The 144,179-nt window shown below is 40.2% G+C and overlaps 7 protein-coding genes across 8 annotated transcripts; 5 read left to right on the forward strand and 2 right to left on the reverse strand.

Annotated features, from left to right (window-relative positions):
• The first annotated feature begins 16,396 nt into the window (after positions 1-16,396).
• On the forward strand, positions 16,397-44,496 carry LOC103985828 (uncharacterized). The gene is made up of 6 exons (XM_065151511.1): positions 16,397-16,491; positions 40,627-40,824; positions 43,049-43,072; positions 43,222-43,334; positions 43,958-44,035; positions 44,152-44,496. The coding sequence occupies exons 1-6, from the start codon at positions 16,397-16,399 to the stop codon at positions 44,298-44,300; spliced, it is 657 nt and encodes a 218-aa protein (XP_065007583.1). The 3' UTR covers positions 44,301-44,496.
• A 1,968-nt stretch (positions 44,497-46,464) lies between these two features.
• Positions 46,465-49,895, forward strand: LOC103985827 (phenylalanine ammonia-lyase 2). The gene is made up of 2 exons (XM_009403673.3): positions 46,465-47,095; positions 47,960-49,895. Exons 1-2 carry the CDS (start codon positions 46,710-46,712, stop codon positions 49,707-49,709), a joined length of 2,136 nt encoding a protein of 711 aa, XP_009401948.2. The 5' UTR covers positions 46,465-46,709; the 3' UTR covers positions 49,710-49,895.
• Positions 49,896-50,469: 574 nt separating this feature from the next.
• LOC135638204 (cryptochrome-1-like) lies at positions 50,470-57,731 on the reverse strand. Of its 2 annotated transcripts, none has more exons than XM_065151222.1 (6): positions 56,830-57,731; positions 56,364-56,738; positions 54,121-54,342; positions 52,517-53,229; positions 51,194-51,883; positions 50,470-50,709 (listed from the first exon to the last, which is right to left on the reverse strand). In XM_065151222.1, exons 2-6 carry the CDS (start codon positions 56,674-56,676, stop codon positions 50,638-50,640), a joined length of 2,010 nt encoding a protein of 669 aa, XP_065007294.1. In that variant the 5' UTR covers positions 56,677-56,738; positions 56,830-57,731; the 3' UTR covers positions 50,470-50,637. The 2 variants fall into 2 exon arrangements, with proteins under 2 accessions (XP_065007294.1, XP_065007293.1); XM_065151221.1 differs by having other exon boundaries at positions 56,364-57,332; positions 57,427-57,727.
• A 444-nt stretch (positions 57,732-58,175) lies between these two features.
• On the reverse strand, positions 58,176-69,214 carry LOC103985824 (inositol phosphorylceramide glucuronosyltransferase 1). Its single transcript, XM_009403671.3, has 11 exons — positions 69,036-69,214; positions 68,694-68,928; positions 66,493-66,613; positions 66,182-66,367; positions 65,630-65,793; positions 61,522-61,629; positions 61,176-61,313; positions 60,947-61,093; positions 59,848-60,127; positions 59,648-59,771; positions 58,176-58,624 (listed from the first exon to the last, which is right to left on the reverse strand). The coding sequence occupies exons 2-11, from the start codon at positions 68,925-68,927 to the stop codon at positions 58,483-58,485; spliced, it is 1,644 nt and encodes a 547-aa protein (XP_009401946.2). The 5' UTR covers position 68,928; positions 69,036-69,214; the 3' UTR covers positions 58,176-58,482.
• Positions 69,215-78,376: 9,162 nt separating this feature from the next.
• LOC103985823 (transcription factor MYB4) lies at positions 78,377-80,879 on the forward strand. The gene is made up of 4 exons (XM_009403670.3): positions 78,377-78,574; positions 78,655-78,784; positions 79,093-80,723; positions 80,803-80,879. The coding sequence occupies exons 1-3, from the start codon at positions 78,442-78,444 to the stop codon at positions 79,634-79,636; spliced, it is 807 nt and encodes a 268-aa protein (XP_009401945.2). The 5' UTR covers positions 78,377-78,441; the 3' UTR covers positions 79,637-80,723; positions 80,803-80,879.
• A 101-nt stretch (positions 80,880-80,980) lies between these two features.
• LOC135637528 (protein CHLOROPLAST J-LIKE DOMAIN 1, chloroplastic-like) lies at positions 80,981-107,391 on the forward strand (the record flags this gene model as incomplete). The annotated part of the gene is made up of 8 exons (XM_065150098.1): positions 80,981-81,052; positions 92,941-92,996; positions 100,463-100,520; positions 103,959-104,054; positions 104,160-104,231; positions 104,632-105,646; positions 105,764-105,860; positions 106,132-107,391. Coding segments are annotated over 5 exons (312 nt in total), but the record flags the coding sequence as incomplete, so codon positions are not given.
• A 6,206-nt stretch (positions 107,392-113,597) lies between these two features.
• LOC103985822 (protein G1-like5) lies at positions 113,598-115,104 on the forward strand. The gene is made up of 3 exons (XM_009403667.3): positions 113,598-113,805; positions 113,892-113,958; positions 114,215-115,104. Exon 3 carries the CDS (start codon positions 114,286-114,288, stop codon positions 114,871-114,873), a length of 588 nt encoding a protein of 195 aa, XP_009401942.2. The 5' UTR covers positions 113,598-113,805; positions 113,892-113,958; positions 114,215-114,285; the 3' UTR covers positions 114,874-115,104.
• The last annotated feature ends 29,075 nt before the right edge of the window (positions 115,105-144,179 follow it).

Consider the following 144,179-nt stretch of genomic DNA (forward strand, 5'->3'; position numbering starts at 1 on the left):
AATAAAGAATGTTTTCTGCTCAATGCGTCAACAACTATATTTTGAACACCAGATTTGTGATTGATTGTAAAGTTGTAAGATTATAAAAACTCTACCCAAGTTGCATGCCTTTTATTTAGCTTGTGCTGGTGATTAATGAACTTTAATGCCTCATGATCAGAATATAGAACAAATGGCTTGGCAAGAAGATATTGACTCCAATGAGACAAAGCTCGATAAATCGCATAAAACTTCTTATCATAAGTAGAGTATTTCTTTCTCGTATCATTTAGCTTTTCACTAAAATATGTAATGGGCTTTCCGTCTTGACTCAAAACAGCACCAATTCCCACATTAGATGCATCACATTCAACTTCAAACACATTATCAAAATTTGGTAGAACTAAAATAGGAGCTTCAGTAACTTTTCTTTTCAAAAGCTCAAAAGCATCGTTAGCCTCACTAGTCCATTTGAATTTATCACATTTCAGACATTCGGTGATTGGAGCGACAATAGAGCCGAAACCCTTGATAAATCTTCTGTAAAACGAAGTTAAGCCATGGAAACTCCTCACATCATGCAACGAAGCAAGTGTTGGCCAACTGAGAATAGCCTCTACCTTACTTTGATCCATCATGATTCCATCTTTTGAAACAACATACCCTAGAAACACCACACTAAAAGTAAAGAAATCACACTTGTTTAAATTAGCATAAAGTTTTTGATGCCTCAAAATAAGAAAGATCTCTTTCAGATGATTCATATGCTCCTCTTTGCTCTTGTTGTACACCAATATATCATCAAAATAAACTACAACAAATATTCCAATGCATGGCTTAAGTATGTGATTCATAAATCTCATGAAGGTGCTAGGAGCATTAGATAGCCCAAATGGCATAACCAACCATTCATATAAGCCTTCTCTAGTTTTAAATGATGTTTTCCACTCATCTCCGGGCCTCATTCTTATTTGGTGATAGCCACTCCTCAAATCAATTTTTGAGAAAATATAAGCACCACACAATTGATCAATTAAATCATCTAACCTTGGAATAGGAAAGCGATAATCCACTGTGATTTTGTTGATGGTGCGATTGTCCACGCACATTTTCTAAGAACCATCCTTCTTACGTACTAACAAGGCTGGAACCACACAAGGACTCATGGTCTCCCGGATTAACCCTTTTTTCACCAATTCATCAACTTGCCTTTGAAGTTTTGCATGCTCATTGGGACTCATTTTATATGCTGCCTTATTAGGTAGAACAACCCCCGGAATAAGATCAATGTGATGCTGGATATCTCTCAAGGGTGGAAGGCCATGTGGATTCTCTTCTGGTATAACATCTTCAAACTCTTCCAAGATTTGTTTCATGATTTCTAGTGTCTCCTTGTGTTGTTCATTTTCTTCTACTACTAGTAGAGCCATAACATGACCACTCTTATCTAATTCATCTTTGCATTCACCATAGGACATAAAAGCGCTAACTTTCTTTTTTGGTGCACTGATTTCGGATGGTTGTAATGGAGCTAAAATAATCTTCTTTTCATTTACCTTAAAAGAATAAGTATGTTTGTAGCCGTCATACAACATCCTTCTATCATAATGCTAAGGTCTTCCCAACAACAAATGACAAGCATCCATAGGAGCAACATCACACCATACTTCATCTTTATAATATTTGCCAATAGAAAATGAAACTAAACATCTTTTAGTTACATTGATGTCATTTCCTTTTTGCAACCAACATAACTGGTATGGATGTGGATGAGGGATGGTGTCCAACTTTAGCTTCTGTACCATCTCCAAAGATACCACATTCTCAAAGCTACCGCTGTCGATGATCACCAAGCATAATTTGCCAAGAGAAGTGCATTTAGTGTGAAACACATTTTTTCTCACCCAACTTTCATCGTCGGCCACATATGACACTTGTAAACTACATTGCAATACAATAGACAAACCATGATTAGCATAAGTAATCTCTTCCTCATCATCATCGTATTTTGGTTCGTCATCAGTTTCATCTTTTTCTCCATCACTATGATCTTCAACCAAAGTTACAATCCTCCTATTTGGACAATCTGATGCTATATGCCCAAAACCATGACATTTGAAGCATTTTCGGCCACTTGGGGTAGAAGAATTAGGTGTTTTTTTGCTGCCAGCAAATTCTTCACCCTTTTCTTGCACCTTCGATATCACCTTGCTTTGAACAGTAGGGTTGAAACTTCCTCCTTTTGTATATCCTTCTTTTGAGTCGTACCGAAAACTTTTTTCAAACTTCTGTTGCTTTTCAACTTTTAATGCCAGCTTGCTCACATCATTTAAAGACCAATATGGCTGTAGCTGAACAACTTTAGCAATCTCAAACTTTAGACCTCCTAAGTATCTTGCAATTGTTTTCTCTTCTGGTTCTACAAGCTCTCCTTTTAACATCAAATTATCAAATTCTGTAGTGTACTCCTCCACACTAAGATCTTTTTGCTTGAAATCATGTATTTTGAGAAAGATCTCTTGCCTATAATTATGAGGTAAATATTTTCTCTTTAGCTCCCTTTTCATTTTCTCCCATGTAACTATCTTACTCTTACCCTCACGTTCTCTTTGTTTCGTCAGATTTTCCCACCAAAAAGATGCATTCCGCCTGAGTTTGAGTGCCACAAGTTTGACCTTCTTTTGTTCTAGTGGTTCATGAAAATCGAAAATTCTTTCTACTATATTAAGCCAATCGATAAAGTCATCAACATTCATTTTACCTTCAAATTCTGGAATATCAAATATGGGGTTATATTTATTCTGCCACTCATCTTGGACTTCATTTCTTCTCCGACATCTTCACGACTCCCTTGGAAGATGAGGTGTATCATCATCAGAAGAAAACTCTCGAGCGTCATTTTCATGCAGGTTGTGTCTACTTTGAAGTTCATCGATTATTTCATTTTTTTCTTGTAGGCTACGCAATAATTTTTGTAGCCGCAGCCTCAAAGACTCAGCGTCATCTTCATGCTTGCTACCTTCACTAACTACATCTTTTCCATTCCGCCTTGTCATGATCTCTAGCCTTTAGCTCTGATATCAAACTGATACCGGGAAGGGTAAAAATGCAGAATGGATTTCGGAAGAACACCAATAGAATAGTTGTTCAGATAGAAAATGTCACAGAAGGTAAGGAACGAACTCTTGAAGAAACTTTGGTAAAACGAAAAATAGCTCACCACCAAGTTTAAAATCAAAAGGGATATAGAAAGATCACCACCCTAATGACAATAAACAAGGATACAGAACTGAAAGCAAAAGACTCATCACTCAAGGACACATCCAAGAGATACAGAGTTCAAAGAGCACTCCAAGAGAGCTTCTGCCAATATCCTCAGTTTTCTAAAGTCTCTCCTAAGCCCTAAACCCCAAAATAAATACTAGTGCATGAAACAACTCTTCATGCATAGGAAATTTCGAAATTAAGTGCTTTACAGCTGCCAACCAACTCCATTAATGTATTCCTTTGTAAAGGGAATATGCTGATGAGTTGTCTTATCTGAGTAGGCTGAGTTGAAGATTATGTAGCAATATTGTTGGCTGAAAAAAATATCATATTATCAGTATGGTCGATATGAACAGATTGTAGCAAATTAGACACTCCCGTGTCATGCATAATGATGTAATGAAAATATTAAATATTTTTGATACAATGATTGACAATTTTATGCATGAGATTTTATGTTATACATGATGTTAAGCATGTGTTATTTTCATAAGTGTATTTGAAAAACATATGGCAAAACCATGTCCGAATGTATGAAAGTGTTAAACTTCATTTTCGGATTTTCTTGACCATAACAATTAATTTTTTAGAATATATTGATCTTGATAGTCTTATGACAAAATTCATTTTTCGATCCTAAACATTGATGCATGTTTTTATTTAACATAAATGAAAAAACATGCTAACATGAAATCAAATACTTAAAAAAAAAGGGGGGGAAATATATTATGAAATCATGAATCTACCTATGTTATGAATTTTGTGAATCATAAAAGTGATTTTTATGATTTAAATTTGAAATGAGTTTTATCAAAATCATGATATTGATTTCTTGGAATAACATGAGATTACCTTTGATGATCATTTTGATTCATGGAATTTTGGATTCATGACTTGGTCTTACATCTATTTATGAGATGGTTGAAATCTTTGTACTAATGCATGTTATATGTTGAAGATTTAAAACCATGTTTTGGTATCATGCATATCTAAGAAATATTGATATGACAAATTAAAAATAAATGATGATTTTTCTCTTGAATATATCTTGTGATATTTTTTATATGAATCATCATTTTGATTTCTCGACATTTGATACATGAGATTTTATTATAAATCAAAATTTCTCATTAATCGATCTTCTACGATTTGACTTGATATTCTCTTGAGAGGAGATTTTCAAAATTAATCATGATTTTTCCTCGTGAGTTCTTGGAATTATTACTTGATTAAAACAAGATCTCTTCTTTATACTCCTATGATTTTTCTTGATATTTTATTTAAAGAAGATATTTACCATATGAATCATGTTTTTTGATATTCAAATGATTTTATTCCTCATGACATGATTTCTTTGTATTTATGGCTTGCATGGCTTAAAATGTTTTGATATGATGCATGCAATGATGAAATATTCATGCAGTTAAAATGATGTATGCAATACTTATGATAATGATGCACAAATAAGATTGATACTTACCTTTATCATAATATGAAAAATGATATAAGGGTCTTCTCTTGTTTTTGACAATGACAAAGGGGGAGCAAGAATTTCTAGCATGGACATCATGAAAAGAGGCAAACTAGCTAACTTGCATAATTCAAGATGAAAGCAAAAAGTGCACTTCTCAAAAGAGAAGATGCAAATGTAACATTTGCCAAATTGTTTGCTTGCCTCATGTAAAATATTATCTCTTGCTGGTTTGGCATTTTGCTAGCTTGCACTTTACAAAGAAAGCAAAAAATGGCACTTCTCAAAAGAGAAGAAAGAGCTTGTTATCTTGAACATCACAAGCTTGCCTATCTTAAGAAACAAAAATTGCAAAAGTGTTATCTTGCCTATCTCAAGAGGCAAAAATGCTAACTTACATCTAGCAAAACTTGACAAATTTGCATATCTCAAGAAGCAAGAGTTGCTTTCTTGAACGTCTAAAAACTGCTAGCTTGCATGTTCTAAAATGTTATAATATTGCTAGCTTGCATGATGTAGAACTTGTTATCTTGAACATTACCAAAAGTACTATCTTGTATGCTGTAAAACTTGCATATCTAAAACTTGATAGCTTGAATGTTCTAAGCATGATGTAGTACTTACTAAATTTTCTAGCTTCAAAACTGCATGATGATAAAACTTGATATTATGCAATGAGTTGAACTTATATTACAAACACAAAGAATAGTTGTACTTCTCCTTTTTGTTGATGACAAAGGGGGAGAAGTATGTTGATGACATGACATGTTATGCATAAGTTAATGATGACGTGTAGCAAGTATTCATGATGAATATTTCAATGACTTGAATTTAGTTTGAATTCAAGGTTCTATCAATATGGCATATTGATAGGGGGAGTTTTTTAAACTCCAGGAGTTAAGTTTAACTCCGTCATCAATTGGTTGTCATCATCAAAAATGGGGAGATTGTTGAATCTCGTATTTTGATGATGAAACCAATTGATAATTGTGTTTATGTTTTAACCTACATTTTGAGTGACGTAGGATGCTTCAATCAGGATGAGACAATTAAAGCAGGAAAAATCATGTTGTGCCGGAGAAACATGTCAAAAGATTGGACATCGAGCCGATGGATCGGTCGACGTATCGACAGAAGGCTTTGGGCCGTGGACTTGGGCATCGGGCTAAGAAGAGCGGGTATTGCACCAAGGATATCGGAGTTGCGGAGTCAACTGACCGATTGGGCAATAGGCAGCAGGAGAGGACGATGCGCCGAAGAATCAAACGAAGCGTCGAGGGACCAATGACATACCGGACAACTTAGTTAATTGCTTAGGATTAATTGTCTCGATCAAAGTTTTATTTTAATTGTGCATGATTAACTATGATAACGATAAACACATAAAGCGAAACAAAGTGTCGGAGTCAAGCGCGAAGGATTCGTTGCGAGTTCGAGAGTTCGACGGAAGTCCAAAGGTTCGTCGAGAATGCTACCGGAACTAGCCGAGAATGAGTTGGGAGCTTGCTGAAGGGTTTTTCGGAAGCTTGCCAGAAGGTTCGTTGGAAGTTCGCGGAGCTTGCTGAAGAAGCTCGTTGGAACTCGCCAAGATCAAATCGTGAAGTCTAGGAGCTTGCCGGGAGTCCGCAGAATGGTTTCCGAGAGTTCATCGGAAGACCGCCGAAAGTTTGCCGGAAGCTCGCCAGAAGAAGTCTTGACTTGCGGACTTTGTAATAGCTTAGAAAATGTCTTTAAATTCATAGTTAGCACATTAATTAGGGTTAGGATTAGGTGTTAATCCTATAACCCAAGTAGGGGCCAATTGGGCCCGAGTTCGGATTGGTTTGGGCCAAGTTTGGAGCCAAACCAGTGAGCTGAAATAGTGTAAGCAGTGGGATCGCCAGGGTCGGCGGTGGCACCGCCCAGGAGAGGGTCTCCCATGAAAGTTGGGCGGTGCAATCGCCCCAGGTAGGCGGTGGCACCGCCATGGCTCAGTCTCCGAGCGAGACTGGGCGGTGCAACCGCCTCTGACAGAGGTGCAACCACCTGAGCTCGGTCTCCGAACTCTGGCTGGGCGGTGCAACCGCTAGACCCCGGAATTCCGGGAGATGACAGATTTGAGCTCCAAATTCAAACTGGTTTGGAGCCTATAAATACCCCTCCAATCCCTGGGTAAAAGACACAAGCACAGAGAGATTAAAAGAGAGAAAACACTACTGCAATCTCTAGAATTTTCCTCCTCTAGCTTAAGTGTTAGAATTCTATTTAAGAGAGGAGAGTGAGTGCTTGTAAGGGTTGTCTCCTAAACCCAGTAAAAGGAGAAGAGGGGTGTAAGAATGAGGTTGATCTTCGCCTAGTAAAGGAAGATCGTTAGTGGATGCCGGTGGCCTCGACGGAAGAGGAATCGGAGGAGTGGATGTAGGTCACGATTGACCGAACCACTGTGAACTCCCATCTTCTCTGGTTTGCATTTACTTTGAGCTTATTATCCTTACTGCAAACCTCCTTCATAGCTTACTGCCTTCTGCGCTTTTACAATTGTGTTTCCAAGCTCAGTATTTTTCAAATCGTGTTTAGACGTAAATCGCTTTTCTCGTACGAACATCGTATTTCAGTTTGCGCTTACATTCTGATTTCCATCACAACTGCAAACTACCTTAACATATTCATTTTAACTGCTTCTTGCCTAATCACAAGTTAAAGTGATTTACGAATCGACTTTTTTACTGAAATCGCTTTTACCGTACGAACATCGTATTTCAGTTTGCGCTTACATTCTGATTTCCATCATAACTGCAAACTGCCTTTATAGATTTGTTTTAACTGCTTCTTATCTGATCTCAAGTTAAAGTGATTTACAAATCGACTTTTCTATTGAAATCGCCTTTGTCGTACGACTGCAGTTTTAAACGTTGAAAGTTTTCCGCTGCACTAATTCACCCCCCCCCCCCCCCCCCCCTCTTAGTGCTCTTGATCCTAACACTTTGTTTCTTGAATTACAATCACTTTTGGATCCCAATTTTTTGGAAGGGATTTTCGTATTTTGTTAATAATTTCAAAATTAGAAAAATATTTACCAAGACTTTTTAAACTATTGACGATATCCATAAAACAGTTATACATGTCTCCAATAGTTTTGCTTGGTTTCATATGAAACAACTCAAAATTATACATCAAAATATTTATCTTAGAATCTTTAACTATACTAGTGCCTTCGTGTGTGATTTTAAGAGTGTGTCAAATATCGTGCATAGATTCGCAAATAGAAACTTGCTTAAATTCATTTTTATCCAAAGCGCAAAATAAAGCATTCATAGCTTTCGCAGCTAAAGAAAAAGTTTTCTTCTCTAAATCATTCTAATACGTTCATTGGAAGAGAAGACTTTTGAAATCCATTTTCAATGATATTCCATAAATTGAGGTTAAAAGCAAGCAAGAAAACTCTCATTCGAGTTTTTCAATATGTGTAGTTCGTCCCATTGAACATAGGAGGACGAATGATAGAGTGATCCTCTTGAAATTCGAAAAGAGCCATTTTTCTTAAGTGTTAAACCAAATGAGAAAAACTTGACTCTGATACCAATTATTATGATCGAGTCGGCACTAAGAGGAGAGGGGGGTGAATTAGTGCAACGATAAAAATTATGTCGAGTCAAAAATTTTCATACAATAAAAACTCGTATTGTAAAGATGTTAACTTAAAACACGTTCGTAAGAGTGTGCAGCTAAAGTAACGAGGAAGTAAAGTAGTTTGCAATAAAGGTAAATAACAAAATAGAAATGCAAACTAAGTTTATAGTGGTTCGGTCATCCTGACCTACATCCACTCTCGATTCTTCTTCCCTCGAGGCTACCAGCATCCTCCAATGATCTTCCTTCAATGGGCGAAGATTAACTATCCTTTTACACTCTTTCTCCTTTTCACGGGTTTAGGAGACAATCTTTACAAGCCTCTCTTTCTTAGACCTCAATTCTTCCTTTACACTCTTTCCCTATTTTTTAACTCAATTTCATGCTCAATTCTTGCTATCCCATGTAGGAATAGCTGGGGTATTTATAGACCCCAAATGACTTCAAAATTAGAGCAAACAAAGGTCTCAGCCCGGGTTTCCCGGGTCATAGCACTACCACCGCCTGTAGCACAGACATTGGGTGGTACCATCGCCTAATCTGACGGTACTATCGCCTGACACAGTCTTAAAGACTATGTCTTAGAGACTGAGCCTTTGGTAGTGACCACTTGACTCAACTTTTGGGTCACTGAATGTGTCTTTCTCTTAGCCCAAAATAACCCTAACTCGGTCCCAATTGACTCTTAATTGAGTTGACCTAATTACATTCTAAACCAACTCCATTAGAACTAAAATTACTTTGATCTAGACCACTATTATAAAGTATTAATCACATGTTGTCCGGCATGTCATTGATTCATCGGTGCTTCATCCAATTTTTCGACGCATCGTCCTCTTTTACGGCCTTTTGCCCAATCGATATGTTGACCTCCGCAACTCTGATCTCTTTGGTGCAATGTCCGCTCTTCTAGGCCCGATGCTCGAACTCATGGCATGAAGTCTTCTACCAATACGTTGACCGATCCTCCGGCTCGACGTCCAATCTTCTGACATGTTTCACTCCGGCCCAACATTGATTCTTCCTACTTTAATTGTGTTTCGTGATCGAAGTTAATCCTAGGTCACTCAAAATGTAGATTAGATTATAAACATATCAATTGATTTCATCATCAAAATCTAAGATTCAATAGTGAAATTTTAATAAAGATAAAAAAATAACACTTAATTTAATTTAAATCAAATAAAACTTGTTATAATGAATAAATTGGAAAACTAGTGATCAATAATTATTGATTTATATTCTTTTCATAATTCTCTTAAGATATTTAAGATATTCATATTTTTTTCACATTTTATGTTGTTTTCAGTTTAATGCCATATCCATATATTTGACATATGAAATTACATGCCATATCTATCTATCTATTAGGAACTTAAACTCTTGTGTTTGAGCAAGAATCCAATATTAATATTTAATTTCTTTTTTAGGATTAGTGTATCGTTAAACACAATGGTTAAAGACCTTTTGATTCAAGAGGGAGATGGAGACTGTAACCGGATGAAAATTATTTTACTTGTGATAAAAGAGATTTTGAAGATTTATTTCTTAATATTGGTATGAGAGCAAATTAGTGTTATTTTTTAATTTTAAACTACTTCATCGTAGCCTTCAACACCCCAAAGGGACTTGTAGGATGAAAGATTTTTTTTTTTTCACAAATAAGAGTAATTTTTTTATTCTATTAAAAAAATATCTTATATCTTACAGTTGTTCCAAAATAAAACTTTTACTCTGATGCCTACCATAACCTTAAGGGGTTGAGTTCCTTTTTTATTTAGTAAGAGTATTTTATTATTATTATTATTATTATTATTAATATATATATATATATATATATATATATAATATCTTCACTTTGGAGATATTAATTTTTTTATTTCTATCATTTTATGTCATGTGTGCATTCGAGGCATGAAAAATTTTCTATTATAGTTAAAAGTGAAAAACATTTATGTTATTTAAATTGAATTGATGGAATTAGACACTGGACTAATAAAGGAACAAAAGATGACTTTCAATTTTATTTTCTAATGTCCAGTTTCATTAATTTAATCTAAAATATAATGATAAAATAATGTGTATTCACATGACAATATTGCTAGTAACTTACCATGTCTTTGTGTAGTATAACTTATTGTGGTTGAACTGAACGCTGATAATTATGAGATTTGACATCATAAAATCTCATATGTGTGAGTTTGAACACTATATGGTTGCTTATTAACAATCAACTTTGACACTGACATAACAAACCAATGATAAAGGGAGGTCTCATAAGATAGATTCACGTTGTCATCCAATCCTGGCATAAAAACTAAGAACATATATCATAAATCAACATTTGATCGATAATTGGTGCAATCTCATGGGCTCATAAGAAATTATGCGGTAGGCATACCGGCATGATTTTACCTTTTTGAAATTCATAAACTCCAAAAAATATTTTAAGAACTGTAACTTGGTTCTTCTACTCATTAAGCAATGTGAGACTAAATATCTTTATTGGTTCTCCCTCCCGTAGAAGAGCTAAGGGCTCAAGACCCTTTTTTTAATGTCAATATAATAAGTAAATATTTGATCGATCATTGGTGTAGTCTCTTAGACTCGCGAGAAATTATTCGCTTTGGACGATAAGTATACTAGTACGATTTTATTCTTTTAAAGCTCGTGAGCTCCAAAAAGAGCCTTTAAGTTTAAGGGTTATCTGATGGATTTATAAGTCCTTAATTCTTCTACTACTCATTCAACATGGGACTAAATATTTTTATCAATATAATTATAAATATGATGCATAATAATAGTGTTCAAATATTTGAAGACATAACATATCATTTAAAAACCAGTAGAAAAATATATAGAGACTAGTAAATTATCGGAACAAGACCTTGCTATCGAAATGTGCTCGATTCTTAAATAAGAAATGTAAGTTGAAGTTTTAAGAGAAGGGTAAGAGAGTAGCTCAAACACTAAAAATAATTTTATTTATATTTATTATTATTTTATATTAACTAAATCTCATCAAGTTTGGATTGTAGACTTAGGTATAGTAGATCATATAGTTAGAGTTCCAAAAGTATCGACGAATAAATTGAAAGTAGATTTATGTAGAAAATAACTTCAGATTGGAAGTAAGGAGAATTGTTACTTGCAAATTGGATTTGAGGGATCCTCATGCTCTTTTCCTTGATGTATTGTATACTCTGGATACTCATCAAAATTTTATTTTTGTTTCGATTCTTTTGAAGTTAAGAATAAATTCGAATTTTCATGATGGTGGTGTTAATATATTTTGTAGAACTTGTTATTATGGTTATGGTTTTATAATCCTAGATATAAAATATAGCATGATTAATAAATCTATTTTTCTTTTGGTAACTGCTCATTTAAATAATAGTATTGATGTAAAAATATGACATGTTCCATTGGACCATATTGGCTAAGAAAGAATGAACTGATTAGCTAAAGAGGGTCTATTAACATTGCCTAGTGGAAAAAATAATTAGAGTAGAGGTTATATTGCAATTAATATATATATTGACATATGTGATCTTGTAAATGTGAATGGCTACACTTGATATGATCATATTTATTTGATTTCTCATATATTAGATGCATTGAAATGCTTCAAACACTATGTTAGTCAGGTTAAGAATAAATTAGGTATGACTATTAGGGTTCTAAGAATTGAAAGTAGGTATGAGCATCTATCAGGATAATTTAAAGGATCGTATGATGCATAGCTAACCATTTTAAGAACTTCGTAGCAAAATGATATATAGTAAGAAGAAACAAAACTTTATTAGAAATGATTTGATCTATACTGACCTAAGTAAATCTTCCCATCTTATTTTGGGGAGATGCATTAAAAAAATATTATCTATTATACTTAATAGAGTAACATCTTAATTAGTTAACATCACTCGTTATGAATGAATTATGGACAAATAAGAAGCCCGACTTAAAGTAATCTTCGACCCTAAGGGTTGGCAACTTATATTCATGATTCCTCTCATAGATTTGGTAAATTAGGATCGAGAAGAAAGAAACGTATCTTTATAAGATACTCTAAACATTCCAAAGGATATATTTTCATCCATGAACAAGAGGAAGGTGATGTCACATTCTTAAAGAATAATTTTCTTAAAAAAAAATGAGATCGATAAGAATCATTTGATTTATAAATAGAAGGTCTTGAAAGGCACCTCGATATTTTGAATCAAATAGGAGTAATATTTCTTAAAAAAATATTATCATAAGATCAATTATCACGTAGAAGCAGTCCAAAGAATACCTCAATGTTATTTTGAAATATGAGGAAGGTGTCTTTATGACTTCTTATAGTGACAATAATGAACCTAAAAATATAAATGAGACTCGCTCATACCCATACCGAATAAGAAGAATAGATGAAAATAATAAAAAAAATAGATGAAGTCGAGAGAGACGATCTAGTATAGGACTTGGTTGAACTCTTAGTAGATTTTAAGGCCACTAGGAATAAATGAATTCTTAAAATAAAAATATGATGAGATCATTGAAAGGTATAAGACACATCTTATTTCTAAGGGTTATACTCAATAAGACAATATAAACTACCATGAGACATTTCCTTCGATAGTGAGGTTTGCCTCAATAAGGTTAACTATGGCTTTGGTGGTAAGCCTTGATTAAGAATTGCATCAAATAGATGCTAGAACAGTTTTTCTCAAAGAAGAATTAGATGATGATGATCTACATAGAACAACATATAGGTTTCGTAGCAAAGAAATCGACTATAAAATGTGCAAACTTAAGCTTAAATATTCATCTAGGCAATAGTATTTGAGATTTTATCATATCGTAATTTTTTACGAGTTACAATGATGGAAGAGGATCATTGTATGTATATTAAATGTTTAGGAGATAATTATGTAATATTATCTTTGTACTTAAATAATATCTTACTTGAATAACAAAGAGTTTATCTTTACCATGATTGTCCTCTTACTTTGAGACGAAGGATATAGGAAAAGCTACCTACACTTAGAGTTCAAATTTAAAAAAAATATGGTACTATGTATACATGCCCGATTATATACTACGTCGTGGGATTAATGAGTCATCATCAATCAAACCCTAAAGAGATGCATTGAAAAATAGTAAGAGAATAATAAGATATTTAAAAGGCACTATAGATTATTCATTACAATAATCTTAATGATTATTTAGATATTGATTAGGCTGGCGATCTTAATGAACACAATCAACTTCTAAATTTTTATTTCTTTTAAATAATGGTGTTATCTTTTGGAATAGCAAAAAACAAATGTATGTTGTTTTATCTGTTATAGAAGTCAAGCATATATCATGCATAGTTGCAGCACAAGAGGCTATTTAACTAAAGAGATTTCTAAAGAATTTAGGAATTATGAATAAAGCGATTGTGTTTAACGATAACCAAGTGAAGTTTGCCTATATGAAGGATCCAAGTATCATTAAAGAATGAAATATATTGATACTATATACAACTTTGCTAGAGATAAAAAGAAGTAATCTTGAAGTATAATAACATAGCCTCGAGCGATTGCGTATGTCAATCTTATGCGATCAAAGGACAAAGAAGAGAAGAAAAATTAGGACTTTGAGTTTTCTACTTAATAATCAATGGTCAAACGTTATAAGTTTTGGTCCAAATTTTATACAGAGAATTCTTACAGCAAACTCTATAATACTAATGGTGTTGATCTGTAGTTTACCCTCTCTGAGGTACTTTCCTACTATACCCATTTTGTAAGACCTAAAATTCTCCTTTTGATGAGATACATTCTATGTGATGATGATATGCTATTCTTGAGCCAAGATCTATGTTTTTGATGTTATTGTGATTCTCTGATTATTCTAGAGAAGATTTATTGTAAACCTGTTATCATTACTATTGATAGTAGAAGTTTGAGGTGGACTACTGTCACGGACAAACTTCGAAACAGGATGTTTGATGTAATGCTTATGTATGTTCGTGTCTTTCGGCATATTCATGCCTTGTACAGCATGTAGAGGGGCAGCCAAAGGCTTAATAGTCCCATTTTAGTTGGGTTGGTGGCCTCTTTAGGCTTGTAAATAAATGTTGTGTCATGTGGACACGTGCGAGAGATTCTTGGTCTGTAATGGACCATTTTACCCTTTGTTGTGTAACTGTTCAGAGCTTGTAAAGTCTGTTTGTAATTTGCATTGTCTATAAAGTGTTTTTCGGAGATGTTTGCTTGTGGATCCCAAGTGAGGCATTTTTCTCTGTCCTGTTCTCTCTTTTGTGGGACCTAAGGGACCATGGGAGGCTTCGGGAAGGCTGACCTTTGCGGACGGACACGCAAGGGTGTCGCACGACTTAGGCAAAACCAGCTAAGTCCATGACAGATGGTATCAGAGTGGGACAAGCACTCATAGAAACACTTAGCATGCAAAGGTGGGGGACCTAGCGGGGCTGCGTTAAGGGCAGTCAGCACATGCGCGAACGTTTTGGGGAAAACGAGCATGGAGATGTAGGGAAAAGGAGTCGCTCAGAGGAGCGGGCATCTGAGATTGGCATTCAGAGGAATGGCCAACCCTTCGCGCAAGAGGCACCACGAGAACAGACAAGCTTGGAAGAATGTGAAGCACACAAAGGTTGGGATGGCTGAGTTTGAGCTACGGCTCAACGTTGACAACTATACTTGATGGTGCTCAAGGCAAGCGAGGCGCTTGGTAAAGGATGAGACCATGCAAGGCAGAATGAGTTGCTCAACGACCAAAAGAGTTATGCAAAGCTCACAGAGGTGAAGGGAATTGCTAGCTCGAAGATTTTGGTACTCATACATGGGCTTGTATGCGAACGACGGAATGTTTGTGGCCATCCCAAGGCGACCGAAACTTGGCGCCATGGAGCATTAAAACTTTCTCTTCGGCATGTGAAGGATATGTCCGTAGGAGGCTGGAGGGTGTAACTAGTTCAGCATGTTGCTAGGCCTTGAGGGGTGCAGCGGGGGCTGTATTGATATGGAGTCGCAATCTAGCAAGTGTGTTTGCAGGAGGCAGAACAATGCACAGTTTGTTCAGCAGATCGGAGTAGTCCAAGGGGATGGTGGTCTCCGAAACGAAGAGAGATGTTGCTCCAATGGGACAGTTATCCAGGAGGGATAAGTCTCGACTCTCTAGAGGGAGAATCATGTGGGACGGATCTCACAAGTTGAGGAGGAGTACCTCAACAAACAACAACTCCACGAAGCTCAATGGACTGAGCAAGCGGCGAGGAGTCGTCGCATGATCTCGCTTGAGAGAATGCATTGGTGGATGCATTGCGAGATCAAGTGGGGGAGTGACCCGAGGCAACACAAATGAAGTCACACTTGGAGTCGATACAGAGATCGGACTCAATGGAGGGCTGACCCGTGGAATGGTGGGCGCGAGGGGCACCATCAACTCAATGCAAAACGAGGAGCGGAGCAACTTGGGGGTAACTTGCAAAGTACTCAAGCCGCTTGAAGGGAGCCAGCATAGAAGTTGGAACATGGAGCAGAGGCACAGTGCTTTCCTTAGACAGAGGTCAAGGACATTAACTCTTGCAAAGGCAAGAGTAAGATCATGTTGTTCCATGGGTCCTTCATTCTGACGGAACGGACTCATCTTGCATGGTGCCAAAGACGAAGGGAGCTTCGGGGCACATGCACCTTATCTCGGAGGAGCATTTGATGGAGGAACTAAGGCGACTCAATTTGCGGAGGCGAAGTTGAGTTCAGAAGGCCTTAGCACGGGGCAAGAGGACACAAAGGCGGGTACTCTTGAAGAATATGCCACAGTATTGTCATTCAAGTTGCCATGAAGGAAGCAGTGCGCAGCGAAGATTGTGCTGGTAGGGGCAGAGGCCCAGGATCCAGACAATGGTGCATAAATTACAGTGAAGTCGGTGGACTTCGGAAGCTACTAGGCGACGAATGGTCCTAGAGCGGTGCTTCATCTAGGTGTGACCCAAGAGTGGGTGGATGAAGGTCGATTGCCAAAGGAGCGAACAAAATCGAAGGTAGAGGAGACCCTACAATGTATTGGCAGAGGCCATACATGGAGGGTTCACAATTCGAGTTTTTCCACAAGGATCAGAATGCAATGGAGAAGTCACCAAGAGGCGACATGGTGCAGCGGATCGTGGTGGAACAGTTCGTGGCAATACACGACTTAGCCCCGTGAGGGACTGGATCATACGGAGGTATGATCGGGAGCTACTGGAAGCTCCACTTCGGTGAACAACGCGACGACAAGAAGGGCTATGGATTCAAGGAGTGAAGGCCATGGTACTGCAGAGGCGGGTCTTCCGTGCGTGCATCGAATTTTGCATCGGATGAAAGCCTAGGTCATCAGCATATGGGGGCTATGTTCCACCAAGGGAAAAGTTCGAATGCAAGTACCAGTGAGTCCCATGGGAGGGACTTGATCATACAGCGGTATGAACGAAGCAGCTGGAGAGTTGGACTTCTCCAGAGCTCATATTCGCTTAAGGGAGCCCGACAAGTCAGAGGACAAGGTCGAGTAAGCGAACGTTGCTACCAAGGAAGCTAAGGAGAACAGAATCGGTGCAAACTCTACAACGTGATGGCAGAGGCCATGCATGGGAGTTGCAGTCTGTCTCTCCATCGACCAGACGGACTGCTCGGAGAACACAGAGGTCTTGAAGCAGGGGGTCGAAAGGGGCGAGGAAGCGACGACGAGTCCAGAGGGACTTAGCTACCCAAAATCAAGCATCAGTTAGAATGGAGGTGGACTTAGAGGAGTGCCACGAAGACATTTCTACTGATCATGAAGAAAAGGGATGTAGATGCGAGGCGACAGATAGTAGGGCCATGGGCATGGCAGCGCCATGGTACCGCAGAGGCGGGATTTCCGTGAAAGTCATTGATCCCTTGCTCTCATGGAGGGAGAGTGCTTGGTCGTGAAAGGGGCCGAGGAGATGGAGAACGCAGAGGCAATCTCTAAGTACCGTGACAAGGCTGAAGGGCAGAGGCCGAAGAACTTCGTAAGACCAGTGTCAATGTGCTTCTCATCAAGATAGCCGAAAGTGAAGGACTTCGGGTCATGCAAGAGTGCATAACCAAGGAACAAAGCAGGCAGTACGCGGTGTTGTACCTTGGCTACTCAGGGGAGTAGGCGGCAGGGTTGATGGAGAAGACGGTACAATCCTAGAAGCGACCAAACCTATGAGAGAACTACTCCAAGTTGGGGTGAAAACTTCCTGCATTCCAGAAGTTCAATGGCATTGAGAAGGTGAATCACAATAGCTAACTCAACGCAATGAATGCAAACACTTCAAGTGCTTCAGAAGTGTGAGCAAAGAGCAGGCGAAGGCCAGTAACCAGCTCGATGCATGGAGTACAAAGACTTCAAGTGCCTCGAGGAGGCGGCGAAGTCAAGTAACCTTTGCCTTCTCAACTCTTAAGAGAATGGGCGAAATCGAGTACCCCAATTCTCTTATCTATCCAGCAGAGGAGCTCTGCAGATGTTCAAAGACCCTTCAAAGATAATGAAAGACAATAGTTGTCAAATCCTCACTAATGGTGATCAGTGCTATTGAGAGTAGATTGTCCGCTTCATTTCCCAACGAAATGCCAATCGAAAGCGGAAGTGATGCGAACCTACTTGGATGTGACAACTAAGTGAAAGAAGAGTCAATGAGCAAATTTTATGGAGGAAAGACCCAAAACTTCAGAAGTTTGCGAGACGATGCTCGTTCAAGCTCCAACAAGCATCCACCCAGTTCAAGCAGCATGAGGCATTTTGAGAGACTAGCGCAGTAAGGATGGTCTTTTTCCTTCATCTGGGGGATCCGCAGGAATCAACAAAGATCAACACAACTCAGCCAACCCCACACCAGAGTTAGAGTCATTGGTGAGTTGAAGCAGCATGGCGGATCAAAGATTCGACTACTCAAAAACAACAGCGGAGAGTAGCTGGGAGTCAAGAGGCGTATTGTAGCTGGAGCAGAAGATTGAAGACTCAGCAAAGGCAAGGAGTTGCAGTGTCGACAAAGGCTTCAACGAGGACGTCGAAGGGATAAGTGGGGGAGAATGTCACGGACAAACTTCGAAACAGGATGTTTGATGTAATGCTTATGTATGCTCGTGTCTTTCGGCATATTCATACCTTGTACAGCATGTAGAGGGCCGGCCAAAGGCTTAATAGTCCCATTTTAGTTGGGTTGGTGGCCTCTTTAGGCTTGTAAATAAAGGTTGTGTCATGTGGACACGTGCGAGAGATTCTTGGTCTGTAATGGATCATTTTACCCTTTGTTGTGCAACTGTTCAAAGCTTGTAAAGTTTGTTTGTAATTTGCATTGTCTATAAAGTGTTTTTCGGAGATGTTTGCTTGTGGATCCCGAGTGAGGCCTTTTTCTCTGTCATGTTCTCTCTTTTGTGGGACCTAAGGGACCATAGGAGGCTTCAGGGAGGCTGACCTTTGCGGACGGACACGCAAGGGTGCCGCACGACTTAGGCAAAACCAGCTAAGTCCGTGACACTACGGTCCCGTGATTTTTTTCGCATTGGATTTTTCATATTAAAAATTTGGTTTCACTGTGTGATTGATTTATTGCTCTACCGTTTATGCCACTTTGGTTGATATTTATATTTTGATATCAAATTAGTATTTTGATGAAGAATCCATTTTGATACACAAAGAGGAAAAAGAATTGAACTCAAAGCAACATGTTATTTGGTTCTAGTTTTTTCTTGTGTGATTGAAATGGAGCAGTCAGATAGTATGATTAAATTGAACTCATCAAATTATTTCACTTGGAGGCGTATGATGTAAGATTTGCTTTATTGCAAAGATTTGTATAAGGCCATCAAGGTTAAAAATAAACCTTGGACGATGAGGAATGAGAAGTTCAACATAGAAAAGATATTGCCTATATTAGAAGATGGATGGATATAAACTTGCATGAACATATTTCTGATGAAACCAAAGCTGATGCTGTTTGACAAAGGTTAGAAAACCTCATTGCGAAAAAGATAGTAGGAAATATAATTTCTCTCCTCAAAAGGCTTGTAAATTTGAAGTATAAAGATTGTGGTAATATTGTTGAACATATAAGTCTATTTCAGAGTCTTACAAACAAGCTAGTTGCTATGAAAATGAATAGATGATGAGATGCAAGGATTATTACTTCTCAACTCTTTATTAGAAAGTTGCGAAACGTATGTGGTGACAATTTATAACTCCACGCTTGAGGAGACTCTAACTATAGATATGGTTAAATGAAGATACCAGAAGAAAAGAATAGGGCGAATCTTCTTCTGGGACATTTGTTACTGAAAAACAAGAAAAACGTGAAAGAAGTCATAATAGAAATCCATATGATTATAGAGGAAGATCCAAGTCTAGAAGAGATATCAAATGTTTCCACTGTAATAGACCAGGTCACATAAAGAAAGAGTGTAGGTTTTGGAAGCGAGAATGGAATGAAAGGAAGAAAAATGAGAAAGAGACCAATACAGTTGCTGCTGAAGGTGATATCATTATTGTTTGTGATGACGGTTGTGTCTGTCTTGCAGCTCAGGATAGTAACCAGGTAACTGACTCTAATGCTTCATTTCATGTCACTTCTCATGGTGATTTCTTCAGATCTTACATTGTTGGTGATTTTGGTAATGTCAGAATGGGAAACAGTGGTACATCTAAGATTGTGGATATTAGAGATATTTGCTTGGAGATTAGTATTGGGAGCAAATTGATATTCAAAGATGTAAGGCATGTTCTAGATATTCGTCTTAACTTGATATCTACAAGCAGACTTGATGATGAGGGCTTTGCACATTATTTTGGTGAAAGCAAATTAAAACTCACTGAAGATTTTCTAATTATGGCAAGAGGAAAGAAGTTTAACTCTTTTTATGTCATGGAAGGTAAGCTACATAAAGGAGAGATTAATGCAATTCAGATGGGTAAAAGTATAGATCTTTGGCATAAGATGCTTAGTCATATCAGTGAAAAGGGACTTCAAACTCTTGCTAGAAAGTAGTTCTTACCAAAGTTGCAAGGTACATCTCTTAAATCTTGTGATCATTGCTTAGCTGGAAAAACATGTATCATATGTTATTGATTTAGTTCATACTAATGTCTGTACTATGTAAACTAGAACTCTTGGAGCTGCTCTTTATTTTGTTACTTTTATTGATGACCATTCTAGAAAAGTGTGGGCTTTTGCTTTGAAATCTAAAAACCAGGTACTCGATGTTTTCAAAGAGTTTCATGTCAATGTTGAAAAAGAAACTAGTAGAAAGCTAAAGTGTGTTCAATCAGATAATGGTGGCGAGTACAGGAGTCCTTTTGAGAATTATTGCAGGTTCTATGGTATCAAGCTTGAGAAAACAGTTTCTAAAACTCCTCAACAAAACGGTATGATAGAAAGAATAAACATAACTATTAAAGAAAGGATTATGTGTATGCTGTCATATACCAAGTTACCTAAGTCATTTTGAGGGGAGGCTATGAGAACTACAATTGACCTGATAAATATTTCTCATCAATTCCTCTTAAAGGTGATGTTCCAAAGAGAGTATGGAAAGGAAAAGATATATCTTATAATCACTTGAGAGTCTTTGAGAATAAAGCATTTGTTCATATTCTCAAATATGAAAGGTCCAAGCTTGATAATAAAACAAAAGCATGTATCTTCTTAGGATATGGTCATAAAGAGTTTGGGTACAAATTATGGGATCCAATGAACAAGAAGATTATTAGAAGCAAAGATGTTATATTTCTTGAAGATCAATTATTTCATGATGGTGATAATATTGAGAAACCAAAAACCTCTATTTATATTCCTTGGAGTTTAGGTCCAGTTCCTTCACTTGTAGTTTATGATGATCAGGAGAGAGATGAATAAGAAGATTATGATGAGAATGTAAGTGATGATACTCCTATAGTTGATGATATTAAACCAACTAAACAAGCACCTCCACCACTAGTTGAGATTCCATTGAGAAGATCCACTAGAGAGCAACAACCGTCTACCAAATATCCTCCACATGAGTATGTTATGCTTACTGACAAGAGAGAGCCAGAAATTTACCAAGAAGCTATTCTACATGAGCATAAGAATGAGTAGGTTAAAGCCATGTAAGAAGAGATGAGATCCTTGCTTGAGAACCATACCTATGACTTAGTAAAGTTGCCTAAAGAGAAGAAAGCTCTCAAGAATAAATGAGTCTACAAATTAAAGACTGAAAATAATGGCTCATAACAAAGATACAAGGCATGATTAGTTGTGAAAGGATTCAATCAGAAGAAAGGTATTGACTTTGAAGAAATATTTTCTGTGAAAATATCCTTTATCCGAGTTGTTCTTGGTTTGGTTGCCCGTTTGAATTTAGAAGTTGAGCAACTTGATATGAAAACAATATTTCTTCATGGTGACTTAGAATAAGAAATTTACATGAAGCAACCAGAAGGTTTCAAAGTCAAGGGAAAATAAAATCTAGTGTGTGCTTGCTTAGAAAAAACTTATATGGACTCAAATAGACACTTAAATAGTGGTACAAGAAATTTGATTCATTTATGATAAGCTAAGGGTATAATAGAACCACATCTGATCATTATGTGTTTATGAAGAAATTTTCATATGATGATTTCATTATTCTCTTGCTATATGTTGATGATATACTAATTATTGGCCATGATGCTAGAAAAATTGAAAAGCTTAAAAGAGAGCTAAGTCTTTTGCTACAAAAGACTTGGGATCAGTGAAACAAATACTTAGCATGAAGATTTTTCATGATAGGAAGAAAAGAAAGATTTGGCTATCTCAAGAGACTTACATTGAAAAGATTCTTGAAAGATTCAACATGAGTAAAGTCAAAACAGTTTGTTCTCCACTTACAGGTCATTTCAAACTTAGTTTGAATCAATGTCCTACAAGTGAGAAAGAAAAAGAAAAAATATCTAGAGTGTCTTACTCATTTGCAGTAGGCAGTTTGATGTATGTTATGGTTTATACTAGGTCAGATATAGCTCATGTAGTTGGAGTTGTCAGTCAATTTCTCTCTAATCCTAGAAAGGAACATTGGGCAGTAGTGAAATATATATTAAGATATCTAAGAGGTACTTTCAGGTTGTGTTTATATTTTGGCAATGTTGAACCTGTGTTAGAAGGGTACACAGATGCAGACATGATAGGTGATACTGATTCCAGGAAGTCCACTTTAGGGTTCTTGATGACATTTGCAAGGGGAGCAGTTTCTTGGCAGTCGAAGTTACAGAATTATGTTGCTCTATCAAATACAAAAGCAGAATACATAACAATTACTGAAGCTTACAAGAAAACTTTATGGATGAAAAGGTTTCTATAGGAATTGGGCTTGAAACAGGAAGGATATACTGTTTATTGTGACAGTCAGAATGTCATTCACCTCTCTAAGAATTCAATATACCATTCCAGATCCAAGCATATTGATATGAGATATCACTGGATTCATAATGTATTTGAGATGAAAGAATTGCACTTGGAAAGGTGCATACCAATGAGAATGAATCAAATATGTTGACAAAGTCTTTGCCTAAGGAAAAGCTTGAAGCATGTAGGCGAAGAGCGGGCATAGTATAGCCCATCATATGAGCCGGAGGAGAAGAATTATTGGGTCCAACCCATATGTTGGCTTGGACAATTAGGTGTTTTGAGCCCAAATCAATAATTAAAAGGGTAGAGAATGTGAGACAAGATAGCGAGAGAGCACAGTGAACTGTGGCGACGCACGGTGAGTAAAAAGGTAGAGAGAGGAAAAGAAGAAAGAAAAATTAGGACTTTGAGTCTTCTACTTGACGATAGTGGCCAAACATTGTTAGTTTTGGCCCAAATTTTATGTAGAGAATCTTTATAGTAAACTCTATAATCTTAATAGTGTTGATCTGTAGTTTACCCTCTCTGAGGTACTTTCTTACTATACTCACTTTATGAGACCTAAAATTCTTCTTTTGATGAGATCCATGATGATATGCTATTGAGCCAAATCTATATTCTTGATATTATTGTGATTATTTGATTATTCTAAAGAAGATTTATTATAAACCTATTATCATTACTATTGATAGTGGAAGTTTGAGGTAGACAACAGTCTTATGATTTTTCCTGTATTGGGTTTTACATATTAAAAATTTGATTTCACTGTGTGATTGATTTATTGCTCTATTGTTTATGCTGGTTAATATTTATATTTTGATATCAAGTTGATATTTTGATGAAGAACCCATTTTGATACATAAAGAGGAAAAAAAAGTTATTCTGTTTTAACATATTTTTCCCAACAATCCTTAATATGCTAATAGCGTAGCTCCCAAGTACAAATGTATTTGTAGGTTGCACATCATATTTTACTAGGTATGAATTTTTAAATTACCATCGGTAGGGTTAGATTCGAGTGGAAATGAAAGGAGCATAGTCTAAATCAAATAAGTCCAATAGATTAGGTCAATTCGATCAATCATAAATAATAATTGAATTTTAAATAGTTACAAAGAATAACCCCTCACTGAATAACTCCTTACCCTTTTTAATTAGAAATGAGGTGTTACACTCATTATAGAAGTTACAACTATTCCTCGTTATAGAAGTTTCAAAGAATAACTCTCCTAGATGGAGTCACAAGAGGTTAAATCCTCCGATGAATGATCATAATTCATGAGGGAGAATATTGTAACCACCTCAACCATTTAAATAAAGATTAATAAAATTATAAAATAATTCTTATTCTCATTCTCATTCTCTTTACGTATCTTAAGGAGTATTCTTAAATCTATGCTCAAGGTATTTGAGTGGTGGAATATAGTGTATTTTTCCTATTGGTGATTACACATTGGATCCATAACATTGAACCAAAATGATAGTTATTAGATACCTCCTTGCATATAATTTCTTTAAAAGAGAAAGTAGGTAAAAGTTTATTCAACTTAATTTCTTTAAAAGAGAAAGTAGGTAAAAGTTTATTCAACTTAGTAGCTTCTAAGTTTTATTTTTCATCATTATTCTCAACATAAGTTTTACTCGAAAAGATCTAACTTAAAAGATCCACATTGAGAGAAAATATTCGAGAAAGTCTCCAAGTCAAAATCAAGTCATCTCGGACAAATAACCTTGACAAGTTTATTTTGATATATCTTGTCTCAAAAGTAATCACAAGTCAGTTTTGATATATCAAATCAATAATTAAAATTTACACTAACAATAAAGGAAATGGAAGCATAGATTAAAGGGTGAAAAAATTGATGGGGATATAAACAGGAATAATCTTTGTATAGGAACAAATACTAGAAGACCAAAATATGCAGCGGAATAAAATGGAAACACAATCAAACAGAACACCAAGATATACGTGGAAAACCCCTTCAATGTGAAGGGTAAAAACCACGGGGCAAACTAGAGATAATCCACTATGAGAATAATGAATATACAAATCTCAATCTCTTGCCCAAAACCCTAGGAACAACCACAAGAGAATAACTGGGATACAAGGATCACGTCACTGCCCACAATATCTAAAACCTCCTCAAGTAATCACAGCAAGAGTCTACTATAGATTTGATCTAACCTGAGATGAGAACACTGCTAGATGATTGTGAACAGTCTCTCTGTGTTGTCCTTGTCTTCTTTCCTTTCTTTCTCTTCCTTTTCTGCCCTGTTCTCCTTCTTTTCTTTGGAATCCCGTGGCTCAAAGATCTGCCTCGTTGCTGCATTTTTATAGCTTTAATTTGCCTCCAAAACGTAGCCACCACACCCCCCCAATCTTAATTAGGGTTAGGTTAAGAGGGGGTGTGCGCTGTGGGCTGCCCTAGCCCACATGGGCTGAATATGGGCTATCAGCCCAACAACCTCCCCCTTCAGCCCATAAGGGAGGCTATCTCATGACTCCTCAATATAAAGTCATGCCGACCAACTGTCGGCATATCTCTTGTCTTTCTTTTGGTAAGGTCTTTGTCAACATGTCTGCAGGTAAATCAACATCAGGCTCTACACTAATTTCCTGCACATCTCCCCCATCACCCTGATATACTGGAGGAATAACTGGGTCATAATCTGCTAATCCTTCTGCAGAAGTCTTGGCTGGTGCCTTCTTCTTCAAATCCTCAAAGGTTTGATCCTCAAAGAAGACCATATCTCTGCTCCTGAACACCTTCTACTTTTCTGGATCCCAAAGCCTGTAACCAAACTGATCATGTGAGTAACCAAGAAAAATACATTCTTTAGACATATCATCCAGCTTGGACCTCTCATTATCTAGAACATGTGCAAATGCACGACAATCAAATACTCTCAAATGTCTGTAGGAAACATCTTTCTCTGACCATACATGCTCTGCAACATCACCATCTAGGGCTGTACATGGTGATAAGTTGATCACATCAACTGTAGTCCTCAAAGCCTCATCCCAAAACCTTTTGGGTAGCTTGGCCTGTGAAAGCATACATCTGATCTTTTCCATGATGGTGCGATTCATCCTCTCTGCAATTACATTATGCTGAGGTGTACCAGGAACTGTCATCTCATGTTGGATCCCATGTGACCTGCAATAGTCATTAAACAATCCCGTATACTCACCACCATTATCTGATCTTATGCATTTCAATTTCCTTTCTGTCTCCCTTTCAACCCTGGCATGAAACTCTTTGAAGACATTAATAACCTGATCTTTAGTCTTCAAAGCATAAGCCCAAACTTTCCTGGAAAAATCATCTATAAAAGTGACAAAATAAAGTGCACCACTTATACCAAGAACATCAACAGATCCACCAGGAGTTTTTGTCCTCAAAGGACCATATACATCTGTATAAACACGGTCTAAGACATGCATTTTTCTAGACAAAGCAGCACTAGCAAATGAAACTCTATGTTGTTTACCAGCCAAACAATCAATACAAGGGTTCAGATGTATACCTCTGAGATCTGGTAATACCTCTCTCTTGGAAAGAGCTTGCAGCCCCTTCTCGCTCATGTGTCTCAATCGCCTATGCCACAACTCCATACTGAAGTCTTTCTTTGTAGCATTTAACTGCTCACCATAAGTGTCACGCCCCGTTGAATTTTTTTTTTTTTTTTTTGTATTATAATTCAACAACAATTCATTCCAGGATCCGTTCACACATTTGAGGATACTGAGAAAACATTCAGGTCATTCATATCTATAATTTTCCAATTCATAAAACCTGTGCAGTTTATAATCATAGTATAATATCACTTAATGATTCACAAAATCCAAAGCCAACTCAACTAAACCATAACCAAATCATAAATCCATAAGCGTAGCAATCTATACAATCACAAAACCAACATGTATTACATGTTTATATCATTACACAGTTTAAACTTTAACATTCCCAAAATCCCAACACAAGAGGTACTTTCCAAATATTTACAAGATACATCAATCTAGATTTGTCGTTGATACACACAAAAGAACTTATACAATATCAACTTATTAATTACGAAAGATTTGCCCCAAAATCTTCTAGCTTTCCACTGCCTCAACCCAATTCTAGATTTTCAGAACATAACAAGCTACCCTGAAAAATTTATATAGCAACGGGGTGAGCATAAAGAGCTCAGCAAGCGACTAACATATCCATGGCGATAGGAGAAGTTCAAGCAGGCTTAGTATTAAGATAACAAAAGCAGAAATACAAGTGTTCATTTGAAGTCATCTCATTTGATATAAAATCACAAAGGTTTACCTCGTTCAAAAACAGGCATTAGACATAACAATAGGAGAAAAGAAATTGGAGCATATCATTGGCATAAGGAGCATATCGATGACATATGATAATTTCAAGGCATAACAAAGACGTAAGGAGCATTTTGGATATCATGAATGCAGAATTACGATGTCATTTCGTTTGAATCACGTTTTGTTCATACAATCGAGGAAAGATAATTGAAGTATATCATTGGCATAAGGAGCATATCGATGACATATAGTAATTTCAAGGCATAACAAAGACGTAAGGAGCATTTTGGACATCATAAATGCAGAATTACGATGTCATTTCGTTCGAAGCACGTTTTGTTCATATAATCGAGGAAAGATAATTGGAGCATATCATTGGCATGAGGAGCATATCAATGACATATGGTAATTTCAAGGCATAACAAAGACGTAAGGAGCATTTTGGATATCAATGACATATGAAATAGTTCGGAACATATCAATGGTGAATGAAATGCTTCAGAACGTATCAATGGCATATGGAAATATTTTGGAAGCATAAGAAGCATTTCAGAACATATCAAAGAACAAATACGAAATAGAAGCTCAAACGTCGTACTCTAGCATAGTGCATGTGAGGATTAACTCAGTGGTGGCTCCACGCCGTGATGAGTTCTCGACTCCATCCACGGGTAGCCCTTTCCTACTCGAGCCCTCTCACCCTGCCCAAGTGCTAGGTCGGCTCTGAATTTTATATCAAACAGATAGAAGGTGAAGTGAGATCATAACATAATATGGTCCATCCATTTCTGGATGACCACCAAGCATAAGTCTCCCACGTCTGGGAGCTCCATCCACCCACGTCTGAGTGAAGTCAATGGGGCCGACAAAGCAATCGCGGGCTCTAAGCATAACTCCCTTTACCATTTCTGGCAAAGGTTCACAATATCCCACAAGACACTAGAGTACAAAAAGGGTAGTATGAACAATAACATTGACACATATCAGAAGCACATGCGGAACAACGAAATGTACATATGCCTTTCGAGTCAATACGATACAAACAGAATCTTTCACAAATGTATTCAGATTTAAAAGGAAACAAAAGCAGGAGTATACAAGGATTTCAAGAAATCACATATGGCTCAATTGAAATAAGAAAGTTAGATGAATTCAATGTCCAAAGAAATGAAACTGGAAGAGGCACATATCGAAAGCAAATGCGGAACAATGGGATGCATGTGCCGAATCATTACGCTGAAAACATGAACATTAGATGATAGCTGCAGACAAATAAATAAAGGACAAAAGTATATAGGAATTTAAGGTAATAATGTAAAGCTTAACTGAAGAGTGTTTGCCGAAATCGATTTCCAAAGAGAAGAAACAAGGAGAGCCGAAATCGACCAAAGCTCGATTCTGGCAGAATTTGATAGGGACATTGTATGAACTATTTAGATAACCAATTATGCTCCAATTTACGCAAAATATGTGTCATTAGAAAGCTTTATCAATCTAATTTTTGTCAAATTAAGTTTGACAAGAATTGGAATTTACAAAAGGTCTGAAAATATTTGCTCTGTTTTACTGAATCCATTGGGTCGATGAAAGTAGATGTTTTAGTTAGCAATTATACTCCAAAAATTTCAAATCAGGTATATAAAGAAAGAATTTTGAGTCTAGCTTCGAATAAATCATACTTTGTATGAATCTGAGTTCACAGCAGAAAGTTATAAGTAGTTAAGCAACAAGAGGTCAGAAATTTCAGTCTCTATTTTGTAGAATCTGTAGGGTTAATTGAAACAGAAGTCTTAGTAGGCATTTAAACTCCAAATCATTCAATCTTAGTGTCAAAATAAAGATATTTGAGTCTACTTTCAAATGGAATAGGTTTTACCTAAATCAGAGTTTAGTGCTAAAAGTTAGATCGAAAACAATGTACAGAAGTCAGATTACCAAAAAATTTCAGATTCATGGCTTTGTATCAAAAGGAAAGAACGGTTTGGTACTAAGCTGAAATCTTTTGCATTATGAAGAATTAAAAGGAAAACAAAGATTAGGAATTCTGTAGGAAGAGATTAGAACACTTGCCTTAAGCAAATTTGATTCCCAAATGGGGGGGAGTTGATGCAAAACCTCAATCAAAGCTTCTTCTTCGATTCCTCTTCTTCTTCTTCTTCTTCCCTTCTCTTCTCTTCTTAAACTCACGTTGGCTGTGTTAGGATCGAGAGCACTAAGAGGGGGGGGTGAATTAGTGCAGCGGAAATCTTATAATAATTTAAAAACCAAAGGCTGCGTTCGTTCGAAAACTATTGTGATGCAAAAGCAAATTCTCAGTTTGTATCTAAGTGCAGTTTGCGTCTAAGTGCAGATTGCGTTTAAGCGCAGTTTTGCGTCTAAGCGCAGTTTTGCGTTTAAACTCAGATTTACGTCTAAATGCAGATTTACGTCTAAACGCAGATTTACGTCTAAACGCAGTTTTACGTCTAAACGCAGTTTTACGTCTAAACGCAGTTTTACGTCTAAACGCAGTTTTACGTCTAAACGTAGATTTACGTCCAAACGCAGTTTTACGTCTAAACGCAGATTTACGTCTAAACGCAGTTTTACGTCTAGACGCAGATTTACGTCTAAACGCAGTTTTACGTCTAGACGCAGATTTACGTCTAAACTTTGAAACTCGTTTGTATACTCACAGAAGGCAGTATGCAGTTGAAATCAAGACGTAAACGTGAACTGAAATCTGATGATTGAGCGAGGAAAGCCGATTTACGTCTGAATGCAGTTTTACGTCTAAATGTTGAAACTCGTTCGTAAAATCGTAGAGGACAGATTGCAGTTATTAATAGGATTAAAATGTAAGCGTAAACTGCAAAGAAGCTCGTTCGTAAAAGCACGGAAAACAGTTCTGCAGAATCAAATGAAAACGTAAACTGTAATGTATGAAAATACAAGTTTACGTCTGAATGCAGATTTGGAAGAACAGCACTTGAAACTTGTTCGTGAAAGCGCAGAGAGCAGTAGTGATGAGGGAGGTTTGCAGTAATGATAAAGTGCTCGAAAATAAACGCAAACCAGAGATTTAGAGTGGTTCGGTCAGCCTTGACCTACTCCACTTTTGGCTTCCTCCACCGATGAGGTTGCCGACGTCAACTAGGTGCCTTCCTTCAATGGGCGAAGGCCAAACTTCCCTCTTACAATTTCTCTCCTTTTGACAGGCTTAGGAGACAACCTTTACAGATGTTTTCTCTCCTCTCTTTTCAACTCAAACTTGAAGAACAGAAGGAGGAGGAAAACTAGCAGTTTTGAGCTCTAAGAACCACTGAAAAGATCAAGATTTCGGGTCAGTTCTTGCTCTATTCAGTGCTGAATGGGTGGGGTATTTATAGGCCCCAACCCAATTCAAAATTCGAGCTCAAAACGATCAAATCCCAGAATTCTGGGATCAGGCGGTTGCACCTCTCGACTGGAGAGGTGGCACCGCCTGGCAGAGCTCGAAGACTGAGCTCTGCCGATTGCTTCTCTCTGCCAGAGCTCGAAGACTGAGCTCGATGGTTGCATCACCTGGCAGAGCTCGAAGACTGAGCTTGGTGATTGCATCACCTGGCAGAGCTCGAAACTGAGCTCGGTGGTTGCATCACCTGGCAGAGCTCCAAGCTGAGCTCAGGCTGATCCACCTCTCTGCCAGAGCTCGAAGACTGAGCTTGGTGAATGCATCACCTGGCAGAGCTCGAGACTGAGCTCAGGCTGATGCACCTCTCTGCCAGAGCTCGAAGACTGAGCTCGGTGGTTGCATCGCCTGGCAGAGCTCGGAACTTGAGCTCTGGCGGTGCAACCTCTTGGCTGGGGCGGTTGCACCTCCCAACCCCACAGCCCAGGCGGTTGCACCTCCTGGCTGGGGCGGTTGCACCTCCCAACCTCGCAGCCCTGGCGGTGGCACCTCCAGGCTGGAGAGGTGGCACCTCTTCACTATTCCAGCTCACTTGGTTTGGCTCCAAACTTGGTCCAAACCAGTCCGAACTTGGGCCTAATTGGCCCCTACTTGGGTTATAGGATTAACACCTAATCCTAACCCTAATTAACGTGCTAACTATGAATTTAAAGACATTTTCTAAGCTATTACAAAGTCCGCAAGTCAAGACTTCTTCTAGCGAGCTTCCGGCAAACTTCCGGCGGTCTTCCGATGAAATCTCGGAAACCATTCTGCGGACTCCCGGCAAGCTCCTAGACTTCATGATTTGTTCTTAGCGAGTTCCAACGAGCTTCTTCGGCAAGCTCCGATCTTTCTTGGCGAGCTCCGCGAACTCCCAACGAATCTTCGGACTTCCGTCGAACTCTCGAACTCGCAACAAATCCTTCGCGCTTGACTCCGACACTTTGTTTCGCTTTATGTCTTCATCGTTATCATAGTTAATCCTGCACAACAAAACAAAACTTCAATCGAGACAATTAATCCTAAGCAATTAACCAAGTTGTCCGACATGTCATTGGTCCCTCGACGCTTCGTCCGATTCTTCGGCGCATCGTCCTCTCGTGCAGCCTATTGCCCAATCGGCCAGTTGACTCCGCAACTCCGATATCCTTGGCACAATACCCGCTCTTCTTGGCCCGATGCCCGAGTCCACGGCCCGAAGCCTTCTGTCGATACGTCGACCGATCCACCGGCCCGACGTCCAATCTTCTGACATGTTCCTTCGGCACAACATGATTATCCTGCTTTAATTGTCTCATCCTGATCGAAGCATCCTGCGTCACTCAAAACGCAGATTAAATCATAAACATATATCAAGTAGTTTCATCATCAAAATACGAGATTCAACAATCTCCCCCTTTTTGATGATGACAACCACTTGATGACGGAGTTAAACTTAACTCCCGGAGTTTAAACAAACTCCCCCTATCAATATGCCATATTGATAGAACCTTGAATTCAAACTGAATTCAAGTCATTGCAATATTCATCATGAATACTTGCAACACGTCAACATGAACTTATGCATAAACTTATGCATCACATGTCATGTCATCAACATACTTCTCCCCCTTTGTCATCAACAAAAAAGAGAAGTACTACAATCAAGTGTGTGTGATATTGGTTCAACTCATTGCATGAAGAACATAGTATCAAGTTTTATCATCATGCAATCTTGGAGCTAGAAGATTTAGCAAGTGTTACATCATGCTTAGAATATTCATGCTATCAAGTTTTAGATATGCAAGTTTTATAACATATAAGATAGCACTTTTGGTAATGTTCAAGATAGCAAGTTCTATATCATGCAAGCTAGCAAACTAGAGATGTTCAAGAAAGCAACTCTTGCTTCTTGAAAATTTTGCTCACTTTGCTAGATGCGCAAGTTAGCATTTTTGCCTCTTGAGATAGGCAAGATAGCACATTTGCTTCTTTTGAGATAGCAACTTTTTGCTTCTCTTTAGACCAACAAGCTAGCAATTTTTACGATATACAAGTTTCACAATATATAAGCTAGCAAAAATTTCGAAAGCAAATGCAAGATAAATTTCTTGTGTAAGCTCATGATTATTGCTTCCTATTGTAATGTGCAAGTTGCAAGTCTTGCTTCTTGAGATATTCAAGATGGTGATGTTCAAGAAGACAACTTTTGCTTCTTGAAATAAGCAAGTTAGCAAACAAGTTTTTGCATCTTCTTGACTTGTGCAAACTAGCTATCTCCCCCTTTGTCATTGTCAACAAGGGAAAAACCCTTTACATCAATTTCTAAATCATGACAAAGGTAAGTAATCATTCTTATTTGTGCATCATTACATTTCAAAAATTTATGCATGATACTGAAAAATCAATCTTCATCATGAGCATTTCAAACATGATATTCAAGCATTCATGATATATCATATTGGCAGCATGATCATAGATATTCAAACGATGGTATCTAGAATTCATTACATCCTATTATGCATGATCATTAACTCCTCATTTGTATTTCATGCATTATTTCATTTCATCTCATAAGGAATATCAAGAAGAGTTATTGGATGATGAGATAAATATTTTATGAATACACAGAATATCATAAGTGTTTCATGTATCCATATTATCACATGAAGCATATTATCATTTTTAAGATTCATAACATGAATAACGTTATTACTATTTCATCAAAATCAGTTTCGAGATTCACATAATATCATGAAATCATTAATCTCGATAAAATGGGAAAAACATTTTCTTTTTAAGTGATTCTTTTAACACATCATAAAAAAGAAAAACTCATTCATAATTCAAGTGATTTACAAGATATCATAAATGAATTTATCACTTGTATTTCACCAAAATCGAGAACTCTAGAGTTAGAAAAATGATTGAAGCATTTAATCTGATTGAAGAATGATTCATATTTAAAGTGTAGCATTTGTCAAATCTGAAATCATCAAGTATAACTTTAATATTTTCATTGCAACATTAAGCAAGGTTTCATTGAAGATAATTTTGAATGATTCTTATAAGTGCCTAAAACTTCTTTAATTTTAATTTATGATTGACTTTATAATAGCATGCTCAAATCTTTATTCTTATGTCAAAACCATACATTATATAAACAAAGACAATGAAAAATATCAAGCCTTCCAGACAAAAGCCATGTATCGTCATTGAAAAGCAATATGAAAATGATCAAAATATATATTCTTGCTTCTCAAGCACATAAGATTAATCTCACTAGGTGTAAAATCATTAGATTTCTATCTTGCATTAACATGAGACATGCAATTTTCATTATCATTTTCGAGATTACAAGCATGATCATATTTTTGCATTTTCATGGTTAAATTATTAAAAATATAATTTTCAACAAAATTTAAAAAAAAAAGAAAAGTGCATCATCAAAAGTATCATGTAATTTCGAAGTAAATTAGGGGGATTTCGATTACCTCATCATTGTAGGCTGTTAAGGCGTAGTTTGCCGCCTTGCTTTTGTTGACTTTCTCTTCTTCGGAGGAGCTCGATTCATCCCAATTTTTGTTCTTCTCCTTGCGTTTAAAGCAAGTAGTTCCATTCTTTTTGCTTTTTAATTTTCGTTTCATTTTAAGTTCACCATCACTTGAGCTTATGCTCGAGTGGTCTTCAAATGTTCTATGTCCCAAATCCTTCCTGTTCTTTGGAAGGTTGGTTTGTTCATCATTGTCCTCATCACTTGAGTCATCGCTCAAGTGGCATTCATTTGTCCAGAGTTCCAAATCCTTCCTGTTCTTTGGAAGGTGGTTCTCAAGTTCTTCACGTGCATTGCACGTCATTTCATATGTGATCAATGAACCAATTAGTTCTTCAAGTGGAAAATGGTTCAAGTTTTTTGATTCTTGAATAGCAGTTACTTTTGAATCCCAAGTTTTAGAAAGTGAGCGCAAAACTTTGTTAACGAGTTCAAAATCCGAAAAGCTTTTACCAAGTGATTTTAAACCATTGACGACATCCGTAAAACGGGTGTACATGTTAACAACGGTTTCGCTTGGTTTCATATGAAAAAGCTCGAAATCAAGCAGTAGAATATTAACTTTCGAGTCTTTGACTCTACTAGTTCCCTCGTGCGTGATTTCAAGAGTGCGCCAAATATCGAAAGCCGTTTCACACGTAGAAATCCGATTGAACTCATTTTTGTCCAATGCGCAAAATAAGGCATTCATAGCCTTTGCGTTTAAAGAAAAATTCTTCTTCTCCAAAACCGACCATTCGTTCATTGGTTTGGAGGGAAGTTGAAAACCGTTTTCAATGATATTCCATAAATCCAGATTTAGAGAAATTAAGAAAACTCTCATTCGAGTTTTCCAATAAGTGTAGTCCAATCCGTTAAAGAACGGTGGACGAAAGACCGAACAGCCCTCTTGAAAAGTCATTTCTCTCGGGTGTAAATCCGAAATGAGAAAAACCCCGCTCTGATACCAATTGTTAGGATCGAGAGCACTAAGAGGGGGGGGTGAATTAGTGCAGCGGAAATCTTATAATAATTTAAAAACCAAAGGCTGCGTTCGTTCGAAAACTATTGTGATGCAAAAGCAAATTCTCAGTTTGTATCTAAGTGCAGTTTGCGTCTAAGTGCAGATTGCGTTTAAGCGCAGTTTTGCGTCTAAGCGCAGTTTTGCGTTTAAACTCAGATTTACGTCTAAATGCAGATTTACGTCTAAACGCAGATTTACGTCTAAACGCAGTTTTACGTCTAAACGCAGTTTTACGTCTAAACGCAGTTTTACGTCTAAACGTAGATTTACGTCCAAACGCAGTTTTACGTCTAAACGCAGATTTACGTCTAAACGCAGTTTTACGTCTAGACGCAGATTTACGTCTAAACGCAGTTTTACGTCTAGACGCAGATTTATGTCTAAACTTTGAAACTCGTTTGTATACTCACAGAAGGCAGTATGCAGTTGAAATCAAGACGTAAACGTGAACTGAAATCTGATGATTGAGCGAGGAAAGCCGATTTACGTCTGAATGCAGTTTTACGTCTAAATGTTGAAACTCGTTCGTAAAATCGTAGAGGACAGATTGCAGTTATTAATAGGATTAAAATGTAAGCGTAAACTGCAAAGAAGCTCGTTCGTAAAAGCACGGAAAACAGTTCTGCAGAATCAAATGAAAACGTAAACTGTAATGTATGAAAATACAAGTTTACGTCTGAATGCAGATTTGGAAGAACAGCACTTGAAACTTGTTTGTGAAAGCGCAGAGAGCAGTAGTGATGAGGGAGGTTTGCAGTAATGATAAAGTGCTCGAAAATAAACGCAAACCAGAGATTTAGAGTGGTTCGGTCAGCCTTGACCTACTCCACTTTTGGCTTCCTCCACCGATGAGGTTGCCGACGTCAACTAGGTGCCTTCCTTCAATGGGCGAAGGCCAAACTTCCCTCTTACAATTTCTCTCCTTTTGACAGGCTTAGGAGACAACCTTTACAGATGTTTTCTCTCCTCTCTTTTCAACTCAAACTTGAAGAACAGAAGGAGGAGGAAAACTAGCAGTTTTGAGCTCTAAGAACCACTGAAAAGATCAAGATTTCGGGTCAGTTCTTGCTCTATTCAGTGCTGAATGGGTGGGGTATTTATAGGCCCCAACCCAATTCAAAATTCGAGCTCAAAACGATCAAATCCCAGAATTCTGGGATCAGGCGGTTGCACCTCTCGACTGGAGAGGTGGCACCGCCTGGCAGAGCTCGAAGACTGAGCTCTGCCGATTGCTTCTCTCTGCCAGAGCTCGAAGACTGAGCTCGATGGTTGCATCACCTGGCAGAGCTCGAAGACTGAGCTTGGTGATTGCATCACCTGGCAGAGCTCGAAACTGAGCTCGGTGGTTGCATCACCTGGCAGAGCTCCAAGCTGAGCTCAGGCTGATCCACCTCTCTGCCAGAGCTCGAAGACTGAGCTTGGTGAATGCATCACCTGGCAGAGCTCGAGACTGAGCTCAGGCTGATGCACCTCTCTGCCAGAGCTCGAAGACTGAGCTCGGTGGTTGCATCGCCTGGCAGAGCTCGGAACTTGAGCTCTGGCGGTGCAACCTCTTGGCTGGGGCGGTTGCACCTCCCAACCCCACAGCCCAGGCGGTTGCACCTCCTGGCTGGGGCGGTTGCACCTCCCAACCTCGCAGCCCTGGCGGTGGCACCTCCAGGCTGGAGAGGTGGCACCTCTTCACTATTCCAGCTCACTTGGTTTGGCTCCAAACTTGGTCCAAACCAGTCCGAACTTGGGCCTAATTGGCCCCTACTTGGGTTATAGGATTAACACCTAATCCTAACCCTAATTAACGTGCTAACTATGAATTTAAAGACATTTTCTAAGCTATTACAAAGTCCGCAAGTCAAGACTTCTTCTAGCGAGCTTCCGGCAAACTTCCGGCGGTCTTCCGATGAAATCTCGGAAACCATTCTGCGGACTCCCGGCAAGCTCCTAGACTTCACGATTTGTTCTTAGCGAGTTCCAACGAGCTTCTTCGGCAAGCTCCGATCTTTCTCGGCGAGCTCCGCGAACTCCCAACGAATCTTCGGACTTCCGTCGAACTCTCGAACTCGCAACAAATCCTTCGCGCTTGACTCCGACACTTTGTTTCGCTTTATGTCTTCATCGTTATCATAGTTAATCCTGCACAACAAAACAAAACTTCAATCGAGACAATTAATCCTAAGCAATTAACCAAGTTGTCCGACATGTCATTGGTCCCTCGACGCTTCGTCCGATTCTTCGGCGCATCGTCCTCTCGTGCAGCCTATTGCCCAATCGGCCAGTTGACTCCGCAACTCCGATATCCTTGGCACAATACCCGCTCTTCTTGGCCCGATGCCCGAGTCCACGGCCCGAAGCCTTCTGTCGATACGTCGACCGATCCACCGGCCCGACGTCCAATCTTCTGACATGTTCCTTCGGCACAACATGATTATCCTGCTTTAATTGTCTCATCCTGATCGAAGCATCCTGCGTCACTCAAAACGCAGATTAAATCATAAACATATATCAAGTAGTTTCATCATCAAAATACGAGATTCAACAGGCTGCAGTATCTGAATGTTACATTTAATTTCTCCTTTAATCTCTTATTTAATTTCTTTTGGTTAACACAAGGGTTGCAAAGTTGCAAGGTGGCAAGCATGCATGAAAAATGCTAGGTGTCATCCTTAGAGCAAATTTAGGTGGCACCATTAGGTTAGCTAGTGACACATGTCCACTAATTTTTTTTTTTTTTTTAACTTAAATCTGAATCATAAATAAATTATATCAAACTTCTAATATTTACTCTTAGGTCCCTAGACATAAATATTTAATCATTTAATATAAAATAATTATTAAATAATCCTTATTTTTTACAAACAAACCTTTTACTAAATTTTCAAAAATGGGAGATGTTACAATAAGCTTTAGCCTGCAACCTGTACAAAGTATAACATTTTTTTTCACTGGCTATAACAAGAGAACCTTTACTGAGCTTCCATTGCCCTCTGTGAAATCTGCTTTCATACTCTTCATCATCTAGTCTTCCAACTGAAATTAAATTCAGCCTCAAGTCAACCACATGCCTCACATCCTTAAGTACCAACTTGCAGCCAAGGTTGGTCTTTAAATGGATATCACCCATGCCAATGATGTCTGCTGTGCCATAGTTGCCCATCTTGACAACACCAAAGTTTTCAGACCTGTATGTAGCAAAAAACTCTCTCCGAGGTGTAGCATGATAAGAAGCACATGTGTCAATCACCCACTCAAGATCCTGACACACACAAGAAAAAATATCATCAGAAGGAGACAAAATCAAATAATCACCACCCTGCACTGTAGCTGTAGTATTATTCTTTGACTCTGTAGACTCCACTTCTTTTCCCTTTTTCTTATTCTTCTTAAGTTGCTTTCATTGGTTCTTGTAATGTCCTTTCTCACCACAGCTATAGCAAACAATATCTTTTCTTGATCTTGACTTGCTCCTACCCATACGTGAACTGCTTCTAGACTTTGACCTTCCTCTGTTCTCTGACATAAGTGCCTGTGAATCATTCTGAGATGTTGCCGAACTTTTTCTTCTCAACTCCTCATTCAACAAACTGCTTATTACTTGACTTATAGTGACAATATCATCTGGCGCAGAATTACTAAGGGAAACCACCAGTGTCTCCCAACTTTCTGATAATGAATTGAGAAGTAACAATACCTGCAACTCATCATCAAGAGACATTTTCATAGAGGATAACTGGTTAGTAATACTCTGCATTTCATTCAAATGCTCAGCAATAGAAGCACCCTCTCTATATTTTAGGTTCACAAGTTTTCTGATCAAAAAAGCTTTGTTGCCAGTTGTTTTTCTTTCATAGAGACTTTCCAATTTTTTCCAAAGAGAATATGCAGAAATTTCAGTGGAAACATGGTGAAAGACACTATTATCAAGCCACTGTCTAATAAACCCAATTGTTTTTCAATCTAACCTCTTCCACTCATCATCTGTCATAGTTGTAGGTTTTGCACTATCCCCTTGTAAAGGTCCATACAAATCTTTGCAATACAAGAGATCTTCCATTCTTGATTTTCATATCATCCAATTATTTCCATTCAAACTAATCATACGAGAAATATTACTGGCCTCCATGTTCAAATACAAAAAAAATTAAATCACCAAAACCCTGCTCTGATACCAGTTGATGGGGATATAAACAAGAATAACATTTGTATAGGAACAAATACTAGAAGACCAAAATACGCAACGGAATAAAATGGAAACACAATCAAACAGAACACCAAGATATACGTGGAAAACCCCTTCAATGTGAAGGGTAAAAACCACGGGGCAAACTAGAGATAATCCACTATGAGAATAATGAATATACAAATCTCAATCTCTTGCCCAAAACCCTAGCAACAACCACAAGAGAATAACTGGGATACAAGGATCACGTCACTGCCCATAATATCTAAAACCTCCTCAAGTAATCACAGCAAGAGTCTACTGTAGATTTGATCTAACCTGAGATGAGAACATTGCTAGATGATTATGAACAGTCTCTCTGCGTTGTCCTTGTCTTCTTCCCTTTCTTTCTCTTCATTTTCTACCTTGTTCTCCTTCTTCTCTTTGGAATCCCGTGGCTCAAAGATCTGCCTCATTGCTGCCTTTTTATAGCTTTAATCTGTCTCCAAAACGCAGCCACCATACCCCCCTAATCTTAATTAGGGTTAGGTTAAGAGGGGGTGTGGGCTGCCCTAGCCCACATGGGCTGAATATGGGCTATCAGCCCAACAAAAATTTCACCCTTGACACCTGAGTAATCGTTTGTGGATTTACAATTGTTCATTTTAATTCCTAAAGTCCTACACTCAAAGTACTTACTGATTTACTTGTAAAACTTTCTTCTTCGTGAGATGTTGGGGCTTGTCCGTCGCTTGCTTTCAAACTAATCAACTTTCTCCTTTTACAAGTCATATAGGACCTAAGTGAGATTCCAAATTGATTGACCCTTTGCGGACGCACATCGAAATGGAGCATCAGGCAATTCTAATTAAGTTTGAAAATTTGACATTATGATGTATTATGAATTAAATAATTTTAACTAAATTTATGACATTTAAACTCATCCCAAGGACAAGAGTCTTGACGGAGAACTTGAATAAAATAAAATAAAAAAGACATTGAGTCGATAATAGTGTTGAACTCGTTATTAAAGACAATAAGGAAATTTTTCATGAGATGAGGGTTAAAATTATTAGCAAAAAAACAAAGATGTGAGAGTCGATATGATGAAAAAAAAACTCAATTTAAGTTTTAAAAAGAAACATCTTTAAATATCCATCCTTATCTACACGACACATCGAAATAATATCTTTATTATTATTCATCTTATTTGGAGCACTCCTAGGTAATTTTTATCTCCCCTATTTGTTTCAGATATGTATAAATCTAAGAAAATATAAAATTTTGAAATTATTAAAAAGAGAATTGAATGTTCAAAATTGACAGAGGTCACATTAAACCTATTGGAGCAACCCCCATAAGACCCATCACTTTAATGGATATAAATTAATATCTTAATTATAGTTTTGCTACTAATGAATTATAATAATATTTATTCGAGTCTGCCACGTATCCAGACAATGCAACAGCTGATGATTGGATGACATCAGACGGTCAAGAATTTTCGGGTTTCAAAACGGCGTGTGCCGCGCCGTTACAAAGCCGTGTGGGAGTCCGGCTACTATAAAAGCGGCGGAACTCGTTTTCGCTCACGGCCGCATTCGCACACTCGCTGCTTTCACTAGGGCTTCATGGGGAAGGGCCAGCGACCGGAGGAATAACTCGACGGGCACCTCCGATCCCTTTCGGTTTTACTCTTTCCTCTGTTTCTTTATGCACCGTATATGTTTGCACTGTGTGATTGATGCTTTTCTTGTGACAAAGTCGTTGCCTTTAAACCTGTTCTGGGTTAAGGTTTAGGATACATATGGTTTGGTTTTGCTTCTGCCTGGGAATGGAGGGTTTAGGGTCCTTATGGTATCGATTAAAATTGTTGTTCGTTTTGTGGACTACTTGGCTGTATGATTTTGCTGATTCTGCAAGTTCAGGCTGAGAGTTGCACATGGACTAGGCTTTATTTGTTGGAGGTAATAGGATCGAATTATCCACTTTTAGTTAGGAAAATATCGTAATTTTGTTTTTTTACAGAGACATAATTCAAGCCATAAGTTTGTGAAGGTTTAAACATTTTTTTTTAACTTTGTTGCATACGCTTATTGCTCAAGATTTTACGTGGGATAATCTTGTTTGGCCTGGAATTTTTGCTTTTGATTAGATTGTTAAATAAGAGATTTTGCACATTGTAGGTCGAAATGAACTTAATAGCAGTATCCTTGTGCAAAGGTGAAAGTTGATGACTACTTGGATGTGTTAGAATTTTATGAACACATTCCAAGATCTTAAGAATATGGCAACAAGTAATTGAGAGTTAACTCGAAAAGGATACTCCTTGATGCAATGATATATGTATCATGCTGACATTGCGTGAAGGTTAACACGTGCTCCTTTCCTATTTGTTGCATTTTACTTCGACATCAATCATAGTAACTGCACTCCACACATGCTCAGGCACAACACATGGCACCTGTGCAAATGTCATTGTGAACTGTGTGTGTGGATTATTTTTGAAAGAAAAGAACCATGTGTTGCACTTAATAAGGAATTACAGTAATTGCCACACAGCTATTTCACAAAAGAAAAAAATGTTGCTTCACAAAAGAAAAAGCGCACAGTGACATCTCAAAGAGTAAGCCACGTTGTGTTTCATGAAATTAAGATCCTATGCATATGTTACCTCCAGCAATTAAGAGTAAGCTATGTTGTGTACACTGACCTCTCAAACATACAGTGTATCCATTTGCACCTAAGTATTACTTCTAATATCCAGTTCCAGCCTCTGCAACCACTCCAATAGTGCAATGCAATCTGTGATGGTAGGATTAACAGCTGGACAAGGCCCACTACCCTTCTCGACAATCGTGCCCTCTTCCTTCTTTATGATAAAGCTCATACCTGCAAGACCTTTAGACAAGCTGAATGAGCCATCACACTCTAATATATAATCAAGATTAGCCACACTACTTGACTAAGGTCATACCTTTCTGCAATTCCCTCAAGCTTGCCATGGCTATTATCGATCCAACGGTTATGAAATCTAGTTTCATTCCTGTGGTTCCAAAAAAACCAGGATGAAGTAGCTATGAGACAGTGAATCCACTTAAAAACACTGGTCATGCTCTTTTCCTTCTTTCGGTCAATCACCTTTGTGCCAACTATTAAAAAACTTAAATTTGAGGCCCATATTAAGTTCAAGGAGATGGCAAGAACAGAGTGCTTGGGAACATTCAAAGAAGATACATTTAATAGAATCAATGTGAACTTCACAAGTAGGACAAACCTCAACTTGGCTATACTGGATATGAGACAACCAGCTAGAAGTAAGCAGTCTATTCCAGCTAAACTCCCACAAAAAAGTTTCACTTTAGAAGTCATATTGAGACACCAAATTGCCTTCCAGCCCAACCAAACTTTCTCCTCATAAACAATCTGTATTATATAAAAGTAACCACCGCCAGCAGAAATATTTTTTTGAGAAGCTGAGCTCCAATTCCAAGATTATATCATAGAGGGCTCTAGGGAGATGAATACCATGGCGCAAGACATTAATGTCCCAGTGATTATCATTAGTCATATCAGCCACAGTGTTATGCTTCAGCATTTCACTGACATTAACATAAGTGGGCCATTTGTCAAAGGAACCTTAAGTGGTTATGAAGTAATAACACTTTGTAAACTGTATTGATGATAGTTGTTTTCTATGGTCAGTTTCTGTTGATGTTAAAATGTCCTCCGCAAACACATTTCTCTAGTTTTCTGGGAGCATACTTTGTGTGCTTCTATTGTAATTAGTATTTTCATGCTACTGCTGAAGTTCCGTAATCAGCAGTTGTATATGCTTTTCAGTTTTATTATAATCATACTGCGTATTAATCTTTCTCTATCACTTCTTACTCTTCCTGTTTCATTTTGCAGTAGCCAATGGAGGACAACCCTAATGTGAGTTCTCTTACCTCAAGTTTTCGATCGCCATTGTAAAATGGTCCTTGAAAATGTTAGGGAAATGTGGACTGAGGTAATGTAACTACATACTTCCTGGAGTCATCACTTTCTCTAATTTCTAATGAACTCTTTTGTTGTTGTTGCAGATACATTAGACGAGCAAGGGAAAGAAGAAAGCTCTTACTGTCAACAAGGATAGATTCATCAGTAAAATGTTTCTTGGAGAGGACTCTGTCATCATTGTGCTCAGAAATCCCAAGTAAGAACCAGAGTTGGAATCTTGTGATAGCTGTGTGGATTGCATGCTTCATGGTTTTCTTATGGAATGATGTCATGAACCAGCAGCGTATTTGAGGTTAGATTATCATTTAATTCTTAATTCTATTAACTTCGTCATTGAGTGAAAACATGATCCATGAACATGTTTTTAGACTACATGACAATACCCTTTTTATCGTGCTTATTTTTGCTACTGTACTCTTGAACATGATGGATAGAAATGGACCAATTTATAATTTGTCCAATGAAGTCTTGAACCATGTCATTTTTTATGGCAAGATGATTTATCATGATGAGAGGCATCATTGATTCATACATTGAACACTATGAATGTTTTAAGGGGCAATTCTTCCCTAGTGTTCAATTGCTGCTGTCTATTGTTGATGGTCGGTTTGTCGGTTTGATACTTCTCCTTTTCTCCAGTTTGTTCATGTTCCTCTTTCTCGCTGTATTATGTACCTTTCCAGCTCGCAACCGATATATCCGGTATCAAAATTTTGAGCCATAACATATTTTTGCATGGTCAGTGAAAATTTTATTATATTGTCATATTTATGTATATGTATTGAACATGTGAAAAGTTTGGTGGTGCTGCTGCTGCAGGTGTGAGTGGAACCTCACTTGAAGCAAGCAAAATGGAGGAGAAAGGGGTAGTTGATGCCACCATTTTGATATGGTCAGGTATCAAAATTTTGAGCCATAACATATTTTCGCATGGTCAGTGAAAATTTTATTATATTGTCATGTTTATGTATATGTATTGAACATGTGAAAGTTTGGTGGTGCTGCTGCTGCAGCAGGTGTGGGTGGAACCTCACTTGAAGCAAGCAAAATGAAGGAGACAGGGGTAGTTGATACCACCGTGCACCTCAAATATGAGTGTTTAATCTCCCACCAACCAACCACACCCCCCCCCCCCCACCACAAACTACTGCCCTCAAGTTGACAGTCAAAGAGTGTTGATGGATGCAAGAAATACAATGTAAACAGCCAGTCATAAGACTGTTCAAGAAAAAGTAAAAAGACAGAAAATAAGTAAGCAATTTCACTAAAGAGAGTTAAGTGTTAGATTTAACTGTAGAGACTACGAAAAATAAAGGGCATCATTATGTAAATCAAAATAAAACCCCTATCTTGATGTCTCTTTATGTTTGTTTTCTACAATAGGCTTGTATGGAACTCTGAAATCTCTGCTGAATCAACTAAGAGTGGTCTCAATGTCCTATGATAGTCACAACTGGGCATTTGTGTACTTATGTGCTGCATTGTCCACTTCAGATGTGTCCAAAAGCAAGCTTACAAATTGAGATCACTCAAGGAAAAGAAGAATGTTCAGTGGCAGATAAAAAGGACAACAAAACTCAATAGAAAGTGTTGCATCTTGTTTTCTGGAGCTCCATTCCATTATCCATCAACAGCAACTATGATCTACACAATCTTCTCTTCATCATAAATTGCCCACCAACCTTCAATTGAGAGTGGCTCCTAAACTTTTAGGTTCATTAAAGATGTGAACCAGTTCTTGCCACATTGTCATCTCCCATTCCTTCTCCCATGGGTGGACTCCCAATATAGAGATGTCAACATTCGTATATCTTTCTTCTACATGGCATATAAGTGCAATGCACATCCGGCCATCAGTGGCTCAATAGGATACTCGAACTCTTAATATACAAAGTTCTGATCATAAGTGGAAGCATTATTTTTATCAAGCATCAACAAGTTGCTAACTACTCCTGTTCTTAAGATTTTATTACACCAACTAGTTGGTAGCCCACAATTGAATCTGCAGGAGGAAGTGAACCAGCAGCCACTAGCATAAACTTTTTGGCTTCCTTTGTTTTTGCTAGTTAGATCCTTATGCCAAAGGCTCATGTGATTTGGCTGTCATGTTTGGTGGTGAAGAGCATTCCACACCAAACTCCCAGTCTCATAAACAGAGGCTTTCATTCAATTTTCTCACCCTTGACCAGAATTTCCAAGCTTGGTTGGTGGAAATTTCCTTCAGACAAAAGAAAAACTATTGGCCACAAGGTTAAATTGACAGCAAGTTCGGAGCATGTCTCATCAATAAACTGATAGGTGTGTCCAGTTGACTCAAATCTTTAGTCGATAAAGATTTTGATAGTTTATCGTAAGACTCTGAACTCAAATCTCGTCTTTGTAAAAAAAAAAAAAAATACTATAAATATTCATTGAAACAAAAAATCAAGTATCAAAAGATTAACAATTTGATGACGAAATTAACGTTTCTCAAACATAAGAATTGTATGCCGAGGGAGGTTCCACTTAAGTCATGTTAAGTATCTAATAATTGAACCAAGGAAGGAAGGAAGGAGTGCTGTTTGTTGTCATGATAGAGGTCAAAAGAGTTTATGATGTCATAATACTTGTATTAACAACCATTCATCCATACATACCATCTGAATTAAGTGGTAATCCTGTACAAGATTGTTCAAGTGGAATTTGACTGTCAAAAGAGTAAGCTGCTGCATACTAAGGATCTGTCATCTACAACTAATCTTGTGGAAGATCTGAATCGAAGACCTTGAGCTCGGAAACAACTTCCAAGATATTGTGTCTTTCATTTCTCAGAAAGTATAGGGACTTAAAAAGTATGCTCAACAAGCCATATTCCTTTAATCTTGTTGAGGAATTGGATTACATCTTCCTTGCAATTCCTCTCCATTTGCATGGCAATTCGGCAGCTATTTCTTACTTGGTTCTATGAGGGAAGGGAGGTTGGTGAGGACAATTCCCATGGAAATTTGGCAGCTACTTCCATACCTACTTCATTAGAGGAGAGAGGTTGGTGGGGATAATGACCTGTGTGGCAGGCAGTACAACAACTCACTTGCGTTTCTTCTCCTATACTTAAATGACGACAAAATCTTTGATTGGGTTCAATTTAATTAAAATTATTGTTTTATATGATTTACACAAACTAAATAACATTACTAGAAGAAGATGAAAAGAAAGATGAATGCTTATATGACTCGAGTGTGACATGAACGTGGAAATCACCTTCTACTCGGGAGAAGCAATCGTCATATCCGCGGGATCGTCCTGGAAAGAGAGAGAGAGAGAGAGAGGACGAGGGGATGAGGAAGGAAGAATTGGTGAGGAAAACGATGGCATGCATGCCTCTTATCTCCACCCACCCCTCTCCTCCCCTCCATCTTTGACGAGACCGATCCAGTGGTTGAAGTATTATGCCCACCTAACTCTCTCCATGCCACCACAAGCTGCTCTATTTAACCCTTCCTTGTGCTCCTCTCTACCTCAGGGTTATCTCACCTTCCTTACCTTCCACTTCCTCCCTTCTGGTCTTTCGTCGGATCTCGTTCCGTGATCGATGGAGATGGAGAACGGCGGCGTCCATGCGAACGGCAGCCTGTGCATCAGGACTGACCCGCTGAACTGGGGCGCCGCGGCGGAGGCCGTGACGGGGAGCCACCTCGAGGAGGTGAAGCGGATGGTGGGGGAGTTCCGGCAGCCCCTGGTGCGACTCGAGGGCGCGACGCTCAAGATCTCTCAGGTGGCCGCGGTCGCCACGGCGCCCCACTCGGCGGTTAGGGTGGAGCTGTCGGAGTCGGCGCGGGAGGGGGTGCGCGCCAGCAGCCAGTGGGTGATGGACAGCATGACCAAGGGCACCGACAGCTACGGTGTCACCACCGGCTTCGGCGCCACCTCTCACAGGCGCACCAAGCAAGGCGGCGCCCTGCAGCAGGAGCTTATCAGGTGCCTTATGTCTCTCTCTCTCTCTCTCTCTCTCTCTGAGACGTACACCTGAGCTTATTAGCCTCTTAGATGTCAAAACCATGAATCATATGGTAGTTTAATGACTCCTATCAAGATCCTGATTCATACTAACCATCATACAACTCAAAAACCTTGAGGAAATTGTTCGTATACGACGACCCATCTCCACAATGTTCTCTCTTACATCCCGTGCTTATTCCGGGAAGAACAAGAAGCTGTAATAGGAATTCACACAAGAATGTTGCTGCAAGTTGTCATGGTCACCAGCAACGGGACATGCATGTTCCCGGTTGCTTGCGGCTTTGGTGTTGCATGCACCATGTGGTTTCGATGATAGAGGAAACTAGCTGTGCGGTGGTTGCCATGGCGAGTAGGTCACCGACGGGTTTAGGGGGGGGGGGGGGGGGGGGGGCGAGGTGGGATAGGTCACTGCAGGAAGAAAAGTCTAGGGACCTGATGGGATGCATTCATGAGGACGAGACAGATCCAACTTGAGAGAACAAAGCCATAGGATTCACACAAATGGACGCTACCGTGTTGTCCACCGACACTTCTCCGATAACGAGAAGATCGTGCAGTACAGCCTAGCAATAGCAATAGCAAATCCAATCAATGGAGGAGGAAGGTGTCGAGACCGCTGTCCTTGTCAAGCTTTGCCGGACGGATCTCTCTTAGGTTTCGTTTCGTGGACTGGGAACTGGGGACGACCTTGGATTCTTGTCGTCGAGCCAAGGAGGACTCGTAATGGTGCATACGATGGTGGAGCGATAAGAACCGTGCATGCAGCAATCACTGTTTGGATCGTCGGCCTTAAGAATTTTCTTTTTCTTCTTCTTGCTGCAGATTCCTCAATGCCGGAATATTCGGCTCCGGGGCGGAGTCCGGGCACACGCTGCCGACCCCGGCGGCCAGGGCCGCGATGCTCGTCCGCATCAACACCCTTCTCCAGGGCTACTCCGGCATACGGTTCGAAATCCTGGAGGCCATGGCCAGCCTCCTCAACAGTGGCATCACCCCCTGCCTTCCCCTCCGTGGCACTATCACTGCCTCGGGTGACCTCGTCCCCTTGTCCTACATCGCCGGCCTGCTCACCGGCCGGGGAAACGCGAAGGCCCTCGCACCTGGGGGAGAGGGGGTCGACGCCGCCGAGGCCTTCCGCCGAGCTGGCATCCCCCACGGGTTCTTCGAGCTGCAGCCCAAGGAGGGCCTCGCGCTGGTCAACGGCACCGCCGTCGGCTCCGGCCTCGCCTCCCTCGTCCTCTACGAGGTCAACGTGCTCGCCGTCCTCGCCGAGGTGCTGTCGGCGGTCTTTTGCGAGGTGATGCAGGGGAAGCCGGAGTTCACCGACCACCTCACCCACAAGCTGAAGCACCACCCGGGCCAGATCGAGGCCGCCGCTATTATGGAGCACATCCTCGACGGCAGCTCCTACATGAAGATGGCCAAGAAGCTCCACGAGCAAGACCCACTGCAGAAGCCGAAGCAGGACCGCTACGCCCTCCGCACCTCCCCGCAGTGGCTCGGCCCCCAGATCGAGGTCATCCGCGCCTCCACCAAGTCCATCGAGAGGGAGATCAACTCCGTCAACGACAACCCCCTCATCGACGTCTCCAGGAACAAGGCCCTCCACGGCGGCAACTTCCAGGGCACCCCCATCGGTGTGTCGATGGACAACACCCGCCTGGCCGTCGCCGCCATCGGGAAGCTCATGTTCGCGCAGTTCTCCGAGCTCGTCAATGACTTCTACAACAACGGCCTGCCCTCGAACCTCTCCGGTGGGCGCAACCCCAGCTTGGACTACGGCTTCAAGGGCGCCGAGATCGCCATGGCGGCGTACTGCTCTGAGCTCCAGTTCCTCGCCAACCCGGTGACCAACCACGTCCAGAGCGCCGAGCAGCACAACCAAGACGTCAACTCCTTGGGACTCATCTCCTCGAGGAAGACGGCGGAGGCGGTCGACATTCTAAAGCTCATGTCCGCCACCTACTTGGTTGCTCTCTGCCAAGCCATCGATCTGAGGCACCTGGAGGAGAACCTCAAGCATGCGGTCAAGAACACGGTGGGCCAAGTCGCCAAGAGGGTCCTGACCACGGGCGCCAACGGCGAGCTCCACCCCTCGCGCTTCTGCGAGAAGGACCTGATCATGGTCGTCGACAGGGAGAACGTCTTCAGCTACATCGACGACCCCTGCAGCTCGACGTACGCTCTGATGCCCAAGCTGAGGTTGGTCCTGGTGGAGCACGCTCTGAGCAATGGCGAGAAGGAGAAGGACGCGACGACGTCCGTCTTCCAAAAGATCACCGCCTTCGAGGAGGAGCTGAAGGCCGTCCTCCCCAAGGAAGTGGAGGCGGCGAGGGCCGTGGTCGAGGGCGGCAACGCGGCCATCGCCAACAGGATCAGGGAGTGCAGGTCGTACCCGTTGTATCGGCTCGTCAGGGAGGAGCTCGGGGTTGCATACCTCACCGGCGAGAAGGCGCGATCCCCCGGAGAGGAGTTCGACAAGGTGTTCGTGGCTGTCAACGAAGGGTTGCTGATCGATCCGCTCCTCGAATGCTTGAAGGAATGGAACGGAGCTCCACTTCCCATCTGCTAAGCGACAAGATGGAAGTACTACTACTGCTTTGGAGTCGATATGCGTTGTCAATCCGGTGATGCAAGGTGTATGTTGTAATGCTGCAACGATTTGTTATTATTTGTTTTCCCCTTCATCAAGTTTATATATACTTTTGTAATGTAAGGAAATGGAAGGAAGCATGTTAAGCTTAGAAGCTTTTGCATACATCAGGAAACAATTACAATATGGATTCTCCAGCTACAGATGTAGTAATTCTTCGAGTCCTTTGAACAGTTGCTGAGATATGGAAACAATAAGTATAATAGTTTACCACTAAATAATGATGCTAGATTCATTCTTTTAACTAATGAATTCATCATCTGGTAAATGCTACTAGTTAAGTTTATACATGGTTATTATTTTGAAGAATGTGCTCCTTTTTTTTTTTCTGGTCTCAAATTCAAAAGGAAAAAATATTGCAATTTATTGCAGGAGGAAGCAAAGAGTAGATTTTTCTGTATGTTCAATCAGATCAAAGAGAAAGATGCTTCAGATTAGCTTTCACAAACCAAAAGAGAAGTGATACAGTTTTAACAGGAACATTAGCTTCTGTTTTTAGTTGCAGATATGATTGTGAGATCATCAAATTCATTATAAATGATGCAAAGTGCAGGAACAAGGAACTATCATGCTTCATTAACTCGGAATACCATGCAGTAAGAAACGATGATTTCATTGGAAAGCAGAAATAGCATGTGTCACAATTCATGTGTCATAAGATATGTGTTCAGGTCAACTATTTGACAAAGTTGAACATTTATTTCAACCAAAGGAGAAGTGATACATACAAAATTGTTTCGATGAGTGTATAATAAAGCTATTCGTTTCTGCATTAACATAATACAAGTAGAAGACAAAGGGGACAAGATTTTAGCGTACACCAGATCGCCGACCTCAGTATTATCTGTTAGAGACAAGCAGGTTTCTTGCATGGTCTGAAGCCCTTGAAGCTGCTTTGAGCATCAAAATCCTCTTCCTCCTGCATCAACAACAGAATTCATTGATTAGCAGCAAAACAAATTGAGTTAAAATATATAGACGACATAAAATAACCAAATTATAACTCTAGTTTTAAGCGGGAATTCATAGTATATATCAAGTTTAAGGCTACTTGTGCCAAGCAAAATATTATGACTTTTTGATGGATTATATGTATCGATTACTTGTACAAGAAAGGCTTGAGAAAATAAAATACCATAAATTACTGCAATAAACTAACGTACATGTGATGTTATTTGCAATGAGCTACATCAGATAACTACATCTTGACGAAAACATCTAGAACATAAAATGAGGGATAAATTTGGTTCTATGCTAGGATGATCAGTTGATAGATAACTTATCAGAAAGATATTGATTGCCTAAGCAGAAAGCAGTGAGAAGAACATTTGCAATCAAATAATACTTGGACAACAGATCATTCAGGTGTCTTTTATAAACTGAAAAATCTAATTTGAAGCAACCTTTCCTTCTCCAATTCCATCTGCTCCTTGCCACGGATAGTCAGAACTAGACCTGTTTAGATGACATTGGCCCATTGAACCATCCTCTTGCACAGGATTTATGTCTGGCGAAGAAGAAAAATGAGTTGGAACAGCACAATGACTTTCACTGATGCTTCTTTTCCTGGCAGATGATGATTCGGCTGTTGAAAGTAAATCGACATCCATCTTTGACTTCTCCACAGTATTAGAGTGTGAACTTAAGATAACTGCACAGGGTTTTTCTCCACTTGGATCCCTTGGTTTCTTGTTTACTGAGATATCCTTCATATTGTGAATAGAGGGCACTCTTTGATCAAGAGATGAACTAGTGCAATATACCTCTTTCTTCACAACGACTTTTGGGATGTCCAAACTATTCAAACTAATCAAATTATCAGCTACAACTTCATCTGAACTGCTTAATTTTGCAACTTTTGCAGCCCTATCAAGTTCCCACATCATGTCCACAGCATCATCAAGTCGCTCCCTAGCTGTAAGAATTTCTACGATTGGCCTTGGGTAGTTCAATCCTAGCTCAACACCAGCTGCTTTTAGCACTGTACTCGGAGCATCCCACGGATGGTGAATCCATTCGGTTGGCAGTCTCGCAAGCTCTGGAATCCAATTTCTTATATATTCACCATCTGGATCATACTTCTGACCAAGTACCTGACTCCAAATCAAAATGATGGTATCTATTGAGAAAACAATGTTTACCAATGAAATGCCTAGGCAGACATCCAGATGAGAGAATATGTGTGAAGTTTGTATTGTCAAGACAGAGAAGTCTGCAACAAATCATGCTTACAATGAAGGAAGCATTTCAGTTTTACCCAAATGACCAGCACAAGATTTACCAGACATCAGCTGAAATGAAATGATGTGACGGACAACTCATAGAAATGAGAGCACAAAACGATGCAGTGAGTTAGTCTCAGAACAAAAAAAGAAAAGACCACTTTCTCCTAACAGAACAAGCAAGAAACAACAGTTCCTTTAATTACTAACCAACAAAGCACAGTATTCTTGCTGATTCGGGGGATATTAGGAGGCCACACACTCCTTGATTCTTTGCATGTTGATAAAGTTTCTGATTGTTATACTACATGTATAAACCATCTAAAATCTCTCTAATATTCAATCTGATTAAAGATTATATTATATTGTTTTATATATGTTAATTATGTCACCCCCAAAAGAACTCGTCAAAATTTGTAGTTATATAGAAATGCTAGTCAATAACCAATCATATTGTTTCGGTGCGGTCACAAGACTTCTCTGTAGATGTTACAGAATGCATACCTCAGGATTGTCAAGACGTTTGAGCTCATGACCATCGGGTAAGCTTCCTGATACATACTGCCAACCAAGGATGTCACTTTCGAGATCAGCATCCAGCAATGTGTCCCAGAAGTATTTCATTCCCCAGGTCCACGGAAGTAGCAAAATCTTCACAAAAAAACTTGCTACAATCACTCTAGTTCTATTGTGTATCCAGCCAGTTGCCCAAAGTTCTCTCATTCCTGCATCCACCAAAGGATACCCAGTCTTCCCCTGCCTCCAAGACTTGAACTGGCCTTCATCAGCACGCCAAGGGCAGTGTTTTAGATTACCCAGTAGTGATCGCTCATATGTGAATGGGAAGTTAAAACAAAGATAACGCGAGTATTCTCTGAGACCAATTGATTGCAGGAAAAAGTTCACACTTTCTTCTGCTTTACAGTTGCCATCCTTTGCCCACTGTATTTGCTTCATTCTGACATTTTGATATATTTTTCTAACACTGAGTTCACCAAAATGTAGATAGGGTGACAGCAATGAGGTAGTAGTGCCTTCTACCTTCATTCTATTATTGGAATATTCTAGAAGATGCTCATCAATAAATTCACTCAACACCTTGTCTGCATTGCTCCAACCTGGGGACCAGGCCCTGCTTAATAATGCATTACTCGATTTTTCTATTTCATTTTCAAGCCCAAACTCTTCAATCGAACAACTTTCGACACTTTCTGTACCTGTCACATCAGAACAAATGAGATGAAACATACATTAGTGTAGCATGCAAAACATATATTAGTTTCTAAATTGAAAAGTTCCCATTAGCAATCTTCTTGTGAGAAGTGACATGATTTGAAATAGTAAATGAAACTTGCAGCAGCACATATCCAAAATTTGCTCCTTCTTATCCAAGAATTTTATATTATCATGTTCAAATTGACAAACAAATTTCATAGATGTCAGTATAAATGCCACAACCAGATCAGATGAAAAGCTAAAGCTGCTATAGAGATTAGACTAAACAAGCTTCCAGTGATGATAACCCATAACCTCCCTACCCACAATATTACAGTAAAACCATTAGTATCTTTTGATAAAAACAGATCTATATTGATTGACTCCAACTGAAAGGTCAATTTTAAGTACAAGGACAGATGACTTCTGCAATTGCTGGGCACGTGTATATACTTCTCCTAATCTATAAGACTCTCAAGAGTCCAATATTTTTTAGAGGACCTTCGTGTAACAAGCTGCATGAAGAAAGTACTAGAGATCCATGCGGCCCACTATAGCAGTGAATTTTTTAATGTTCGGCTTGTAGGAACAAGTAGCAAAATCATAAGATTATTAGCTTAAGTAAACTAATTTGTCTTACCCCAGGTCCGGGGTTGCATTTTGGCTAAGATCCTTAGAGTTTCAAGATCATTTCAGAGCCAACCATGACCTACCAACAACCTGCTAAATCAAGGTTCCGTTACAGTATAAGTTTGCAGAAAACATGGCAGTATGTCCAAAAGGGAGAAAAAAAAATAAACAAGGGGTATATATAACTTAAGTGAATGTGTTATAGTCATCATAATGTAGTTGGTTTTTGACACTGAATATCATAATTACATGAGTAATTTTACCTGTAGGAGGAACCAACTTCCAGGGAGGAAGAAGCATTGTCAGCTCATTTGGCATGCTCCTGCATTTGCCCCAGTATGCATCAAAGGTTGTAAAAGCAAGTCCACTTTCATCATAAACTCCCCACGGTTCATATAAGAGATCACCATTAAAACTTTGCACACTGATTCCAAGGCTCACTAGCTGACTTTTTATTTTATGATCACGGACAAGTGAAACAGGATCTGAACAGTAAGGTAAAATAAATTGAAAAGGAAAACATAAGATCAATAAAGACAGTTATCTTCAGATAGGACACAAAATCACCATGTGCAGAAGTTGACTAATCTAGACAGACCGAATAGCCCTCTCAAGATACATGCGATCGGAGGTATACAAAAAATAATTTTCCATTCAAATCCTATCTATCAAGTGTGAGCAACTGAAGATCCATTGTTCAGAAAATCTGCATAGTGGGGTACAAGTCCTTCAATGCAATGCTTACAGGATGATAGAAGTACTGAAAGTAAACAGACTAATATCATGATGTGAATGCAGAAGGCTACCAAGACCTTTAAGGTAACACATTTCTTTAATAATATTCCATGCCTACTTGCACTTTTGAACTATATATTGTTGGAAAGTTAGAAAGCAAAGTCTTGGATGTATCCATTAAGTTAGAAATACACATCATTGCACTTCCACTGTGAGTTCATAATATCTGGCATATTGTGTTCCCGATACCTTGTGCTAATATTTTATACAAACAATAGAAAGGCAGTTATAAAGATCAGCTGAAAAGAAGAAGGGGAACAATCATCTCAGAGGAGAAAAGGTAAATAAAGTTCCTAAATCTCCACATGCAGCTCAAAGAAGAATGTGTACTGCTGCAATAAACTTAACATGATAAGAAAATTCATTAGCCTTATCAGAGACCGAAAACAAACCGCATTCCAATAGACTCTAAAAATGGAACTAGAATAACTCGAAACATCAAAGCATGATTTTTTGTGCACATTGTCAGTCTTACAAAATTTTTGACTTGAGACAAATTTAAACAACTGACAAGATAAGAATGGGTGTCAGTCTCACCAAATTTTTAACTCGAGACAGATTTTAACAGCTAACAACATAAGGATGGGTATAGGACTTACATTAACAAAAAAATTTAAGATGTTCAACAAAACAATATTAAGAGGTTATAGCAAAATTTTTAATATGTTACAATCATTTGTTGGGTAATTTTGCTTGGATTCAAATGCCAAAGACAGGTTGACCATCCTTATCCAAATGTTTTGGCTTTGGCTAACATTGCTTCATTCATGACCATAAGAGATAAATCTTTATCTAATTTATTCAATATTCTCTCACTTTTATCTCTGGTCATCCAGTTTAAACTACTTTGGTTGGGTTAGTAACCCATTTTAACTCGATAATGTTTCATGAACTGAGGCACTCTAGTTCAGCTAAAAGGTTTATTAGAGCCAATGTTATTTTGGCCCCTATGTCCCAATCAGCGTATGCCAATCTTTTGTATTTCCAGCTATTTACAGATTTTACAATTGTTATTTAGTGTCAAAAATATTATATTTTAAGTCTATATTGAGCTTGGACACGATGTTTATTGGATGGACGAGTATCAAGTACTATAGCATTTAAAATTCCTAATTTGTGTAAGAAACCGAAATGTTTGAACACTTAGAAACCCTTTTTCGAGGAAATACATTTCCAAACCCAGATTGAGCAGATCTATGGAGAGATATCTGCAAAATCGATAAGAACCACAAGATCAACCTGATAATTGGTCATCAGAACAAATGATTCTTTTTGCAATGGCCTACTCATATTCATACCCAGATTTTACCCAAAAAGTGTTGTACAACTTGGACTCCATGTATACCATTGTCAAAACAGATCACAAAATGATTAGAAACAAAAATTTAGACATCTTTGCTTTAGGTCAATAATCATCACAGTTTTCTTGGGAACAAAGTTGCAAGATGCTATTAAAAATTGATCTTATCTAATCACCAAACCGAAACATCATTTTCAAACACAGAATCATACAGATTTAACAATCGAATGGAGTGGAACAAAACAAGAAGGAAACCAAGAGCGAAGCATTGGTGCATCAATGAAGAGAATAGGAATTTTGGTGTTGCACTGAATGGTTCTCGAAAATAAAATAACTTAGATATAGGACATAAGCCAAGAACCCAACAAGCAGGAAACCTCCCAAAACGAGACAAACATTAAGATAACTTACCGTAAAGATGATTATAGACCAACCTAGTAGCCCTAATTGCACCAATGCACTGCAAAAGGGCTGCTAGAGTGCTTTCAGATCTGATGAACGTGAGAGGAGCGCCGAGGGACCTCAACGACCGATCGAGGTGGGCGAGGGAGTGCTTCAGCCACCACCGGGAGACTCGACCCGGGTAAAACTGGCCCTCTTCACTTGGACACCATATGAAAACCGGTAGGACGCAGCCGTCCTTGGCAGCGGCAGACAACGCCGGATTGTCCTCAATCCTCAAGTCCCTCCTAAACCAAACAACAGTCTTGGCTTGGCTTCCCATGATGACAAGAATCTCAGGCTCGCATGATCAGGCGGCAAGAACTCCACCGCAAAGAAGACAACCTGCAAGAACCTTCCGGAGGTGACTACACCCAACGAGCCGTTCGAGAAAGGAAGCCTGGAGTTGGGCAAGAGTTTAGGCCGTGACATGTACCAGAAAACCCAAAACAAAAATATCGTTTGAGGAACAGGGGAAGATGCCCATGGTTGCAGCGAGATGTGGATGGACACGGCAACAAACTGCTCTAGATCTTTCAACAACCCGAAATCGATCTTCCAGATTCCCCTCCAGAACAACGATCGAGAAGCAGGCAACAGCTCTCCTCCACCTTGGGCACCCTAGTACGAGACCGTGACACAAGAGCAAGAAGATGGAAGGACTGGCGTCCAGCGCTGGCCCCACCAAGCACGAAGACCGCAGCAAGATGTGACCAATCAAAAGCAGACGCGAGCAAGCAGATCCTCCTCGATCTTTAGCCACAGATGCAACCGCGGAGCAAAGGAAGTCCAAATTCAACTCCAGAGCATCGTCTCCTCCCCTCACCTCACTCTGTATGCGGAGCAGCAAGAAGCCGGGGGGGCGGGGGTCATGTCATGAGTCAGCCTCCCAACCCACACCACCCTGCTCCCCGTTGAGAAATCTGAAGCTTCGGAACACTAGATAAACACACACATGGGAGCAAAATCAACCGCCCAACCAGAGACGTTGGTGCTCAATAAAAGTAATGGAAGCTGTTTTGCTGGTGTTTACCAGCGACCAGCAGCAGCAGCAGCAGCAGCAGCGGCGGCTACTTATTATTATTATATGCTCACCCATCCCATCACCCCACCATGAACCCAGCATCCACACGTACCGCAAGACACAGGTAGCACAGCGTCGATCCGAGGAAGGTGGCCTTGGTCACTACCATGCTCCTGTATTTCCGAATAAACCTTGCCTCCTGCCGCTTCTTACCCCGAAAGTGGGCGTCACATGTAGACAGCTGCGTTAGAGAGGGAGGGAGCGCATCGCATCAGTCTCTTTCAAGCAGCGCTGGCGCGGGAGTTCCTTTCTCCGCTTCTCTCGTGCCCATGCTGGGAAGACGGGCCCCCCCCCCTTTCGGGTCTGGAGCCGATGGAAGTCCAGAACCCAAACCTCCACCCGATTGGGGTGGGCGGAATCCAACCATCCGATCCGGTTCGACCATGACGAATACATTGATCGGATAAGAAGCACATATCCATCTTTTTTTTTTCCTACGTGAACCGGATAAGAAGCACATATCCCGCACCCCCTCCCTGCCCCTTTCGTGTACGCTTCTCGGAAGAGAACGAGCGGCGATGACAAAGCAGCGTCCGTATCCAAGCAACCTGCAGCACGGGCGTCCCCAACGAATCTCACTCCAAATATCAGTATCCCAGACAATCGTTGGGATTCAAGAAAAATCGCACTCGGTTGTTGGAAGTAGCTGTGCATCTTCCTTTCTTTTCGTTTTCTATCTTGAATATGTTAAAACATGATTGGGCGAGAATAAGCTCACATAATGTTGCTGTTGAATAGTACAACACAAGAGTCTTCGTGAAGCTTGGACATCATCCGTCTCGGTCATTTTTGGCATCCCCACCCCTGTACTGCTCTGATACTTCCAAAAACTGGATTGGATGTTTGCTCTCGGTGCAGAGTACAGAAAGCCCCACGCATGCAACAAGCACATCGGATGCTACGGACTACAGCGATGAATGATTGAGGACCTTCCAGAACTCCAAATTGAATTATGATACATGGATACAACAAGCATTACTTTAACCAAGCTACTCGATGTGCTCATTAACATAATAAGCATATGTTTCTAGCTCTTGGCTGATGACGATCTTCGCAGCCTTTAGTAAAGGCTCTAATAGCAAGATGCTCCGAGGAAAATGTCACGAACGCAGCCAATATAAGACCACCGCCGACCATCAAACCCAACCTGTCAATGGGAGTAAAATAAAAGATAAAAAGGAAAAAAAAATGAGAACATGGAAAAGGAAAATAAAATTCGACATGAGTATATAACAATACAATCTAGTTCGACATTACAAATACCATCATGCACCAAAAAGCCCGAATGTTAATGGATCATGCTCCGCGTCCTGATTCACATGAGCTATCTTATGGCTCTAAATACTAAGACCATAAAAAAGAAGCAAACTTCCATCATACATTCACCAGGACTCACCCACAATACATGACCTAGATGTAAGGTTTCCTAAGGTAATTTCAAAAGAATATATTTGTAGAAACAGCTTTCTATACACATTCTTTTTTACTTTTCACTATGTTGCATTCACTAAGAATATCTAATTTACTACCAGATGTTCAGATAAGATGTGAACTCAAACTTGACAAGCAGTAGAAATACTGCTAAAACACATGCATTCCTTACTGAGCCAGAAAAGTAAGTCCTCTCAAAAGAGAGAATGCCATCAAGAAAGCAATAGTTTGCTCCTCTATTATCATAAAACACATCAAGATTCTAGATACACTTACCATAATTGTAATAAAAATTCAAATTGACAAGCACACAAAAACAATGTCCACACTATTAAAGGACAATGATCAAACTCTTATTTCTTTACAACAGTAGTTAGTCATTAAAAATCTTGTGAAAAAGGATGTGTAAAGAAATTGAATAATATAATTGAATTCATATACACAACAAACACCATAACCGACCAAACATAATCTTTTATACACACACACAGATATAATATATATATATATATATATATATATATATATATATACTGTCCTCAAAAAATTAAATTAATAAAAAAAATCAGAAGATAAAGCAAACAACTTGGAAATTCAAATTTCATAGCAGAGTTGTAATAAAAGGATAATATAAAGAGACAGCCAGAAAATTATAAATGACGATATAACCAGATCTGCAGCAATTCAATAATTCCTTCCTGATCTAGTACTAGTTAATCATAGATCCTGATCAATCTACCTTGCAAAAAGAGCAGTAATCCCCAAAAGGCATGGCATTGAAGGAACAATGACAGCGAGAAATGCCATCCCTAGCCAATAGAACCATGGCACTATGTCACAGCTAGATGAACTGCGTTGAGAGCCTGCATAAAATATCTGCAGTTAGATTGGTGCAACAAAGGAATCACCAAATGAAACTTTTCATTTAACTCGACAAACCTTTTCCAGAGTCATAATCGGAAGAATCAAAGCGATTATGATTAGTTTGATTCCCTGTCGACTTTCCCCATTGATATATAAAATTTAGATAACTCCCAAATATTATGAAAAAAGTCACAAAAGTCCACTCGTACATCAGCAGTAAGCCTGTCCATGGCATTACTTGATGAGGAACCAATATAAATGAAAGACCAAGAGATAGCGCAGCAGCCACAAAGCAGATAAAAACAGAGATTGCACCCAAATGAGCAGGCAGCTTGGAATGTGCACCGGTTGAAAACTGTCACGAAGTAAAAATGACATATGAGAAATATACAAATGCAAATTTACATCTATTGCACCGCATAGGATCCACATGAATCAAATTGTGAGAACTACACATTGATTCACATACAGTTAAGTAGTTAACCATACAGGCCAAGATCCTACATGCATTAAACAAGCTCTTTTTTTATATCAGCAACAACAGAAAATTTTAATGCTGATCTCCAAAATGCATAATAGGGGTTTCCATAAGTTATTCAATGGGTGGGGAGCACAATTTTCAATTATATGGGGATGAATTGTATACTCTTCTGTGTTTAGACCGTATGCATGCTAAATAATAATCTTCATGAAAACTCATAAGTGTTACATCTGAATCCACTATCTTAGCATCGACTATGTAAATAACTATGAAGCCACTCAAGATGGTTAATGACTTTATGTTGCCCCAAGATAATCATGATCAGAACGTGTCACTCTACCTACAGTTGTCGAGAAGCATGAGATGCAAAAAAATTTTCCATGCCGATGTTCATATATCAATGTTCTGGCAGATACTACATATGGGACCATCCCTTTTTATCTGAGAATTCTTATTTTCATTCCTCATTACTGAATTAGTTAACACCCTAAAATTCCAGTGTGCATTCTCATAATTTAATTATTTTTCTGATTCACAGCGAGAAAAAAAGCCAACAAACAATGAGGAAGTCAATGTAAAATATGATAGTCCATTGAACTAATTACTTTTCTAGATAATGCAAAAATTCCTTAATGGAAAGTATATAACAAATATATATGAACTTCCTAATAACTTTGCCTTCAGAAATGCAACCTGTTGACTCGAATTGACAAAAGAAGATGAAGCAACTCCAACACCAGAATATGCAGGAATGCCTCCAGATCTGTATCGGTAGTAGATTCGCCTTGCATAATCACATAAGGAACTTCGAGAAAATATGGTGGCGAAATCCTTGTTTATCTGCAAGTCGGAAACAAATTAAGTTATACAAGCAATTTTTTCAGTCAACATCATAAATAACAGCCTGTAATGAATCACTAACCTGAAGAAAGGATCGATAGTAACAGAAAATCAGCAAGAAAACAGGAAAAGCAAATAAAAATTTAACCAACAGCTGGTCATTAGGGTTTCTTCCTCCGCCAGTTCCAGGAAGAGAATCTCCAAGTTGTTTCCGAACATTCTGCAGTATTTGTGCAAGTGGTGTTAACAAAAGTTTTCTGACCATTGATTATAGAATTCTCTTCAAGCAAGTTTTCAATTAACTCGAACCAATCACATTTAATACAGTATAAGTAGCTTAAAACGATTCACGGAAGTTGCAGATAACTTGAAGGAAAATGTTGTAAAAACAATTCATACAACATTAAATAAATCTGATGGCCAATCACCTGCCATACGTCCACTGGTTTTAGAAGCCAAGCTGTCCACCAATCCCAAGGTTTAAGGGGGCCCAGGGTGTAATGAATAACTCTGAGTTCTTTCTCATCAACCATCCACTGGTCAGGAAGTGTAAACGTAAAAGTTCAGCAAATAATGCTAAAAAGAGAACACTTGAAAAAAAAAAGTCAAACTGTTGCAAACATCAGCACTGCAAGTTATCGTAAAGTATGATTTTACAAAAGAGACCATTAAATTAGCAACAAGCTAGAGTCGCTTAAACATGAAAGCTATATAAAAATTTCCCATTAATGTGTTGATCTAAATATGACATAGGTCGCATCTGGAGAAATACACACAATGGATAAAGTGAAACAAATCCAAGGCACTCCACAAAAATCCCTCTTTTGTAAAAGCACACATCGGCAACCTAATCATGTTGTTAGATCAAAGTTTTCACTTCTTAGAAACTCGAGCATTATTCAGGATCATTCGGTTGGTGCGGTTTTTTGGTGGTCAACTAGCTCGTCATTTGTTGCTTTGATGGGAAAGGAGATACATGTAATCAAACAAGAACTAAGATGCCAGAATAGAAATCTGTATTATACACTATGCCAAGTGGTACAAAATAATGGATTTTGCCAGGTCTTGTTAGCTATATAACCAGTGATTTAAAAAGCGCTAGACGTCAAGTTCCCAAAATGCCCAAGACGAGCGAAGTGAGACGCCATGAAATATTAAAATATAAAAAATATATAATATAATTGATAAATATAATTATTTAAATAAAAATATGATATTAAATTAAAAAGATCTAAAGTACCAAATCACATTATCCATCTTCTAATAACAAAAATGTCAAGAGACTCAAACAATAAAGTTTAAATAAACAAATATTAGCAGTGTTAAAATCTATATTATCAATCTAGTATATAAAGATTACTTTGTATAGTACTTAGAGAGAGAGAAAAGAACTATTTATTAACAGTAAGAGGATAAAATTGCCATCGACAATGTGGAAAGTGAGGAGAGGCAGCGATAAGAAGCTGCCAGCAGCAGCGGAGGATTAGTTTAAGACAGCTGTGGCAGCACTGCGAACGACAGCAACGGACAGCAGCAGGGGAAGCTGCAGATAGCAGCAGTGATGGAGGTTCCAGAGGGAGTCCGTCGATGGCAAAGGAACTTATGATACTCTCCCTCGACAAGTTGAGGAACTGCACACGGAGCGACGGTGGAAGGAAGCTACGGGCTCTTGTGAGGCTATCGGACCCATCTGTCAACGATAGAGGAAGGCTCGATCTGCTGCATTTGCCGTGGAGGCAGCGGCAGAAAGCATCAGTGACGGAGGCAGAAACAACGCTAGGGTTGGCTCGAGGTCGCGTAGGCATGAAGTGTCGCTTTTGAGGGTAAGTAACTATGTTAGTTGGTTCAATCAAACCAACTAACTATTGTTGAACCAAACCAAACATTTAAGTCTGGTTTGATTGCGTCATTTGAACCGGGCGCTCGCCCAGAGCGCCCGACACCTGGGTTCAGGCGAGCGCCCAGGCGGTGCTTCATTGAAGCGTGCCGCCTAGTCCACACATGAGGCGCTTGAGCCTCGCCTTGCCCGAGCGCCTATTTAAATCATTGTATATAACACAATAGAAAATTAATCATCTAAGTAATAGATCATGCAATGCCACAAAATAACAAAACTCAAAATCAATTAATCATCCATGACAAGCATTCCAAACTCATTACAATATGTGTATCCTCACGCAATATGACATGACTTCCGTTCTTTATTTGGAAAATACCTACAGGTGGCTACCTCTACTCGGAAAGTATATCCATGCATCTTGACAGGTAAGATGTCTCTTATTCACTTTTCCATGAATCTCAAAACAAGACTATCTCCTTGTTGAAAACAATAATATAACCAACGAAACCAAAACTTACATTGATGTACAAAATCCAAATGGCTTTTTGGTTGACCTTTGAAATAACGTATAAGCAATTCTATGCAATCAAAAATGGCTTTTTGGTTGACCTTCGAAAAGGCCATAAAATCCTGGTGATGGATCTTACAGTGGAAAGTTGCTACCATACAAGCAGTATCCATGTCAGGCATACCAAATATACATATCATTTCCCAATCTTATCAGCTCGCCAAACGAGAGATTCTTAACAGCAATTTCACAGCATGCTAATAGAGTTCTTTCTTTTTTTTCCTCCTTTCCTTGGTTTCCTATGTGATTCTCTATCTATTATCTCTTTCTTCAAGTGTTCCCAAGCCTCAAATTCTCTACTCCTGCAGCTCGTGCAGGACCCAAATTCTGGTATCAACTAGTTGCTTCAGCAATGAGGACCAGTCCAATGAGGTCTTCAACAACAGATTGTCATAGTCTCACTAGTTGAACTCTTTCTTGAGTGAATCCAGCCTTTCCTGCGAGGAGTCACCAACTTCTAACATTCCCTTGCCTATATAACCAATAGAAAGTGTCTCTTTGTACAGGTAAATAAGCAAGATGACTTTTTTTCTTTTAATTTGGATGGGACTGGCACTGTACAATTTGGATAGGCTTTAAAGAATATATCTCACTTTTTCATATACAAGAACAAAAAAATTTAAAAATACATATGTATTGAATCTAACTGATATATGAATTTATAACATGAGTATGCATTGTTTAACTTGGGGATTTAAATTACTAAAATAATCTTTTCAAAATTTTAGTTAACTACAATATAAAATAACAGATTCTTTGTTTTTAATTAAAACAACTGATTTAGTAATTATTATCTATAAAAATAATAGTGGTCTATCAGATCACCTATTAACACTATGATCTTCAATTAAAATATGCAGATTTTGTATAATTATGTAAAGAAAGGAGATTGCAGTTGTCATAAAATTTAAATCTGAGAAAAATAAGTGTATTACGTTATCCATTTAATTGAGGTTTCAAATACTGATTAGATATCTACTGACTAGTATCTAACGGCCCGGTCAAGAATCAGTAACGGACTATATATCTTAGTATTAATGGTTTTTTACTATTTTTTATTTTTTTCTTGTTTCAATGATATCATGTGATACATAGCTTGATACTACTTAATTCATTTTTATTTCTTTTTAGTGTCATCGAAGATGTCGAGCGATATCAAACTAAAATTTTAAATACTGATTCAAAAAATGGTAGATTTATTAGATCTACTTATTGAGAGAACATGAAGTACAAATACCAAGGCATTGAAGTCACCCAGACATGCAAACATCATCAAAGGAACAATGGGAATGGGAAAGAAGCAATAGCGAATTACATTTCATCCCCTTCACCTATATGTCTGGTAATCGCTCCAAATCATGATCCAATATGGGGTTCAATCATGGCAGTGACACTGAGTATGCCTTAGAAGTAACACATAAAAAAATAAGAAGCAAGAAGATGCTCTATTCCTTGAAGAGAATGAATCAAGAAGGCAAGGTGCAGATATCAAAGACATGAATCCAATATAGACTTACCAATCCAAGACAAAGAATTACGTATAGCTATCAAACGTGGCAGAGAAGAAGAAAGATGTTGTAAAGTTCCTCTATATCAATGTATTTCTAGTTCATCCATGTTCCTTCAGCAATTGCTTTCAGCCATAATTTAAAATTCATGAAACACCAAAAATGGAGCTAGAATTGATTCCAAAATTTAAATAGATTGTGGTCAAGTATGTTAAAAGGAAGATAAACGAAGTTTGGGTACATGTTATAGGACAACGTGACAGCTGGACAAGGAATGCAGACCATCAGTATGAGCATAATTTATTTCTAATTTTCTAAAATCCACTTGTAAAATCATGTAAGCAAAGATGGCAAGTACAAGAAAGAGAAACACCCTCGTGAACCCATAGGAGATAAGATGATAAATTAAATGAGAAAACAAAGCAGTAATTCAAATGAATAACCTACAAAAAAGGAAAGAACTATTCTTTAATTCCCTCCGTATGAGGATATTAGAAAACAACTAAATAATTCTCAAGAATAGTCAGTTGATACCATATGAAGCAGTAACTGTGGATAAGACAAGCAAGTGTAGTGATACAAAATGTATCATTTAGTTCCAATTTCTACCAGCTAATTACCTTATTGGCTAGCATGTAAAGACCAACATCTGCATTATATAGAGTAGAAAGTCGTTGCATTTCAGGCACAGGAATAGAGTTCTTGGCATCTGAAGACAAATCTGGCTCGAAAACATGGGCATTGGGGAAGTCAGAATAATATGAATTCAGAAATCCTTGATCTCCTGCAGAAATTAAAAGAGAAATGAAAAGAATAAGCAAAGAGGATAATAGTGATAACAAGGTATAAATGCTATCACACAACATATTGTTGACCAAAAACCATGATGAGACACTAACTATCGGAGCACTCAACAAGATGACCTTTTTTATTTCTATATTATGGTATCAAATCTAACACAATTTCTTTCAACACAAGCATATTGGCCTTCTGAAGATTGTTTTTCAGATGCCAGACTCTTACTGATGCAGAAAAGTTGTAATTCAAACTTCACAACATGGAAGCATCAAACAGGATAAACTGTCAGCTACAAAGAAGGAAAAAATTCAACATAACATCATCAAACAGTCTAAGGTTCTAGAGCAGTAAAGGGATTAAGGGAAAAGATTAACCTCCAGTGTAAGAATATAAAGAGTTCACTTGGCTCATCATATCTTTGAAAGTGGATTCAGAAGGCTCCACAACCATCACCCCAGAGTTCAATCTTTCAGAGTGTTTCAAGTTTGCACAGAATTTTCCACACTTGAATAGATCCTCAATACTCTTTATGACAATTGTATCAGCATCAAGATATACAACTGATAGTTGACAAGAAAAGCAGAACATCACCACTAAAAGGAGCAATTAGAAAAGCAAGAAAAAGAAGGAAGATCATGCATTTCTAACCATTAAAATACAGGATTAATTTCAAAAATTAAATTACCTTTTCTATAGTTTGTCATATTGAATATCTTCAGTTTCGTGTACACTCCCCAGAACCTTGTTGGCCGCACATGATTTGGATTAGCCAATAAACTTATATGCTCGACAATCCAACCATCAGCCTACAATTGATCTAAAAAGTATAAGTTATTATATAGAATAGAATCAAAAAAACATGTAGACATCAAAATCACAGTAATTATTTGAAAATTTCCAATATTTCCAAAGATGCAAAAGTGATAAAAAATGTACTACCTGTATGATATACAAACTCAACAAGCCAATGTCAGGAAGATTTTATGCATGATTAAACCACATACAGATAAAGAATATCAACCACTAACGATAAAATTTCACATGTGCATTTGACAGCTTTGTATTAAAGGAATTGTGTATCTTTATCATGCTGAGAACTGGCTGTGATATCAGGTGCTCCATGTTTAATCATATATCCACAACAGTAACTACTACTAAATCATATATATACTTGATCATTCTGGCATTCTCACATGTGCACATATATACATATGTAAACAAATATGTGTATATATACACACACAAATATACATGTACATAGAGGCGGTTACAAACAGGCTCCAACGAATGTGCCAATGAAAGCGTGACATGTGGACAACATTTCTATGACTTTATACATCATTTATGAAGTTAAAATGTGCCCCAGCTGACATGGTGCTATATCAACCATCACTTAATTTACAAGATTCAATCATATAACAACCTAAGACAAAATCTTAATAACCTGATATGGGTAACCACCCATAATAGAAAAGCAACAAGAGTTCAACCCTATAAAGGGGGGCCTCCTCTGAAGCTAAAAGACAAAATCTCTTTCTCTCTCTTACTTTGTTGAGATTTGTACCCTCTCAATGCTTCCAAGTTAATTATGACTTGAGCATTAGGAAGGCCCTGCAGAATACATTTTTGACATCTATCTGCTTTGCATAACTCATGCTTCCCATCCTCCATCGTGTACAGCAGTTTAATCACCCTGACTCACTAGGATACCTCAGTTTAATTATCCTTGCCCTTGGCACCTTGTTTTCAAACCACTATTGCTCAATTCAGCTCAGATGGTACCTCAAAAAAAGCCACATTAGCAAGATCACCCAAATTTGACTTCATAGACAAATGTACATATACATGTGTGCTCACATGTAATCATGTATACAAAAAATATGAACTTACATAAGCACACATATGTACACAAATGTGCAGCTTGTGTATCTACTAGCATAATGCTCCAGTCACAAATGAAGACTAACTCGTCATGAGAAAACAAATTATAAATTAGTGATATCTCATGTGTGAAGACTATGTTTTCTTCACAATTACAGCAAACATGTTTTAAAAAAATTATACCTTCCATCTTTTATAGTTTTATTTAAATCATTGGGTATCTATCCCCAATAGCATATGGGTAAACTGAAAGAAGGAAAGAACCACCTCCTGCCTTTCTCTAATGTTTAGCATATTTCTTTAATTATACAGTTATTAGGTCAAATTGTACACATAATGACTTCAAATTTGATCATGTGCAGTACATGTCAAATGCTAGTATGTACATGCATACAATTTCATGTTTACAGCATAGCAATCAGTAACCTTATTTGGCTGCAAACCAGGGAGTAGTATAACAGAATTTCACAATTCCCAATTATCGAAGCCTCTTCTCTTTTGCTTAAATTTTTGACCGACGTGCGAGGATCAGGCCTACACCAGTCTACTTTAAGTTGAGTTGGCTTAAACATTGACTCAAGGGATTTTTTACCTCACAATGAAAAAGAACGGAATCTTTCTCATCAACATTTTTTACTAAACTAAATACAGCTCTTTCATGTGATACAGCCAACACCTTGTATCTCTTATTATGTGTTATGTGTCCTTCGATCATACCATTTCTTTTGCTCTGCTGCTCCCGTAGCTTGGAAGGAATGTAAATTATGGCTCAGCTATCCAGCCGCAGCCTTCAAGCTAGCGGGACGACATGCTCGGTATGCAAAAGAACTCCAATTATTGGCCTAGAAACAACCACACGCCTCAAAGGTCAAGTTAACTAAAGTGTTCCTTGCGACACTAAAGAACTCCAATTCTCTGAGGTGACAAGAACCGAAGCTTGACCTGACTTATTTTCAGAAAAGAGTAGAGAACCAAAACAGAAAACAATAGGGGGAGGAAACCTACATGAAGAAGCTTCATGGCATAGTCGGAGACGCCATCCGAAACGAGGACGACCATGTCCTTGGTGGACCCGGTGTCACGAATCGACTTCCCAAGAACACGAACGCCGAGGAGGAACTCGTCGCCGTAGAGCAGGGTGACGTAGGCGTCCTCGGTTTTGGCCCTCCCGCAACCCGTAGCTCCGAGAACCAGCAAAACCATCGCCAAGAACCCTAATCTTGCCACAGGCGACCCCATCCTAGGATCCGACGACAAGAATCCAGATCAAGAATAAGAGACGAACCGAATACGAAGCCCCTGTTCAAGAACACGTCTCGAGATCGTCAAGGGAGTGAAGAAGGGAACCTTCCAGGCACCGAAGACGAGGCGAGGGGTGCAGCGGCGGCCTCCGTTGACGGGGAAGAGGCGGTGGTTTCGATCGATCGAGAAGAAAACCAAGTTTGTGGAGTTCTCTTTTTCCTCTTCCCTTTTCCCCCTTCTCTCAATTAAAGAGAGGAGGAGACAAAAGTCCGAAGGCCGCCCCTTCTTGACTTGGAGGATGAGTCATAATAATATCGTGATACGTTAAATGACAATAATATAATTAATATGAAATCAACATATTTATCCTTACCCATATATTGAAATAACATTTATAAGAAAATAAAAATAATCACTATTGTCAATAGTAATGTTAATTAATTTTATAAATTTCTAAAATATTTACACAAAAATAACAATAAATCGTATTACCCCAACCACTAACACACTATGCTCCTTTGATAATACAATATTGTTACATTATATTTCACTAATTTGTTATAATATGTATCACGGATTACATTAAATATCAATCATCTTAGCACCTTGAAACTTTTTGATTAATATAAGACTTGGTATTATTGAGTCGTGTTGTTAATTGCTCATCGGACTGGCTTATTTTGGAGGACATATAATCCTTTTATCTTGACTGTTTATATTTTATATTTATAGCATCATCTTTTTATATCTCATTTTACTTGTCTTCTTACCACTAATAGCGTATTCCCACCTCTTGTGACTACAAAGTCTAATTTGCATCCCAAATAGTATCATATTCCTTGGCATTTTTAGCTGAAATTTAGATGGATGTTTTTCATAAATAACGCATACTCAATTACATTCACTTTATTGCATTATAATATTATGTGGGTTAGGTTATGATGGCTTACATTTCTTTTGATATGCTCGAAGTTGCATGTGCATGCACACTATGACCCGTCTTCCATGTGCAAATGCATGTGCCCGTTTGATTTATGCTCGTTCGACTCCATAAAGCAAAATAAGATCGTTAGAGACCTAATTACATATTATACGTCTTTAATATTTTAAATTTTATATTTTAAAAAATATATCGAATATTTTTTATTTATAATTATAAAAGTAAAACATCTAAATTTATTTATCATAATATGATCGATTTTATTAATAAAAATAAAAAATAAAAAGATAATTTTAATACTCCAACTTATGGTGATAGATATCGATGCATCGATAACTGCATCGATATCGTTGAAGATACACAGTGACAAAATGGTTACTCGATAACTACATCGATGCAAATGAAGATGCGAAGCCACCTCACCTTTTGGTGCTACTCTCCTCATCCATAACAACTATCCATGGCACTATCGTTAATCACCGCCAACTAAAATATTAAAAATAATTTTTTATCTTTTTTTATTTTTTATATTTTCATTAATAAAATCAATAATATTATGATAAATGGACATAAATGTTTCTCTTTCGTAATCATAAAAATATCAATATAATTTTTTTAAGTATAGAGATTAAAATACTAAATTAGCTTGGATTTTTTTTATCACATCTTTGCACACATTCAGAACCAAGTAGATAAATATTTTTTGTGTATTATTTATAAATATTTATTATAATTTATTTATTCATCAAATCATAAGTAAAAAAATAAATATAGTGATATTAACTCTAAAAATCATCTAAGTGGCTCTACCTAGCGGTAGAGGAAGGTCCGCTATCCATTGGAATCTGATTTAGTACTAGTGGGAGGCTACTGTAGAAATCAAAAATAAGAAAAATTCAGTAAGAATGCCAAAAGTCAACTCAAAATGAATACATGATCAAAAATCAATCATCTCATTAGCATATATCAAATACTCGAATGAGCACTCCCCTATCAACGGATGAAGATGCTTTATCCTACGGGATGAGTTTGTATTCTTCCAACAGCAAATGGAGTGGTGTCCCTCACCAGCCAAAGCGGGGACACGTTCCTCCCAACAACAAATAGAGGAACCATCCAACTATCAAGTCTAATGGTCCACTAATCTCCGAAGAGAATCGCCCTACCTACTTGGTACGAAAATAATATAATATTATACCGGTCATGTCTATATCAAGATAAAATAATATATTTAAAATATCTCTTTCAAATATCATCAATATTAAATAATATAAATTAGCCCTTAATCGACTTGAACCCGAGTTCAATTAATCCAATCGAATATAATTTACTAGAACCTAACTGAATCGATCTTTGATCCTTATTTAACTAATCTAGAACCACCATAAACTAGTATAATTTGGACTAGATTAAGTTCGATTTAGGTTAACGATAAGTTAAACCAATTTAGAATTATCCTGAATTGATCTAGACCAATCAAGTCTAGTTTAGTTCGGACTCAATTCCAACAATTACATAATATCGGACTAGGCTAGGCTGACTCATATATTAGTCATATATACTACACATAACTGTGCACAGACCATAGTAGGCTGGGCCAACCTTAGCCCATGGATTGGTCATATGCGTCACACATGACTTCCCATGTTGAGTTGGGTTGGGTTAGCCTACGGGCTAGGGCTTGGCCCGGGGGTTAGACTTGGCCTATGAGTTGGCCCTAGTCTGTTGATTGGGCCTAATCAATGGGTTGTGTCTTGGTCTATGGGTTGGACCTAGTTTACGGACCGTTGTAACTCTACGCTTATCTAATTTCATTATAACAACATATATTCATTAACAATAATACATTAAAATGTAACATCAGATTAAAGAATAAGATTGAATGATAAACTTGATATTCTAAATTTAATAAGAATTAAAAATCATATTTTTAATAGAAATCATATTTTTAATATATATGACATGAATAATTTCAACATGATCTAATCAAATAATAAAATTTTAAATCTTAACCGGGATAAAATTTTTTAGATAATATATTATAATCTAACAATAAAAATTTTAACAATTAAATGATTAAGAAATATATATTTTTTGAACTACTCATAGTATATTTTAATCTAGATAAGATTAAAATATAAACTACAATGTGAGAAAATAATATTCTTAATCCAAATATAAAGAATTAAATATCATGTATTCAATACATAAAACATGTATAATTTTAATATATTTAAATCCAAAGAAACCTTTAAGAGGATTGAAGAATCCCTTAAAATCTTCAGATAACATATCTTAATCCAATAGTGAATATTTTGACATTAAAAATAATAATAAATATTTTCAAACTATAAAAGAAATTAATATTTAAGTAATTAAAATAAAAAACTTTTAATTTTAATAAAGATATGAAAACCTATCTCTTATTAGCATAGTGTAACTCTTCGTTCTCTTGGGCTCGGCTAATTGAGGAATGAATTAGAGAAATCCCCTCCCTAAATAAGAGGAGATGATTCTCTATTAAAGAAATTTTATTTATTTTTTTTTATATTTATTTAATATGAAATATTTTTATTTAATATACTAACAAATATAATATAATCATATTTGAAATGCTTAATAGTTATTTCCTAATTTGTATTAGCAAACAAGAAAATAAGATTAATATTTCTTAAATTATAATGATAAATAATGAAATAAAAATTGATTCGTAACTAATCATATCAGGTAATCTATAATTAATCCAATGTAAGAGCAAAAAGATCTTACAAGCGACAATATAAATACATAATAACATCACCATATTGTTTGACCGACACAATCTTATTAAAACCAAATCTGTTTAAAATACATTATATATTATCATCATGGGGAATAGAAACGGAATAGAAACCAAATCTTACAAGCGACAATATAAATACATAATAACATCACCATATTGTTTGACCGACACAATCTTATTGAAGATCTAAAATACATTATCATCGGGAATAGAAACGGAACTCCCTTTTGGTTATCCCTTTTTTGAACTCATATATAAGGAACTCAGAAAAAAAAAGAAAAATCATCCCCAAAGATTTGGGTCAAAGCAGGCATATGCCAAACATGAATACCCCTTGAAGCCACCGGAAGAAAACCTGGCATAGAGACCCAATCTTGAGTGATGAAAATAGACAAGTTCGTACTAGCCATTACACGTTAATCAACTTTCCTCTTAATCATCATAATATTATTAATTATTATTAGTCTCAGTATTATTGTTATGAATGGAGAACGGCCCATGACATCAATTTAACCTAAATGTATTATTTTCATGGGCCGATCCAGCCCATTAAAAGGCCCAATACTAATTGACAAACTCATGTTTAAGGAAATGAAATCCCAATATATTTGGCACATAATTTAAAGTCTATCTTCCATTTTCATTTTATCTATCTATCTGTCTGTCTGTCTATATTTGTAAGTTGTGATAAGGAAGATTATTTTTCTTATATTATTTATTTATTTATCATCGCCATCATCATATTTTGAAAAAGTGATATAGGTTTTTAAATTGACAGAGTATCGAAGGCTTAATACTTGTATACATATTTTATACATTAACCCCTCCTATGATTCTTGTATTTAGGGAAATAAAATACCCATATCTTTTGGCAGATAATTTTGAAGTCTATTGTCTTTTTTTTTTACTTGTCTATCTATTTTTCTATCTGTTTGACTGTTTGTCTGTTTGTGCACATATATCTATATATAAATATATTAATTTTATTTTTATTATTATTAAAATAATTAAAAATATTTAAAAAAACCATTCTTTGGGTATTTCTCAATCGATGCTCTCATTTTATTTTTTATTTTTCAAACAATACTTCTAATTTGAAAAAAAAACCCAAACTATCAAATATATATATATATATATATATATATGTATATATATATATATATATATATATATATATATATATTTGCTATTATAGTGTTTTGATATGTTATAGTGTTTTAACCATCACAATAAAAACACTATAGAGCATATTTGAAAACACTATAGATGAGTTAAATGCAATCAAAACATACTAGAAACCATTTGGTATATCATACTTTGATTCAAATAAATATTTATAATAATTTATGAATAGTATCACCAAAATATAAGAAAAAATTAGTTTTTTACCATGTTCTAACTATTAAAAAAATAAAATAAAAATACTACAAATGATCTAAATGAACTTCTAACCTCAACTAAACAAATTGCAAACCTAAAAATATGGTGTTGCAATGGTTTATGAGTAAATACAATGTAATGTCACTCATAGTATTTTTAATATATTAATAAAACACTATAAATATCATTGAAAAATACTATAAATGAGTCAAATGAAAAAACGATAACGATTGAAAACTAATAAAAGAACAAGTAAAAAAAGAGCCAGAAGACTTTGCACACAAAGCTGAAGTGGTAGGTGCAAATCGATCGATTAAACTATGACCACTCTTCCCTTTATTGGATCAATTAAATATGAGCTTGTCGACAAGCATTAGGTCAATTAAATTATTTCTTTGGTAGTATAACACAAAGCGTATGCATGTATACATATATATGAATTTTTTGGTACGTACTGATATGATTAATGTGACATCAACAACACCATCACATATCTGCCATGGAATTGATCTCAATCTCTTTCGGAAAAGGCAAATAATAATAATTAGGCTAAAGAACACCAACATAGACAGTTCTATAGTCCTCAGAGAGAGATCATGATGCGTTTTCTAACTTGATATGATGTGCTTATATATTTCATATCAAGTTTCCGTTTTTATTTTTCGGAAATGAATCGTCAACATTCCTGTTTAATCCAATATCGTATATGGATAAAGACTTGAATGGTGATAAAAATATCATGATAGAGACACACATGGAATAATACTTCTTCTTTTTTTAGATTCTCAATCAATCTATGGTATTCGAGTAGTTGATCCGATTACATGATTTGAGTGTACAAATATTTCTTAATCAATCCTTTTCACAATATATTCCTCGATTATATGGTAGAAGAGAACTACCAACCGCTTGTCACCTTCGGATGCACTCAGTTTTCCAATATCTACGTATACTCAGATGTCATCGTAAGAAATCCAAGTGAAGCTGTTTACTACTTCTTTCTCAGCACGGAGTCTTCATTTCAGTAGGCAAGTGATGATTCATCTCTCTCTCTCTCTCTCTCTGTGTCTCTCTCTGTGCATTTAAGGTGCATTGTCGAGTACGTAAAATAACATCCATGACTTGAGCTCCCCAAATGCTTTGAATCGAAGTGGAACGAATGACACTCCATCTCATACTTGCATCACATCAGAAACAACACAGTGTCACAGCACACCGTAACGTTGTCAACGACCAAAACCACCCGTCATTGACTCGCGCTTCTTTTATGCTACGAAGAAGGACTTGAAATGGTCGATAGGGGGGAGAGGAGGACAAGTGCTCGGTGAGAGGCACAAGTCGTACGCATACGTATGCCTGGGGAACGTGACACGCTCGCTACTGCCTTGAGTCCTACGGCTTCTGCCTTTCTTGAATCGAAGAGCTACTTCCCATTAAACAAACCAGGCTGACTTCACGGAGTTTGACTGTTCAACCTGAAGAAAGCCGATTCCCACTCGGAGTTTCCTACTTGGTTAAGCCTCCCCATGGAGATCAGCAGGATGTGGCGGCAGACAGCAGGTATTAGGGTTACATATATGAATAGGTTTGGAATATTAGACGATCGGAGAGCTGTCAGTCATAACACAAACATCTTAGTTTAGAAGAAAGAGAAGCAAGTTCTTCATCTTGCGTTTGCGGAATGATGGAGGAAACAAAAGTAATTTTCCTCGAGAAGAATAATGCCATACTCGTGCTTGACATATACTGAAGTAACTATCGGTATCAGAGAAAATGGAGCTTTGTATTTGCTAAGATGATATGCTATTGACAAGTCTTTTTTGGATGATCTGAAAACTACCGATTATATCACAAACAACTTGTTTCAGTGAGCAAAAGAATGAAAAGGAAATAGACAGATTCTCTATCTTGTGTGCTTAGAACAAGGAAGGAAACAAGTAAATTTCCTTGAAAAGACTTATGCCATGCTTACACTGAGACCTATCTATATACGATGATCTTTAAATAAATATTATGTAAAGTGGAGCTTGTTGTTCTGAGTGGTTTGTGTATTTCTTTTAGGTTGGTAAGTATTTTTAGGTTTTTAGAGTCAAGGATACAAATTTGACAACACTTCTATATATCGAAAAGACACTCTAAAAACTAGAGCTTGATTATTTTGTAAATACTCCATCTATCTCTAGGTTTCGATCGGGGATGTGGAAAAAACACTTTTATGTACTTTCACGATTTCTTTCAAATTTTTTGAATAAATAAATTTTTTTAGAATTTATATGAGAATTTATAGAAGACGAACTGAGTTAATTCAATAGATCATTTAGCTTTAGTTTGTTTGAAGAACCAAACTATGTAAAAGTTACAGGAGAAAGAAAAATCTTTGATTAAAAATCAAAGAACACATAGATTTTTTACTATGTGAGATTAATTAATTACAAGTCCACAACTCGAGTATAAATTCATATATATATTATTATTATTTCTTATCTTCTCTAGATTTACTAAAATGTCTAAAGTATTTTCTCACATCTTTCTCTCCATCACAATCTGGAGGAGATATATGAGGTATTTATGGAATAAAGAAATTATATATTGACTTAGAATTCTTCTGATAGCTTCAACTTCAACTGTATCTTCGATGTAGACTACAACTGGGAGTATGTTTTTCTGGCAGATTATAATTGAAGACACTGCAATCCGTGCATCCACACCTCTCGAGCTGCTTTCATGATATCATGGCACCGGGAGCGACGACACATCACGCAACTTGCTCTTCGCTTCACCACCTTGCAAAGACTTCCATGGAAGAACATGACAAACCCACCTGTATCCATCGCTCAGGTCTCTCCGTGCAGTGAGGTAGTAGAAGACTGCCACTTCCTGCTACGTTCAGAATAAACCTCTCTGTGCTCCTACCAAGTGATGGTCGTGCTAATCTATAAAAGTATTTGTCACGTAGACGGTATGTGGTCGATCGGCATCTGTGCTTCCTCGGGGAAAATTCAACCCGGCATGGCAGCAGACTCATCTCTTCGAGTCGATGCCAGAAAACGAAGCTTTTCACGTTGACTGGGAAGCCGAGGGGCTTGCATGTGAGGTGGACTTTCCGTGAATCCACATGATATTTTAATTCCTTTTGGGTTGGTGTCACCTAACTCTCCAGCTCACAATAGATGAGACGGTCAGCCATCGGCAAAATAAGATATATTACGGATATGATTGAATTTTGATTATAATTATTAATTAATTAAAAATACAGATAAATTATTATAAAAAATTTAAATAAGATTATTTTGATCGAAGGGATTCTCTTAATTAATTATTATAGATTTTTTTTATTTTCGACTATAGATAAATATGATCTCTTAGGGACCATATATATATATAATATATATAATAATTGGATATGTGGATTATATGAATGTATGAATATGTGACATGATTGAGAGATTACATATCTTCTCTCACGTGTGTAAGTTTAATTCTGTTTGTAAAACAATATCACTATCGATTTTGGATCCGACGATAGTACGTTTATAAATCAAATAAAGATTTTCTGAGTAGCATCGTATACATCGTAAATTTAGATATATTATTATTTGATTTTATATTTTGATATTAAAATTATTTACACAATCATAACATGATTTTTATGCTTATATCCTCTCTAAATTAATGATATTACGTACCTCAAATCCCAAGTGATAATAGGAATGTAGCAATTGGCAAACACAACACCAACACCTTATCTTATCTTACAGATAAATATGATATAAATAATAATTTGTATATCAAAGTTTTTTAAAATAATAATTTACCAATTTTTTTAATATAATAATTTGTATAATAATTCCAATATTTTTGTGGGGGTAAATCGGGCTTAACCTTTTGCCTCCAAAATGGATCCATGTGCGGCTGACCATTTGACCATGGACTTATCAGTACCCGAAAAAACCAAATGCAGTCAAGAGAACCTTTTTGAAGTGAGCCACTATGCCATGAACATGTGTTGGCACTTCAATGTCTCACATTTATTTCAGCCACAAACGGCGTGTAATTGGTTTGATCAGGTAATTAACCTGACTTGGTCCTTTGCATGGAAAAGTATGACCGGGAAGAGAGAAGAGAGGTGCCTTGTCGCGTCAGAAACTTGAGATGGAAGGGCGCATGGAGAGAGTCACAGCGAGTGTGACCGTGACAACATCACACAGCACCGCCAATGTACCCCTGTTTCCACGAAGCTACAAAGCGGTGACATCACCTTGGACTCGTTATCACACGTTGGCAATTGGACGCCGTGATATATAGCCGACGGACGCCTCATGTGGCTTTGCGAAGCTAGGGTGGATGAAGGAGAGGAGGAGGAGAGCAGATTTAGGGTGGTGAAACCGTGGGAGAGAGAGAGAGAGACGATGGGCAGGGCTCCTTGCTGTGACAAGGTGGGCTTGAAGAAGGGAGCATGGAGTGCGGAGGAGGACAAGATTCTGGTCGACTACATCCAGCAACATGGCCATGGAAACTGGCGAGTGATGCCGAAGAGAGCCGGTAAGTCTTGACTTGAGTACGTGATTAGCTTCGTCATGCATGCTATTGCGTACTGAGACGGTCGGACCAACTCTCTTCAGGGCTGTTGCGATGTGGGAAGAGCTGCAGACTGAGATGGACCAACTATCTCAGGCCGGACATCAAACGAGGAAACTTCACCAAGGAGGAAGAAGATACCATCATTAGCCTGCATGGGGAGCTTGGGAACAAGTAAGTTGATCATAAGCCGGTCTCTAGCATTGTTCATGTTCTTCCTACATCCGTTTCATTTACTCCGATAAAAGAGGTGATGTGAATCTTCTCCTCCTTTTCGGACACACACAAAAAAATGCATCCTTATCTCCTTGCACATAAAGATCATTGCCACGAGGATCACATGAGCACTGGATATGCAGATTCGTACACGATATTCCATGTTCCCTCTACGGCAGATCTGTTGTCTGTCAGACGAGGAATCAAAACTTGTGATTAGGATTCGATAGAGTTTCTTACGCAGTCTTCTGCCTCCCTGTCCACAGATGGTCTGCGATTGCGGGAAGCTTGCCGGGCCGAACGGACAACGAGATCAAGAACGTGTGGCACACCCACTTGAAGAAGCGCATGGATCCCAAGGAAGCGACGCGTGCGCCCAAGAGGGAGAGGAAGAGGAAGAAGAAACGTGACGCCAAGGACAAGCTGGAACCGGAGCAAGAAAACCAGCGGCCGGACGCAGACGCAGCTCGTCCTAGTCCGAGACGCGATGACGCAGGGCTCGTCGAAGTGTCACTGGAACAGTCCTACAGCGGCTTCTCGTCCGCCGCCACCGACTCGTCCGTGATGTCGGGAGACGCTACTGTGGACGCCAAGGACGAGAGCTTCACCTCCAAGGAACTCAAAGAGATCGACGAGAGCTTTTGGCTGGACGCGTTCGCCGTCGATGGTTCATTGCAACTCCCTCCTGCAGCAGTTGCAGACAGTGCGACCTTCAGCGACGACATGGAGTTCTGGCTGAAGGTGTTCATGGAAGCTGATCATTTAGAGGACCCGTCTCAGATGAATCCCGCGAATGTCCATCTGAACTAACATCGATTCTTCCGGTGTTGTAGATTGCTCGATTGCCAAACGTGTGTAGTGAAATAGCCATTGAAGATTAGACTTGATGAAGGATTGGAAATAGGAATAAGACACTGTAAAATATTATGAGAACTGACACTTACCATCTTATTGCCACAAATCAATGTTGATTATGCTATATAATATATCAACGAGGACAGGAAATGGTTGGCCGCACATCGAAATCTCAAGCACAAAACATCTTTTTTAGCCTGAGAAATCTTTCGTGTACATCTGTGATCTAATCAGTGTTCCTCGAATCAAGATTTTCCTCAGATCGTTTATACTATCTACAATCTGAACCTTCCTCTTAGATTTCCACGGAGATATCAAGTAATCTAACATCCTTTGTAGCGCTGTCTCATTCCTTCTTCGTCTTCTGCTTCTAATAAAAATGAAGCTTTTCATGATCATCTATTTTTATTTTTGGTTCGGTTTCCTGAGGATTGAGAGTAAAGACAAAAGAAGAAGAGATGGTAGAAGCAGCAACAGAAGAGAAAAATAGAAGACGATAACGAGAAAATAATTAAAATAAATAAAACAAAAAAATAAAAGAATTCCATTTCCTGAGGGATGAGAATAAGTAGCAAAGGAAAACAAAACAAATACAATATAACAAATGAAAATAAAATAAAATAATAATTAAAATAGACCACCGAAAAGAAAAAAAACTGATGAAGGAAACAAAGTGTTCCTTTTGCAGTATAAATACTAATTCTATAGTGGCTTGGGTTTATAACGGGTGATTTAGGTAATATCATGTAACGGGTGATATAATTGTAACGCTATATAATGGAAACCCCCCAAAAAACGGCACGTGTAAACAACGTTATAATCGTTCCAACGGCCAGAGGTAAACCGTTATATGGACTTCAGTCCGTCCTGTTTCCCAGGTTTTCGAGAGCCGATAGCCCCCGAATCCTAATCCTCTAATCCTCCTCCGAGACATGGCGACGACGACGACGACGATCGTATCCCGGTGCCCATTGCTTCACTCAATCGGTCAGAGGAGCCTCACAGTGATTCCGGCGGCTCCACTGGGCCCCTCTTTCATTAGGTATCCCAGCGAAACTTACCGTTGGCTTGTTGTGACGCTCTTTTGGGTGTGATTTCTAGTGTTACTTGATCTCCGGCAGGTTCTTTGGAAGACCGACGAGTCAATTACGGATAGTATGTATGGCGTCGTCTGCTGCAGGGAACCCATACGAGAGTGGTGATGAAAACCCATACGTGTTAGCACATATGTTCTCCAAATTTATCAGTCCAAGCTGCGCGACTGTTTGTAACGATTTGGTGGCAGATAAAAGGGTTTGATATGGTGAGACTGCATATACAAGAAAGCGTAAGGATGCAGAGCGAAGGGGAGATGAAGTATATGTTGCCAAAGTAGGTTATGAATTACTAGTTTAACTTGCGCTGCGGTTGTATGGTATCTTAAACGAGCTTGTTTTGCTGTCTTCATTGCTTCTAATTATCTGCTTACTGTGTTTAACATGTTATCTGTACTCTTTATTACTTTTCCTGTTAATTTTGCTTGGTAACTGTTACGGTAAGTAACTTTTTAGCCGTGACCCGGGGGTCGACGCGGCTGGTTCAAGGCTCCAAAAGGCTAGGTTCAGACGTGGTTCCTCCTTGGGATCCTGAGATGGCGGATGCAGTGGGCCTGGCTGGAAAGCTCCGCCATGCCGAGAGGGCTCAGCTACGGTCGCGTACCTGATGCGCCATACTGCGTGTCGTGACATTTGGGGCCCTCCTTCTAGCGTGTCGTGACATTTGGAGCCCAGCTACGGTCGCGTACCTGCACACAAGTCGGGTCGGCAGCTCGGTCCGACCCCTCCGACGATCGAGTTAGCAATGTGGAGTGGAGTGTTGAATGAGGGAGCCCCCCCCATTTCGTTAGGAATCAGGGGGTATTTATAAGCGGCTTTGATGTTACCTGATGCGCCATACTGCCAGAGCAGGGTCGTACCTCTGATGGCGTCTGTCGCTGTCGTGGTCGTTGCGTGGAGGGCCGAACTACCACAGGGTATGGGGGGTGTCAGTCAACGCCTCCCCCTGTCTTGGCCGATCATGGGGGTTCCGCCGGGGGGGTCGTTTGGGTACGTTCGATATGGGCGCGTGTCGTGTCGTTGTTAATGCTCGTTCTGGGGCAGTGCGCCGCATGAGACCTTCGTCGCAGGGGGTGTGTTATGTTGAATCCGGGGTGTTATGTCAAATCGATTAACTACCCCTATCATATGCCCCACCCGAAAGGAGCTATGCATCGGTTTTGCATGTAGGGAGTCCGATGCATGGCTTCCTGCTTCAAGAGGACCGTTCATGCGGATCCGAGGGGCACGACACAGGCGGGCCGGCCGCGCGAACGCATCTTGAGCAGCACGAGGTCGAGGCGCGCAACTTAGTCAGGAAGCCGAGCAGAGTTGGACTCGGGGGCAATGGAGCCGATGAGGGCCGAGGAGCACAGCGCAGGCGGGGTGACCATGCAGGTGTGGTTTCGGGAGTCGTAGAGCCGAGCGCCGAGGAGCACAACGCATGCGGGGTGACCGCGTAGGTGTGGTCTCGGGATGGCGCAGAGCCGAGGGCCGAGGAGCACAACGCAGGCGGGGTGACCGCGCAGGCGTGTCTCGGGATGGCGTAGAGTCGAGGGCCGAGGAACACAATGCAGGCGGGGTGACCGCGCAGGCGTGTCTCGGGATGACGTAGAGCCGAGGGCCGAGAAACACAATGCAGGCGGGGTGACCGCGCAGGCGAGGTGACCGCCTAGGCATGTCTCGGGATGGCGTAGAGCCGAGGGCCGAGGAACACAATGCAGGCGGGGTGACCGCGCAGGCGTGTCTCGGGATGGCGTAGAGCCGAGCGCCGAGGAGCACAACGCATGCGGGGTGACCGCGTAGGTGTGGTCTCGGGATGGCGCAAAGCCGAGGGCCGAGGGCCGAGGAGCACAACGCAGGCGGGGTGACCGCGCAGGCGTGTCTCGGGATGGCGTAGAGCCGAGGGCCGAGGAACACAATGCAGGCGGGGTGACCGCGCAGGCGTGTCTCGGGATGGTGTAGAGCCGAGGGCCGAGAAACACAATGCAGGCGGGGTGACCGCGCAGGCGTGTCTCGGGATGACGTAGAGCCGAGGGCCGAGGAACACAATGCAGGCGGGGTGACCGCGCAGGTGTGTCTCGGGATGGCGTAGAGCCGAGGTTGCGGGGCCCGACCGGAATGAAGCCGAGGCCTTCGCCGTAGGAGGGCTGCGGCCGAGGCGGTGCTTGGCCCTTGGCTGGCGATCGGTTGCGGCCGGGGATTGGCTGTCCGAACGTGCGCGGGAGGCCGGGTCGCTTTTCTTCTGGGGAAAGTAAAGGGTTCCCCCTCCTTTTGGGACTGCCGGTTTTCGAGGCTGATATGATTGGGCGCCTTCGCACCGCGCTGCCGCTGGCAGCCATGTCATACTGCATTTATGGCGAGGTGATGCTCTTTGTTTTTCAAAGCGTTTTTTGGGGAGACGAGGGGTTGCGTTTTGGCGGGGCGTGGCCTGCTTATAGGTAGCCTATGGTTGGCCGCTGGGGTTTCCCTCACCTGTTTTCATCGCGCTACCTCGTGCACCCTCACTCGTCTTGCACCTATCGTCCCTTCTTTCTTTGCTAAAGGTTAGTGAGAATGGCGTCTTCCTCCTCCCTTTCGTCCTCTTCGAAGGCCGTGGAGACGGCGACTTCGTCGAATCCCGCATCGTCGTCTGATGAGAAGGCGACCCGGGCCCTTGAGGCCCTGATGTGGCCGTACGACCACGACTCCACCGTGGGCGAGTCGTCGTTGAGCCTCCTCCGGGATCGTTATGGTATCCCGGAGGAGTTCGTCCTTCATGCTCCCGAGCCCGGTCAACGGGCGTATGACCCAATTCTTGAGGGCTTCGCCCTTACCCTAGATGCTTTCGAGGCCGGGCTACGCCTCCCCTTACATCCCGTCATAGTTTCGTGTATTTCCTAGTGGCGCATCTCCCCGTCCCAGATGGCGCTGAACTCATGGCGCTATCTGGTGGCGTTTTTTGGGGAGTGTCACTATGCCCATATAACCCCGACCCGTGCCCTCTTCCTTTCCTGCTTCCGTCTTACCAAGGGGTTAGGGGGCTACTATCTGTCCGCCCGAGCGGGTTTCCGGGTGAGCGGGGCCCCTTCCAGCAATAAGGGGTGGAAGGAGCGTTTCTTTTTCGTCAGCCGCCCGGGAGATTGGGGGTTCGGGATCCGCTGGGGGGCGCGTGTGATAGACAACACCGTCCCGGTTTTGGACGACGAGGGGCGCCGAGAGCTCCAGAGGCTTAGAGAGATCCTCCCGGCCTCCCGAGCCATCCGGAACATGTCCGAGCGGTGGTTGGCGGAGGCGGGTCTCAGCCCGGTGCCTCTAGGTATGCTCCCCGGGGCGATTTTTTAGGGGTTCTCATTTCGCTCACGAGCTGCCTGCTTAACTGATGGTTGTTTTGGCCTTCTCTCGCAGAGATGGTGCATCTCGAGGCCCTTCGAGGGGGAAAAACTTCTTCGACCACGTCGGGCCGTTCGCCTGTCGTTGCCAGGGCGGGAACGAGGGAGGCCCCCGTGGACGTCGAGGCCAGTCAGCCCCGGAAGAAGGCACGGGTGCTTCCGAGCGATGGTCCTGAGGTGGTCCCGGCCTCAGTGGAAGGTGTCGTGGCGCCGGCGGCGGGGGCTGCTGCAGCACCGGCGGTCGAGGGCGTCGTAGCGCCGGTGGACCATGCCGCCGGGAGTCAGGAGGAGGGCACGGCCGGTCCGAGTGGTCGTGCGGTGATGGAGGCGCCTCGCCAGCCCTCCATCCGCAAGCTTCTTCGTCTTCCGCTCGGGAGAGAGGACGAGCCTTACTTGGCGCGGGAGGTGGGCGCTCTTCCGCGCGGCGCGACCACTGACTTGTTAGTGGGCCAGTGGGACGGTCTCACCCAGGGCAGCCGGGTGTGGGCCGACGGCGATTGTGCGGCCAAGTTCGTCCGCGGAGGGCTGCATCCCGACATAGCTCGGGATTTATACACTTTATCCTCCGAGGCTCTGCTTAGAAAATCTGCTAAGTCGCTGTTGTGGGTAAGTGTCGCCTCGTTGCTCCGCTTGTGCGTTTTTAGGACATGCCTGATTTTGACCTTTCCCCTTCCCCATGGGCAACCACTATGCCGTTGCGCTGATGGATCGCGTCCGTGAAGCGGGACGTGTCATTGCTGCCCTGAGTAGTTGCAATGCCGAGCTCCGAAGGCAGGCGGACGAAGCGCGGGCTGGAGCGGGCCCTGAGCCAGTCGCGGCGGCCGAGCAGCGTGCCTCGGACTTGGAAGCGGAGGCGGTGCGCCTTCGATCTGAGCTCCAAGCATCCATGGAGTGGTCTGTGGAGTTCCAGGCGCGGCTGGAGACGTCGGAGGGGCGTAATATGGAGCTCCAGACGAAGTTGAGAGCGTCGGTGGCCGAGGCTCGTTTGGCGAGGGCGGACTCCCTTGAGCTGCTCCGACGCCTCGAGGAGTCGCGAGCCGAGGCACGGGGGGCCTCAGAGGCTCTTGACGCCGAAATCCGCCAAAGGCCGGGGAGGGAAAAGAAGCTAATCGAGGACTGCAAAGATTCCCCGGGATTCCAGCTCGGCCTTGTCCGGACCGGGCGGGTTTCGTACGAGTACGGGTATCGGGTTGCCCTTGCTCGTTTCAAGGTGCGCAACCCCGGCTCGGAGGTTGTGGAGGATCCCTTTGGTTCCTTCCCTGAGGACCTGGACGTCGGTATGCCAGCCGATGTTCCCTTCGACGATAGCCCGGATGCCCCCGAGGAATGATGATTTTTGTACTTTTTTGCTTTGTTTTTGTAACCTTCTTTTTGAATAAACATGATCTTTCTCTTCTCCGGTAGACTGTCTGCGTCTCGGCACGGCTCTATCTCCAGCCCAATCTTTTTTCTTACGGAAAGTATTTTTTGAGATTTTGGGCGTTCCAAGTCCTTGGCAGGGGATGGCCCATCATTGTGGTGAGTCGGAATGTTCCGATTCTGATGACTTCGGCCACCCGGTATGGGCCTTCCCAGTTCGGAGCTAACTTGCCTTTTGCCTTGGTCGGGTCGCTGACTTTGGTCCTTCGTAGGACCAGGTCGCTTAGTCTGATGGGCCGGGGTCGCACCCTTCGGTTGTAAATCTTTGCGACCGCCCTTTTGTACGAGAGAGCTCTTACATGTGCGCTGGCGCGTCGTTCTTCCAGCAGATCGAGGGCTGCTCGAAGTCCTTCATCCGAAGCCTTTTCGTCGTAGCTTCGTGTCCGGAGGGTGGTGATGGCTACCTCAGGTGGCAGGACAGCCTCAGTTCCGAACGCGAGGCTGTATGGGGATTCTCCGGTTGCGGTTTTGGGAGTGGTGCGCAGCGTCCATAGCACGCTGGGGAGCTCATCTGTCCAGGTCGATCGGGCTGCGGACACTCTTCTTTTGAGTCCATCCAGGATGGACCAGTTGGTTACCTCCGCTAGCCCGTTGGTCTGAGGATGGGCCACCGAACTGAACCTCAGCTGGATGCCATGATCGGCACAGAACTCCCGGAATCTTCTGCCGGCAAACTGAGGTCCATTGTCTGTGATGATGGCCTTGGGCAACCCGAACCGAGTTACTAGGTTCTTCCACACGAATTTCTCCATTTGATGTTCCGTGATCATCGCCAGTGGTTCGGCCTCGACCCACTTTGTGAAATAGTCCACCCCCACAATTATGTACTTCCGCTGTCCAGAGGCTGGTGGGAAGGGTCCGAGCAGGTCCAAACCCCACTGCGCGAACGGCCACGCGCAGTCGATGGGACTGAGTGGAACCGCGGGCTGTCTGGGTGCGCGGGCGTGCTGCTGGCACGAGCTGCACCGTCGAACGTAGGCTTTGGCGTCCTGGCACATGGTCGGCCAGTAGTACCCTTGACGGAGTATCTTGTGCGCCAAGGTTCTCCCGCCGATATGCTCACCGCATACCCCCTAGTGGGTTTCGGTTAGAACCGTATGGGCTTCGTCAGGCTCTAAACATCGCAGGAGGGGATAGGTGAAGGACCGTTTGTAGAGGCGGCCACACTCCACGGTGTACCATGCGTGCGTACGTTGCAGGCGCCGAGCCGCGACTTCGTCGAGGGGGAGGGTTCCATCTCACTTGAAGCGCAGCAACTCTTGTACCCACGTGGTCGGCGCACCGCCTGGGGCCGTAGTTGCTATTTCGACGGCGCGGGCGGGGAGCTCCTCGACTTCTGGCCATGCTTCAGAGATCGGTTTCGACGCCAGCTTAGCTAGTGTGTCGGCTCGCTCGTTCTCCTCCCTCGGAACGTTAGATAGTGTAAAATAGCGAAACTTGGCGATTAGGTCCCTTACCCGTGCCAGGTATTTTGCCATGGTCGCGTCCCGAGCTTCGTATCCGCCGTTGAGCTGCTCGGCCACAAGTTGCGAGTCGGTGAGGACGCGTATTGCGGCCACCTGCATCTCGAGGGCCAACTCCAACCCTGCTAGGAGCGCCTCGTACTCCGCCTCGTTGTTAGTGGCTTTGAATCCGAAGCGAAGGGATCGCTTGAACGAGCGTCCATCGGGGGCGAGGAGGGCTAGCCCTGCGCCGGCGCCCTTTGGGTTGGCCGAGCCGTCGACGTGTAGGGTCCAAGCTTCGGGAGCCTGCTCGAGATCTATGTCCTCCAGCTGCGTTAGCTCCGCAATGAAGTCGGCTACCACCTAGGGCTTGATGGCGATCCTGGGCGAGTAGCTTATGTCATGTTCGCCGAGCTCCACCGCCCATTTGAGGAGCCGTCCTGCAACATCAAATTTTGTTAAGACCTGTCGAAGGGGTTGGTCGGTGATGACCTCCACCGGGTGTGCCTGGAAGTAGGGGCGCAACTTCCGAGCTGAGAGCACTAGGGCGAGCGTGAGTTCTCTATCGGCGGGTAACGCTCCTCAGGTCCACTCAGGACGTGGCTAACGTAGTAGATCGGGAGTTGTTGGCCGAAGCTTTCTTTGACCAGGACGGAGCTGACTGCATGCTGGGAGGCCGCCAGGTAGAGGCCCAGCTTCTCGCCCGGAGAGACGGAGGCGAGCCGGGGGAGGCTGGCCATGTGCTGGCCATGTGCTGCATTCTGATGTCCACTGGAAGCTCTTCGGGCTTTTGAGTGCCTTGAAGAATGGGAGGCAGTGATCGCCCGATCGGGCGAGGAAGCGAGACAGAGCGACGAGTCTTCCGTTAAGTCGCTGCAGGTCTTTAACCGTCCGGGGAGACTGCATATTGATTATATAGCTTGGACCTTCTCTGGGTTAGCGTCGATTCCTCTCTCGTGCACGATGAACCCGAGGAACTTCCCGGAGGTGACGCCGAAGGCACACTTTGTGGGGTTGAGCCGTATGCCGAACTTGCGTAGCGTGGCGAAGGCCTCGGCCAGGTCGGCAAGGTGTGTTCTGGCCTCTTGGCTTTTTACGATCATGTCGTCTACGTAGACTTCCATGTTTCTTCCTATTTGATGGGTGAACATCTTGTTTACCGTTCTCTGGTATGTGGCCCCAACATTTTTCAGCCCGAACGACATGACTTTGTAGAAGTACACGCCTTGATTGATAAGGAAGGCCGTGTGCTCTCTGTCTTCGGGCGCCATCCTGATCTGGTTGTACCCTGAGTAAGCGTCCATAAAAGAGAGTCGCGCGTGACCGGCCGTTGCGTCGACCAGCTGGTCGATCTTCGGGAGGGGGTAGCAGTCTTTAGGGCACGCGTCGTTGAGACTGGTGTAGTCAACACACATCCTCCAGCTTCCATTGTGTTTCTTTACGAGGACTACATTGGACAGCCACCGAGGATATTTGGTTTCTTCTATGAAGCCCGCGGCCAGGAGCCGGTCCACCTCTTCTTGTATTGCACGTTGTCGGTCAGGGGCCTGGCGCCGGGCCTTTTGTTTCACGGGGTGAGCGTCAGGTGGGATGTTGAGGTGGTGCTCCGCGATCTCGGGGTTGACACCCGTCATGTCCGATGGGGACCAGGCGAAGACGTCGGCATTTTCCCGTAGGAGACCGACGAGCTGCTCCCGTTCCTGCTCTGGTAGCTCCGATCCGATCTTCACGGTCTGGTCTGGTCGGGCTTCCATCAAAGGAATGTCAACGGTGGACCCCCTCGGCTCGGGATGAGGAGTCAGTTTTTTCGTTTCCCGCGGATCTGTCAGGGGTGACTCGGCCCTGGCTTTCTTGCCCAATGATACGGCGGTAAGGTAGCACCGCCTGGACTCTCGGGGGCTTCCCCGACCCCATCGTGAGTCGGGAATTTAATGGTCTGGTAGTAGGTCGAGACAACTGCTCTGACCTTGTTGAGGGTCGGCCGGCCGAGTATGGCGTTGTAGGCGGTAGGGAGGTCGACCACCAGGAAAGTGGTCATCACCGTCTTCGACTTTGGCGGGGTCCCCAGAGTCAAGGGCAAAGTAATGGCCCCCAGGGGGGATATCGAATCTCCCGTGAAACCGGTGAGCGCCGAGCGCATCGGGCTCAGGTTCTCCGTGGCCAAGCCCAGCTTCTGAAAGGCGTCGAAGTAGAGTATGTCGGCCGAGCTCCCTGTGTCGACCATGATCCTCCTCATCTGTGCGTTGGCTACCCTGGCGGATATCACCAAGGCGTCGTCGTGGTCGGGTCGCTTGGCTGCTCCGGTTGGGAAGGTAATCTCGGGCTCCGGCTCGTACCCCGAGGCTTCGTCGGGGGCAGCTCGGGCGTACGCCTTCCTGCCTGACGTGGAGCCTCCCCCTGATGCGAGGCCCCCGGCTATCACATCGATGTGCCGCTCGACGGGGCCGTCTGGGCGAGGCGACTGCTCTTTGTTTGGCCGGAGGTACTGGCCGAGGTGTCCTTCGAGGATGAGCTCTTCGATTTGCCTCTTCAACTCGTAGCATTGCTCAGTGTCGTGCCTGTGCTGCCGATGAAATCGGCAATATCTTGATCGGTCTGCGAGCTCCCGCGGGTTCCTCATCGGGCGAGGGTCCTTGAGCAGCCCCTTCCCCTTCTCGTGCAGGAATATTTCAGTCCGGGACGAATTCAAGGCGGGAAGAGGAGGCCTTGGGTCAGGTCTGTCCAACTTTCGCCGGGAGGCGGCGGGTTGTTGCTGTCGGGGCGGTTCTGACTTGATCATTTTGTGTTCCTCCCGTCTTCCAGCCATCCAAGTCTCCGCGGCGATAAACTGACTGGCACGCTGGAGCATCTCGGGGACCGCGACGGGGGGTTGCTCCACGAGCGACCAGAAGAACCTGGAGGGTCGCAGGCCTGTCATGAATGCCTGCATCAAGAAAGAGGGGTGGGCATCCGACAATCCGCGGATTTGGGTCGTGAATCGGTTCACAAAATGGGAGAGGGGCTCGTCTTCCTTCTGGTTGAGCCCCAAGAGCAATGCCATGAACGGCTTAGGCCGGGCGTACGCCAGGAAGTTAAGCTCAAAATCCTTGGCGAGCTGGTCGAAGGAGGCGACGGTCCCTGGTTTCAGGCCGCTGTACCACGTGCGGGCCGGTCCCCGCAGAGTTGTGGGAAATGCCTTGCACATCAGGGCGTCAGAAGTCCCGAATAGCGCCATCTGGGCGCGAAAAGCGGCGACGTGGTCTGTCGGGTCGGTGGCGCCGTCATATGCATCCAGAGTGGGAAGGCGGAAGTGCGATGGGATCGCCTGATCTTGTATCTCGGGGGTGAACGGAGATCCCTGGCGTCCGTCCACCCCGAGCTCTCCCTTTGACTTGCGGACTTCCTGTTGTACCTCGTCAAGCCTTTGACTGACGAGGCGTAGCTGAGCTCGTAGGGCATTAGTCGAGTCGGCGGTCGGAGCCTCGGGCTCGGGTCGGCTCGCCGTGTCTTCTGCTTCTTGGCTCCCCGGCCGGGCTGCGGGGTTTTGAGGTGAGACGGGGGGCTCAGGGGGTGGTGCGTGAGTCTGGACAGGGGTCTCCCGTTGTGGAGAGGGCCGGGTCGCGTGTGGGGGGGTCCGCTGGGAGACGAGCGGGATGATGGTCTGGACCATGCTGGTCAGGGTCCGGACTTGGTGGGCGAGGTCGTGAAAAGCTTCGGGCAATACCGACGACGGGCCGACGGGTGCGCCGTCGGGAGGCGACAAGCCTGGGTCATTGAACAGTTGCCAGTAGCGTTCCGACACCGCTGCGGGGCGTTCGTCGCGAGCTTCGCCGTGTGGGGGGTGTTCCCCCGAGGCGGGGAGCCCAGCGGTTGAGGACTCGCCGAGGTGGATTCGCTGGTCACCTGACATTTGGGGCCCTCCTTCTAGCGCCAATCTGTTATGGTAAGTAACTTTTTAGCCGTGACCCCAGGGTCGACGTAGCTGGTTCAAGGCTCCAAATGGCTAGGTTCAGACGTGGTTCCTCCTTGGGATCCTGAGATGGCGGATGCAGTGGGCCTGGCTGGAAAGCTCCGCCATGCCGAGAGGGCTCAGCTACGGTCGCGTACCTGATGCGCCATACTACGTGTCGTGACATTTGGGGCCCTCCTTCTAGCGCCAATCTGTTACGGTAAGTAACTTTTTAGCCGTGACCCCGGGGTCGACGCGGCTGGTTCAAGGCTCCAAATGGCTAGGTTCAGACGTGGTTCCTCCTTGGGATCCTAAGATGGCGGATGCAGTGGGCCTGGCTGGAAAGCTCCGCCATGCCGAGAGGGCTCAGCTACGGTCGCGTACCTGATGCGCCATACTGCGTGTCGTGACATTTGGGGCCCTCCTTCTAGCGTGTCGTGACATTTGGAGCCCAGCTACGGTCGCGTACCTGCACACAGGTCGGGTCGGCAGCTTGGCCCGACCCCTCCGACGATCGAGTTAGCGATGTGGAGTGGAGTGTTGGGTGAGGGAGCCCCCCCCCATTTCTTTAGGAATCAGGGGGTATTTATAAGCGGGTTTGATGTTACCTGATGCGCCATACTGCCAGAGCAGGGTCGTACCTCTGATGGCGTCTGTCGCTGTCGTGGTCGTTGCGTGGAGGGCCGAACTACCGCAGGGTATGGGGGGTGTCAGTCAACGCCTCCCCCTGTCTTTGCCGATCATGGGGGTTCCGCCGGGGGGGTCGTTTGGGTACGTTCGATATGGGCGTGTGTCGTGTCGTTGTTAATGCTCGTTCTGGGGCAGTGCGCCGCGCGAGACCTTCGTCGCGGGGGGTGTGTTATGTTGAATCCGGGGTGTTATGTCAAATCGATTAACTACCCCTATCAGTAACCATTAGTTTATCTTTCTTGTTTCAGCTAGAGAAGGCTTATGACAGAATTATGATGTCACAGCTACAGAATAGGAAAGGTTTGACATTTGGGTCATTTAAGATCATATTATTTTATAACTTTCCTTTTCTTTATTTTTCTTGGTGCAACAGTTGGAGAATCAGCTAGATATGAGTCTCTCTTCAGAAAAAATGATTTTCATAAGTGCATGATTACTTTATATGTATCTTCAACATTCTTCTTTATGATAGTATAAAATTGATGCTGTCTTAGAACTTTGTGTTGGTGGCATGTTGAACTTTGTGTGGCACTTTTGACTTCTCATTCCACTATTTGAACTTTTTGGACATTGATTCAAAATTTTAAAATATTACTTGGCACTATATAGTTTCTCAAAATATTTTTGGATAATTGGATATGTTCTTCATTACTGTGATCCACAATCTATGATACTTGTTGCATCTCATTGATTTAGAGTTCTTTTGTTGCCTGATGAGATCTGGATATTCCAGCTAGCAATGATACTACTTTTGGTTTTGTCACCAGGTTTAGTATTTCCAAGCTATCATGCCTTGATAACATGAAGAATGAAATACACCAACATATCCTGCAATACCTACTAAGTAAATAATCAGAACCTAGTAACTTCATGGATGTGATTAACTAGATGGGAAGATATGGCCTAGTAAATTACAATATGGGTAGATATCAAATTCTTAGAAAATCGTGTGCAGTTGCAAAATTTGTTTTGAGTTATAGGGTGTTTGCTTTACAGATTTTTATTGGATGTCCATGGTGACATAATTTGTTTATTTAGCTTGTAGAGCATTTTCAGAATTTCTTTTGCTCATTGTCTGAGGAACACTCTCGATGTATGATAAATCTTACTGTGTATGTGGTGCAAACTGGTATGAACTCTTTATTAGGTTGTGGTTTTTTATGTAACTTCCTCTGAGGGAACTGGCAACAGATGCATGGTTTTCTATGTGTTGGATTTCTTTTCCTACTTTATGGTGAATGTTTGTAGTCAATCATGTTTTGCTTTTGTTTCAGACATCTTGTTTTAGTGGTTTTTACCTTACATTATATATTTTGATACTTTTTTCATAACTCAGGTGTCAAAGGATATCAAGTATGCTGATAAGCAGCCAATAGTATCCTGGGGTCCAAGGTACTTGTTTGAATTATGCATTGAAATGGGCCTGTGTTTTCTAATTATTGCTATATGGTTCATAAGTGTTTCTTTCACTTAAAAAAAAAATTTGGTTGTTAGTGCAAAGATTATTATACTGTCTGACACGGATGTAAAATACTATGCCAGAAAAGGCATTGAAATGCTTCTTTCTGGCCTATTCTGAGTTTCTCGATATATGGTTAGGCTAATTTCGGACCGAGAGGTATCAACATACCTTTTCTTATATCTTTGTCGGTTTAGTTTCATTGGCTCTCCACTTTGATATGAATGATCACCACTTTGCTATGTTGATGTGGCAATCCATTGATTGTTTCCGTTAGATGGTGGACCAAGTGGTTATCAAGGAATAGCTTCAAACATGTGCTGTTTAGACGTTCTCCCTTGCAGAATACAGTATGCTACAAGCATGCCTTATTCCATTACACAAAAAATTGATGAAGTTGCAAATTATGAATGACATAGGTGGCATTAGCTTTCTAGTTGTTCTGAGCGGTCAACATAATCCTTGAGCGGTTTGAATAAGATGCGATGAGAAGGTAAACTAACTATGTTACTTAATTATGGAGATTTATTTATAGGCTTCTCTGATCAATAATCAGACTTAAAAAATTATCGAATTAGGTTTTCTTATTATTTTTCCCTAAAAGCTTGAGCTGTTGGTTGACTTAAAAAAGGGTGGCCTATTGCTCAAAAGGTCCTGTCAATATGGGGTCTTGAGAGGATCGATATTTGGATTGCCCATTTCTTTTTTGTAGTTGAAGATTATCATGGACAATGTATCTTGGAATAATAGAATCATTTGTTTTTATTGATAAGCTATAGTAATTAACAGACAAGGAAATGACAACTCCTTGTAATGGAAGAAATAGTCTTTTTGTTTAATGAACTTTCTTGAACCTTCTATGTTCTTTTTGTCAAGTTTAATCAGGTAAGAAACTTGGGTCCTTTTTTTTTATGAAGATCATAATATTTTTAAAGTGAACTTCATTTTTATTGATAAATAAAAATGAACTTTCTTGAACTTGCTATATTCTTTTTGTCAAGTTTAATCAGGTAAGAAACTTGAGTCCTCTTTATTGGATAAATGATAAGCTGTATCATTTTTATTGTCTTCTAACTTAGGTTAGACTTCTGGTCCATTACGGAAGCTGAACTTTTACATATAGGCATGTTATTGATGTTTAAGTGGCTGGAACTTGGAAGTGTGAAGGTACCATTATACCGCAAGTGTTTGGAAGGTTGAGATTGGTACTGGTAGGATAACGTGGGGTGTGCAGCACCACCTGAGATGTTCTTATACTGTTTCTAGGAGGACACAGCGGCCTCATGAGGATTTGGTTCCTGTCTTGTGAAGTTGGGGACAGAAGGCATATTGCAATAGATATGGTTGCTTGGATATGAGTTTTATTCCTTGTAATGGAATAAATAGCCTTTTTGTTTAATGAACTTTCTTGAACCTTCTATGTTCTTTTTGTGAAGTTTAGTCAGGTAAGAAACTTGGGTCCTTTTTTTTTATAAAGATCATAATATTTTTAAAGTGAACTTCAATTTTATTGACAACTAAAAATGAACTTTCTTGAACTTGCTATATTCGTTTTGTCAAGTTTAATCAGGTAAGAAACTTGGGTCCTCTGTTTTTGATAAATGATAAGCTGTATCATTTTTATTGTCTTCTAACTTAGATTAGACTTTTGGTCCATCATGGAAGTTGAATTTTTACATATAGGCATGTTATTGATGTTTAAGTGGCTGGAACTTGGAAGTGTGAAGGTACCATTATACCGCAAGTGTTTGGAAGTTTGAGATTGGTATTGGTAGTGTTAATGAACTCTTCTAAGTTCTAACCGTAGTCGAGGTGTCAGCACGGTGTGGTCCAGCTATCGATGTCCAGAGGTCGTCCCTAGTGACGGGGCCTTCGCCAAGTCGGGTCAGGTTTGGGATCCGCTCCACATGCGATCCTCTTGTCGGTACGTGGTCTGATTCACCGTTGCCGAGCCCTTGTAGACAGGCTCAAGTCGGGAGGGGAGGGGTTTCCCGACTTGGCCCCTTCGAAGATTAAGTCAACGTTGGAGTGGTTTAAAGGAGTTAAGTTTTCTCGAAAAAGCCCCCCCTCCCTGATTAGGGAGGGTCGACTTTTATACCTGCGAGGATGAATTGGTCGTATAGGGTCAATTACCTACGATCGGCTCCTCGGGCAACCAGCTTAAGCTTCTGTGCGAACGTCGATTGACCTGCATGGATTGACGTCGCGCGGCGCCGTCCTGAACTTTCCAGGACGGTTGTACTAGGATGATGCCGTTTCCTACGGAGGCGGTGAGCAACTGCCCGCTGGAGTCTGCGGCGCTACGTGTGTGCTGTATGCCACATCGGCTTTGCAGTTCCATGTTTGCACCATCGTGTTTGCTTGCCTGGGTCCATGTGGGTGATACCAAAATGTGCCCTATCAGGTAGGATAACGTATTATCATGGACTTAGCTGGTTTTGCCTGAGTCGTGCGGCACCCTTGCGTGTCCGTCCGCAAAGGTCAGCCTCCCCGAAGCCTCCCATGATCCCTTAGGTCCCACAAAAGAGAGAACAGGACAGAGAAAAGGCCTCACTCGGGATCCACAAGCAAACATCTCCGAAAAACACTTTATAGACAATGCAAATTACAAACAGACTTTACAAGCTCTGAACAGTTGCACAACAAAGGGTAAAATGATCCATTATAGACCGAGAATCTCTCACACGTGTCCACATGACACAACATTTATTTACAAGCCTAAATCGGCCACCGACCCAACTAAAATGGGACTATCAAGCCTTCGGCCGTCCCCCTACATGTTGTACAAAGCATGAACATACCAAAAGATACGGACATACATAAGCATTACATCAAACACCTTGTTTAGAAGTTTGTTTGTGACATTCTCCCCCACTTATTCCTTCGACGTCCTCGTCGAAGCCTTTGTCGACACTGCAACTCCTTGCCTCTGTTGAGTCTTCAATCTTCTGCTCCAGTTGCAATGCGTCCCTTGGCTCCCAACTGCTCTCCATTGTTGTTTTCGAGTAGTCGAACCTTTTGATCCGCCATGCTGCTTTAACTCACCAATGACTCTGACTCCGGTGTGGGGTTGGCTGAGTTGTGTTGATCCTTGTTGATTCCTGCGGATCCTTTAAATGAAGGAAAAGACCATCCTTACTGCGCCAATCTCTCAAATGCCTCATGCTGCTTGAACTGGGTGGATGCTTGTTGGAGCTTTTAACGAGCATCGTCTCGCAAACTTCTAAAGATTTGGGTCCTTCCTCCACAAAATTTGCTCATTGACTCTTCTTTCACTTAGTTGTCACATCCAAGTTGGTTCGCATCACTTCCGCTTTCGATTGGCATTTCGTTGGGAAATGAAGCGGACAATCTACTCTCAGTAACACTGATCACCATTGGTGAGGATTTGACAACTATTGTCTTCCATTATCTTCGAAGGGTCTTTGAACTTTTGCAGAGCTCCTCTGCTGGATAGATAAGAGAATTGAGGTACTCGGTTTCGCCCATTCTCTTAAGGGTTGAGAAGGCAAAGGTTACTTGACTTCGCCCGCCTCCTCGAGGTTGTACTCCATACATCGAGCTGGTTACTGGCCTTCGCCTGCTCTTTGCTCACACTTCTGAAGCACTTGAAGTGTTTGCACTCCTTGCGTTGAGTTAGCTACTGTGATTCACCTTCTCAATGCCATCGAACTTCTGGAATGCAGAAAGTTTTCACCCCAACTTGGAGTAATTCTCTAATAGATTTGGTCGCCTCTGGGATTGTACCGTCTTCTCCATCAACCCTATCGCCTACTCCCCTGAGTAGCGAAGGTACAACACCGCGTACTGACTACTTCGTACCATGGCGCTACCATGCCCACGACCCGAAGTCCTTCGCTTTCAGCTATCTTGATGAGAAACTCATTGACACCGGTCTTACGAAGTTCCTTGGCCTCTGTCCTTCAGCCTTGTCTCGGTACTTGGAGTTTGCCTCTGCATGCTCCACCTCCTCGGCCCCTTTTACGACCAAGTGCTCTTCCTCCATGAGAGCAAGGGATCAATGACTTTCACGGAAGTCCCGCCTCTGCGGTACCATGGTGCTGCCATGCCCATGGCACTACTATCTGTCGCCTTGCATCTGCATCACTTTTCTTCACAATCAGTAGATATGCCTCTGTGGTACTCCTTCGAGTCCACCTCCATTCTATCTGATGCTTGATTTTGGGTAGCCAAGTCCCTTTGGACTCGTCGTCGCTTCCTCGCCCCTTTCGACCCTCTGCTTCAACACCTATGTGTTCTCCAAGCAGCACCATTTTGGTCGATGGAAAGACAGACTGCAACTCCTATGCACGGCCTCTGCCATCACGTTGTAGGGTTTGCACTGATTCTATTCTCCTTAGCTTCCTTGGTAGCAACGTTCGCTTACTCGACCTTGTCTTCTGACTTGTCGGGCTCCCTTAAGCGAATATGAGCTCTGGAGCAGTCCAACTCTCCAGCTGCTTCGATCATACCGCTGTATGATCAAGTCCCTCCCATGGGACTCACTGGTACTTGCATTCGAACTTTTCCCTTGGTGGAACACAGCCCCCATATGCTGATGACCAAGGCTTTCATCCGATGCAAGATTCGATGCACGCACGGAAGACCCACCTCTGCGGTACCATGGCCTTCACTCCTTGAATCCATAGCCTTTCTTGCCGTCGTGTTGTTCACCGAAGTGGAGCTTCCAGTAGCTCCCGATCATACCTCCGTATGATCTAGTCCCTCACGGGGCTAGGTTGTGTGAATCGCATTGCCACGAACTATTCCACCACGATCCTCTGCACCATGTCGCCTCCTGGCGACATCTCTATTACATTCTGATCCTTGTGGGATGAACTCGAATTGTGAACCCTTCATGTGTGGCCTCTACCAATACATCGCAGGGTCTCTTCCACCTTCGATTTTGTTCGCTCCTTTGGCAATCGACCTTCATCCACCCACTCTTGGGTCACACCACGATGAAGCACCGCTCTAGGACAGTCCGTCGCCTAGTAGTTCCCAAAGTCCTCCGACTTCGCTGCAATTAGTGCACCATTGTTTGGATCCTGGGCCTCTACCCCTACCAGCACAATCTTCGCTGCGCACCGCCTCCTTTATAGCAACTTGAATGACAACACTGTGGCATATTCTTCAAGAGTACCCGCCTCTGCGTCCTCTTGCCCCGTGCTAAGGCCTTCTGAACCCAACTTCGCCTCCGCAAATTGAGTCGCCTTAGTTCCTCCATCAAATGCTTCTTCGAGATAAAGTGCATGTGCCCAGAAGCTCCCTTCGTCTTTGGCACCATGCAAGATGAGTCCGCTCCGTCAGAATGAATGACCCATGTAACAACATGATCCTGCTCTTGCCTCTGCAAGAGCTCATGTCCTTTACCTCTGTCCAAGGAAAGCACTATGCCTCTGGTCCATGTTCCATCTTCTATGCTGGCTCCCTTCTTGCGGCTTGGGTACTTCGCCAAGTTACACCCAAGTTGCTCCGCTCCTCGTTTTTGCATTGAGTTGATGGTGGCCCTCGCGCCCACCATTCCACGGGTCAGCCCTCCCTTGAGTCCGATCTCCGTATCGATTCCAAGTGTGCCTTCATTTGTGTTGCTTTGGGTCACTCCCCCACTTGATCTCGCAATGCATCCACCAATGCATTCTCTCAAGCGAGATCATACGACGACTCCTCGCCGCTTGCTTAGTCCATTGAGCTTCGTGGAGTTGTTGTTTGTTGAGGTACTCCTCCTCAACTTGTGAGGTCCGTCCCACATGATTCTCCCTCTGGAGAGCTGGGACTTATCCCTCCTGGATAACTGTCCCATTGGAGCAACATCTCTCTTCGTTTCGGAGACTACCATCCCCTTGGACTACTCCGATCTGCTGAACAAACTGTGCATTGTTCTGCCTCCTGCAAACACACTTGCTAGATTGCGACTCCACGTCAATACATCCCCCGCTGCACCCCTCAAGGCCTAGCAACATGCTGAACTAGTTGCACCCTTCAGCCTCCTACGGACATATCCTTCACATGCCGAAGAGAAAGTTTCAATGCTCCATGGCGCCGAGTTTCGGTCGCCTTGGGATGGCCACGAACATTCCATCGTCCACATACAATCCCATGTATGAGTACCAAATTCTTTGAGCTAGCAATTCCCCTCACCTCTGTGAGCTTTGCATAACTCTTTTGGTCGTTGAGCAACTCATTCCATCTTGTATGGTCTCATCCTTTACCAAGCGTCTCGCTTGCCTTGAGCACCATCAAGTATTGTTGTCAACGTTGAGCCATAGCTCAAACTCAACCATCCCAACCTTTGTGCGCTTCACATTCTTCCAAGCTTGTCTGTTCTCGTGGTGTCTCTTGCGCGAAGGGTTGGCCATTCCTCTGAATGCCAATCTCAGATGCCCGCTCATCTGAGCGACTCCTTTTCCCTATATCTCCATGCCCTTTTTCTCCCAAACGGCCGCGCATGTGCTGACTACCCTCAACGCAGCCCCGCTAGGTCCCCTACGTTTGCATGCTAAGTGTTTCTATGAGTGCTTGTCCCGCTCTGATACCATCTGTCACGGACTTAGCTGGTTTTGCCTAAGTCGTGCGGCACCCTTACGTGTTCGTCCGCAAAGGTCAGCCTCCTCGAAGCCTCCCATGATCCCTTAGGTCCCACAAAAGAGAGAACAGGACAGAGAAATGGTCTCACTCGGGATCCACAAGCAAACATCTCCGAAAAACACTTTATAGACAATGCAAATTACAAACAGACTTTACAAGTTCTGAACAGTTGCACAACAAAGGGTAAAATGGTCCATTATAGATCGAGAATCTCTCACACGTGTCCACATGACACAACCTTTATTTATAAGCCTAAAGCGGCCACCGACCCAACTAAAATGGGACTATCAAGTCTTCGACCGTCCCCCTACATGCTGTACAAAGCATGAACATACCAAAAGACACGGACATACATAAGCATTACATCAAACATCCTGTTTAGAAGTTTGTCCGTGACAGTATGGTGTGCAGTACCACCCGAGATGTTCTTATGTTGTTTCTAGGAGGACACAACGGCCTCATGAGGATTTGGTTCCTGTCTTGTGAAGTTGAGGACAGAAGGCATATTGTAATAGATATGGATGCTTGGATATGAGTTTCATTCTATTGATACTGTCCAGATGTCGCTCATGTAATTGTGGCTTAAAATCTCCGGAAACTATATTTATATTTACTCTGGAGTAGTAATATGTTGAAACTGAAATAACAGTCTAATTGTTCTACTATCATATCTCTAACTTAATGATGCATGGTTGACATCTTCTATTTCTAGAATGTCTCAAGCTAGATGCTATTCTGCATCTTTCTATTTTATAAGTAGAGTGGTATTTTGATGCTTGATTATTTTATACTTTGCTTCATCCCCTCGTAGGTATTCTAGATCAGATGTTAAGGATATGCACATCAGTATGGCTATATCTGCAGTCTTTGTAAGATCCAAGATGTTTCAAAGCTGCTTTTTAAAAATTATTTATTGTTATGTATGTCGGAATACAAGGTTGATGTTGCTATTGGTGATTTCAAAGTAACTCTTTATTCTACCATGGTCATATTTACCTACAAGATCAGGTGGACTTGTTAACATTCTATACAAGTATACATTTCTTATTACACTTAGGTTAACGATTTAAGTCATTAATACTAAGTAGTGAAAAATATTTAACTTGTTTAGCAGTTATATAATTAAGGTTGGAAATTTAGCATCCACCCTACAAATCTGTCCACCCATTTTATTTTTTTTTCCCACATGACTTGGCTGCAATATCAGCATTAAACTCTGTATAACTTGACAGTGTGCTGGTATATGGTTAGATCAGAAAATTTTGCTTCCTTCAAGGGTCCTAAAGATGTGCATGACTTTAGTATTTTTATTTGAGATCAATAAAATCCATGCATATTTGATGATTAATTGGTGTGACTATCTAATACCAGATGCAGTTTTTTGAGGATCCTTTTTTTTGGTCCCTGGGGTCCTTTCTTATGTCATGAGTTCTGGATTAACTTGTTCAGAAAGAAAAGCTAATCACAATGTCTTTTCTCTGATGACTTTGCAAACTTGTTGCATCTTTGCTCAACATAATTTTTCTCTAGCTGAATCTGAGTTCTTCTCAAATTAGGTATGGATGTTGACATGCACATTATGGAAAAAGGTCCTAATTAATAATTATTAATAATTACATGACTTTGATGGGGGCCTCGTAGGTGGTTTTTCTTTTTGGTATTTAGGGTTTGGTTTTTATTTGTGAATTTACTTGCAGTTCCTTTAAAAATTGTGAACTCATTATATTTTATATAGCTAACTATTGTTGTTTATAGAGAATTCATCCCATCCTAGCGTCATAAGGGTTATTCTCCTCAATCACATTAATTGTTGGTTATCCTCCTTAATCACATTAATTGTTGTCCATCACTCTAGTAGTTACCTAATTGATATCTTGACCGTAGGTAGTGAAAGCTCATCGTTTTATGTTATGTTTCAAAGGATATATAATATTTTTTTTTCTGCTCAAAGTTTGCAGTGAAGATGATGAGCCTTTTAGATATTTGTAACATTACAAGATTATACAGAATGCATAAGGAATTTTTTTCTTATTGTTCTTTGGCTGAGTTGTTGTTTAGAGGATATCGAATTGTTGTAGGTAAGGCTCTTAAGAACAAAGTTGTAGATGTAAAAAGAATTCGAGATAGAATTATAGTTCTAAAATTTCTGAAAGGACAAGATGTTTTAAATGTCATTAGTGCTTATGCCTCTCAAGTTGGATTGAATGATCAAACCAAAAGAGAATTTTGGATAAACTTAGATGATATTATTCAAGGAATGGGAATGTCTATAAACGAAAAACTTATAATTGGAGGGGATTTTAATGGTCATGTAGGAAAAACTATAGTGAATATAAATGGGTGTAGGTGGCTTTGGTTATAGGGAAAGAAATGAAGATGGTGGTATGATTTTGGAATTTGCAACTTCATATGATTTTATAATTGTAAATACTCACTTTAAGAAGAGAGTTAGAACATTTAATTACTTATAAGAGTGGTCACAACTATAGTTAAATAGATTTTTTTCTCACTAGAAAGGTAGATAAAGTTATTTGTAAGAATTGTAAAGTTATACCTAGCAAAACTTTGATGAATCAGTGTAGGTTGACGGTATTTGATATTTACTGTAGCAAATAGAAAATGAAAAAGACAGTAGAAAAAATTATTAGAACTAAATGGTGGAATTTTAAATATGATAATATAAACACTTCGAAAAATGAGATAGGGAGACGACTTAGAACTTAAATAAGGATAATATTAATATTATCTGGACTACGATGGATAATAAGATTAGGAGCTTAACAAATGAGATTCTTGGTGAAACTAAAGGTGGAGATGTAACTTTAAGAGAGAGTTGATGGTGGTGCGAGAAAATTTAAAAAATAATTTTTACTAAAAGATTGTGTTTTAAAAATAAATAAAATTATAAAAATGAGGAAAAATTTAAAAGATATAAATAATCTAAAAAAGATGCTAAAAAGCGATTAGCATGACAAGATATAAAACTTATGATATTTTTTATAATAAAATAGGTACTAAAGATAGTGAAAAGGATATATATCGAATTTCTAAAGTTAGGGAAAAAAGTATAAGGATTTTAGTAATATTAGATGTATTAATGATAATGATCAAAGAATACTTGTTAATGATAACGAGATTAAAGAAAGATGAAAAAAATATTTTTATAAATTATTTAATGAATATTCAATACATACTTAGATTTAACGATAAATAATAGTGGTAAATTTAATAATCATAGATTTATTCATAAAATTTGAGTCAATAAAGTAAAAGATGCATTAAAGAAAATAAAAATAGTTAAGAGCGTAAGGCCTGATGGTATCCTTGTCGAGGCCTAGAAAAGTTTAGGAGACAAGGGAATAACTTAGTTAACTAGATTATTTAATAAAATCATGATATTTGAAAGGATGTTTGATGAATGGAGAAAGTTTTTTAGTGTCAATTTATTAAAATAAGAGTGACATACAAAATTATTCAAATTATAGAGAAAATAAAATCATGAACCATACTATGAAACTATGGGAAAGAGTTATTGAAAGTAGGATAAGACTTGAAGAAATATCTATGAAAATCAAACTAGTTTTATTCTTGGAAGATCGATCATAGAAGCTATTTATTTATTAAGATAATTAATGAAAAAGTATAGGAAGAAAAAAAAAAGTTTTGTATATGGTTTTTATTGACTTATAGAAAGCTTATGATTGGGTTCGTAGAGATTTATTATGATGAGTTTTAGAAAAGAAATATATATCCATTAATTATATTGATGTTCTTAAAGATACGTATGATAATATAGTTACTAGTGTTGCAACTATAGAGAGTGTGTCCAGTGAGTTTATTATTAACATAGGATTACACTAAGGATCTGTACTAAGTCTTTATCTTTTCATATTTATAATGAAGGAATGTACTGGTCACTTACATGATAGACCAGACTTCGTTTGTATATATTATTTGATGAAGATATTGTTTTAGTTGATGTGAGCCCAAGTAAAAGTTGAAAGCATTTGAGCATGCAGTATCACCCACTTTAGATGTGTGTTATATACTAATTCAATGGTCTTTGTGTCATGAAGAACTTCTGATGTTGAGAACTCAGGCTGTCAGTATTGATGATCATAATATTCTTTTTTAGGAAACTTCTTCATAGAGCTATATTTCCGCAGGATATTATGATTTTTTTTTCCTGTTTTGAGTTACCATCATCAGTTGACATTAAAGTTATATATTTTGGAACATCTTATGCTAAGCAAAGAGGGTCAAGTAACCCATTTGAACTTCAGTCATATACTTGCTCTGAACTGCAGGAATTTGGAGAGGACGAAGGTAAGGGACTGCTCATGGGAAGGCGCATACTTGGTTCCCTACCATTGGTTTTCTGTTGTATAGCTGTTTCATCCTTGGTATGCATAAGCTACATGAATTTTTTCCTGAGTAGTTTCCCTTCTAAAGACAGTGTCGGCATCTAATCTGTTCCTCTTAGTGATCCACTAATGCTGTTGTTACAGGGCCACACTGGTCTCCTTAACCTCGGCTAGCTTTTACGTGGTGCCATTCCTTTGTTTCTCTACAATAACCAGGTACTTCTCTACAACATTATTCTTATATGGTCATCAGTTAGAGGTCTTTATATTTGCATGGTTACAACTCACGAACAACATCTTGGTATTAAATTGGGGGGTTAATCCTACTTTTTCATGTGAATGGAACACAAGTGATAAAACTATTTAGGGTGACAACGAGTCAAAGTTTGTATGGATCATGAGCTACACAACTATTTAGTGCCCAAATGAGTCTAAATTGATTAGATAATTTGAGTTGGATCTTCTTTTAAGTCAATTAAATAGGGAATCGATCAATTTAATCCTTTTGAAATTTGATAGTGGGCCAGTATTGTAGTGCGTTTATACCAATGTGTTTTTTTCGATACTATCAATATTATTTGATATCCTAAATAATATTTTAAATATTTTTATGCAGAGAAGATAAACAGTGTATGGTTTTTTTTTGCCTATAATGGTGTATCCGATGTGACTATGTTCATGCATGCTAACCATATACATCTTGAACATTGATTCGTACTCATAAGCGTCATTAGATGGCACATGTTGCATGCTTGACTTGGTCACGATATGTGCATACATGGCCTGATGATGCCACGTGTCTCATGAGGCTTACTCTGACGTAATTGGCTGGAGCTGTTTGTTCCCCTGGCAACATCAATTACCCTCTGCATCATTGCCTCGTGCCACCGGTGATCGTGCTATTGTAACTCAAAAAGATTTGCCAAGAGTCGTGCAAAGGTTTGTGACTCGAAAAATATTTTTCAAGATTCGTGCAAAGGGCATCGACGTCGCATCAGTTCTCTGGGTAAATCGAATGATGGATACCAATCCTTGTACATATGTTAAATGTTGGAAGGATCAACTTCGATCTCTAATCACGTCTATATCATTTGTAGTTCATTTCAATTTGGGTGGAGGACAAAGTCTAAGAGCGTAATCAGCGATGTGGTCTTTATCCTCTCCGTAAAATTGCATGCAGATATGGATCCACTGGCCATCTCAAGTGTTAATCGATCTGACTTAATTCGGATCTAATGTGTTGAAAAACGAGAATGAATTGTAAGAATCCATCAGCTTATACAAAAGGTTACTTATATATCTTTAATTTAAATTTTTTTATTATTTATTTAGTGACGTTTTTATGTTAATCATGAAATTATGATTGACATGAGAAATATATTAACTCAATATTTATATTTATAGTGTTGGTTGATATTATTATTATTATTATTAATTAATTTAATATTTTAGAATTTTAGTAATTTTAAATTATTTAATATGTTTTAAAAATATGTTTAATTAAACATGAGGTCGCAATAGTTGTTCAAATGACACTTAAAAGTCAAATTGGGTAATTAAATCGATCTCCATCGAATCAAGCAAAGATTGCATGGTATTGGCGGCGGATCTCGTCCTCCGTGTCGGTTAAGGTAAAATAGAGAAAAAGAATTATCGGGAAGAAAAGAACTTGGGGCGAACGGTGGGATTTTGGGAGGCCGGCTTGTTGATTCTGGGGTTTCTAATGCGGATTTCTGGTGTTCCTTTAGATTCTCGAGAAGAATTCGAGAACAGAAGCCTGTTCTTCTATGATGAAAGGAACGGACAAAGCGCAACCATAGCACCTTCTCGAGCCGTCGGTGACAGGTGAGATCTTCGTCGATGTTCTAACAATTTACGTTTCTTTTGATTCCGTTCTGATCTATCTTCATAATTTTTTTTAATTTTTCTTTTTTACAGCTAAAATTCCCTATTTTCCTTCGTCATTTTGGTGTGTTCTGTTGTAGGTCTCAGAATTCCCTAGGATGACGAATGTTATCATCCTCTCGTTTTTTGTGACTTTTTAATTTTGACTTTCTTGTTCTTGTTCTTTTCTTTTAATCCATCATTTATTCCTTAATTTGCTTCCTTTATAAAGAAGCCTGGGCCAGTCAGAGCTATGTTATTGGAGCCCAGGAGAAAAAAAGACAGCATTCTAAGGCAATTGTGACATGGACGGTCATGAATCCAACCGACGCTATGCGATCTACCATCGTCAGTGCAGACATGGGCGACGATATATCCGATTTCAAGTCCCACACAAGCCGGTACGAAACTGAGGTGACGAGGATCGATGGGGAAGGAAGCTGCAACCTCTGTTCTTCGGCCACTATGGGCAGCCTCATATCACCGCATGCCAAGGTAAAAGAAGAGGGAAAAAGAGAACAAAAAAGGAACTTGCCGCAATGCTTGTGCATTGTGTGGTGAGCAACAAGGATCATCCTTGGGAACAATCTCTTGAGTACGCATGTAGAAAAATGTGTCATCTTGTTCAAGGGAGTCGTGCATCGGAGAACACTACTTTACTGGCACCATGGAAGTTGGTCAGATAAATGCAGCAATTGCCATCCTGAGGGAGCAATCTAATTCCCAACTATACCATGTGTATGCCAAGTTGGTCGCTTCTTCTCAAGTTCTCTTTAAGACATGTGGCTCTTAATTGTGATGACAGTTCAATTCTGTGTCATTTGCCCCCTATTCTATGGTTTTAGGACTTCCAATTTACCCCTATTCTATTTCTTTAAATAAATCTGCTAGGGATAACACAGCTAGATCCTTTCTCTCTTTTCCATTTTCCTATTCTGCAATCCTAACATTCTCTGCGGTTTATTGAGTCATAACCAAGCACCACTTGGTTTTTAATTAAATATTTTTGTCTTGTGAGATCTAATCTTTCAAGCATTCCTAGGGATAGTGGGTGTTTGTGCTGTGTCATGTCTGCCATAAAAAAAAGCTGTTGGTATGCCACTAATCCTATTATATCATTTCTTCTATCATCTACTACCTTCCCATTCTCTTCTTACATTTTGCATATGATACGCTGCCTGATTCACGTTGGCATAGTTATCTGTGCCTTATGTTTTGGTTTTAGTCCAAGATATGGGTTTCCATGTGTGTGTAGGTATAGGATCTAGGAAAAAGAAACAACGCGACTCAGTTTTGTATTAGCTTTTTGTTCAAAGAATTTCAGTTTAATCTATTCTCACTTTGTTCTAAGTTTCTTCGATAAAATATAAGATTCTTGTACTAGCTAATTTTGATTTTTTGCTGAACTGCAAAAATGTTCCTTGCTTCATAAATATAGATTCCTACTAAATTGAAATGCTATGCATCTCTGTAAAAGTTATATTGTGCCATATTTTCAGGGTGTAAATGGGAAATTTTTTGCGAATGGAGGGATAAAGGGCAAGCCCAGTGCACAAGACAACTACATTTTGCTGCACGTATCATTTCAAGGGTGTAAATGGGAAAATTTTTGCACTTTGTATAACTGAAAAAGGAAGAAATGACAAAATTCTTGAACTTTATTCAAATGAAACACAGATTATTATCTTTTTAGGGTTACAGAAAAAGCCAGACGTGCAAGAGTCATCTAGGGAAGGTTAATGTCTTATCCTTACAAGTGGGGAGGCAGACTTACTATGATGTTGAATTTCATCCTTTATTGAGGGATGCAAATAATATTTTAATTTTTATGGATAAAGAAAATTTTATATCTTCCGTATTTTCTGCTCTCAACCTGGGTGGCCAGAGTTCAATTAATGAAAACAACTTCCTCTTCTTATAGTATAAGGTTTCACATATTGATTCTTTCCAAAGTCTGCATTGCAAGAATCTCATGCATAGACATATTATCTAGCGTGGAGCGTACGGTGAAAAGGGAACATCCTTAGATATTGACAATTATCTTGATTTTCAATATAATGTCTTCAAATATGTTGACAGATTTACATATTCTGCCATGTGTTATATGCGTTCTCATAGCAAACACTTGTGGTATTTCCTTCCTAAATATGCTCAAACGAATTGATGATGTTGCAGCTTTCTTGATCAGCATTACGTAAGCCTATTCGTATATGATTTTAATCTGTTTATGTACTCTTGTACAAACTCTTTATTATTTAAAGTTGATAGGTCCAGGGACTATGTTGGTTCTGGAAGATGGACCCTTTCTTCTTTTTCTATAGCATGATTTCTCTCAATGAGCTTGGAGTTCTGGTCTTTTTTAAGTTTTTCCTCAGTGTCTGACACTAATTTCCAAGTTGCTGACCTCCTAGTAAGTGAGATTTGAGAGGAGCATTTATTTGCGAGTCATTATGCAGATATCATTTTGTATAGTGTCGGCATCAAATACAACAAAAAATGTACATCTTTTTGATTCTCCAATCCACTTTTAAAGCTATATCTTTATTGTTGTGTTCCACATTCATTCCTAGGTCGTGTTTTAGCATCTGAAGTACAAGGTCATCATGTTTAAATGGTATTACATGATTCGATCCAGCTTGAATTTTGGAGTAATTGTCATGTGTATTATATTATGCTAGTTCTTGTGAATCTTAATGATTATTTTTCCTACTCGAAAATGATATCTCTTATGAATCTCATCGCTTTATAAAAAGTATGCAGATTTTTTCTTTTGACATCTAATTTGATCTGATAATATTTCTAGTAATTATAGTGTTTATTAGTTCTTGGTTCTCTTCAAAGTTGTTAATTTTTTGCTATGCTGACAATTTAGTAAATTTTCTGTCCTTTCTATTTTATCTATTTTGTTCATGGTCTTGGTTTAACCACATTTTTTTCTCAACTCTCAACATTCAGGTTTTGACCAAAATTTTCTCCATGTTTGTGCCAAGTTAAATGTTCCTATTTCATACCTTTTAGGATTCAGGTGTCCTTATAGTAATATGGGGAAGAAAGAAATCTCTGGTACATATAAAACAAACAGTACTTTCTTTTTTGTTCTAAGATTTTCTGCGCTTGGTTGCATTTTTGAAAGAAAAGAAACTTCATAGCATGTGGAAATTAATTTATGATTTCATGGGCTTATGGACTCTTAAAATTGTCAACATTGGAAACTCTTTTTACCAATGTGAACTCATAAAACACAGTCTTCTAGGTAAAGAGAATTTCAGGTGACATTTGATTTTGCCTACATGTAGATCTTCTGATTTAAGAAACTTTCAGTATTTTTGTTCTTCCCCTGAAATCTATTCAATGCTGGTTTTTCACTCACCATCAGTATTATTTAATAAACATGATCTGTTGCATGAAATTTGACATTACTAGGCAAACACTTACAAATGATCATTAACATCTTTGGTTTGCAAGGACGAAAGCCAAAATCTGCATCTATACTTAACTGTGTAGGTTATGCTGATTGTACTGATGGTGTTGGTTGATATTGTGAAACTTCCATGACTATGTGCAATCATTACCCCAATTAAAACAAACAACTTCAATATTCAGCTGTAATTCCAAGAACGATGGCAGCCTGTTTAATGGTAGGAACTTTTTGTCTTATTTGTCTGCTAGATGAATATTGCCGCCATAGGAAAACTCGTCTTTCTGCATTTTTTCTTATGAATTCTCATGTCTAAGGTAGTTTCTTTGGATGCATGAGATTTTATTTAAAACTGAAATGATAGGTTTTCCTATCCACCAACGGACTTAGCTCTAGGTAATTATTCCTTTTTTGCCTAAATTTGTTTTATCTTGGAAGTCAGGCTAACTTAGAAGATTGATATCAGACCGATGTCCAGGATGACAAGGCTTCTTTGTTGAGAGTTATATAACCATGTAATGTTTCATCAGCCTGGTGACTCCTTTTCTGGTTGCTATTTCTGGATTCTCCGGAGAAGATGGACAAAATACATAGATATTATATATGACCTTATTAGTGCAGGAACCTAAATTTGGTGATGAAGCTGGTTAAATTTTTCATTTTTTTTAATGTAAATTTTTTCTGGTACATGATTGATGCATATATAAGAACTCAGATGATATTTTTTATTTTGTACATTTTATTGATGAAAACCATGGTTAATTTTTAGGAATAATCGACCAATGATGTGACTATGGGAGATTTCTTCTGCTACTATTTTCCTGCACTTCGAACACGGGTTCAATCATTAACTTGATAAGTATTACATGTATTTTGCTAATTTCTGATGATTTATTGACTCTCACCAGAATTCCAAATACAGAACAATAGTTTGGAAAGTAGCTTCTGCATATCACGATGTACATGATGATGATTTAAAGAAAAAGGTATTTCATTTCGAAAGTGATATGAATTGTTGAATGCCACATCTATGAACAACTTGACCACATGTCAGATTTCACATTAATACACCTTGTCCAAGATTTCTTCATGTTTCTTTGTTGGTCATCCCTTGTTTTGTAATCTGTGATTGATTTAAACTTTAATTTGTTACTATGTTTGATAGCCTGTCATTCCATTCTCAACGCCACATAATTTTGACATTTCATTTACATGGTACATTGGCATTGCAAGAAGGATTTGAACAAGAAGTTTTGCACAAGCACAATTGCAAACTTGTCATAAAACGACACTATGAGGTTCAAGTAGAGTACAACTGCAAGATTTATACTGCTTTTAACGAAGCATTTATTTAATGGAGTTTGTTTGGTGAGAACCTCTTTACAAGCATCGTACCTTAATTTCCTTGCTTGCTGAGGTGACATTAGACACTGAACAAGAATGAGCATTCTATATCTCTACATTGTAGTGACCTGGCTTTGTAGCATTCTATATCTTTTGATCATATCAATCCTTTCTGTAAAACTTGGCCAAACCTTCTGCAATTTTGAAAAAAGATATTAAAGAATAGGAAAGAATTAATCTGAAGTCTGATTTATTAATGGATGGCTACCGAACAGCCGCTGTAGCGCTTAGCAGACTTTGATTCAGACTTGGGGCCATTCTCAGTTGTACACTTCATTCAAAAATCAACATGCTTCTCATTCTCTAGCTTTATTATCTAGTACCTGGCACGTGCAATGCATTTTAAAGTTATTGTTTATTGTGTTGCAGTACTTCAACAATTGTTAGATATAATTATTTACACTGAACTTGTCATGATATTGTTTACAGATTCTTTCTGGTCTTGAATATTTATCTCATCTGCCTGTTTCAATGGTCCATTGTCACAGTTCCCATGGCAGCGTTACTACTTTCCGAGCAAGACCCTTGTTCAGGACTCTGGAATTGCCAGGATAAATTCCCTCTTTATGTGTCCCTTGGTATCATAACCTCAACATTTTTGTTAACTTTGAGGCATGAAGGTGTCCTAAACCCTGCTTTTGTCTGGGAAAAGATGTTCAACAAGGAAAACTAGGCTTGTTCACCTCTGATGGCTCACTGCCTACCATTTTCTATGGGAGGAGAGTTTACAGTATGTTCCTTCTGTTCTCTTTCAAAAAGCATAAAGAGCTTGTCTTCTCATCAATTGAATCCTTAATTTAGGTGCATTCCTTGTACTTTCTTGAACTTATTTATGTCTCCAACCTATCAGAAGTCTCATGCTCTTTGTTGGTTACTAATTAATAAAGATTGATGTAAGATCTTCCTTAAGAGTTGCATTCTGAAAGATTCTGAATTGTATGTGGAAACCCATGAGAAAGCTAAGACAAGGGTTGTAGAAGGGCCACCTTTTGCAGGGCAGAGAGACTAAATAATATTTGTTTGCATTGCTTTCCTGGTACCCTGAGTTTACTAATTAATCTAGATTGATGCAAGATCATTCTTAAAAGAGTTACATTCTGAAATATTCTGAAATGTATGTGGAAATCCATGAGAAAGCTAAGACAGGTTGTAGAAGGGCCACCCTTTGCAGGGTAAAGAGACTAAATAATCATTGTTTGCATTGCTTTCCTAGTACTGTGAGTTCACTAATTATATACCTTGGATTTTACTATTGGCTTTTATTAATTCAATCAGCATCTGCAACTCTCTTTCAAAATTTTTGTATTCATGCTGGCTGTCAGTATGTTAAGCCTACTAGTTCTCATCATAAAAGTAGTAATAGAAAACTTTGATGCCATGAATTTAAAAGCAAGTGGCAATTCTCAAGCCAATTCATTATGGTCTTCTCTAAGTTTTTGAGTTTGATATGTTATTGTAGGTTGAAGATTCATATCCAACCTAATAGCTTAGTGGATTTAATACCATCCTAAGAGGATTGATTATATGAAAAGAATCAAATTATGACAAGTTGTTTGGCACTGCCACATCATTCAATGCTTCAATAACACTGTGGAAACAGGCAGCTACACAAACAATAAAAATGCATTTCATACAAGTCATAATTCACCCTTGGAATGGAGTAGATAAAGTAACACTAAAGCAATCCAAAAGACAAAAAACAAATGGTTCATTCTTCCAAAACTTGCTTTATGGGAACTTGATCAGCTCTCATGTTAACCATTCATTATGGTGTTCCATTATTTCCTAGACATTATTATGATCAATGGCAACACATTGTTCAGCAAAATTAATATACTTAATTCTCAAGTCTATCATCAAATCAAACTCTGAAGTTTTAAATTACTGATAAATCCAATACATGCCACCAATCAAGATGACCTGTCGGCGCGTAAATTAATATCGGATTATATTTATTATTTTTTATGATATCGAGCACTACAACTTAGTGTACCATCGATTCGATGATTCGATCCGTCACAAGAACAACATTTCTATGATTTACTAAATTATTATTAAGGTCGTCTCACCAATACATTGCAACTGGCATTACACATAATGACCTAAACCCTATTTATATTCAGCAAAAAATATTTACCTGAGTTTTTTTTATATGCATATGCAGAGGAAATAATAAATCACAGAAAAAATATTGCTGAAACCTCAGTTAGCCTCTAAGACAGATCTTAGTAGCTCATTTTACCTTGTGCACTGTTCTTGGAACTATCCTGTTTGATACACTGAGGTTTATATGTGACAAGTGCCTTCATTATTTCATTTTTTATATGTACATAATGTAGATTTGTATATTGTATAAATATACGGATGATGGAGAAAGTCTTATACTGATCATCAACTTCCTGACACAGTGCTCTTTGTTTTGGAGTTTGGCACATCAATGGAAAAGAGTTGACAGTAAATACACGGTGGTTGGTCAATTATAATTAATAACATTAAGATTATTTTTTTTATTTGATCAATGATATTAATTTTATTAGAGCTCAATGGCTATGAACAAAAATAATATACCCAACTTCAAAGAGGAAATGGTTGTTCTCAAGAGTTAGGCAGGCATCAGCTTTATTTATCCTTCCCTCATTAACAAAAAAGATTGTAGATTTGTAATAAACTATATTGAGTAGAAAAAAACATGATTAATAATAAGAAAGAAAACCTTATTCCTTTTGATTTAATTCTGCTGCTATAAATAGTCACCTCCTCACTCAACTTAGATTTTTTTTTTTTAATCATGTCACATCACATTTCATCCCACTGTCTCCTTGTCTCCCTTCACACAAGATAAAAACCCTTTTCTCTCTCTCTCTCTCTCTCTCTCTCTCTCTCTCTTGTTTCACTTGTGCAACACCAGAAAACCAGGATCATCCTCCCCTTTTAGACCAAACAACATCTCCACAGCTAGGGAGCTTTCTCTCTGCACTCAGAAGCATGTAATCCCCCTAAATTCTTTCTCTTTCACTCTCTCGCTTACTCTCTCTCTCTCGGAATCTTTTCACCTACCACCAGGGGGTGTGAGGAATCAAACCAGTGAGGCTTCCACCTTTCTCTCTTCTTCTTTTGATCTCCCTCACCTTCTCTTTTCTACTAACCTGTGATCTACTTAAATCTGTCAGGACCTCTGCTTGTTGAGTGTTCCAACCCTTCCTCGCTTCTGACAACAGATCAGCTGCAGCCCTAAAGGTAACCATTCCATACATAAACTGAACTCCATCTCTCTCTCTCTCTCTCTCTGTATATATATCCACCTGCCTTGCTCTTTCTCTCTCCTTCAAGCTTTGTCATGGCTTTGTAGAAACGTTCTCCGCTCCATCCAAAGTAATCAGCGTGACCATAAGACCATTCAAAGCTACTGATTTATCTTCCTTACAGATGCATGCTTCTTTGTCACTTTGACATCCTCATCATCATCATCGTCTTCTTCTAACCTTCTGTGTAGGCGCAAGAATAGTAGACAAGGTAACAGCAGCAAGCAAATCAAGGAGAGAGAGGTCGTTTGATCGGTCTTTGATGGACTTCGTACCTAACCCAGATAGCCCCCACTCCGACAACAGCGGCGGCCTTAACAGCAGCCCCCAGCAGGTTGCGTCCTCCTCCACCGCCACCTCCACAGGAGCGCCCTCCTCCTCCTCCTCCTCCTCATCACCGTCGTTGAGCCGCTACGAGTCACAGAAGCGCCGCGACTGGAACACCTTCGGGCAGTACCTCAAGAATCACCGACCCCCGCTGTCGCTCGCGCGGTGCAGCGGCGCCCATGTGCTCGAGTTCCTCCGCTACCTCGACCAATTCGGCAAGACCAAGGTGCACACCCAGATGTGTCCCTTCTTCGGCCACCCCAACCCCCCGGCTCCTTGCCCCTGCCCCCTCCGCCAAGCCTGGGGCAGCCTCGACGCCCTCATCGGCCGCCTTCGCGCCGCCTACGAAGAGAACGGAGGCAAGCCCGAGTCCAACCCGTTCGGCGCTCGCGCCGTCCGCCTCTACCTCCGTGAAGTCCGCGATACTCAGTCCAAAGCCCGCGGCGTCAGCTACGAGAAGAAGAAGCGCAAGAAGCCCCCGCAGCACCAGCAACACCCTCCGCCGCCACCTGCTGCGGCATAACACCGACCAGGAGCTTAGCAGATACGCCTCCGAGCCTTTCTCTCTTCCAATCTACAGATGAGCTCCAAATCCATATATGATGAGAGTATTAGCTATATCCGTGTGTTAGCCTTTTGTTCTCTTCAAGCCATTAGTATCAGTATCATCAGTTCATGTTGCTTTCTCTTTCCCTGTTCTGATTGAACCTTGGAACATCATATTGCTATATTTATGTCACTATTCCATGAAACATCCCCTCGCCATTACTTGCCTCAGTTTTGTGGAAAGAAGCGCGGTGTTATCATTAGTGTGGCTAACAATCCTAAGGCAAGGAGGCGAGTACTGTACTTGGAGTTTGGAGCTCGCTCGTTGCTTCGGTACTGTACTCGAGATCTCTGCTCTCTTCTCTCGGCCTGCACAACCGAGATCCATTTATCTACTAACAGTAAGCAACAAGGAAAAGGACGTCAGTACGACTTGCTCTGGTCTGGAGCTGAGTGATGAGAGCTATGAGCTGAGACTTAGATTCTTGTTGCAGATCAGAAGCTACTGCTCTTCCTGATCTGTCAATCTCACTCTCTCTCTCTCTCTCTCCCTCTATTTTTTTTCTCTTTATATAGATATCGAAGATGAAGTTGATTGACTTTGTTAGATAATGTTTTCATGCAATTCAGCATTTTGCTTCTCAGTAATTTGCCATGGACTCCTTAACTAAGTGGTGCACTCACAAGCAAATTAAGTTACCATTGGTGGTGTCTTGCAAATGTAACAAGGGACATGTAGACTTTGCTTGCTAGTTTTATGGATTCTAAGGTTACATACACTTACAGGGAAAATATTTTTCTTCTGAAACTACTGAATTATGTTTTTTTTTTCTCTAAATTTCTTATCACAGGATAGAAAAAATGTCTGTAGACATTTGATTTGATGATAGATTTTTGTTGTTGGTGTAAAAAAAAATAAGTTTCAAAGCATGCAAATATGAGAAATCATTGAGACATAGTGCACATATCCATATGATTATATATTACAACTATACTACAAGACAAAAGATGCACTATTCATTGAATCAAGGTAAGTGAAGTTAATAACAACATGTAAGCATATGGAGACAGGCATTTTTGGGAAGTGAATGGTGGATATGATTTATGATAAGACCAGTGGGTGATGGTTTTCCAAACTTCCAATGCATGTTCCTATGTATGATGATTGATGGTTTATTTTGCATGTTTATTTGGAGATTACTCCTCACTAATTAGTTTAACTGGAATAACCTTATCTCCCATGTAGGCATTAATGTGTTATATATATATATAGATCATAGCATTACAACACAATGCTACTTTGTCTCGCATATTCTCTGGCTAAACATAATCACTGTATGATATCAAGTTGCTCATAGACTCATGGGACAATCGAAAATATGTCTGCCAATAAAGTTAATTGCTTGAATATGATTCTCATTGAAATTTCTTATACAGTTAGTAAGTGTTGATTCACACTAGTGTGGTCTGCACCAGTCAAGAGTAGATTCACATAGGAATGTGATGATTTGTTTGGCATTCATATCCTACACCACAAACTATATCTGAGGCTACACCTCTTTTGCTTCTTGTACATGATGCAGCTTGCTGCTGTAAGAATAGGATGAATCTTATTTTGGTTCCTTTTTATTGGTTTCGTTATTGTTGATGCTACTATTATCATCGTAATTTTTTTGTTCTTTTTTACTTTTATCTCATCAATTTCTTCAAGTAAGAAGAAAATTGAAGTCTAATGAGATATTGATTATGCTTTTGTTCTACAAAAACTGATAAATGTGAAATCGATCAAATTGGAAGAGAAAGAAACTTGTTAATAGTAAAACATATCTGTTAAGGTAGAGGTGAAGCAGTGGATCAAAAATGCTACAAAGAAAATTAGCTAAAAGAAGTAGCATTATCAAGATTTACAACCTAATATTCATCAAGAGAGTTCATAGCATCATCTCAGTGAGCACAAATGGCAGTAGCTGCAACTAATAAGTTTCAAGGCTTATTTGACATCCCTTGTGTCAATATACAGAAGCATGTAAATAACTTGTTTTGGTTTCCGAAAACATAGTTGGTGTTTGTCATTTCAACTCATTGGATGATTGGGATCTTGTGATCAGTAGTTCTTAAATTAATCCAGTGTGCTCTGTGGAATTGATGCATCAGCAGTGGTTTAAGCAGAAAGATGTATATTTATTTGCTGTAGAATTGTTTCTGGTGATTGTGCCAAGGGATGCTGTGTTTGCTTGCTGATATCAGGATTTCATAACAGCATGAACTCAATAACCAAATTGCTCATCTTAAACATATCATGGCATGATTTCATAAACATCTTGACCTATACATACATACTTTCTTTCTTTTCTATAACTGTCACCAGAGTCTGTGATTGTGTTTGATTGATGCCATCAACCACAGATTTCTTCTTTAGTTGCATCTCCACATGTAATCCATTTGTTGCAGTCTCACAGAGTATGAGAGTATCAAATAGTCCAATGATTAAAGACTTGTTTTGCATGTTTTAACTCCTTGTGTGATTCAAAGCACTTTGGAAATTGTTATTGCAGGCACACTCACTATCTATCTAACCCCACAAGCTTATGCATTAACTTGTTTTCTTTCTTCCCAAATGTTTCACATGTCGATGCGATTGCAGTTATTGTCATTTGAGCTCTTTTATTGTCAAACTGAAGTTAGCTACCAATACACATATCTTGAAATTTATTGAACGTAATATATGACTCCAATTGTATGGAAATTGTATGTAGTCAGGTCATCTATTGGAAGTGTCTGACTCTCACATGATCAACAGTTTCAGATAGTCAAACGCAGATCATCAACAATGAATGTTTGATGAGATGATATCCAAAACATTAACAGGAATAGATTCTAAGAATAATTATGACTTTGTTTTTGGCTTCAGTCTCCATCATTATTGTTGTTTGTACAAAGTTGTGCTATAGTTATTTAGTGTAATGATGCTGATTGTGAATATTTTGTAAGGAGTTGTGCAGTTTGATTCACAAAGGCATTTGGAAGCATATCATAAAGCAGTATAAAGGCTTTGGATTCCTTCCTGAGAGAGAGAGAGAGAGAGAGAGAGATAATCTTATGGAAATTATAGTGTTGCATCCTTAATTAATTATGTGATTTATATAATACCCCAACTTCATATACTTTTTTTACTGCTGTTATAAACTTTACGATCGATTAAAATCCATGCCGATGATGATGTAATTCTATATTTGTTATAAATATCCCGTTATCGTCTTCGTTCTTTTTCATTCAACCTTAAGGTTAGTAGTATTATGAAATTAACATTTCAAAATATCAATTAACTATTATTTCAAATCAATCGGACACATGTAATCTATAAAGAAGAAAATATTTTTTAGAATATTCTTTATTAAAAAAAATACTTTAATTGGCTAATTTTATAGATGACACTCATGCCAAAGGAGTATCTCATCTCTTAACGATCTGATTGGTTCTTACAGGACAATATTCTTCCACCGAGTTCCATAATATTAATCGGATCCTAACACTACTAATAATAATGTTAAAATATTAAAAGGATAGCCTGAAAGATGTATATATCTCGTTTCCTACATAAATGATGTATTTCTTCTACGTATGTCCATGAGGAGTACAGTTGGGTGCGACAGCTACACGGGCGAGCAGACGAAAGGCAAACCCACACACGTGTGCGCTCGACCGTACGATTTGGCACTCGTGTGATTTGATGGGTGGGTGAGTGCACGAGAGTAGCCGCCCTGAGATGACTCGGCAATAGGGACCGGGACCCGCCAGTCCCAGCCAACCACGAGGGGCTTTGTACCCGATGTCGTGCCCAGTCACGGGCCACGAGGCGCGACCCATCACCGGCGCGGTGACACCAACGCCGTACGTGGCAATGGCATGCATCCCACGCGCGCATGTCCGCGTCTTGCGAATCCTGCAACGGTGTCATGTCGGAGACAGCGATGATGCATGGTGGCCGTGCGATCCTCCTCGTATCCACCCAAGCAGAGACGACAAGCTCGAGCTCTGCTAGTGATGGAAGGCCTGCTGATGCATCACAGTGCATTTTGCGTGCTACAGAAGGGTGTTCGTATGATATCTAAGATGAGGACTTGTGTTCCTAACCATGCAAGCGGAAAGTGCGTGCAGGAATCCATCGTCACGATGGGAGTTGTGTCCTCCATGTTGGGGTTTGACCCGTCCGTACGGTCAACCTTCTTCCCCCCGTCCCATTTCTCATGTTTGATGGGTAGAATAATAGTGCTGCAACGCTCATGGTATCGTGCATCAACTTGGCCTGCAAGCTGCAGAAGAGAGAGAGAGAGAGAGAGATGCTTTGGCATCATTGATTCCATGAACAACGAAGACAGCTGTGACTTGGGGGTACTTGTTGCTGGTGATGTGCACAGATCACAAAGGACAGTACCAGATTGACAAGGGAAGAGCAGAATAGGAAGGTAATGTAAGGAACAATGTGTCTCTTAAATGCTACCTTCAGAAATTGCAAGCATAGAAGAGAGCAATGATTTCTCTAACAACTTCTCATCATAACCTATAATGATTATACATACTCTTTACTTCATTTTATTTGATTCGGAATGATATGTCTGTGAAGTTTCGACTGTAGTTCGTTCTTTACCTGTTGATACCAGCAATCTGGGTCACAGTCTTGGGCCATCCTGATGAGACCAACCAATAGCCTAATCGATTCACACAAGAACAAGCATTCACATATCAAAAGAATAATCTTTTTGAGTGTGTATGGATGGTAAAATAAATAACCTGTTTACATCAAAGTTGTTGTGCAAGAACCAATAAGATCAGAAATAGACACATACACAGGGATGGCAAAACACTTGTGCAACCGGAGATGACAGTGTTTGTGACATCAATTTGAATTACCATAGATCATACTTGTTTATACTTGCACAACAAAGTCATAAAAGATATATATTACCGAGATTACATGAAACCAAGCTTCGCAGTCAATAAATATACTTATCCCTTATCGTAAAGTTCAACCCCAGGGGTGGGTCTTAGAGACCCCCCCCCCCCCCTGACTTAAAATCATGAACTGAAAGCTCTTCAGCTGTATCTGTGAGCACGGAGCTATCTGATCCCATGCAGCAGCATCTGAAACATCTTTAAGCAAAGCTCCTATGTCAGAGCTGAATACATTATAAGTGAGATACTCTCGTTTGCCCACACAAAACCTCCACACCAGACAGTCCCATTTAGAGACGATCAGCATTAATGTCACATTGGTGAGGAAAGATGGCATCTTTTACAAAATTGTCCTGAAAATTCCCAACCGAAAGAACCGTAGATACCTCCTCTAATCAACAAGATAATAGTGCTCCTTTAACCATGAGGAATTATTATACCATTCATCATGGATTCGTACTCTTCTCTGGCCAAGGAGTTTGCAAGATCAAAGACGCAATATAAAGATTTCGGCAGAGCCTTGCAAGCATCTCTGCAGAAAACAAAGCAAAAAAAAAAAAAAAAAAGTAAGTTAGTATAATCAAGTAAAACAATGTGTCAAGTTTTGTATTTGCACCCAACAGCCCGGATAGTGTTTCAGTATCAACAATTTACAACTACCATTAATTCCAATTCCAAGAATAATTTCCATCAGGCTGTGGTGCACAAAAAGAAAAAGGCACATTGCTAGTGGAATAACCAGTGGCAGCATCTTCACAGAAGGTTTTGTTTCAGAACAGCATAGCTTTTTTCTTTTCAGCACATATGAAGAAGGTCCTCTTGCAATTTGGAAGAGAGAGAGATGGCAAATTTGAACTTAATAACTGGGCCAAGACAATCAAGAGCTTCAAACAAATTCTGATATATTCAGGACGAAATCTCATCTCATTGCTTAACCAAAACACAATACCTCCCTGTTCTTCTAAGAATACATAACAGCAAAAGCAGCAGTGACAATGCAAAAACCATTATGGACGAGACAAAGTTACCATGGATCCATGGTGGTTAAAGATGAGATAAGTATTATGAAGAAGCGATAGAGTTATAGAGGAATCTTCTATATTTCTCTCAAGAATTTTTTTTATAATTTTAAAAATTCTATCTATTTCATAACCCTGGGTTTATATAGTCCTCAAAGATATATTACATTAATTATCTTCAAAATGAATCATTCTCCTTCAAAAGATTCTTTCAAGAATCAATAACCAATTTGATTTGTTCGACATTTAATTTATTTTTTCCTTTTGATGTAATGAATCTCCCTTTTGATGCAATGTAATGAATCTTTCTTTTGATGAAATCAATCTCTTTATGATACTTGAACAAGTTAAATTCCAACATTTTCCCCCCTTAAACTTGTTCAATCTAACATGTCAAGTTTCTTTCGAAATTATTGAATATATACATCTTTGACATCCATTTGTAATATTTTTCATTTCATTTGAGCTGCTAGAGAGATAAGTAATCTTACTGTCTCCAGTCGAGCAATTGATGCAAATATTTCTTTATAGTTAATCCCATATTATTGTTTGTATCCCTTTGCAACTAATTGAGCATTGTATTTCTCCACCTCTCCTTTTGTATTTCCTTTTGTTTCGTAGATCCACTTAACATAGATAACTTGATGGTCTTCTGGAAATATAGTAAGCTCTCATGTATCATTTTTGTTAATGACATGAATCTCTTCATTCGTAGCTTGTCGTCATTTTTCTTCTTTACAAGCTTCTTCGAAGGTTAATGGATCATAACCTTCTATATTGTTAGTATCAATCCTTTGAGTCACATCATATAACTCATGAATCAATCATGTCCTTCTTATAATTAGACTTCTTGAATTATGTGACCTAGCTGATCTAGGTGATGATTCCGGTAAAGTCACTTTGGTGCTTGCTTGTATTATATCATCCTATTCTAAAGTTATAGCTTTCTTATGTTGCTCATCACTTTTTCAGTTCCAAATCTGTTGTTCATCAAACTCAACATCTCTTGATATCACAACTTTATTTGTGATAGGATTGTAAAATTTATAACCATTGGAATTCTCAGAATAACCTAGCAAAATGTATTTATGACTTTTATCCTCTAATTTTATTCTCTTTTCTTTTGGTATCTTCACAAATGCAATACTTCCAAAAATTCTCAAATGATCAACTTTTGGTTTTTGTAAGCTTCATGCTTTTTCTAGTGTAACATTACCAATCCGTGTTATCAGAAACCTATTAAGCAAATAAACTGCACAAGCAATAGCATCTCCCCAAAATTCTTTAAGAATTTTTCTTTCCTTTAACATACATCAGACCATATAAAGGATAATCCTATTTTTTCTTTCTGAGACACCATTTTGTTGAGGTGTATATGACACGGTGAATTGATGTAGAATTTTATTATTTCTACAAAAACTTTCAAATTCATTTGATATATATTCACCACCCCTATCTGTTCTTAAATATTTAATATTACAATAAATTTTTTTTTCAACCAAATCCTTAAATTCTTTTAATTTGCTTAAACCTTCTTTCTTTTCTTCTAACATATAACATAAGTTTTGCTACTATGATCATCAGTAAAGGTAAGAAAATACCTGCTTCCTCCAAGTGATACTGGATTGATAGGGCCACAAACATCTGAGTACACAAGATCAAGTCGATGCCATGCTCTTTTTGTTCTTCTTATTGAATCTTGGATTTTGATGATGAAATCAATTATAAATTATTTGATCTAATCTATATGTTAAGAAAAGTATGCAGAATTAACTACGATAGCAGTAAGTGTTGAATCTCGTATTTTGATGATGAAATCACTTGATATGTGTTTATGTTTTAATCTGCATTTTGAGTGACGCAGGATGCTCCGATCAGGATGAGACAATTAAAGCATGAAATTCATGTTATGCCGGAGGAACATGTCAGAAGATTGGACGTTGGGTCGGAGGATCAGTCGACGTATCGACAAAAGGCTTCGGGCCATGGACTTGGGCATCGAGCCAAGAAGAGAGGGTATTGCACCAAGGATATTGGAGTTGCAGAGTCAACTGGCCGATTGGCCAATAGGTCGCAGAGTAGGACAATGCGCTAAAGAATCGAACGAAGCGTCGAGGGACCAATGACATGCCGGACAACTTGGTTAATTGCTTAGGATTAATTATCTCGATCGAAGTTTTGTTTGAAGTGTGCAGGATTAATTACGATGGAAGAAAGATATACAACAGGAGTTACACCAGAGTCAAGACTATGATCACGTTGAGAGTTCGAGAGCTCGACGGAAGTCCGGACGGTCGTCGGAGGTTCTGCAGGAACAAATCCGAGAAGTCCAGGAGCTTGCCAAAAGAAGCTCATCGGAACTCACAAAGTGGATTGTCGCAAGTCCAGGAGTTTACCGAAAGTTCGCAGGAGCATCATCGAGGGTTCATCGGATGATCGACCGAAGTTCGTCGGAAGCTCGCCGGAAGAAGCGATTGATGCATCGGAGCAAGTTGCAGTAAATGTCTTAGGAAACATCGTAGTTAGCACAATGATTAAGTTAGAAATGCGAGGTGATCCCATTAACTTAATCTTGGGGCAATTAGGCCCTTGAAAAACCTAAATTGTGCCGAATGGATCAACCCATTCGGACCCTGATTTCTGCAAGATCCCGAAATTTCAGGAATTGACAGTTTTGAGCTCGGAATTCAAACTGGGTTAGGGCCCATAAATACCCCAGCCTTTCAGCACTAAAAGGGCACCCAAAAAAACCACCGAAATTTTGATTTTACTTTATGATTTTTAGAGCTCAAAAGTGTTGTATGAGTTGAAAGTTCTTCTTCCTCTTTTCTTTAAAGTTCTAATCTGTTAAGAGAGGAAAGAAAATTCTGTAAGTGTTGTCTCCTGAGCCCGTCAAAAGGAGTGAAACTGTAAAAGGGTGGTTGGCCTTTGCCTATTGAAGGAAGGCCTCTAGTGGACGTCGGTGACCTCATTGGTGGAGGAAGCCAGAAGTGGATGTAGGTCAAGATTGACCGAACCACTCTAAATCTCAGTTTGCATTTACTTTGAGCATCTTATCTTTACTGCAAACCTTCTCAAAAGCTTACTGCCTTCTGCGCATATACGATCGTGTTTCAAGCTCTGCATTTTCCGAATCAGCGTTTAGACATAAATCATTTTTATCGTACGAATATCATATTTCAGTTTGCGTTTACGTTCTGATTTCTATCATAACTGCAAACTGCCTTTATATCTTTGCTTTAACTGCATCTCACTTAATTAATAAAGTGATTTACGAATCGGCTTTCTTACCGAAATCGCTTTTATCATACTAATGCAGTTTTCAATCGTCGAAGGTTTTCCACTGCATTAATTCACCCCCCCCCCCCCTCTTAGTACTCTTGATCCTAACAGTAAGACATAAAGCAGGGTTTATGCTAGAGTCAAGATCGAGTTCTCATTGGGAGTTCGAGAGTTCGTCGGAAGTCTCGATGTTCATCAAAAATTCTACCGGAACCAACCGAGAAGTCCAGGAGCTTGCTAAAGAAGCTCATCAGAAGTTGCCAAGAAGATCTCATAAAGTCCAGGAGCTTGTCGGGAGTCCACCGAAACATTGTCGCAAGTTCGTCGGATGTTCGTCGGAAGCTCGTCGGAAGAGAAATTGACGTACCGGAACAAGAAGCACTATAATCATGTCTTAGTTATCATAGTTAAAGCGTAAATTAAGTTAGGATTGAGAGGTAATCCCACTAACTTAATTATGAGCCAATTGGGCCCTTAATAGGGCTGAATTGGGTCGAATTGAGCAGCCAATTCAGCCCCTGAAAACATGGCCAGCAGTGGCACCACTTGGAAAGCAGTGCACCAGGCTTTTTGGGCGGTGGTACTGCCGGTAGCAAAATATGCCAACGGTGGTACTGCCTCTGTCAGGTGGTGGTATCGCCTAGTGTCAGATCAGTGATGGTAGTATCGCCTAGAAATGACGGTGGTACCGCTAATACCCCGAAATCTAGGGATGTGATACTTTTTGGCTCCAATTTTGAAGCCATTGGAGCCAATAAAAACCTTACCCTTTTCTACATAATAGGGCATGAAAGTATTGGCTTATCTTGAATTCTTGAGTCTTAAAAATATTGTAAAAGTCAAAAAGAGTTCTCCTCCTTCATCTCTTAGCCTTGTAACCATCCAAGAAAGATGAGTGAGACTTATAAGGGTTATCTCCTAAACCCGGGAAAAGGAGAAAGCACTGTAAAGAGGTGTTCATTCTTCACCTATTGAAGGAAGGCCTTTAGTGGATGTGGATGACCTCGTCGCAGGAATTCGAAAGTGGATGTAGGTCATATTGACTGAACCACTCTAAATTCTGGTTTGCTTTTTATTTATGCAATTTACATTCCTGCAAACCTCCTTGATCTTCTCTTACACTTTTACGAAAGCTTTCAAGTTTAACTTCTCTCCAAAATAGATTGAATTGAAACCATTTTTGTCGGAATCGGTTTTAATCGAAATGAACATTTTTCTGAAATCGCGAAAGTTTTTTGCTGCACTAATTCACCTCCCCTTTTAGTGTCGCTCTTGATCCTAACAGTTGGTATTAGAGCAAGGTTCACTCTTATTTGGTTTTAAACCTAAGAGAGATGGCATTTGCTAGCAAACAAGAGAGTTATTCAATTACACATCCGCCCATGTTCAATGGGACGAATTACACATATTGGAAGACTAGAATGAGGATCATCCTAATTTCAATGGATTTTGAACTATGGAATATTGTATAAAATGGATTTCAAAAGTCTTCTCTACTAATGAATGATTGGAATGAGTTGGAGAAGAAGACTTTTGTTTTAAATGCAAAGGCTATGAATGCCTTATTTTGTGCCTTAGATAAAAACGAGTTTAATCGTGTGTCCATTTGTGAACCGACATTTGATATTTGACACATACTCGAAGTGACTCATGAAAGCACTAATAGAGTGAAGGGATTAAAAATCAATCTTTTAGTGTATACTTATGAGTTGTTTCGAATGAAACCGAGTAAGACCATTGGAGACATGTACACCCGATTTACGGATGCCATCAATGGTCTAAAAGGACTTAGTAAAAAAATTTTCATATTTTGAGCTTGTTAATAAAATTTTAAGATCTCTTCCAAAGAATTGGGACCCTAAAGTCACGACCATTCAAGAGGCCAAAGATTTAAATAAATTTCCTCTTGAAGAACTAATCGGGTCACTAATGACCTATGAGATGACTTGTAATGCTTATGAAGAGCTAAAGAACAACCTTCCAAAGAACAGGAAGGATATGACTATAAGAACTCAAGAAGACTACTTGAAAGAAAATTTAAGTGACGAGGACTTTGATGAAGACTTGACACTATTAACAAAAAGTTTCAAAAAATTTATAAAAATAATTTAAAAATAATACTAAAAATAAAATTGAACCTAAGAAAGAACAAGTGATATGTTATAAATGCAAGAAATCAGGATATTACAAGAGTGAATGTCCCCAAGTAAAGAAGAGAACCAAAGAAGAATGCTCTTAAAGCAACATGGGACGACTCAAGTTTATCCAAAGAAGAGGAGCCAACCAACACCAAGCAATTTGCTCACTATACACTAATGACCATTGGAGATGAGGTAATAAGTTCATTTGATACAAATTTATCGTTTGATGAACTTTTAAATGCTTTTTATGATTTATTTGATGAATGTAAATCAATTAGTAAAAAATATAAATTATTAAAAAAGGAGCATGATTCTCTTGTTAGTGATTATAATAGATTAAAAGTTGAGCACAATGATAGTTTAGCTTCATGTACGAAATGTGATGAACTAGAAATACTTCAAAAGGAAAACTTGCTATTTAAGAAAATCTTAGAAAAGTTTGAGATTGGTAGCAAATCCTTAAACATGATCCTTGCCAACAAGGGTCACATTTATAGAAAAGGCGGAATCGGATTTGTGAGTAGCTCTCACCAAAATCCAACCACCTTTATTAAAGGTCATACTTTGCATGTTTCACCCCGAAACAAATGCAACTTATGTTACAAATTTGAGCATGTAGCTTATCATTGTCCATATAAGAAATGTAGTCTACACAAATTGATTTGGGTTCCTAAAAGAACCTCAAATGACTCAATGCAACATGATAAGCTATGTAGATCGATTTTTGAGGCACCCAAGGTCAAATGAGTACCTAAAAATCATCTTTTTCTGTAGAAACGTTTACCATCATAAGCTAGAAGCAAGAGATGATACCTTGATAGTGGATGCTCAAGGCCAGAGATCCAAAATAACTCATAAAGCTCTCTAGCCAAAAAAAAAAAAAAAACACAGAAAAGATCATTAGAATTAAAATAAGATCATGTTTAATGACTTGATGAGGTAATCATTATTTGAAATCTTAAGTGATAAATACTTGATTATGAGCTCTCAATATTTGAAACTTAAGAATTTTTATGCATGAATTCCTTTCTCACAGTTTCCGGATTTTTAGATATCTTGACAATTGAAAAATAAGTCTTCATTTGCTACTATCTCTCGTTACAAGAAGAGAATTAGGGATGTTGAACTATCCGAATGCATGAATTTGTTAATTTTTATTTTTGGACTTTGTTGATCACTCGAATCATGATCTTATAGTGTGCGCAATGAGCCATATGCATTTTTCCATACGAGTTTTTATGTTGCTTACGTACAAATTTTATATGATGAATTATAAACTTATGATATGCATTTTTTTTAATATGAGTTCTATATAATGTTTGAGTATGGTATGCATTTTATATGGTGAATCATGAACGTACAATCTTCAATATGAATCTTCTTATCTTTATATGATGTGAATCTTTACATGATAAACTTATGATGATGTAAATAAGGTTGTGTGCCTCAATAAAAATTTTGCAAGTTAGAATCACCCCATGACAACACCACACAACAATGTGAGCAATGCTCATTGCCTGTAGGTGGTGGCACTGCCCAGCTGGCGGTAGCACCGCCCAACTAGCGGTGCCACCGCCCGCAACCTGCCCCTTATAAACCCCAAGCCCTCCTACATCCTTTCCTCACACCTCTAAACACCTCTCCACCCCTCATTCTCCTTGATCCTCCTCTAGAAACTCAAGGAAACCCTCATCTCATACCAAATCAAGGATCAATCTCTGACATTCTTTTGAAAATCACTAGAAGAAAAAATTACTAAGGTAATCTCTACCCAAAATTGATTCTCCTTTGTATAACTTATTCTTGCTCCTTATTTACTTTCATAATTGTAGTCTCAATGAGTTCTAGAAGATCCTCTAGGGATAAAGGGAAGAGGAGATTACATGAAAATTATAATTCCCTACTTTTCGATTCTCATCAACATGCCCTTAAATTTTCATCCATAGAGACTATACATGTTCATAAGGGTAAATATGCTGATTTAGATAAATTAAGTAATTTGAAACATATTCAATGGTTTGTTAATATAGACATTCTCCTAATCCTTCAAATAAGTGAACCTATCTACTCTAGACTTGTTAAGCTATTTTACAACAATTTACATGTAGATGAAAACGAAACAATATATACCTATCTCTTAAGACATCATATACATATTACGGATAGCATAATTTGCAACATCATAGGAATTGCGGTAAAAGAAAGAGGGTGTTATTTTAGAGGACAATGAGATGAAGAATCAGTTGGAACTACTTACACTGATGCCTTAAGAATAATTTTTTGTAATTCTAACCTAACTATTCTTCCAAAAAGCTACCAACATTTGTTACCTTTAAGCACCAAAATACTTTATTACATCCTAATAAGTATTATTCTCCCAAAACAATATCATCATGATGAATTAAGCCAAATGGAATTAGGCACCATGTATTGGATTATGAAGGGATATAACAATTGTTTTGGTTACCTAATCCAACAGAACATGATTGAATTATCAAAAAAGGACATGATGCTTTCATATGGTGGCCTAATCACAAGACTACTCTATGCCTATGACATTGCTTTCCCACCTGAAGAAGAAGTGATAAAACTAGATAGATTTAGTATCATAAATATAAACCTACTTGGACGGTTGAGATGCACATTCAGAAATGGTATATGGGTTAGACTATCTAGAATGACTGATCCCATCCAACCAGAACCAGAACTAGAAACACTAATTTTTAGGGGTAATCAATCTCCTCAAACTGGTCCCTTTGAGGTATCACCTCTAGTAGAGCAAGTACCTCCCTCATCTATTAATGACATAAGGACTCGATTTGAACAATGTCACTATCAAATTTTAACTGAGTTGTAGCAGATTCATCAACAACTTAATACCTTATTCAGATATTTTGACTTGCCACCACCTGAATAAGCTGTGTATGTCTTTTTGCTGATAACAAAAGGGAGAGAAGTGGATGAAATCCCTATTAGGATCGGAGCGGCACTAAGAGGGGGAGGGTGAATTAGTGCAGCGGATTAAAACTTCGGTTTTGGAAAAATCTTTTGTACGATAAAAAATCGAACTCGGAAGTGGTTAACTTGAAAGCGTGTTCGTAAAGGTGTGCAGCAAAAGTAATGAGCAAGTAAAGCACGTATGAAGGTTTGCAGTAAGGTAAATAGCAATAAGTAAATGCAAACCAGAGAACACACCAATTTAAAGTGGTTCGGTCAAAATGACCTACATCCACTTGCGAAGCCTTCTTCGAAGAGGCTCCCAACTTCCACTAGCAAATCACTTTGAAGGGGAATGACAAATACCCCTCTTACAATCTTTTACAAGTGGTTCACACTTACAAATTTTCAAAGAGAAAGAGGGAGGTGAACACTCAAGCTATTGAAAACAAAAACTTGCTAAAGGCTTTGCTAAGACTTTTATCTCAATCTCTTGCTTCTTAAAGGTTGTAATCTCAATTGAGAATTGAGGGGTATTTATAGGCCCCAAGAGGATTCAAATTTGGACTCCAAATTTTGAATTCTCTTGGGTTCTCGAGGCTGGCAGTGCCACCGCCTATCACCGCCCGACCTCTCGGGTTCTGGGCGGTGCCACCGCCTACACTATTTCAGCTCACTAGTTGGGCTTCAAACTTGGCCCAAACTAGTCCGAACTCGGGCCCAATTAGCCCATACTTGGGTTAGAAGATTAATACTTAATTCTAACCCTAATTAATATGCTAACTATGAATTTAAAGATATTTCCTAAGCTATTACAAAGTCCACAAGTCAAGACTTTTTCCAGTGAGCTTCCGGCGAACTTCCGGTGGTCTTCCGACGAACTCTCGGAAACCATTCTGCGGACTCCCGGCAAGCTCCTAGACTTTACGATTTGATCTTGGTGAGTTCCAATGAGCTTCTTTGGCAAGCTCCGATCTTTCTCGGCGAGCTCCGCGAACTTCCAACGAACCTTCCGACGAGCTTCCAAAAAACCCTTCGGTAAGCTCCCTACTCATTCTCGGCTAGTTCCGACAACATTCCCGACGAACCTTTGGACTTCCGTCGAACTCTCGAACTCATAACAAATCCTTCGCGCTTGACTCCGACACTTTGTTTCGCTTTATGTCTTCATCGTTATCATAGTTAATCATGCACACACAAGGTAAAACTCTACTCCGATCTAGACAATTATTACAATGCGAATTGACATTCTGTTGCTCGACACGTCATTGGTTGGCGCTTCGCCCGATTCTTCAGCGCATCGTCCTCTCTTGTGGCTTGTTGCCCAATCGATGGTTGACCTCCGCAACCCCAATATCCTTGGCATAATTCCGCTCTTAGCCTGATGCCCGACGTCCGAAGCCTTCTGCCATCCAATATCCCAACGTGATCTACTCCGGCGTAACGTCAATTCCTCCTGCGTTAACTGTCTAATCCTGATCGAGTAGACCTGCATCACTTAAAACGTAGATTAAATCATAAATACATATCAAGTGATTTCATCATCAAAATACGAGATTCAACAATCCCTCTCCTTTATTCTGCCTACTTTGATGTTGTAATCCTATGTTGTTTACCTTGATGTTGTAAACATAAAATGTTATTTACTTTGATGTTGAAATCATGTGCTTTGATGCGGAAAATTGTTTACTTTGATGTTGTAAACTTAAAATGATGTTTACTTTCATGTTAGAATTCTGTGCTTTGATGTTGAAAATTGTTTACCTTGATGTTGTAAACTTAAAATGTTGTTTACTTTGATGTTGGAATTCTGTGCTTTGATGCTAAAAGTTTCTATGATGTTGTGATCTCTTTAAATGATGAGTATATTATCATACAATGACGTAATATCGTGTTTACTTTGATACTGAAAATTTCTATGATGTTGTGATCTATTTAAATAATGAGCATGTTATCATACAATGATGCAATATTGTGTTTACTTTGATGTTGAAAATTTCTATGATGATCTCTATTGAATATTGAGAAGTTTTAATCATACATAATGCAATATCGGATTCTTAACTTTTGAGTGCTACAAGCACTAATGATATTACCTCTTGTAAGTAGTGATGAAAGGCTATGACGAAATATTTTATAAATGCATGAAGTGTTTATACATTTAAATATCTTGATGTTTAAAACATGGAAGTCATTGACAAATGTATTTATCACGGATTTCACTCTTATGAATTTTTAATGAGAAATGAATTTGATATAATGCTCTTCTCACTATGAAGTTTTATTCGTGAATTTCTCCTTCATGTGATACTCCTCTCCCATGAATTCTTCTCATGAAAATTGAAGGAATTTCAATGGATATCTTAATCCTTGAAAGATGAATTTTCGTGTATGATAATTATTTACAATATTGAGGATTTGATTTCATATGGATATCTCGATCCTTTTCATGAATCTATTCTCTTTGTCAAAACGAAAGCATGTTTTAATGAAAACTTATTCATCATTTTTAACTTGATTCAAATCATTTCACAAATTTAGTTCTTAATGGATTCTCTCCTTACCTTCTTTCCTCTTCTTCATGCAAAATGTGATGACAAAGGGGGAGAAGTTGTTGAAATCTATCGCTTTAATATTGATAACATTTAATGATGAGAACTTTTGAGTATGAAACTTACTTGGTTTTTTTTACCACACTTGTTTTGTTGAATTGTTCTCCTTTTTATTGATGACAAAGGGGGAGAAATAATACCAAAATATGGTAAATTGATAACAAATGTATGCAATGTATTTCATCATATATACTTGAAATGTTTGCTTGATAAATTTCTTTCATTATGATAAGATATCTAGAGCTTAACTTGTTATTTTAAAATTGATATCTTACCATAGAATGATGAATTATTATTTTTGTCATCTTTCATATTTGAAATATAATACTTGAAAATGAATGTCATGCTTTGACATCATTTTGAGAAATACTTGACATCGTATTTTTTGAGAATGTTAGATCATGATAGGAATTATGATATGCATGTTGATAAGTTTAATGAACTTATCTTATCATTTTATTTCTTGAATTCAAAGGTCTTGAATTCAATAATATATTTTCTCAAGTATGGCATATAGATAGGGGGAGTTAAGATTAACTCCATCATGAATTGAATGTCATCATAAAAAAGGTGGAGATTGTTGAATCTTGGATTTTGATGATGAAGTCAATTGTAAATTATTTGATCTAATCTATATGTTGAGAAAAGTGTGCATGATTAACTATGATAGCAGTAATACATAAAGCAGGGTTTGTGTCGGAGTCAAGATCGAGATCTCATTGGGAGTTCGAGAGTTCGTCGGAAGTCCAGACGTTTGTCGGAAGTTTTGCCGAAACCAACCGAGAAGTCCAGGAGCTTGCCAAAGAAGCTCATTGGAAATCGCCAAGAAGATTGTAGTAAAGTCTAGGAGCTTGCTGGGAGTCCGTCGGAACATTACCGAGAGTTCGTCGGATGTTCGCCGGAAGTATACCGGAAGCTCGCTGGAAGAGCAATTGACGCACCGGAATAAGAAGCATTGTAATCATGTCTTAGTTATCAGAGTTAGAGCATAAATTAAGTTAGGATTGAGAGATAATCCTACTAACTTAATTAGGGGCCAATTGGGCCCTTAATAGGGCTTAATTAGGCTGAATTGAGCAGCCAATTTAGCCCCTAAAGACATGGCCGGTGGTGGCACCGCTTGGAAAGTAGTGCACTAGGTTTTCTGGGTGGTGGTACCTATTGGGAAAATCTTTAGGGGCGACATCACATGCGCAGCGAAAGAACAAGAAAACAAAATCCCTGATTCCCAAAGAGATGTTTGTCGTCGTGCGAAGATTGGTGCGCAAAATTCGCGAAACTGAAAAAACTACGTATAGAATAGATTGTGTTACCTAGGGAGATCGTATATCCCTATTTTCTTGCAGATCCTTAGGAGAGGGTGAAGGAGGTCAAGCGTCCTCCTCTCTAACGGTGATCTACACAGTAGGGCTGCAACGACACTCCTCAAAACTCTAGGCCTGCTCTGAGGTGGAGAAGGAAAAGAGAATAAGAGGGGCAAGCAAAGGCTCTAGCCTATGAGGCTCTGAATCCCTCCTATTTATAGAGGTCCCCTGTCAAACCCTAATGGATCCTCGCCTATTGGGTATTGGATCTGCATCCAATAACCCAAGCCTTTTAGATTAGTGGATCTCTATCCAATAATCTCTCATGGGCTCTTATTGGATCTCGTTCATGGGATCCAATAATTCAGGGGCTTATTGGATATCCAATAAGACAAGAGCTCCGTCGGATATCTTATATCCGAACCTCTACTCATCGCAATGCCTACCATATGTGTGTGACCCTCTAGGCCCAATATCGAGCTGGCCGTGAGTCATACCTGCCAGAACTCTTTCTAACTCAGTGAATTATTATCTTTGTAATAATTCACTTGACTCATCGACTACGGACGTATTAGGCCACTACGCCGTACTCCCTAGACGATACAGGGGAATCCAATATATTAGACTTGTCTGTCCTCGGTTAACGTGTACCTATAGTCCCTCATCCATCTAATATCCCAGAGACCGTATATCGAGCATGGTGCTGTCAGACCCATATGGTTTCTACTTGAGTCTCGCTCTAATCAGATTCTCCCGGAGAACTATTTCTCTCTCAACCCGAATGACCTTGGTCAGGGATTTGTCTGAGCAAGAACACATGAGATATTCCTCTCATGACGTCGAGAGTGGATGATCATCTATTGGCACTCAATAGCCCTTGTATGGTCGACTACCACTCCCAATGACCAGTTGTACTAGATCTGGGATAGCCAAATCTATAAGTCTGGTATCAAAGAGTGAAGCACTCATACAAGACATCCTTAGTGTCTCAAGTCTAAGGACCAGATATACTACTAGGACTACGGAATCACTGTCTGATAATAAGGCATCATCAACCATCCAGCATTCCGTAAGCGGATCAATTAGTGAACTCATTCTCCAATGAGCACCTATACTGTATCCTTAGTGTCCCTATACGAGCAGCTATGAGACCAGCTGCATCCATTATATGGACGGGTATACAACACACCAGTTTGTCCGGTTATCACGATGTCCCTCTCAAGTAACCTATGACCGGGATTATTTAAGATATGTGTTTAAAGGTGAATCGATCTTATTTTCGCGATCTCATCACGATCCGATTCCCATTGCACAAATCCAAGGACATTATAATATATATATATGCATATATACAATAGTTATAAAGTGATATATATACCAAAATATAATAAGTAAAAAGATTCTGTATCAAGTTACACGTGCCATCACTCACATGATTGGCTTGCTGGGCACTTATGACTAACAATGTCCCACTTGACCTAAAGCCAATCACCTATGTGTCTGATCTCCATCAGACCCCTGTGATGCTTAAAGACAAGATGAGACAATGGCTTTGTCAGTGGATCTACAATGTTATCTTCGGATGGAACTCTTTCCACTACTACATCTCCTCGAGTTACGATCTCTTTGATAAGGTGGAATCTCCTTAGAACATGCTTATATTTCTGATAAGACCTAGGTTCCTTCGCTTGAGCAATCGCCCCATTGTTGTCGCAATATAAGGAGATCAGCTCCTTGCTACTTGGCACGACTCCCAAATCTGTAATGAACTTCTTCAACCAAACTCCCTCCTTTGCTGCATCTGATGCAGCAATGTACTCCGCCTCTGTGGTTGAGTCAGCAGTAGTATCTTACTTGGGACTCTTCCAGCACACTACTCCTCCATTCAAGGTGTATACGTACCCCGAATTTGACTTGCTATCATCGACATTAGATTGAAAACTTGAGTCTGTGTAGCCTTCAACCTTAAGGCTACTACCTCCATATACTAATAAAAGATCCTTAGTCCTTCTCAAGTAATTAAGGATACACTTTACTGCTTTCCAGTGCTCCAAGCTTGGATACGCCTGATACCTGCTCGTGACACTCAGAGCATGTGCTATATCAGGCCTAGTACATAGCATGACATATATGATAGACCCTATTACTGAGGCATAAGGTATCATATCCATGTTTACCCTTTCTTCTAGAGTCTTTAGGGACATACCCGTAGAAAGCGATATCCCATATCTCATCGGTATGAGACCTCTCTTGGAATTTTTCATGCCAAACCTTTTGACAATGGTTTCTATGTACCTGGACTGGGACAAGCCAAGCATCCTCTTAGATCTATCTCTATAGATTCTAATCCCAAAGATATAGGATGCTTCCCTTAAGTCCTTCATGGAGAAGTATCTAGATAACCAAGCCTTTACTGTGGATAACATTCCTACATCATTCCCAATGATCAGGATGTCATCCACATATAACACCAAAAAGGTGATAGTGCTCTCACTTACCTTCCTATACACACAAGGCTCATCTTCATTCTTAACGAAGTCATAAGATCTGATTGCCTCATCAAATCTTATGTTCCAACTTCGGAAAGCTTGCTTTAGTCCATAAATAGATATAAGCAACCTACATACCTTATCTAGGTAGTTCTCAGACACGAATCCCTCAGGTTGCATCATATACACCTCCTCCTCGAGGTTCCCATTAAGGAATACGATTTTCACATCCATCTACTAGATCTCATAATCATAGTGTGCTGCAATAACTAATAGAATTCTGATGGATTTTATCATTGCTACAGGTGAGAAGGATTCATCGTAATAAACACTTTGCCTTTGACGATACCCCTTAGCCACTAGCCTTATTTTATAGGTCTCTACCTTTCCATCTACTTCGATCTTTTTCTTAAAGATCCACTTGCAACCGATGGGTACAATACCTTCGGGCGCATCAACTAGGTTCCAAACCTTGTTGGAGTACATAGAATCCATCTCAGAATTCATGGCTTCTTGCCACTTCCCGAAGTCTATACTCATAATAGCCTCCTCGTAGGTCTGCAGATCAATATCCTCAACATCCTCTCCTTTAATATGTCCTACATATCTCTTAGGAGGATGAGATACTCTATCAGACCTATGTAAAGTTGAAACTTGTGTATTAGGTACCTGAACAGACTCGGGCTGTAGAGTGGTGCTTGAGCTTGGTTCTCCAACCTCGCTCAACTCTATCATTCTCTCACTATCTCCGCTAAGAATGTGTTCCTTCTCAAGAAACACTGCTCTCTTAGCTACAAAGACCTTTTGGTCCTTGGGGTGATAGAAATAATACCCACAAGTTTCCTTGGGGTATCCCATAAATTTGCATCGCTCTGTCCTTGATTCTAACTTATCGGGGTTGTATCTTTTAACGTGGGTAGGACAGCCCCAAATCTTAACAACCTTAAGATCATGCTTCTTCCATTTCCATATCTCATATGGTGTAGACACTACCGACTTAGTTGAAACTCTGTTTAGAAGGTAAGCTGCGGTCTCTAGGACATATCCCTAGAATAAGATGGGTATGTCAGCGAAACTCATCATGGACCGTACCATATCTAACAGCATACGATTCCTCCTTCTAGAGACACCATTGAGCTGAGGTATATAAGGAGGTGTCCATTGGGATAATATCCCATGGTCCTTGAGGAACTGAGTAAACTCTGTACTTAAGTACTCATCTCCTCGATCTGATCGAAGAGTTTTGATACTCTTTCCAGTCTGGTCCTCCACCTCATTCTTATTATACTCTCTGAATTTCTCAAAAGCCTCGGACTTATACTTCATTAAGTACAATATCCATACCTTGAGAAATTATCAGTAAAGGTAATGAAGTAGGAGTAACCACTAATGGCATGAGTTGACATGGGTCCACATACATCAGAGTTCCAACAGCTCAGTGGCTCTCTCTCCAGTTTCACTAAATGGAGAGTTGGTCAGTTTTCCACGAAGGCAAGGCTCAGAAGTTGCATATGACACATAGTCGAATGGATCTAAATATCCATCATTTAACAACTTTTGAATCCTTCTTTCATTGATGTGACCTAGCCTACAATGCCACATGTATACATTGTTCATCTCATCTCATTTTCTCTTGGACACATTTACATTCATGATATGTACCTGAAGCTTCACCAAGCTTTTGTTTCGCCCTTTCTGCAATGTACTCTTTGCAATTCTTCTTCCATTACCCATCTTTACCATAGTGGAAGCACTGACCTTTGTCCTTTGCTAGGTTTTTCTTAGCAACCTTTACTTTACCTAGTCTGCCCTTGCACTTTCCCTTCTTAAGGGACCTTTCTGCTTTCCTTTTCTTTATGGTCTTACCAGCGTAGAGAACTGGCTTCTCTTTCTTAATAGTACTCTCTACCTCCCTCAACATATTGAGGAGCTCTGAGAGAGTCACCTTAAGCTTGTTCATATTAAAATTTATTATGAACTGTGAAAAGGAATCTGGTAGGGACTGAAGCACAATGTCCATACACAAGTTATCCTTTAGGACCATTCCTAGACCTGTGAGTTTCTCTATCCACTCAATCATCTTTAGGACATGGTTCTGAACTAGTGTCCCCTCAGTCATCCTAGCACGGAAGAGGCTCTTGGATATCTCATATCGCTGAGTCCTTCCCTGTTCCTCAAACAATTTGCGGACATGTAGGAGAATGGATCTGGCATCCATATTTTCATGTTGTCTCTGTAACTCAGGAGTCATAGAGCCCAACATATAGCACTGAGCAAGAGTGGAGTCATCAATGTACTTCACGTAGTGAGTGATCTCATCCTCGCCTGCCCCTTCTTCGGGCGTAGGCATCACTGTATCAAGGATGTACACGATTTTCTCCGTCGTGAGAATAATTCTCAAGTTATGGAGCCAATCCGTATAATTTGGACCAGTGAGGCGGTTGACATCAAGTATGCCACGTAAGGGATTTGAAAGCGACATTTTCTGAAAATAAAGATGTAGCAGAAATGAATAACGTGCATATTTTGCAAGAAATAAACTATCAAGATATGGACTTCTATCTTAATATACTCCCACTATTTTACTAACAAGTCACGTGACACCCTCAGCACGTGAAACGAAAGTCTCCGGCAGACTTCTAGTGGGGATCAAGATCCAATCAGCGTCTTAGTTTAACCTCGAGGGACTCGACCAATCACACTAAGCCTAAAAGGTAGGCAACTCTTGCCGATCACAACTCCTTGTGATTCCCGTCCTGTTCAGCCTCCAAATCACCATGGTCTCGAGGGACTTGACCAACCATGATGCTAAGTTAAGTCAACACCTTCGTTACAAGATAAGTTTGATTTGATGATATACCCTCGAGGGACTCGACTAAGCATACCATGTCCTCAGGTCACCGGTGACATCTCTATGTCATAAGCAAGATAGCGAATCACGATATAGGTGAGTCTCAAGAGACTCAACCAACTCAACCTACACCGGGAATCAGTTCATACTTATAACGATGGAAGGCCACATGGGTTAATCTAATTACCTCACGTTTACCGACTTAATATTATCGAGAGAGATGTTTCTATGATTTGGTCTCCTAATATGACATATCACACATATACATATTTAACAATATCTACATCACATGCAAATATATATACATATCTAATATGTATATAAGCAATCACACTAGATGATCATGGACCACTACCTAATGTGATTAGGCCCGAGCCAGTAGGCCTAATCACTCACATCAAGATCTATGTGTGTAACGGTGCATCTCCATGCCCTGTGATCGTCCATCTCATCCTCGTCGGTTCTGTCGATATCTCGATGCATCTTCATACATCGCGATCATCCGTCTCGTGGGTCCCGCTATCGCATCCACGCTCCCGTTGTGCCTCCTCATGTGATTACAACTTAATCATAGGCATGCAGGCCTGACAATAAACGAGAAATATAATAGAGGCTCGTAGACCCCAATAATAATAATCACAAGTACACACATCACACGGTCCATGATCATCCGTCCACACATCATACATCACATGTATAAATAATCATCATCATGTAGGACTACTAGATAATAATAAAAATAATAATCAACTAAACTTTTTAATTAATTATTATTTTATGAAATCAGGGATATATAAAGAATTTCTTAATTCCTAGGGGTATTTTCATAATTTAGACAAAAGACAGAAATTAGAATTTCTCAAATTTCGAGGGGCAAAATTATCTTTTGCTCAGAAAACCCTAATGCCCTCATCCTCCCCTACTGCTGCTGCCGTCGCCGCCTCCGCCACCCAGCCGACGGCGGGTAGTGCGGCGAAGGGAGGGGTCGCTGCCCTCGCCTGCAAGCGGCACGCCCGCTGGTGGCGCTGCCCCTGTAGTTGGGCGCCCCTATGGGCGTCGTCCCCTCCGCGGGTGGTTCTGCCAGCGAGGTAGCACCCGCATGCAGTGTTGCCTCGTCGGGCGGTTGCCCCTGCTGGGTTTTTGCCTGCGAGAGCAGCGACCACAAGCGCCGTTGCCCTGCGACACGTCACCACGCGAGAGCAATGACCGTAGGCGCCGTTGCCCTTGCGGCTACTACTGCAGGCTGCCTGTCTACACGCAGATGGCAGTGCTGCCATCTGTGATGGCAGCGAGGGCAGTAATAGTTGCTGCCCTTTTCCACTTTTGCATCAACGATTTTGACGTCAAAAGCTTCTCCAAAACACAACACACGCAGTTAAAACCAATCTATCGCACGAACAACCTGCCACTGATACCACCGTTGGGAAAATCTTTGGGGGCGACATCACATGCGCAGTGGAAGAACAAGAAAACAAAATCCCCGATTCCCAAAGAGATGTTCGTCGTCGTGCGAAGATTGGTGTGCAAAATCCGCGAAACTGAAAAAACTACGTATAGAATAGATTGTGTTACCTAGGGAGATTGTATATCCCTGTTTCCTTGCAGATCCTTGGGAGAGGGTGAAGGAGGTCAAGCGTCATCCTCTCTAGCGGTGATCCACACAATAGGGCTGCGACGATGCTCCTCAAAACTCTAGGCCTGCTCTGAGGTGGAGAAGGGAAGGAGAATAGGAGAGGCAAACAAAGGCTCTAGCCTATAAGGCTTTGAATCCCTCCTATTTATAGAGGTCCCCTGTCAAGCCCTAATGGATCCTCACCTACTAGGTATTGGATCTGTATCCAATAACCCAAGCATTTTAGATTAGTGGATCTCTATCTAATAATCTCTCATGGGCTCTTATTGGATCTCGTCTATAGGATCCAATAATTTAGGGGCTTATTGGATATCTAATAAGACAAGGGCTCCGTCAGATATCTCATATCCGAACCTCTACTCATCGTAATGTCTACCATATGTTTATGACCCTCTAGGCCCAACATCGAGATAGTCGTGAGTCATACCTGTCAGAACTCCTTCTAACTCAATGAATTATTATCTCTGTGATAATTCACTTGACTCATCGACTACGGACGTACTAAGCCACTATGTCGTAGTCCCTAGACGATACAAGGGAATCCAATCCATTGGACCTGTCTATCCTCAATTACCGTGTACCTATAGTCCCTCATTCATCTAATATCCCAGAGACCGTATATCGAGCATAGTGCTGTCAGACCCATATGGTTTCTACTCGAGTCTCGCTCTAATCGGATTCTCCCGGAGAACTCTTTCTCTCTCAACCCGAATGACCCTGGCTAGGGATTTGTCTGAGCAAGAATATATGAGATATTCCTCTCATGACGCTGAAAATGGATGATCCTCTATTGACACTCAATAGCCCTCATAAGGTCGATTACCACTCCCAATGACCAGTTGTACTAGATCTGGGACAGCCAAGCTTATAAGTCTGGTATCAAAGAGTGGAGCACTCATACATGACATTCTTGGTGTCTCAAGTCTAAGGACCAGATTGATAAGATCCTAAAGTCTTATCGTAGGCTCTGATACCAAATGATAAGACTCTAAAGTCTTATCGTCGCTCTGATACCAATTGATAAGACCCTAAAGTCTTATCGTAAAAAAGAAGAAGAGAAAGGGAAGAAATGAGGATGATAATGATAGCTTCGAGGGGATCGGCCTCCTTGATCGCTTCGAGAGGATCAGCCCTCCTTGATCGCTTCGAGGGGATCAGCCTCATAGGGTTTGTCAAAAGACAGAATAATATTTTTTATAGGTTACCGAAAAGAAGCAGTTACATCCCTATTTATAGAGTTCTACCCAGAGTCCATCAGGACTTGAACTCTAATAATAAATAAATATTAAATAAACCTCTACTTGACTCTAACTGAACCAAACCGACTCAATAAACAGCTGGACTAAACAGACTCAATAAACATTATTCAAAAGCTCAGAAAAAGGTTCCTAACAGTTCCTCCCTCTTCAAATCAGCCTTGTCCTCAAGGCTGAGCATCATCAATCTCTGGGAGCTTCTCTTTCAGTACTTTAGCCATAGACTATCTGCAACGCATCACAACCCGTTGATCAAGTAAGTATGATCTCCACTTTTTGATAGTGTAAGCAACAAGTCGGTCTTTCAATGTAGCAATCGTTGCATGAAACTTCTGGCCCTGTATAATCAATTTTATCTTTGAACCTTTGCTATCACAAGTGAAAATCCGTCCATCAACGATCTTTACTTCGAATCTGTCATAGTCTTCAATGTGGTGGGCCAATGGGTCAACAGTCTCACCGTCCATAAAATTGTTAGTGCTACCAGTATCAATCAAAACTATAATAGGCTGATGTTCCAGAGTTTCTCCAACTTTCATAGTTTGCGGGTTAGAGTAGTTAGCTAATGCATGCATTGTATATATGGTAGGTCCAACATCTTCATTAGAATTTATACTTTCATGATTGGAGTCCACATTCTTAGCTTTCGGTTCCTCTCCAATTGGTTCAATCATCAAAAGTTGCTCTTGTTTACATCGGTGCTCCATACTCCATTTTTCATCATAATACAAACCCCTTGTTGATCTTTCCTTGCTAATTTTTTTCTCAATGTAGATTTGCAAATGAGATCGCAGCTATCATAGTACAGGGTTGACGAGCCTTAACTTCACATCGGATCTATGGAATAAACCCTTCAATAAATGTATCCAGAAGTTGTCGGTTCGACCAATCTCTAGCTTGATTTGATAATCTTTCAAACCTACTCTGATATTCTAACACTGTAGAAGTTTGATGAATTTTGGCAAGCTGACAATCAACATTCTCATATTCGGATGGGCCAAAGCGAACAAGAAGCCCTCTTTTGAACTGCTCCCATGAAGGAACTCCGTGGAAAATTTCATACCTACCACTGGAGTGCATCTCCCTCGAGCTGAATTAAGGCCACTTCTATCTTGGATTCTTCTGAGGTTCTGTGAAAACGGAAAAAATTTTCTGCCCTAGAGATCCAATTGGTCGGATCTCCATCTTTCCATCTTGGAAATTCCATCTTTATGTGTGAGTAATTTGTGTCACAATCTTGGGGCCATTTTCCTATATTTTCAGATCTGTGCAATGTAAAACTTGAGCCTCCATTCTGTTGAAATTTGCTAAGGCTCTCCAGTAGGCTCTTTTTGAAATCATTAAGTGTTTCTTGCAGTCGGTTCTCAATTCTGATTTCCAATGCTTCCATTTGTGCTTTCACCGAGTTATTAGTGGTCATTGCATAAGACTGCAAATATGTAATCTCAACTTCTGTTTTTGGTATCAGTCAAGGGCATCAACACTGTTGATGCAAAGTTGCCGAGGAGGTGGACGCCAAGGGCAGTGCTGCGGTCGTTGTGTTGGAGGAAGAGTAGTTGTCCTGTTTCTATCGCTGCGTGGGGTTAGAGCGCTGGGGTTGGAAGGCAACTTCGTTGATGTGGCTGCAACCGGGGTTGACGCAAGGCAGCGTTCTTGTTTTTGTAGCACCACCGAAGGAGTTGGCCGGAAGGATCACATGCGGTTGAGGAGAAGTGAGGAGAAGGCTGCGGTGGCTGGCAGCAGCGGTGGTCGCTGGCCGGAGCGCAGCGTTGGCGGAGGAGAAAAAGGCAGCGAGCGTCGTCGTTGGCCGGGAAGTTGCGATGCTGGAGATGGGAAACAGGGTGCTTTGTTTCTATCGCACCACAGCCGGAGCCGCTGGCGATGCTGGCAACGGCGGTGTGGCGGTGTGGCGGTGATCGTGCGGCCGAGAAGCAGCGGCAGCGGTGGAGAAGGAGGAGTCGGCGGTGTCACGGTTGGGAACAAGGGCAAGCGGTGAGTTGCCCTGTTTCTGGCACTACAGACGCAGAGCACGGAGGATCGGCTGCTGGGAGGCGTGCGGCGGTCGTCGCAAGGTGGCCCGCAGCGGTGATGAGTCAGCTGGGCGGCGACGGCGCTGGAGGGGAAGAGGAGTGCTGGAGGCGGCGCGGCTGGTGGAGGTACGGCTGCGATCGACGAGGGGCTGCGGCAACAGAGGAACTCTGTTTCTGCAACCGTTGCAACGAGGGGCTGCGACCCAAGGGGGGTCACAGCTAGGGTTGCGGCTGGGAGGCGGGCGACGGTGATCGATCAGCCGGGAAGCAGCGGCGGCGGTGGAGAAGGAGTTGCCCTGCGGCGGCGGTAGAGAAGAGGAGGAGGGCTGCGGCGGAGTGGGACGCTGGCAGCGTCGTCTCCTGGCAGCGGTGGTGGCTCTGGTGGGAGGCGGCGATGGACTCTGGCCGGAAGTGGGGCAGAGTCGGTTGCTGGCCGGAGAGCAGCGACGGGCGGCGGCTGGGCTGGCCGGAAGGGAAACGGGGGTGCGTGGCTGCGGTTGCTGCTTCTTCTTTCTTTTTTTTCTTTTTTTTTTCCTTTCTTTCTTTTTTGCTTTTTTTTTTTTTTTTGAGATGATAAACTGCAACGAGAACACCGAGGATCCCGCTCTGATACCAATTGATAAGACCCTAAAGTCTTATCGTAAAAAATAAGAAGAGAAAAAGGAGAAATGGGGATGATAATGATCGTTTCGAGGGGATCGGCCCTCCTTGATCGCTTCGATGGGATCGGCCTCCTAGGGTTTGTCAAAAGACAGAATAATATTTTTCATAGGTTA

Source organism: Musa acuminata, chromosome BXJ3-5 (genome assembly GCF_036884655.1).
Source record: "Musa acuminata AAA Group cultivar baxijiao chromosome BXJ3-5, Cavendish_Baxijiao_AAA, whole genome shotgun sequence".
Taxonomy (NCBI): Eukaryota; Viridiplantae; Streptophyta; class Magnoliopsida; order Zingiberales; family Musaceae; genus Musa; species Musa acuminata.

Excerpts from the sequence above, each read along its gene's own strand:
- LOC103985828 (XM_065151511.1), top strand. The coding sequence starts at position 16,397 with ATGGAGGGTTCACAATTCGAGTTTTTCCACAAGGATCAGAATGCAATG. Across the intron at positions 43,335-43,957 it reads ATTGTGCTCAGAAATCCCAA|GTGTGAGTGGAACCTCACTT; the intron begins GTAAGAACCAGA and ends CTGCTGCTGCAG. Across the intron at positions 44,036-44,151 it reads CACCATTTTGATATGGTCAG|CAGGTGTGGGTGGAACCTCA; the intron begins GTATCAAAATTT and ends CTGCTGCTGCAG.
- LOC103985827 (XM_009403673.3), top strand. The coding sequence starts at position 46,710 with ATGGAGATGGAGAACGGCGGCGTCCATGCGAACGGCAGCCTGTGCATC. Across the intron at positions 47,096-47,959 it reads CTGCAGCAGGAGCTTATCAG|ATTCCTCAATGCCGGAATAT; the intron begins GTGCCTTATGTC and ends TTCTTGCTGCAG.
- LOC135638204 (XM_065151222.1), bottom strand. The coding sequence starts at position 56,676 with ATGGGAAGCCAAGCCAAGACTGTTGTTTGGTTTAGGAGGGACTTGAGG. Across the intron at positions 51,884-52,516 it reads AACGTCTTGACAATCCTGAG|GTACTTGGTCAGAAGTATGA; the intron begins GTATGCATTCTG and ends ATTTGGAGTCAG. Across the intron at positions 50,710-51,193 it reads ATGGAATTGGAGAAGGAAAG|GAGGAAGAGGATTTTGATGC; the intron begins GTTGCTTCAAAT and ends TTGTTGATGCAG.
- LOC103985824 (XM_009403671.3), bottom strand. The coding sequence starts at position 68,927 with ATGGGGTCGCCTGTGGCAAGATTAGGGTTCTTGGCGATGGTTTTGCTG. Across the intron at positions 66,368-66,492 it reads TATGACAAACTATAGAAAAG|TTGTATATCTTGATGCTGAT; the intron begins GTAATTTAATTT and ends GTCAACTATCAG. Across the intron at positions 61,630-65,629 it reads TTTACATGCTAGCCAATAAG|TGGATGGTTGATGAGAAAGA; the intron begins GTAATTAGCTGG and ends CTTCCTGACCAG.
- LOC103985823 (XM_009403670.3), top strand. The coding sequence starts at position 78,442 with ATGGGCAGGGCTCCTTGCTGTGACAAGGTGGGCTTGAAGAAGGGAGCA. Across the intron at positions 78,575-78,654 it reads AGTGATGCCGAAGAGAGCCG|GGCTGTTGCGATGTGGGAAG; the intron begins GTAAGTCTTGAC and ends AACTCTCTTCAG. Across the intron at positions 78,785-79,092 it reads CATGGGGAGCTTGGGAACAA|ATGGTCTGCGATTGCGGGAA; the intron begins GTAAGTTGATCA and ends CCCTGTCCACAG.
- LOC103985822 (XM_009403667.3), top strand. The coding sequence starts at position 114,286 with ATGGACTTCGTACCTAACCCAGATAGCCCCCACTCCGACAACAGCGGC.